The 122,441-nt window shown below is 37.9% G+C and overlaps 4 protein-coding genes and 1 long non-coding RNA gene across 16 annotated transcripts; 3 read left to right on the top strand and 2 right to left on the bottom strand.

The window, feature by feature from the left end:
- Positions 1-2,203: 2,203 nt before the first annotated feature.
- Positions 2,204-29,343, top strand: RCOR3 (REST corepressor 3). 6 transcript variants are annotated; one of them, XM_034427748.3, is made up of 12 exons: positions 2,204-2,571; positions 3,593-3,649; positions 12,164-12,241; positions 16,514-16,566; positions 17,755-17,916; positions 19,131-19,255; positions 20,611-20,689; positions 21,335-21,553; positions 23,292-23,369; positions 24,257-24,314; positions 25,934-26,172; positions 26,633-29,343. In XM_034427748.3, exons 1-12 carry the CDS (start codon positions 2,400-2,402, stop codon positions 26,975-26,977), a joined length of 1,665 nt encoding a protein of 554 aa, XP_034283639.1. In that variant the 5' UTR covers positions 2,204-2,399; the 3' UTR covers positions 26,978-29,343. The 6 variants fall into 6 exon arrangements, with proteins under 6 accessions (XP_034283639.1, XP_034283647.1, XP_034283642.1 ...); XM_034427751.3 differs by lacking the exon at positions 2,204-2,571 and adding an exon at positions 2,835-3,033; XM_087883199.1 differs by lacking the exon at positions 2,204-2,571 and adding an exon at positions 2,921-3,187.
- Positions 29,344-31,960: 2,617 nt separating this feature from the next.
- TRAF5 (TNF receptor associated factor 5) lies at positions 31,961-57,016 on the top strand. Of its 3 annotated transcripts, none has more exons than XM_034427747.3 (11): positions 31,961-32,484; positions 44,295-44,521; positions 45,617-45,674; positions 46,169-46,270; positions 48,673-48,837; positions 50,917-50,994; positions 51,328-51,402; positions 51,647-51,739; positions 53,812-53,952; positions 54,845-55,013; positions 56,246-57,016. In XM_034427747.3, exons 2-11 carry the CDS (start codon positions 44,304-44,306, stop codon positions 56,821-56,823), a joined length of 1,677 nt encoding a protein of 558 aa, XP_034283638.1. In that variant the 5' UTR covers positions 31,961-32,484; positions 44,295-44,303; the 3' UTR covers positions 56,824-57,016. The 3 variants fall into 3 exon arrangements, with proteins under 3 accessions (XP_034283638.1, XP_034283635.2, XP_034283637.1); XM_034427744.3 differs by lacking the exon at positions 31,961-32,484 and adding an exon at positions 37,987-38,716; XM_034427746.3 differs by lacking the exon at positions 31,961-32,484 and adding an exon at positions 43,563-43,701.
- LOC117671677 (uncharacterized) lies at positions 49,369-60,862 on the bottom strand. The gene is made up of 3 exons (XR_004592972.3): positions 60,735-60,862; positions 51,307-51,352; positions 49,369-50,982 (listed from the first exon to the last, which is right to left on the bottom strand). It is a non-coding gene; the product is annotated as an uncharacterized LOC117671677 (long non-coding RNA).
- On the top strand, positions 60,769-75,419 carry LOC117671676 (uncharacterized). 4 transcript variants are annotated; one of them, XM_034427760.3, is made up of 7 exons: positions 60,769-60,908; positions 62,804-62,875; positions 63,925-64,071; positions 66,217-66,269; positions 70,056-70,136; positions 72,655-72,747; positions 74,484-75,419. In XM_034427760.3, exons 2-7 carry the CDS (start codon positions 62,806-62,808, stop codon positions 74,532-74,534), a joined length of 495 nt encoding a protein of 164 aa, XP_034283651.1. In that variant the 5' UTR covers positions 60,769-60,908; positions 62,804-62,805; the 3' UTR covers positions 74,535-75,419. The 4 variants fall into 4 exon arrangements, with proteins under 4 accessions (XP_034283651.1, XP_087739328.1, XP_034283649.1 ...); XM_087883202.1 differs by having other exon boundaries at positions 60,800-60,920; XM_034427758.3 differs by having other exon boundaries at positions 60,802-60,947.
- Positions 75,420-84,096: 8,677 nt separating this feature from the next.
- Positions 84,097-100,270, bottom strand: RD3 (RD3 regulator of GUCY2D). 2 transcript variants are annotated; one of them, XM_034427764.3, is made up of 3 exons: positions 100,077-100,270; positions 89,559-89,878; positions 84,097-87,556 (listed from the first exon to the last, which is right to left on the bottom strand). In XM_034427764.3, exons 2-3 carry the CDS (start codon positions 89,852-89,854, stop codon positions 87,259-87,261), a joined length of 594 nt encoding a protein of 197 aa, XP_034283655.1. In that variant the 5' UTR covers positions 89,855-89,878; positions 100,077-100,270; the 3' UTR covers positions 84,097-87,258. The 2 variants fall into 2 exon arrangements, with proteins under 2 accessions (XP_034283655.1, XP_087739326.1); XM_087883200.1 differs by lacking the exon at positions 100,077-100,270 and adding an exon at positions 91,304-91,425.
- Between the last annotated feature and the right edge of the window lie 22,171 nt (positions 100,271-122,441).

Here is a 122,441-nt window from a genome sequence, read left to right as displayed (position 1 = left end):
TCAGCAAGTTCCATCATCTTTACTATTGATTCCTCCATTATGGGTAAAGTTGATTTTTTTTCACCTTTGTGCATTATAGTCTCACTGCAGTTGTCATATATGAAAATACATATTTTTTTCCAATTGCTTAAAAAACAACTCCAAAATAAAAGTCTCAGGTTTCAATTGTATATGAGTCTTTAGAATTTTCTGTATTATTATATGAAATTGATTCCAACATTTTCTGGCTTTTTTACAAGTCCACCAACCATGATAAAATGTCCCTTTCTTGTTGGTTATAGTTCCAGCATAAGTTTCAAGAACATTTATACATTTTGTCTAGTTGTTCCAAGGTATATGTACCAACAATGCATTTTATAAAATTTATCTTTAAGACCATAACATAGTGTAAATTTCAATCCTTTCAGCCATATATAAATTCTCCCACTGATCCATATGTATATTGTAATCAAAGTTTTTAGCCCATTTTATAATTCATGTTCGCTTCTTCGTTTCATATTTTGATAAAAAGTTGATACATTTTAGCAATAACATCTTCATTTGCATACAATTCCATTTCAAATTCAATCTTACATTGTTCAAAACTAAATTATTTTATCTTTCTAATAATTACCAGTGACATGAATATACTTCTACCACCAGCTCTTGTTTTTATTTTACATTCTCCTTAACAAAATTCTAATGTATCAAAGCAAGTCAACCATTTATGTCTAGTAATCATTTCTATTCTTTAAAATGCTTCCTGTGCTGAGATCCACCAAGGCACAGCCTAGGTTTATATCTGTTTTGTATTCTCAGCGTGGCACATCTACAAAATGAATTTTAAAATCTACATTAATCTTAGTTTTAATGTATTTTAGATATCCATGCCACACAAATCACAAAGCATTCCCTTCTAACTCCAAAAGTCTTCTGTTTTTCAGCAACATCCATTCTTTCATTTAGACCAGGGCTGCCAAACTTGCAGCCCGCGGGCCAAAGCCATCACGTGCTGGCCACACCCATGCCTGGTTTAGCAAAGGGAAAAAGTCACGATACGTCACATGACACTACAAGTTTGACACCCCTTATTTAGACCAAACAGCTGGAAGAGCCAAGCTTTCATGGTCTAAACCCCAGGGAAAAAATCCTATGGCTTTCTGGGGAATTCAGAAAGTCAAAGCTTTCATCTAGAATACTTTGCTTTGTCTCCCCAGACTAGCCTCTTACCTTTGCCACTCCTTTGGAGATCTTCTAGACAGGTAATATACGTGGGCCCAATTCTGCTTTAGTTTCAAAGCCTAAACAAGATCAGCCAGGAGTTGTCAACTAGTCAGACAAAACACCAAGTGCCAGATTACAGAAAAATGGTTTCAGTTATCAAATGACAAATGGAATATTAGGGATAAAATCTGTTCCTAAAACAGTAGCAAGAAGAGTTTGGCAGCGGAAGTACTTACCAAGAAAAGTGGTGTATTCCCCTTATGGGGCTGAGTTCAAGCAGAGGTGGGCATCTGCCTAGAGTACTTTTGAGTTCCTACCCTGAACAGCAGTTGGATCCCATCCCATTTGATTCATTTCACACGTGCTTATCAATTCAGCACTGTTGAAATTACAAGTTCTCAACCCAAAGGACACATGCTTAAGCCTATCTTCAAAAACTCCAGAGTATTTTTTATGACGGATTATAACAATTTCCCTGTAAGATCCCACCCACCCACCCACCCAAATGTTTCCGACCCCCCACCCCCACTCTTTTCACTAGCCCCGGGAATCTGAAAGGAGGGTTTCCTCCTCCTCCTCTTCCCCAATTCTTCGTGCCAATAACCGTATGAAGTTCACGCCTAATACTTTAAAACAATGAAGCATAAAAATACAGGGTGACGTTTTCAAGCCATGAAAGAACCGCCGGAACGAGAGCGGCCGGAGAACATCAATCCTCGTATGCCAAAGGCAACCTCAAAGCTCTGTTTAACCCGGGAGCAAATCTTCCGATACGAGCGAGACCAACGTGCGCACGAGCGGGTTCACGCGAGGGATCCCCGCCGAGGTGAAGAAAAGCAGCTTCGGAGCTCGGTTACCGATGACGGCTCTCGGTTAGCCGTGTAGGGACCGGGACCGCCAACTCCGCGCGGCAGAAGACGAGCAGCAAAGCGCCGCCGCTGCCGCCTTCGCCAAACGTTCCCAACGTGTGAGGCTAGATCCGGCTGGGCTGCCGCGGAGGGATCCCCGATCCGTGGGCGGAGGAGTCGAGTAAAGGGGGGGGCAGAGAAGGAAGGAGGCGCCGGCGCCGCGGCGGCCCGAGCCGCGGAGGAGGGGGGGGCGGGGGAAAGGGGCACCAACATGGCGGCTCCATATTAACTTTCCCCCCCTTCGGCAGTGGCTGCCACCGCCGGCCGCCCTTTTCTTGGGTAGCCGTCATGCCGGGCATGATGGAGAAAGGAGCCGAGCTCCTGGTGGGCGCCAAGAACAGGGCGGCCCCCAACGGCACCAAGAACGGCGGTGGCGGCAGCAGCCCCGGTTCCAACGGGAACTTTTTCGAGCCGGAAAGCGGAGGCGGCTGTGGCGGCGGTGACAGCGGCGACGAGCACGGTGCGGGCTTTATCTTCCCCCACCCTTTTTTTTCTCCCGAGCGGGTAGATTTGGGCCTAGTCACGTCGCCCCTGTGCACTGGCTGGCTGGTGGCGACTGCACTGAGCTTCTATAGGTCTCTCTGTGCTGGGGTGTGTGCGCGAGCGCGCGCTCGTGCAGAAGGAGTGTGAGAGGTGCGCGCGCGATAGGGTCTACACGGTGTGCGGATAACGCGAGTGTGGGGGGGGGGTGTTGGGTGCGCGCGTCTAGGCGCGCGCGTCCCCGATTTCCCTCGGGCGCGCGCGCGCTGTGCGTGTGCCTGCTTGTCCGTCTGTCCATCATCCTTCTATCCCGTGGAGAGTGGGTGTGCATTTTCACAATGGGCACACGTGTAATGCAACCGCAGCTCAGGCGCGGTACTGCATGGCATTTTACGTGTGTGTACAACTGTACACGTTTAGTGGCACATAACCTTGCAAACGAGTACGTTGTGGGTGTCTGGACTATGAAAGGATTGCCATGAAGAGTGGGACACGCAGGTCTAGCTACGTGCAGCCCTTTCTGTCTTGTTTTTCTCTGCTAGGAATGCACTCGAGACATACACCCACGCAACATTGTGCTACATCAGCACAATAAAGTAAAGGGGCCGTTTCTGTATCTTTCTAAATTTAATTTAGCACAATTGTTGCCTTTCTGGAAATTAATCCCTACCTGGAATGTTAAAGGGAAGTAGGCATTTCTTTTTCCGGTGTATATGTGGTGGGGGGAGTAATCTCTTTTTTTCTTCTTTCTTTCTCTCTCTCTCTCTCTCTCTCTCTCTCTCTCTCTCTCTCCCCCCCCCCCCACTTGTTCAAGGCTTTGAGGCTATCAAAGCAACAAGGCTTGTGCTTATTGGTAATTGTCTATTGCATTGTCTGTGATGCTTCTAGATCACAATCTCCACATTTTAATTTGTAATGACTATACTTCAATCATTGAAGAGAAAGGCGTCCTTTCCCTTCCGCCCCTCTAAGAGATGCATTTATTTTTTCTTCCATTGCAGATGTAGGAATGAGGGTCGGAGCAGACTATCAAGCTCGCATCCCTGACTTTGATCCTGGTAAATATATATATATATATATAGTTAAAATGTATTTGTAACTTGATATGTCTGATGTTTTCAAAAATGGGAGTTTATTGCATGTGTTCATTATAATGAGAATAAATTCTGTTGAATATTATGTGAGTGAAAGGAGGAGAGTTGCTTTTGTGAAGGTTAAAGGTGTAGGATTTTCTTCGGCACCCCTCCCCCAAGGCTTTGTGCTGCTTGTTCGTGGTCACTGAAGGTTTGCAGAGCCAGCTTTTGATGTTTGGAAGTTGAAATAAGCAGGCCTTATGTATGGAGAAGGTGGGTCTTGTCTTCTAAGTAAGAAAGGAAAGATTTTAAATTTTCAAAAACTTAACCTGTCTTGCATCTAGTTTGAAAAGAGTAGTTTGAAAAGAGTATTTTATTCCAAGAATATTGAAAAACCATGCTGCCTTGATTTTCCAATATTTAAAAGTGGGGAGTAATGAAGTTTTCAATATAATAAGCAATACTTCTGTTCACCATGTGATGGAATAGACAAACTTGCACTTCTTGATACTGACTTATCTCAGTCTTAATTTGCATGTACTGTATTAGCAGGACATTACTATTATCCAAACATAGTCTTATTTCTAGCCATATGTACAAGGAAGCACTACTAACTCTTCCGTAAACCTGGACAATTTATGGCAATTGATTACTGCTGCCAATAATGGCGCCTTTCTCTTGAAACTTGCTTCATTCTAAGGTGATTCTGAATCTTTTGTTTTAAAGAAGAAGCAAACTGATTATCTTTTTAAGAAATATTTTATTATTGCTATTAAAATCTTATCAATTATAAATGTTTAATTTTATAGCTAGAAAACTGGTTTCAACAATAAAAAAATTCGGGTTTAGTTTTGTTGTACCTGTCATATGTACTGTTGGCTTTTGTTTCGATTCATCATATTTTAAAATATTGTCAGTGGTTGATAGAAAATTGTTGCTGGATTCTTGATTTTAAAAGTGCTTTGTACTTTTGCATATTTAATATAAATTAAATAATACCCTAAACAATGCTAGTAAAAGAAGAATTTACAAGTTGAAGTATTGTCCATTCTTAGTTTGTTGTGTTTCTTGTTTGTTCCCAGAAGTTTCTTTGATATGCTATTCAGACATTTAACAAAAGTCACGCCTCTTTTACAACCTATTTGCCACTTCACAGCTGTTATTGTTCCTCTATGATGATAGAATCCCCAGTATTTAGTATAATTGTAGATAATTTGAGAATGTTATATTTGTTTACAGTTCATCCATTTGGTCTCAATCAGTGATACAACTGATATAAGAGAAGCATAAACTATCAGATAGGTTGCTGAGGGCTAAAATGTTGAACACCATCTCATAATCACCTAACTTTGATTATGTGTTCCATAAACCTTCTTGAGTCAAATGATTAATTTCACAGAACTGGGTATTTATAGAAAAATAGCAGTAGATGGCAACAACTTATCTAATAGCTTTTTCTCTCTGACCAACTTAACTTCCAGGATTATCATAATGTTTGTCATTTTAAAATACATGAGAAAATATTATATCCTGAATTTATCATCAATCTATTCATGTAAAATGTGGTATAAAAAGTGGTTTACACTATCGCATCCAAATTTCCTCTGAATCTTTCAATTACCCACAGCTATGATTAACATTTTGAACTACCTACCCATACTACAATGCTTCTTATACAGTGCTATTAAAGATGTACAGAATATTTTAAGGATGGATTGCCATTAGTATTTGGTGCCTATAGTGTGCCAGATTATAAGAATTATCTTGATTTCTCATGTAACCTCTTTCTCTAAATTTACTTTAATTTTTTTGCTTAATAGATTAAACCTATGGATGTTTTTTATATATTTTACCTAGTTGTTTTCTTTAATTGAATTCTCCCTACTATTTAAATTTTATCAATTTTACCTTCACCCTGTTTACTTTCTGATACTGAAAAGTATCAGTTGAATAGCAATAACAATAGCTCGTAGACTCATATCGCTTCATAATGCCTTACAGCTCTCTCTAAGCGATTTACAGAGTCCACATGTTGCCCCCAACAATCTGGGTCCTCATGTTACCCACCTTGTTCAGCATTGAACTGCTAGCAGTGAGCAGAGTCAGCCTGCAACACTGCATTCTAACCACTGCATCACCACAGCTCTTATCATATTTTATACAGTAATATATGATATTATATTACTCATATATTTTCTGTTCATTATGGAATTTGAAGTATTAAAGTCTAAACATTTTCACATGAGAAATCACCGTTTGTGTTAGATGACATGTTACCTAAAGATATTTTCTTCATTTGCACTTATCCATGACATGAACATACTCTGGCAATCTTTTTTCTTTCTTTTTTCATAGCATTGTGTTCATCTTGACCCATACCTGAGATAGTTAAAGTTGCCCTCAGCTGCTCCTTGACAAAATAATACTTCCTCCTTTAAGCAGACAACAAGCTGTGGTAATTTTGCTGTGGAGTACAATCTGATATGTTTCATCAACTGAGTTCTTTTGGTAGGACTATCAAAAGATACCTATCAGCATGGCATCTATTGGTATATGGCTTTTCTCTCTAGCTTTTGGTGTGATTTCAGAGCTATTCTACATTGGGCAGTAGAAAGTGACTCTATCAAATTGGGCTCTCCTCTGCATCCTTGGGCGGGGAGAGGAGAGCCCAGCTTCAAAGCTTGGATGAGTATAACTAGCAGCTGATCAGCAGCGAAAGCAGAAAAGTTGCAGAATGATGCAGGATAGGCAAGAAAGAGAGAGGTTCCCAGTCATGCTTTATGGTGAAACTTCTCCAGTGCATGTTAACTTTTGTTTGGGCTGCTTTTGAACATAAGTGTAATACTGTGCTGAGCCATGTCAAAACGGAGAGCAAGTATCAGTTGATAGTCAAACTCCCTTTGAATGGTGCTTATGCAAAATATATGTGCAGAATCAGAGCAAATTTCAATAAAAGACTAAACCTACCATTCTTACTTTCCCCTCAAGGCCTAGCAAAATCCCATGTTAAGGTGCTTATGCAAAATATATGTGCAGAATCAGAGCAATTTTCAATAGAAGACTAAACCTACCATTCTTTCCTCTCAAGGCCTAGCACCATCCCATGTTAAGGAGAGAATTTGGTAAACAATTTCATGTCAACTGGAGATATAATGGAAAGGAAAAGAACTTATTTCGGTCTCCATTTTAAAATGTCCAACGTGTCATAAAGAGAACACTGTTTGCAGATGTTGTGTCTGTTCCAGGTTAGGTATTGCCTGGAACAGGGGGCAGCAAAATTTATGTCAGGACAGGCATATAGTACTTCAACTTTGTCAAAAGAAAGAATCCAAATCTAACCTGGGGACACAAGCAAAATGCAAAAAGAAATCTATCAGCAATTAAGAACAAATCAAATTATCTGAGTGGTAAAATATATAGAATTAAACTGTCATTTGATTTAAAAAAATGGGAAATTGAAGAATTTTCTTTGGTGACTTATAAAAGCTTTCACCAATAAGGTTTGCAGGGAAGCTAGGGCCAGGTGAAAGGAAAATCCAGAAAAGAATCCAGAAAATGTGTGGAGAATTAGTTTTTCTGTTTTTTACTGCGCTGTTGCTGCTACTACTACTATAACATCGTTCTTTGTATTTTTTCTGAAATAGTTGAAGAAATGAAAAGATCATTATAAAATGTTTCCTAAAAGGTTCTTTTCAAATTAAGTTAAAAAATGTGTTACGCTTGGAAATATATCAAATTAACAAAATACATTATTAACATTGCTTAACATACTTATTTATTAATAAAAGAATTAACAAATTAACAAACCATGAAAGTAGAGTGAAGCTTATTCCAGACAAAATAGATTTATATCACATGCTAAAAGTTTTTAAAAGGCTCAGAAGTCAAATTGCTGGTAGTATTTTAGATTCAGAAAAACTGAAATGATTAGCTATCACTTTATATAGCAAATATTCCCTCTTCTTTTCTCAGCTTGTTTTGCCTTTGAAATGAATGCTTTTTGTATCAGTGGTATAACAGGAAACAAAGTCCACAATATATAACATTTTTCTTTTATTGTTTCAATTCCTTGTTTTCAGATGAGTTATTTGGTGTCTTTTTTCTGCAATTTGCAATAATAAAATATGCTAAATTCCTAGAACTGCTAGTTTAAGTTGCAACAAAAATTTAAAAAATTTAAAAAATGTAAAGTTAAATTAAATCAATAAATGTAATTGCCTGATTCAATTATATGTCAGGTTCCAAACAGAAGGAAATAAAAGACAAACCTGGATGGCTGCTACCTTAGTTTAATCACTTCTTGGCACTCACTGACAATCACAGATGAAATTCTTGTTAGGGCTACTGCCCTGTGCTTCCCACCCAAATTTATCCATTAGTTATCACCACCCAACCAATCACACGCGCTGCTCCCTCCCATGTGACCCGGAAGTTGGCTTATGTTTAATTCTTGAGTGTTGAGTTAATCCCCTTGTTATTTCCGGCTGGCCATGATGATGTCATCCCCCAGCTATTCCCTCCCGTCAATCCTGTCAGTTCCTGGGAGGCTTGTCGAAGCAGATGCTGGGCTGAAACAAGGTTTGTGCGTTCCTCCCCCCATGAATGGCAGCTCCATGCCGACAGCACACTGAAGCTGACCTTATATTTTTCAGTTTTGTTTACTAAGAATATTTTACCTATTTTGCAAAGAATGACTTTATAACTGAAGAATTCTTCCAAACTATTTTTTCCTCAAAATTTGGGAAAAAGTGTTGTTGCTTTGAAATTTCTAGAAATGTTGTATTTCTAGATTAATCCTATGCAATATTTTAGCTCCAACATTACCTTATATAATTTTTAGTATCGTATAAAATGTATAAAATGTTCTTGAATTTTTAATACTGGTATTAAAATTTTTACAATAAAAATAAAAGTGTAATAATTCAGCAGAGTGGTGGTTTGGTAACGTTATAGAATAATTACCTTTTCCTTCTATTAAGACTGAATTTTATTTTGTTACCCTTGTTTTGTTATGGCTATAATTACGTAATGCAGTATAGATACTCAGAACCCAGCTGTCTTCTCTTTTAGTAGTTATCTTCAAGGATATTATTTGAATTCCTCAACTAGAATACAGGTAGTCCTTGGGCTATAGTAGCAGTTGGGACCAGAATTTGTGTCACTAGGTGACATGGTCAAAAGGGCAATGTCACGTGACCACACTGTTTTTGGCAATTATGGCAGTCCTGGTGGCCGCCATTAAGCAAGGATTGCTCATGAGTGCGACTTCCAACTTCCTGACAGCATTTCCATTGATTTAGCTTGTGGAAAGCCAGCTGGAAATGTAGAAATTGTGATCATGGGGACATTTCAACAGCTGAAACTACAAGGATCCATCATAAGTACCATTCATTCAGTGCCATCATAACTTTGAACAGTTGTTGAACAAATGCTTGTGTTCCAAGAATTACCTGTATTTACCTTTATGTCCTGGTTTTCTTCATTGATCATGTGATCATTTTATTTACTGACTTGCCAACTATGGCAATTTTTAGGTGCCTCTACACAGAAATGATTCTGTGTGTCACTCAGATTTCATGTTGTATACCAACTATTTAGTCATTATTATATATATAAATAAATGTATATTATAATACATTTATTTATTGCAATTTATATGGCTGCCATCTCAAATTCATAATTGAGCAGCTAATAATTTAATATACAGCTTTAATAAATATTCTCTATGTTTTCGGTAGTTATGGTGGTTCTAGATTTTATCTCAGTTTGAAGATATTAGTGCTTGTGATACTTTATTTCCTTGTTTTGAAAACATTCTTAGGCTTTTTGCTATAAGTTGGATTCAGAGTTAATCTTACTAAAACAGATCCATTTAAATCAGGAAGTCATGACACATCCTTCTGTTTTCAGTTGATCTCTGAATGTGATCCTTCCATATCCAGCAACACGTATATGAGGAAAGATTAGTGGGAAAAGATTAATCACTGTTCTCACAATCCATGATATCTGCATCTTGGGATGGAAGCAGATTTCATCTTTGATTACCAAATAGTCATGTTTATATAGCATCACAATTGCTTGGACTTTTATTGCTGACTGAATTCTACCTATATTAGATTAGGTACGTGCAACTGAGGTTGACAATCAATTGCCCATGTCTTGTTGACTACATATTCTATCTTAGGCATGCTAATTTTGTTTTTGCTGTTTTCTCATCTTTCTCTTTTCTGTCTTGGGAGACTTCTTCAGCTTCTCTTCTGATCACATTTCCGCATCATGCTTATGTAGATTTATTATTAAGCAGTGACTCCTTTCCTTGAGTGAATATGCTATCTGGGATTTTTGGCCTAGGTTAGCATGATGTAGGAACACAGGACTTTGATTTCATTTGCTTTCATTAAACTAGAGAGTCTTTTTTTTTAACTTTCTGTGGCTTCATTATCAGGCTTCTAGTTTAATGATGCAACAATCAAATGTTTATGTATCATGCCTAAGCTAGGCTAAGTGAACTATAGTCAGCATTTTAATCATGCATATAGAAGAAAGGGGCAGACAAATTAAATGCATAATCATGAGCTTGGATAAACAACGTGCAAATCTACCCCTTTCTCCCCCTATCAAGGGACTACTTGATCAGGAACTTAGTTGTAATTTCTTCTGTCATTTTTTTTTTTAAATTATTTAAACATTTTATATGGCCAACAATCTTAAATACATAACTCTGGACAGCAAACAATCAATAAAAAAATCTATATAAAACTGTATCATCGTCAATACTCCAAAGCAAAGAAAACCTGAGGCGGCATAATTACACAAAAATAGACAATGTGAATTGAGCTTGAGCTCCCCAACATCCTAGTCCTAATGCCCTAAGGCAGTGATGACTAACCTTTTTGCCATCGTGTGCCAAAAGCGGGTGGGGGGGAGCGCAGGGGGGTTGCACGCACATGTGCCGAAACCTTAATTCTATGTGCCCTGCCCCCATGCATGTGTGCGTAACCCCCCTGCGCTTCTCCCGCTTTTGGCATGCAATGGCTCGGTGGGCCTGGTAGGCCCGTTTTTCACCCTCCTCAGACTCCAGGGCCTTTCTAGGAGCCTGGGGAGGGCGAAAATGGCCTTCTCCTCCCCCCCCCAAGGCCCTCTGGAGGCCAGAAACGGCCTATTTGCCGACTTCCAGGGGGCCCAGAAGGCCCGAAAATCAGCTGGCCGGCACGTGCATGTGCACCGGAGCTGAGCTCATGTGGCCACCGGTATGGCTCTGCATGCCACCTGTGGCACGCTTGCCATAGGTTCGCCATCACGGCCCTAAGGGGGGAAAAAACCCCAACCCTAATGTTGTAGGTCTTCACAGCCTTTCAGAAGATACCAAGGGTCAAGGTGTTCTAAATCTCAGAGATGTGTGATAAAGCATGCCTGGTTAATCCCTCAAGACGACACTATTTAGTAGTGGGAACCTAAGAATGGCCAGCAGTTAGATCATTTTCTTTGCCCAGTCTCTGCTTTTGTCAGTTACCTAGTATGGGAACATTTATTTAGTGAATAATATGAGTGACATATAAAAATAAATAAATTCCTTCCCCCATCAGTGTAGCCCTAAAGCTTTCTATTCCGTTAGACAATTTTCATCTCATAATAGGATAAATTTGGAGCTAGTGGTAATCTTCAGCTCTAACACTTCACAGCATTTCTATTAATGATGTGAAAAACTAATAGCAGTCCTTCAGGAGATATTGAATAGTTTTAGAATTGGAAATTTTTGCTTTAAGCTAATTTTTTTCCAGGATATTTTTGATAGCATTTAGTGATATGAATTAGTAATGATTCCATTTTCTGGGATATTTTTTACTTTCCAATCTAATCTAAAGCCCTGGGATTTTCTGGTGGCTTCCCATCCAAGTAGTAACCAGAGGTGATGCTTCATAGATTTTCAAGATAATCTAGAAGATGCTATTAGCTATGACAATAGTTTGAGAAGCAATTCCTTATTAATGTAAAGAATGCAATATATTCTACAAGCTCATAGGAAAATAATCTTCAATTTGGATTTCAGATTTAATTTTTTCCTGTTACATCTCTTGTTAATTATTTTACAAAGATAGATGATAGTAGCTGTCTTCTATATGAATTAGCTATGTCTTCCCTGACATGGTGTTAAGAGCTTTACCTTAAGATAACTTTTTCCTAATAGGGATAAGAACTAAATGTATTATTCTAAATGCTCAGCACATGAAATTATTTTAGTTGTACCAAGATTGATTACTTTTGAAAGCAAAGTTCTCATTGGAGTGAATTCCAGCCTTTGCTACCTGAACAAGTTTTCCATTGTTTCTGTTTCATTACTTACAAGGTGAAAAATACAGGATAGTTTTGTCTAATTGCATACTAGCAATAAAATGTTGGATCAGGTTATGCTTTAGCTTTGTCTTCATAAATTTTAATGTTTTTATTATCTGAATTGAATGTTCTTTGAAGTACTGAACATATTAACTTGTCTTTCAGGAGCTACAAAATACACAGATAAAGACAATGGAGGAATGCTTGTGTGGTCTCCTTATCATAATATTTCTGATGCCAAATGTAAGTTTGATAAACTGCATTAAATAGAATCCTGGGAATTAATATGTATAAGGATTACATCACAGATTATAAATCACAACATATAAAACATTTCATTGTACAGATTAATGTGAAACTGATGTGCAGGTGATAAAGCATAGTTTTTGCTGTCTCTATATATATATGATTAGTCAACAATCAAATTACCTCTGTGAATATTGTATTGATTTGAAAATGCTACTTGGAATTTTATAATGTGCAGATGCATGTACTGCTTTCACTAAAAAAAATCATCAGATTTTTTTAAAATGTTAAAATACTTTTAAAAAGGTACATCTTGAGTGCTATTACAATTTTGTGTTTTGGCCTCAGTGCAATTAATAAGTTAAATTTTCAGGATGTAATTTACTTGTCTAGCAAAAATTATCCAATCTGGTAAAATACTGAAAATATATCCCTGCATTTCATATGAATACCCTTTCTAGATTGACAGACATATGATGTGACATAAAATCAGGCATAGTGACAAGCAATAAAATAATCTTCAGTATTATTTAATAATTTAATAATCTTCATGTTCCAGTGGACATGGACATCCTGCAACAGCAAACTAAATATATATATGTGCTCAGTATTCTGATGCTTCTGAATCTGGAGTTTTAGATGAAACATCGATTGGTTGAAGTGTATGCTGCTGAATTATAATCAATTAATGATGACTTAGAACAAAATAAAGTTAAATCACTATCAAAATAAATAACTGAAGTAAATAACACATCCTAATAGATAATGATCAAATAAATCTGATTCCAGGTGTCATTCAGTTCCCAGGGGTTCTCTGAAAGGATATAGCCTATATTAGCTTCCAGAATAAATAAATGTATTAATCCAACATGAATATATGTGTACATACTGTTATCATCTAGATCAGTGATTCTCAACCTTCCTAATGCCGCGACCCTTTAATACAGTTCCTCATGTTGTGGTGACCCCCAACCAGAGGTGGGTTCTAAATTTTTTTACTACCGGTTCTGTGGGCGTGGCTTATTTTGTGGGCGTGGCTAGCTGGTCATGTGACCGGGTGGCCATGGCTATGTGTATAGGGACTACTCAGAGGGCTGAAAAAAGTCATTTCTGACAGGTCCTCGCACTTTTGACTGGTCCTCACACTTATGACCATCCTCACATTTATGCCTGTGCAGCATTCTTAACAACCATGTCACTCATTTCACAACTGCTTCTCTTCACCATGGTGACAAGATAGGGCAAAAACGTAAAATGTGAGGACAGTCGTAAGTTCGAGGACTGGTCAAAAGTGCGAGGACCAGTCAGAAATAACTTTTTCAGCCCTCTGAGTAGTCCATATGCATAAAAGGATACAGCAATAGAGAGGGATGAAGGAAGGGAAGGGAAATTAGAGTAGGAGTGAGGGTAAGAGAGGGAGGAAGAGAAGAGGAGAAGGAAAAAGGAAGAGGAAGTAGGGAGGAGAAGAAGAGGGGGAGGAAGAGAAAGTAAGAAGGAAAGAAAAGAGAGAGCTGGTAGGTTTGAGGAGAAAGATTGCTGTACAATAAAAAAGATGAAAGGGAAGAAAGCCAACCCCAAACAAATATAAAGATATTAAGATAAAGAATGAATTGTTAAACAGTTGTTTAATATAAATTCAACATTTTAATATAAATCAATTAGTTATATAACTACCTTTTTTGTATATTAATCAATATGAACATGAATATTCCAATTATTTCCATACAATCCAATTTCTTACAAATCAATTAATTATATTTACCAATAATAATAAACCAAATAATTTCCCCCATATATTCCTCCAAACCACAACTTAACCATTTCTGCTTTCAACACAATATACAATTAACAGTATCTCAATTATTACAATTCCCTAGTTAAATAGAGCTTTTTTTCTTTTGTGTTTTAAAATCTTGAACTCTCCTCTTTTTCCCTAAATTTCCAATTGTTTGCACCTACCTTTTTTGGTGAGGAAAAAGAAATCTGCCTGCCTAATTTTCCAACGTTGCAGCAACAGCAAAGCCAACAGCCTGCTTTACTTTCAGTTTCGTTTTTCAGCATAGCTAGGGGGAAAAAAATCTGCTCCAGCAAGCAGCAGAGCCCTGAGCAAAACAGAACAAATCAGCTGAGAGTCAGGAGCCAATCTAATCAATTAGCCTATGCCTAATTAGCCTATGCTGAAGCTCCGCGGGCCAATAAAATTACAAAAAAACACCGAACCATTTGTTAAATTGCTGGCTCGCCCGCCCCTCGCCCACCACTATTTATTGGCAATAAATAGTGGTGCAGAGGGGCAGGGCAAGCCAGCAATTTAACAAACGGTTCGGCCGAACCCCCTAGAACCGGCAGAATCCCACCACTGGCTATAGGGCGGCCCTTTGAAGCCCCGCGGCAAGAATTTAAACAGTTTTTTTCCCTCTAGCCATCATCTGGGACTCAGGAGGCAGCAATAGATTGGGAGTGGGCGGGGTAAGCGAACGGCCGGCGATCCAACAGAGAGTGAGGGTGAGTGAAGGCGTGGGGGGGGCGAGAGAGGGCTTTGGCGACCCCTGTGAAATGGCCATTCGACCCCCAAAGAGGTCGCGACCCCCAGGTTGAGAACCGCTGATCTAGATCAATGATGGTTAACCTTTTTGGTGCCAAGTGCCCAAAGCAGGTGCGCATGCACGTGAATGCATGTGCACATGCCTGAACCCTCAAAATGCAATGCCAGTGCCCCACACACACGTGCCCTGCCCCATGCATGCACATGCATCCCCCATGCATGCACTCCATCTCCCCCTCCCCGCACATATGCCAGCCCCCGGCACCCTGTTTTGGCTTCCAGGTTGGTGCAGGAGTCTTTCCAGGCCCATAATGGGGTGCATGGGCACAGCATGAGGCCCACCACACCCCATTTTGGGCCTGAAAAGCCTCCTGCACTACTCAGCGCATGTACCCTGCCCCCCCGCGCATGCATCCCCCACATGCGCCCAACACATACGCTGCAGAGACCCGAAGACCAGCTGGCCGGTGGGAGGCGCGCGCGCATGCACGGTACAGCTGGACTAGGGTGATGGCTGGCGTGCCCGCAGAGAGGCTCTGCATGCCACTTGTGGCATGCATGCCATAGGTTCGCTATCACGGATCTAGATACTTAGAATTTTTATGCAATTTATCTCTGCCATGGTAACGTAAGAATATTATTTTGGTCAGAGGCTCATATATCTAATATGGTGTCCTTGCATGCTAATATATATAGCCAGTTCCATATATAGCATGATTGGCTTATGGATTCATGAATCCATGTTGCTATATTTTTCAGTTACCAAAAGAGGAAGGATTCCTAATTGTATAACTGTAGGATTTAATTCTTTTAAGAGTTAGATTTTAAGAGCAAAATGTTTTTTAAAAATGGGGGAAATGACAATTGAAACCATTTCAGTTTTGTCCTAGATTGTTGAATATACCATAGTACCTAATAAGTTTAAATATCTGCATCTCCATTCAGAAAATTAGTTGTTCCAGTGTTAGAGAAATGGCATCAAATTAACAAATATATCATATTTTCATGTTGCATATTTCGGGCATAAGTAAAGTCTGCCTTTCTAAATGAAATATTCTTGCTCCCTGGTTTTTATCAGACTTTCTGAACGTGTCACATTTATCTCTCCACATTAGTTTTATACTTTTAGCTCTCTTCATCTGATTCTTCTCTTTCCTTGCTACCTTATTTAACCATACAGAGATCTAAGCTGTTCTTCAATAAAGATCAACAGTGCAAAAAAGGAAACACTGCATTGAATCTCCTTGTATTGCACTCATATTTGAGTGTAATATTATTTCATTTGAAGCAGAAAAGAAGCTAGAAAGAAGAAAACTCAAAGTACCCATACAGCTGATGAAAAAGGTGTTTAAAAGCTCTGGGGTAGTAATGAACTGGATTTTAGACTTTCCATAGAATTACTTCAAGATGGACCTTTTTGTGCTTATTATTGGATTTTTACTGCACTTGAATCAATGTAGGATTGCAGTTTTGATCAACAGTTTTTTTCCATTCCTATAGAATCTTTTCAGTATATGCATTTTGTAGAGATGCGTATAATTGAAGCAGGATATAAAGATAAACAAATAAAATGATAATTAACATCAGCACAAATATATATTTCAGTATTTAAATAAACCAGAATGGAATAATATGGGTGAATGTAATCAGGATCCATGATCCTAAAAAAATTTTTTTTCTGTAAATATATTAGAAAATAATTCTAGCATCCTTCTGTTACACAGTGGATGAATACATTGCTATAGCAAAGGAAAAACATGGATACAATGTGGAACAGGTAAGAGTTTAATTAGTACAAGACAATTTAGCATTTTTCTTTGCAGGACTTTGATAAGTAAAACTATATAATCATAAAATAGTGTGTATTGTTTGAGAAAACAGAAAAAAGTAATGTTCCATCTTCTGTTTCTTGTAAAGGAAGTAAAAGGGAAAAGAGGGACATTCAAATATCCCCAGGGAAGAGCTCTATAATAAAAGGGTCACTGGTAAAAGTCTCACTTCTGATATCAGCTAACCTAACTTCCAAAATGAGTGGAATGTAGTGTTAAACTTCAGATTCGATTTAAATATGAAAGGGGAAGATCTTCAAATTACCTCACTGTCATCTTATTTAGAAAATGAATGAAGCCTGTGGCCCTGTGGACAATTAAAATGTCAACTCCCATTAGATCCAGCCAGCATTGCCAGAGATGATGGAGCTAAATATTTTAGTCCCAAATTAGAGTTTTATTTATTTAAACAAGTATAGTTATTTCAGTATAAATATTACTTGAGTACTGTAGCCCAACAGATACTCTTCAACAATCTACTTGAAACTTCTTTGTAGAGGAAGAAAGGGAGGGGAAACAAGAGTAGGAGAGAAAGTTAGAAAGGAAGGAAGAGGGGAGGAGTGGGGGGAAAGGAAGGGGAAGGAGAGAAGGGGAAGGAGAGGAAAGAAGAAAGTGGAAAAGAATAGAAGAAGGGAGGGAAGGGAAAGAGGGGAAAAGGGGAGGAAGGGTTGTTGTGAAATAAGGAAGGTAGAAGAGCAGCCCCGAGTATACTTTAAAATTTTAGGAGGAAGACTGAACAAATATGAAAATCAAAAGATAATATGTATGATTAATAATGGCCAAGAGATTGTACATTTGCGTATGTTTATGAGAAATTAAAAAAAAACTTCTCCTTTGTAAGAATAATTCAATAATTTGGAAAAGGCAAAATTCATTTTTTTAAAGTAAACTCTTTGAACTTGATTGTAGTTCAGTGCAGGCTACAGAATGTAGAATATAAGCAGAAGCAAGGGATTAAATGGCAGTTACGTTGTTTGCAATGATATACTGTACAATGTGAAACTTTCCATTTTTTTCTCATCAGAATATATAGTTTGCATTGGAGAAAGTATCAAAAACATTAAGTGCAGCTAGGAGGGTAAAATGTGCCTTCTGACAGACCATGAAACTTACACCTGTTTGGTTCTTTTTTAAAGGCACTTGGCATGTTGTTCTGGCATAAGCACAACATTGAGAAATCCCTTGCAGATCTCCCGAATTTTACTCCTTTTCCAGATGAGTGGACGGTTGAAGATAAAGTCCTTTTTGAACAAGCTTTCAGTTTCCATGGAAAAAGCTTTCACAGAATTCAACAAATGGTAAGGAAATAAACGGCTCCCCCCCCCCGAGTATTTTACAAGGGTCAAGAGAGTAAGTGGTATATGATTGAAGAAAGGCAAACTACAGTATGGCATACTAAGAAGCATATTTTTCTTTCCCAAATAAAAATTAAAAATTCAATCTGTTTTATAGTGGGCATATACAGAAACTAAACTGAAAGGAAAAATTCAAATTTATTGACATAATACAATCATAATGCCATAGAAAAACAGTTCCCCCAAATTAAAGATTCTCCAGATAGGAGTTCAGAAATATCCAGAATAAGTGACATAAATCTGTAAAATATGGAAATTAATAAAAATGGATGAAAAGATACAAAATCATATTTCCTGTTGATTGCGTTTAAGAACATGAGAATAAAAGAAAGGTGAAGTGAAATAGTAAATAAGCTTCTGTTAGGAAAATTATCATACTGAAAGTACTTGTCTCTGTTCTGGGGAAAGGAAGTAGGATCATTGCAAAAAACTGCAAAATCCAAGTGATGCAGGTACACTCAACCAGTCTCTTCTTAAAAGCAGTGTAGAGACAGATACAGAGAGAGAGAGATTATATTAATGTATAATATTTCCAATGATTACTTGTTATTGGTTAAATTGTGCATTTGGTGCTAATTAAAACTGACCATATACTTAACTAATTAGTGGAATACATATTGGTGTGTTATTTATTCTTTTTCATTTATAAAAGTTATAAATGAAATGTATTCATTCCAAATTTCTTTTTTTCAGTTGTGAAGATGTATTTAACAGTAATATAAATCTGTCTTTCAAGTTCCATCTCTTAACAGAAACTAGAATCTGAGCCGACTTTAGCTTTAAAAAATAAACTTTAGAAGCAAAGGGAAATACTTGTGAGTAATTAGTAATAGATTTATAAGGCTAATGCTATTTCATCAGAATGATTAAGGTAAATTCTGCTTTCTAAGATTAAGAAATAATATACATAAATATCCTATTTTCTATCAAATAAAAAGATGGACCTTTTATGGCAGTGTTTCTCAACCTTGGCAACTTTAAGATATGTAGATTTCATTTCCCAGCCAGAATGGTGATTGGGAAAGTCTGGTATTTGAAGTCCACACATCTTAAAATTACACCTTATGATTTAAGGTTTTTTTCACAAATACTAAACTATGTGCCAATTTTCCCATAGCATTTATAACTAGTGTCTGCATACTCTTACCATGTTTCAGCTTCCGGACAAGACTATTGCAAGCCTTGTAAAATACTACTATTCCTGGAAGAAAACACGTTCTAGAACAAGTTTAATGGACCGCCAGGCTAGAAAACTAGCTAATAGAAATAATCAAGGTGATAGGTAAGCAATGCAATGTGTGTTTTAAACACGTAATCTGTTTAGAGAGAGTAGGCGTTCTGTTTGTTTTTGTTTATCTTTGACTATTTCTAGTTTAAGGGAATAGGTTCTGTGCCAGTTTTGCCAATTTTGGTGCTTTCAAGTTTGTTGAAAGTATAGGTCCCAGCACCGCAAACACTGAAATTCTGGGACTTAAGAGTTCCCAACATTTCTGGAGGACTTCCAGCTGGGGAAAACTGTTCTATTTCTCTCTATCTGTTTTGTTAAGCAGATGGAAAACCCGCTTCCATCACAACATAGAAGCTTCCATCACAACATTATATCACAACATAGAAGTTGTTAAATTATAGCCACAGATATTTTTGTGTTATAACCAGTGAAAATAAAATGACATGCCATATACAGCATTTTTGACCCGGTGATCTCACATATATAGTTTTTCTATTGTTAGAAATAGCTGAACAAACACTTTGTAAAGTACCCCCTCCTTCCCAGTTGAGTCTAAAAACTATTTAGACATTTCTAGATATCTTACAAGGTAGACAGGGGTTCTTTAAGATTTTTTAACAGAGCCTGTTTCTATAATTACGTGGATTTGTTTTGATCATTGATAAAAGCAATATAATTTTAAAAACTTCACACAAGGCAATTCACATTTTCTTTCCCATGCATGCATACAAGACCACAGCAATCAATTGTGACTATAGTGAATGGTGGTCAATATTTCTGTTTCACACTAGACTTCATTTGTAACTAATTCAGATTTCTGAACAGATAACATATCCATAGTTTAGGGAATACTACTAGTACGGGTACTGGTTTTTCCCTCAACCTTTTTGCTAGTTTTCACAAAAGTGAAATGCTTTTTCCTACCCATCCCAATGTTTCTGATTGCAGCATGGCACATGACACTGTATTATGAACCAAGTATTTCAATCATCTTTTAGCCATTCCAAAGCAGGTATTTTCTTAGGAAAATTATTAGATGATTGTGTGAAGTCTCTATTACATTTTATACCTTCAGAGAAGGTATCCTTAATTGCAGATTTCTTGTAAAACGAGTAGGGGTTTTGAACAGTCTTGCACATGAGACTTGAGATGCTTTAAATAAATAGGATATGTTTTAATTTATTCAGTATGGATATATTGCTTAAAATTATTTTAAAACTAATATTCATGTAATAAAGACATTAAATTTTAATAATTTGTAGTTGTGCATTTAAAAATAACTGAATTAGTACTATTTAAAATTAAAGTGACATTTTAACATGTAGAATACAATAAACATAAAGTCTATTTGAGCACTTAGGGCATTGAGTTGTGAAATTAAATATTGACTAATCATTTTCAATCCTCAGTGATGATGATGTTGAAGAACCTCACCCTATGGATGGAAATGATAGTGATTATGATCCCAAAAAGGAAAGTAAAAAAGAGGTAATACAAACTGAAGTTAAATTGTCGCCTGAATTGGAGGTCCTGTTTTTATTGCTATATTTTGGTCTTCAGATGCTGCAATCAGTGATAGGGATATTATGACATCGTAAAGGAACTTTAGCAGGGATTTTCGTCCTCTCCCTCACCCTGCATTTATGAGCAGAATTTAAGTTTTATGAGGTTGCTGAGATTTAACATAATTAATTTCTTTTCCTGAAAATAGCAATAGCAATTGCACTTAGACTTATATACCGCTTTACAGTGCTTTATAGCCCTCTCTAAATGGTTTACAAAGTCAGCATATTTCCCCCAACAACTTGGGTCCTCATTTTACCTACCTTGGAAAGATGGAAGGCTGAGTCAACCTTGAACCTGGTGAGATTTGAACTGCCAAATTGCAGACATGGCAACATAATGTTTGAGAACTCCCAACTTACCTGATCACACGTTAGCTATGTGTCCTGTTTTTGCCAAGGAAAATCTATACAGCTGGTTTTATTGTGTTGTCTGATATATGTGATATGAAAAATATGTGTTAAAGATTTTAGAAAAACTGAATAATAAAGTGATACAATTAATGTTGTAATTTGTTTTTAAAATACAGTATCATGCTTAATTTAAATAGAAACTTTTTGAACATTACAGGGGAATCATGAGCAGCCTGTGCAGTCCAGCAAAATAGGATTAGGTAGAAGAGAATATCAAAGTTTGCAACATCGTCATCATTCTCAGCGCTCTAAATGCCGTCCTCCAAAAGGCATGTACTTAACTCAAGACGACGTAGTAGCGGTTTCATGTAGCCCCAACGCCGCCAATACGCTTCTTAGGCAGCTGGATATGGAGTTGATCTCATTGAAGCGACAGGTATTTTAATTATCAGGTTTACTTGGGGGGTGGTTGTGTTTTTAATATTTTAGGTTCTAGTAAACAGGGAAATCTGAAACATGCCTATGGTAGATTAAAAATACATTCAATGTGTGAGTCTCTGGTTATTAAAATAGATTCATGAGTTGAGACTTCAGCATAATTATTGGTTTTCTCAAGACTACATAGCAGTAGCAATAGCACTTAGACTTATATACCGCTTCATAGTGCTTTACAGCCCTCTCTAAGCGATTTACAGAGTCAGCATATTGCCCCCAACAATCTGGGTCCTCATTTTACCAACTTTGGAAGGATGGAAGGCTGAGTTAGCTTTGAACTCATTAGGATCAAACTCCCAGCAGTGGGCAGAGTTAACCAGCAATACTGCATTCTAACCACTGTGCCAAATAGCCCTGATTCAGGGGTGAAATCCTACCTGTTCGGAGTGGTTCGGCTGAACCGCTAGGGATTATGGGCATCAGTTCGCTGAACCAGTATTAATTACCCCTCCTTGGCCCCACCCATGCCCAGCCGGTCGCCGCTCACCTCTTCCGGGCGCTCGATATTCCACAGAATTCAATGTTAAATGTAGCAGAGAGAATGCTAACTTTTCTCCCTCCATTCAGAACGGAGCTGCTGCAGCCTGTCCCTTTTAAAGTAGTCTCCAGGAAGGAGGGGGACGGGGGGGGAGCAGCTGGAATGGAGCCATTTTCGTGAAAGGCAGGAAAATGGAGAAGGGGATTTTCCTGCCTGTCATCCATTCCTCAATCTCAGCACAGACTGAGGGAAGGATGGTAGGCAGGAATATTCCCCTCCCCATTTTCCTGCCATTCGCGGCAAGGAGTGGCTGGGAGGGGAGGGGCAGGTGAGGAGCCCCTCAATGTGAGTGATGTCAAGTTGGCCACGCCCAACCAGTCACATGACCTCACCCAACAAGCCACGCACACACAATCGGTAGGGGAAATTTTTTAATTTCACCACATGTGTGGTGCTGTGGGGGGGAGGGCTGAAAGGTGGGAGGCCATGTGGGAAGGAGGAGAAGGTCCTGCATTCACACCTTGAGGACTGTGTGCAAAGAAGTGGAAGGGGGAAAGGAGAGTCCCCCTCCCACTGGCAGTATCACTGACAGAGTCCTCTTCCTTTTTTGGAGAACCGGTAGCGGATATTTTGAGTAGTTGGGAGAACCGGCAAATACCACCACTGGCTGGCCCCAGAGTGTGGAGGGAATGGGGATTTTGCCCCTGCCACGCCCACCAAGCCACGCCCACAGAACTGGTAGTAAAAAAAAATGGATTTCACCACTGCCCTGATTCTTAACTAGGTATAAGCAGATAACAATGTTGGTCTCAGGTTTTATGCCAGGAATTCAAGATCTTGTTGGAAGCCACCATTTTATTTCTTGCTGTTTATTTTATAGTTTCTATATGCCACCTCAATTAATATAGATTCTAGGTGGTACACAGAAAGAAAATACAATCCTAAATCCACATTAAAACAAACAATACTAATAATATTTAGATAATCTCACACATTTTACTAACCAGGTTTATTCTTTGTGTGGGGAAGCAGGCAATTGCTTTGCTCTTTGAAACAAGCTTTGTCTCTTCAGAATTTTATTTTATATCGTTTCATTTCTGCTTAAGGCCTTTGATTTAATTTTCAAGTAATCACTTAGCAGTGGATATTTACACTATTTTATAGCAGCTAATTTCCATTCCTGTTTTGTTCATTGCACAAGGTCCAGAATGCTAAACAAGTAAACAGTGCACTTAAGCAGAAAATTGAAGGTGGAATAGATGAATTCAAACCTCCTGAGGTGAGTCACTGAAATGTAGGTGAATTTTCAGTATTGCTATTGTGCTGGGAACTGAAGAGAATTCTGAAAGTATTTTGCTTTGATGAAAAAAAATTGATAGGAACCCCATATTTTAAAGCATGTTTAAAATGTATTTAAAATATTTTATATGTTTTATTGAATGACATTTCATTCAATGCAAGTTCAAAAGCAAATTTCATTCCGTCATAAAACAAAGATTTTAACACTTAATTACAGAATTTAACACTTATTTACTTTTTGAAAGGGTTGCTCCAATTGTACTTTTACCCTAGATTGTAGCCATTAGTTGGCATACAAAAATCGAGTGGAAATTTCAGTGTACTTGCCAGTCTGTATGAGTGATTGTCTCATTTGTTTCAACTCTCGAGTGGATTAGGCCTATAAGATCTGTTGCATTAAAAAAGAATGGAGACAGCACCTTCTTACAGGAAGGGCAATAGCTCAGTATCAAATCAGTGCATTGCAGGCAGAGGGTTCCAACTTCCAAATATCCCTATCATTTTCATGTAAAATTTCAAAGAATTCTTGTTTAAACTTTGAAGAATCAATGCTATCTTTAGATAATATGGTTTGGATGACAGTTGTTATTACTTTAGCTAGCATGCCCAGTAGCAAGGGTTTGTGGGAGTTGTGTTCAGAATATCTAGAAAGCATCAGTTTGCCTATCACAGAGATAGACAAAGAATCTAATGTTTTAAAAGATATTTTTGTATTCCTAATTCAGTTCATGGAGTTCTGGATAAAAGATATTAAGCTACTGAAATTGGCAATCTAGGTAATTGAAAGGTGGCCTTGTGGCTGAAATTTTCACGGTTTTCAGATATTTAATGGTTTGCTATGTGCTGTCATTCTTTGTTTCTTAATAGGCAAATCAAAAAATAAATGCCCGTTGGACAACAGAAGAACAACTTCTTGCAGTTCAAGGTACATTAGTGTTACTAATATTTTCTTTCAGGTTGTAATTCTTGACATTTAAAAAAACATTTTTTTAAAAATGTGGCCATATGTACTTGTGTTTGTTGGGGCAGGAAAGAGTGGCAAGTGAGGAAATACATATCATGATACAAATACCACAATATAGATATTTTCATTCAAATTTTGGAATGCTAATAAATAAGGATGGAATTTGCACTGTGACATAATTTCATGATTTTAAAGTCAGAAAATATGGATAATATGACTAGTTTAAAATAGAATTAAGGAGGTTTTTTCTATGCTGCCTTATTAATACAAATGCTTTAAAACCTGTCAGGCATTACAGTTTATTCAAAAAATGTAAATAAAATGAAAATAATAAGTTGCAAGATAAAATAGAGAGCATAGATTCAGAGTGGCTCACCCATCACAATTGTGAGGACCCTCTTTGCTTAAAAGGAGGTGCCCAACTGCAAAAAGACGGGATGACTTTCCCAGTGGATAAGGTGGAAACGTTGAGGTGTAGACATTGTTTTGAGAAGCAGTCTTGCTAGAGAGACTTCTGTTAAAAAATCGTCACTGAAAGGTTTCATCTTATTTTTAAAATACAATTTAAACATTTATCTGGAATATTGAAGATACTGTCACAATTCTGCATATACACAAAAAACCCATTGGTTAAATTATTTTTCTTGGCTGAAGTTCTATATTCATTTCCTTAGTAATACACCCCTTTGAACTGATAGAATAGTATTGGTCGGTGAACTTATTTCATGGACATTCTGAGTCTCTATTTCAGTATGTTATTTCATTCAAAGGAGTAACATTTCAGTCTGGAATCATCTCTGGAATCATATCATGACTTCCAGTGGATTAGTGGAGTACCAGAACTTTAGAAATGGATTTATAATCATTTCTAAAATGGTAGGCATCAGTAAATTTTTAATCGAGGCTGTTTTGAGCAGGGTATGACATGCCTCTGGAGTCTGTGCGCTGAGCAGTTCCCATTGATAAAGACCATCAGGTTCCTGATATTTATAAGGAACAGGGCTGGCTGAATTAGCCCTAATTGTTTAATAAAATACTCACTCACTTAGCCCTATTATCACTTTAATTGAACGGATTGAACTATTTTAATTGCTTTTTCACACAATGAGATTGCTCACTGATGAATTTGCTTATCAAATAAATGAAACAGGCACCACACTTTGCTGTTATTTATTCACTCAGACTTCTTTTATATATCGGGGCCTATGTGAATCCATGATAGCAGGCCATGCAAAAGTATGCAAAAACTCAAGACACTCCACTGAAAGAAGAGGGCTTTTTTCCCACAGAAATAACTAATGAACAGTTATTCTGGTTGTGATTTACCTAATTAAAAAGCTTTGAGTGAGATAAATGTTACAGTGAATGAACTGTGGTACTCTTAGAACTAATGGTATTCACAATATGACAATTTGATCAGTAAAATACACCAACTGCAAACAATATTACAGTGTTTTCCCCTGTGATCAATCTTTATAGAAGCACTACTGCTTTTAAAATTGGGGTTTCCTGTCGTAGAGGACATATATATCATGCAGATTTCTACTTATTAATTTGAATCTTAATTATTCTTTTTTAAGGTGTCCGCAAATATGGTAAAGATTTTCAAGCTATTGCTGATGTAATCGGCAATAAGACTGTTGGCCAAGTGAAGAACTTCTTTGTAAACTACAGGCGTCGTTTTAACTTAGAGGAGGTATTGCAGGAGTGGGAAGCAGAACAAGGAACCCTGGCTTCTAATGGTGATGCTTCTGCTTTAGGGGAGGACACAAAAAATGCTAATGTGTCATCAGGAAAAAGTACAGATGAAGAAGATGAGGTGTGTTTCTGTGTACCAAATCTTAAATAAGCACAAGTTCAGAAATGGAATTTACATTTCCTATCACAAAATGTAATATTTAACTCTAAATGGAATGCTCAATTAACAGTGTCAGAAGCTTAATGCTCCTGATTTGTAGAGCTCTCTCCTCATTGGGATTATGTAAGCCAAACACTTCCAATCTGGGCTGCCTCTGGTTCTTCCCACAGTTCTAGTGATACTACTAATATGAAAAATATAGCTGAATAATCCTGAATAGTATTAGATTCTTTTTTTATATTGAAAATTTTATTTCCTTACATTGCTAAATAATTTAGAACTGGTTGTTTTCAAAGAAGGGTTTCTTAGCTACAAATATGGCCAACCTAACAGTGCTTTCCTGTTTCTGAAGGTAGCAGCTACCCAAATTGCATGATTATGAAGAATGGCTCTTTTACATATTTTATCATTTTATTTATAGGCCCAGATCCCACAGACTCCTCATTGTGTAGGGTCTTCTCCACCAGCCCAGGCGTCTATTCCAACACCAGCAACCCCTGTAACAACTTTGAACCAGCCTCCTCCATTGCTTCGCCCAACCCTTCCGGCTGCTCCAGCTCTCCATCGTCAGCCTCCACCACTACAGCAACAAGCTCGATTTATTCAACCAAGGCCAACCCTAAACCAGCCCCCTCCACCACTCATCCGTCCAGCTAATTCCATGCCTCCTCGCCTAAACCCAAGACCAGCACTGTCCTCCACTGGCGGGCCACAGCCACCTTCACTTATTGGAATCCAGACAGAATCACAGTCCCCGCTGCATTAAACAAATAGGACAGAACTATGGTAATTAAAGTAGTATCAGTGTCTATTTTCCGCAGCTAATGAAGAGGTGAAGGGAGGGAAAGCAAGCTTTCCACAGTATTGAACTGTCACAAAGAAGAAGGTGGAAATGGATATATAATATGTGAATGATCTGAGTGAGAGAAACTTCAGTGCAGTAGATTATTGCAAAGAAAACCATGTCTACAAAGTCAGCATTTTACAAAGCTAACTTCTTTTTAAAAAAGAAAAGAAGAAAATTCACTGCACTATGACTTCAACTGGTTTTTAGTCTATTTATTTTATAAAATCCTTTGTATTCAACTTCATGGAAGTAAACCATCTGGATAGTGTAAGAGTTTCAATTTAAGATTCAAACAGGGCTGTAAATGTTGATAAACTGGGGAAAATATTTTTACATTTTCCTATGTTAGGAGCGCAAGTATTACTGACAAGCCTGCCATTCAGATTTTGACAAATACCACCACTTCGTACATTTTTCTAGGCTTGTATTTTCTATATTTCTTCATAATGTACTTTTCTTCAGTCTACTTGTTGGAAAAGTCTTGAAGAGTGCAAAGCTAAGGTACTAAAGAGATTCAGCTATATATGTGGTCTTCTGATACTGGAAACATGACTTGCTAGTGCAAACTCTGATAGACAGCAAGTGAGTTACCATTTGCATCCAACACTAGTAGTGAGGCGGCTAATAAAGTCACAGTTGTCTTCTTTTTAATAAACTTTGTAATACTTCTTCTTACCTGAAATTTTATTCTATTAAGTTCTGGAAATAATTTAGCAAGGAATTCTGAATTCCATACATATAGGGGCACAGTGAAGCAGTCAAATATTAAGAATGTTTCCTGCTTCATTTCTTGGGACACCTCAGTCTCTTTTTGCTGTTCCTTGCCAGTGCATGTCCCCTCATTTTTTTTCTTGGTATCAAAAAAAATGCCAATTCATACTTTACTTAATCAGTTGGAGTTTATAATCAAAGTGACATGCTTTTAATTTTGGGCAAGAAATACCAAGCCATGAAAATCTATTTTCTGAAAGATGTGCATCTCTTTAATAGAATTGACTTCCCCACTTCTTACTAAAGTAACAGTGTTTTAACTTTCAAAGTTAAAATTCAGGACGATTTCATGTATAGCAAAGCTGTACTAGTCCCTTATGTACTGCATTTTACAGCTCAAATATCAAAGCTTTTAGATCAACACTTTATCATGATTAAGGTGTTAAAGGGATTTGCCCATTAACTTTCACGTTCTTAATTTTTTAAAATTCTTATTTAAATCAAATTTCATTTGTAGTATATTAAATAGAAATTCCTTCAATGGATGTCTCTTGTACATTATCTGTATCCAACCAGAGTGTTTGGTTTTTAATACTGGCTTTTCAGTGGGGAGGGGGAAGCATCACTATTCCTAGAATTCTTGGTACTTCGCTATATTTGATCTTTGGTTCCGATGTCAATATTATTCCACTGGAATTCTTCCAATCTGCCATAGTCCTGTTTGTGCATTTTGGCATAACTCTCTAAATACCAAACTATTAACAATGCATCTTCAGTATTTAAATATGTAGATCAGGTTTCCCAGTGACTGTATTGTCCTTTTTTTTTTTTTTTTTTGGCTAACTTTTGTCTCGTCTCTTGTTGCTAGAACTTCAGTATGCAGAAGATTGGGTGCTGCCATTTAAATGGCAATTTTAGACTATCGAAACTATAACTGGGCACTTGTGTGTTTGGGTATGATGGTATGGTATGTAGTATAATACTGCTTTTACATACGCAATGCCACACAGTGACAAAATGTTTAGCATTTGTAGTACTGAATATGTACATAGCAAAATGTTGTCCTTTTAAAAAATTGTGTGCTTTCCAGATTATGTGCATACAGCTTGCACGTCCTGTTTTGGGTAGGGGGTTGTGTTAAGCAGTGTTTTTGCCTGGAGGAGTGAAATGCTTGCTGCTTAATCAAAGAATTAAAGTTTCCAAGGAATCTGTGTCTATTTTTATGTACCTTGTAATGGTTTAAGATACTTAGGCCCTATACTGTGATTCTCTTCTAAATTCATTTATATTTTTTTAAAGATTAGAAATAAAACTATACAATTTTTTTTCATTTCAAAGAAGTTTTCTTTTTGGGCAATATTATAAAAATCTAGTTTGACTTTGTACCATTTCTACAAACCACAATCTATTCATCTTGGTTTATTTTTGTCACTTTATAAAATGTAAAAAAATTTGCACTCCCTTTTAAGTTGGGCAAAAATTTATTTCTTACAGTGGTTATGACAAATGTAACTTTGCATTTTCTTTTTATGTACAGTTTTCAGTTACAATAAAGAAATATAAAAACTTTTAAATGAATGGCCATCTATAAGGCCTATGTGTATATTTGGAAAAAATATTTCTAGGCTAAAGTATTACATGGTTGGAAAAGAGGTTTGTGACTATACATGCAGACTGGATACTTGATAATATCCTTTTTTAATTAATTATAAATTTAAAATGATGGAAAACTAAATTCTTGATATTGCAGTTATAATATATTCTTAAACAGAAAAAAAATAAGTGCTGTAAGACAGGTATGTGGGACACACGTATAGCTTTTAGAATATAGGATTGCATAATTTTGAAATGGTTAGATTTATTCTTAGATCCATTAATCTGTCACAACTGAATAATATATATAATAACAATAGTAATAAAAATCAAAGATTAGAGAAAAGTATGAACTATTCTGAAGTTAAGCTAATTAATGAAAGTTAAGAATACATTAGAACAATCCTGAACTTTCTGAAGAGATTTTCTGTTAAAAGTGGAGTATAAGCATAGAAAAGACTTCCATCAAATAGCTTTCTAATACTTCCTGGCAAAATCATTCAGAGACTTGTGGCAATTGGATTTGCAAATTCATTTGTTTTGCTTTCTATATTCTATATTCTTCCCTCAAAGATGCCAAAGCTAACAATATGTATAATCTCCTCTGATCATTATGCAAATAGATTTAAAAGAGAAGGGAATATTGAAATAATAAAAAAATGTGTTATCAAGAATTTTCTTCCATATTTTTTCTTTCTTTCTTTCCCAAGCCCAGTTATGAACATGGTAGATAGCTGGTTGTTTATTCATGCATGTTTGTATTGTTTATATCCTGCCTTTTTATTATTTTTTACAAATAAGGCAGCAAACATCCAACATACCTCCTCCTATTTTCCCCACAACTAACCTGTTGGGTTGAGAGAGTGACTGACCCAAGGTAATCCAGCTGGCTTTTATGGCTAAGGCGGGACTGGAACTCACAGTCTCTTGCTTTCTAGTCCGGTGCCTTAACCACCAGACCATATATAACCTTTATTAATAACAATTTGGCACTTTACTGCTGACATACGTATTAAATTTATATGCTATCCATCTTGTTATCCAAAGCGACTAGGTGGCTTGCAATAGAATTATGAAATCCAATCAAAATGACAAAAATAGTACTGAATGCTCCACCTGTTTTGTACATGGGTGTATATTCTATTGCTTTCAAAATAAACTTCACCCTAAACTTCTATTTCCACTATTTATGTGGTAAACAAATAAACTTGGCTAATTGTCACATTAAGATTCTCCATAAAGTTTGATATTATTTGATCATTAACCCTGTCTTTCACATATCCTTCATGTCTATGAAACCAACACCATTGTGAAATAATGCAGACAAATATAAAGTGTCAAAAAAATCGAGTGGGGGAAACCCAACATGCTTTTAGAATAAGTTATTATTCAAGAGGTAAAACCAAGGCTGAAAGTTTTAGGCATGATGCCTGACTATTGAGCAAAGACTTTCAGCACCAGGTAAGAAAGGGTAGAGAAAGATGCCTGAATCATGAATACCAACAACTAGAGGAAAACAAAAGAAAAATGAGTTGTTTTTAAGAAGAATATAGAACAGGTACAGATAAAGTAGGACTACTTAAGCCCTACTAGAAAAACTTCTAAGAGGCAAATTAAGGTAAAAGATGGCAGTACTATACTCGACTTACGACAATTGAGTCCAACATTTCTGTTGTTAAGTGAGACATTTGTTAATTGAGCTTTGCCCCATTTTACGACCTTTCTTGCTTCAGTTGTTAAGTGAATCACTGCAGTTAAATTAGTAATCTGGTTGTTGTTAGTGAATCTGGCTTCCCTGTTGATTTTGCTTGTCAGAAGATTACATGACCTTGGGATCCAGCAATGGTTATAAATATAAACCAGTTGCCAATCATCTGAATTTTGATCACATGATCATGGAGGTGTTGCAAAGCTGAAAAACGGTCATAAGTGATCTCAATGGTGTAACTTTGAACGGCCACTAAATGTACTCTTGTAAGTCGAGGACCACCTGTACTAAAACTTCTGCATAGGGGACTGTAGATTTTCAACATTTGTAGAGATAAAGCAAATATAGCATCTGATTCCGTTTAAAAATGAGTTATGACAATCAGTAGGGATCTCAGGCCGAAGGGTGCTGTCTACACTGTATTTGCTTCCATGATTGGAACTATATAAATTAAGTGTTCAGTGCAAGGATACTCCATTGTCCATTCCTAACAGCAGGTGGCAATCATCACTGTTTGAAAATCTTAAGGGAGAGGGAGTTCCCCACTGGTCTAGGCAGTCTGTTCCTCTACTTGGGAACTTTTAGTGTCAGGAGATTCCCCTCAATATTCATCCAGATTGACCCACACATTTCAACTCTGACTCTCAATTCTTCCTTTTGATCCAGAGGAAAACGCATCTGCTCTCTTCTGCACCTAAAGAGGCTTTCAGATCCCTGCAGACCACTACGATACCTCGTCTTAAATTTTAACTTTTGCCAGCTATACACGTCCACGCCACACCGTACAGTCAAGGTTTGCTTAAGGCAGGTGTCCCCAAACTTGGCAGCTTTAAGACTTATGGACTTCAACTCCCAGAATTCTCCAGCCAGCATAGCTGGCTGGAGAATTCTGGGAGTTGAAGTCCACAAGTCTTAAAGCTGCCAAGTTTGAAGACCTTTGGCTTAAGGAAACCCGCTACCTATCCCGACTAAGCAGCCTAACGGAGTCGCGTGCGAACCGTACACTTTAGCCGCCCACAGGCTGAACGGGGCCCTCGCGCATGCTTACCTTGGGAGCCACCGAAGTAAACTCCCCCGTTGATAACTTCTGAGAAACAATGCCGCCGATTGGCTGAACCGAAGCTTCGCTTGCTGCCTTTTCTTCTTCTTTTTTTTTTCCCCACGACAAAAGGCCCCCAAGCTTCGTGGGGAGGAGGCGCATATTCGCGAGCCCGCCCTTTCCGATGCCTCTGACTCGAGCGGGTGTGGAAAAGAAAACCCCCAAGTGCCGGGAGGTGCGCGCCACTCAGCTCAGTTTGCTTTCTCGGGTTTAATCTTCCACGCGCGCCTTGAAGGCTGTCGCGCTTGTACCGCTCTGTGGCCGCTGCAGAAGCGAATGCGGGAGGCGGCGCGGACGCTCCGAGACGCGCCGTAGGTAGGCGACCGGAGCGGGTTTAACGCTATCCAAGCCAGTTACGGCTCCCTTAACTTCGTTTTATAGTTGATAGGCTCGTGTTTTATAATTGAGCTAGTGGCTTCGCGCGGAGTGTGTGTCGCTGGATGGGGAAGAGGTGCTCGAGGCGTGGCTAATTCTGCAGTTTTGTAGGCTAAGTTTTAAGTCTTTTTTTAAAAAGCTTCGTAGGAAGGACAATCCATCTGGTTCAGTTCCAAACTGGGAAGAAGACGCTGGAAATAAAATGGAGGCTGACTAAAAAAGAAAGTTTACTGATGAGCAGAAGAACCACAGCGTGCAGTTTGGGGACAGCTGACAAATTAGCTTGAGGAGTTCAAGGATTTTTATGTACAGCTGAAAATGCTGCAGGGATTGTGCAATGAAGGGCGCCTGATGTCTTCTGCTATTCTAATGGTGGTGGGTTAATCCTATTATGCCCTAAAAGGTCACGTCCTGTCCTTAGAATCTGGCTGGGGGAAGGATGTAAATTTTAATTCCATCGCTGGAGGTGAAGGTGTTTTGTTTGTGGGCTGGCCCAGGATTTCTTAATGGGCATCTGCTGTCGGCTATTAAGAAAGACTGGGGACTGCTTTCTACCTCTAAGAGCATGTTTCTCCATTTCTCCTTTGGGGAAATATAATATTCTGCCTCTTTTAATATTCCCTAAAATATTTCATTCTTCTAGAGGAGGGGAGCTTCCCACAGCTTCATTGTTGGAGGTTTTTAAGAAAAGACTGGGCAGCCACCTGTCTAAAATGGTGGTATAGGGCCTCCTGCTTGAGCAGGGAGGTTAGACTAGAAGACCTCCAAGGTCCCTTCCAGCTCTGTTCTGATTAAATCAAGATTTTTGCTCATGTTTGTGTTCCCGGAAGCATGCCTGCAATGGTTTATTAGTTTGGCAGGACAATCACCTCAGCAGTCTAACTGACTAAATCTTACTGAAGTCAGTGGCGTTAAGGTTTCAAGATGTAAATCAGACTGGTTGGATTTGGGTGCGCTGAGTTCAAAGGAAAAGTGTATTCTTTCAAATACACCTGCGGGGTATAGTGGATCCGAACTCTTGAATTTTAAAACCGTAGTGTAAAAACCTCTGAAAGTTCAAAAAGCATGGTAGGGAATTAGGAACATTCTTTGCGAAAAATAAGGATAGACATAACCTATGAATAAACAGAAAATGTACAGTAGGAGACTGTACATCTTTCCTCAAAAATAATTCCACAGAGCTAGTGGATGCATAAAGCAATAAATAATCCTCACATGCTAATATAGCATTGACAAATAGTAAAGTGATTCTGCTTTCCCAAAGTTATGCACTTCATAGTGTACAACTATTCTTTCTTTCTGACATGAAAGAAACTGACAAATTGGGTGGAGTGGGTGGTAACCTTCACCCACCTGCCCAGCAATCTTAATGTTCTTTTTCTGCTGTCCAAACAGATCAGTGATTCTTAAACTAGGATAGTTAGCCCCAAAATGTAATTGGAGGATATTCTGGAGATAATAGAGCAATTTTGTAATTGGTTGTTTGGGAGTCCAGGATTCAGTTTGTGAATGCCACTCCTGTAAAACAACAGTGTTGTTTTTTAATGGAGATAATTATATTATTTAAAACCAGAAAAGGGTGGATTTGGTCAAACAGTTCAAGAATCACTGACTTATGAAATAGCTATCAAATCCCCATTGCTATGGTGATAAGTGATCATCAGGGAAAGTGCAGTTATAGTCTTCAGAGCCTGCATAGAGCTTTAAAATACTACTTCTGGAACCAATTTCTGACATACTTACACAAGATTCTTTGTTGATTCTAGAAATAATGTTACAAACATAAGCTTTGGTCACGCAGGATGAACCACTCCTGCGCGAGCTGCACTGGCTCCCGGTGGTCTTCCGGGTGCGCTTCAAGGTGTTGGTCATCACCTTTAAAGTGCTCCATGGCATAGGGCCTAGCTATCTCCGAGACCGCCTGCTGCTACCGACGACCTCCCATCGACCCGTGCGCTCCCACAGAGAGGGCCTCCTCAGGGTGCCATCAGCCAAACAATGTAGGCTGGTGACCCCCAGGGGGAGGGCCTTCTCTGTGGGGGCACCTACCCTCTGGAATCAGTTGCCCCCAGAGATAAGGAGAATCCAAGACTTCAGTGCCTTCCGCCGTGCCCTTAAAACCCACTTTTTCCAGCAAGCCAGGCTGGCTTAAGAAGAAATTTTTAAATGTTTTAATTGGTTTGTGATTTTTAATTTTTGGGCCAAATTTATATATATTTTAATTGTTTTTTAATATTTGTATTTCATGTTCTTAATTCTGGCTGTACACCGCCCTGAGTCCTCAGGGAGAAGGGCGGTATATAAATTGGAAATAAAATAAAAAATAAAATAAAATCAAGAATCCCTCTCCACTATACAAGATCATTTAATGGAACAAGAGTGGATATATGAGTTTGTTTATTTGTTTGTTTGCTATTCTGGAGATAAAATGTGCAGTCATGCTCCTTGAAAACTACTGGGAGACTGCAATAGGAATATGAAATACTGGGCTACATTAGATTTTTACATTTGTAATACCAGTATGTGAAACAACCAAGCATAAGTTGGCCATAGTAGGTAAGAGGGATGGAGAATTGTTTCTATAGATTGCTAAATTTTCTAGTAGACCTTTTCTTCAGAAAGATGTGCACAAGTTTTTCAGCCCTATCTCAGAATATAAGCACTGTCAAAACAAAAAACTGAATTTAATTTAATTTAAATTAATGTCATTAAATTTAATTGTCTTTCAGAGGTTGAGGTTTTTTTGTTTTTACTTTTTTTTTTTATTTGATTTATATGCCGCCCTTCTCCGGAGACTCAGGGCGGCTTACAATGCGTTAAGCAATAGCCTTCATACTTTGTATATTTATACAAAGTCAGCTTATTGCCACCACAAACTGGGTCCTCATTTTACTTACCTTAGAAAGGATGAAAGGCTGAGTCAACCTTGAGCCTGGTGAGATTCGAACTTACAGTAATTGCAGACAGCTGGTGTTAACCACAATGCTTTTAGTCTGCTGAGCCACCAGGCCCTTTTGAATCAGTATTGACTCCTGGCAACTTCTTGGACTAGTTTCTGCAGTTTTCTTGGCAAGATTTCCACAAGTAGCTTCCCATTACCTGGTTTCTAGGGTTGAAAGAGTGACTGGCCCAAGGTTACCTACCTAGCTTTGTGCCTAAAATGGGTCGAGAACTCAGCCTGGTTTCTAGCCTGATTTCTTTATTAATCACTACTTCAACCTGGCTCTCTTCAGAGGATTACTTGCAGTTAGTGCAGTAAATTGACTTTGCTTGCATGAAAGCTGCCGCATTAGTGTAAAAAATAATGTATCAATGCAAAAAAAATGTTAGGTAAACTCAACACAATATTACCAATCCTATTATGGTTCCAAATTATCCTCGGTAATCTACATTTCTTTTTTTCTCTTTTAGATAAATAGTAGTTGATTTTTAAATTATAGATTTGATACAATACTAAAGTAAAATAGAATGGTATTTTTTAAAGTTAGAAAAGGGAATGGAGAATAGCAATACATTAGTCATGAGGAAGATAGTTATGTATGTTTACATATGTGGGTATTTATACAATTTATACCCACAATTTATTTATACAATTTTCTGTACTGAATTATATGATATATTTTTGTACATTTAACAATAATATTTTAATATTAAATCTTGGATTAGTTATTAACTGTCTCTGTAATTCACATGATTTTGCTATGAGAAATCAATATTAATTACAAGCAGTTTCATTATGATGAAAGAAGAATACTGACTCTTTGGAGATGCATAACCAATTAAAATAAACTCCCAAGAGGTATAGGGGAAAAGTCTGGTTTGTGGTGGGTTTTTTTTTGCTTGTTTGCAAAAGCAAAACAACAGATTTTAATGCTGTTCTGAAACATTTTTGCAGTTGTCTGAATTAATAAGGGAAAAGGAGCGTTGGTGTGCACTCCTAATTCCAAAACAGTGATATGCCTTCCAGATGCTCTGTTAAGTAAGAAACAGTCATTTAAATCAATTTATTTTTCCCAAAAGTCACTGCTTTACTTTCAAAATGCCTGGGGCTTTTGGTGCAACATCAACTAGTGTTGTAATACTTGTTTGAATGTGTTTGAATCATTTTCTGTTTTAACTTTGTTTTACAAATAAAATAAATCTCAATAGAACATACCCGTGTTTTCCCAAAAATAAGACCCGGTCTTATATTTTTTGGGCTCCAAAATAAATAAAGCACCAGGGCTTATTTTCGGAGGATATCTTACAGTGACATTCGGTACAAACAGCGAGGTGTGCACAGCCTATGGATGGGGTGGAGGTGCACAGCTTCGAAGCACGGCAGCGATTGGGCCAACCTTGGAGCATGGGGACAGACCAGCTATGAGTTTGGGCCATGCTGGGTGGGCGTGGGAAAGGTGTGGGGGCAGCCAGGAGGAATTAGCATATTTTGTACTTTTACCTGGATATCATATCGCATCAGATACACCGTGTTTCCCCCAAAATATGACTTACCCCGAAAACAAGCCCTAGCCCGATTTTCATGCCTGCATTTTATAAGCCACACCCCCCAAAATAAGCCCTAGTTAAGCCCTGCCCACCATCTGGTTACACGAAGCATGTGTGTACAAATCAAGCTGGGGTGGGGGGTGGAGCTGTCCCACACACCCTACACCCACTTACCTTAGAACCACCGCAGCCAGGCCTCCCGTGCTCCAACACCTCTCGTGCCGCTGCCTGAGTTCTTTTGCAGTGGTTCATCGTGCCAGTGCTGCCGCTCAGGGCAGGATGGTGCGTTGTGCCTGTGCTGCCACATGTGGCACATTGGGCTGATGCTGCTGCTCACAGCAGGACACCGCATGGCACGTTGTGCCAGTGCCGCCGCTTGCAGCATGACACCTCAAGGTTCATTGCACTGGTGCCACCACTCACTTGCACAACAGAACAACACACCACACTGCCTCCTGCCGCGAGCATCGGCACCAGCGTAACAAGTCATGCGGTGTCTGGCTGCAAGTGGCCACAGAAGTCAGGCAGCAGCACCACAGGTGTTGGCGCATGGGAGGCCTAGCTGCGGAGGTCCTAAGGTAAGAGGGTAAGACATCCTCCGAAAATAAGATCTGGTGCTTATTTTGGGGCCCAAAAGAAAATAAGACTGGGTCTTATTTTCGGGAAAACACAGTAGTCTGCTGCTTTTGTGCTTCCCTGCATAGAACACAAATAGAAAAAAAAAAAAAGATACAACTCATGTGATTATGACATACTTTCCATGTGTCCAGATTAATTTCATCCAGTTCATTTTAACTTCTTGGGGACTTTCCATGGTGGCACAGTGATTAGAATACAGTATTGCAGGCTAACTCTGCCCACTGCCAGGAGTTTGATTTTCACTAGCTCAAGATCGACTTAGCCTTAGCCTTCCATCCGAGATAAAATGACCCAGATTGTTGAGAGCAATATGCTGACTCTGTAAACCACTTAGATGGTTGTAAATCATTATGAAATGGTATATAAGTCTTACTGCTAGTGCTAGTGCTAGTGCTATTTTTGCCACTATACCCAAGCTGGAAAAATCATTTTTCATCAAATGCTCTACTGGGTATGAAATTGACTAGGATAACTTACTTCTAAACATGTGTGTGTTTTATTTCAATTTAATTCCAATTCAGGTAACCTCCCCTGTCTCTTTTCACCCTAGATCGTGATTTGTATGTCTAGAAATCTTGATTACCCAGAGGGGAAATGTTTTCATAATTTTATTTTGTTAAAAAGTTTTTTATGCAATTAAATGCTGAGGTCCCCATGCCATCGCTGTCTGTGTCCTCTATAGAGATAGGTTTTATTCTGTTTGTTTGCTAAGTGAAGAAAGGCAATTGTATACAACATCCAGTTGTATAAGTTTTTCCCCTATCAATTGTGTAGTTGTGAGGAAGCAACAAGCATCTACAGCATGCATCCTCAAATACGGCCCGCGGGGCGGATGCAGCCCACCGACCCAATTTATCCGGCTCGCGGAGTGGTGGGGTTAAGCCCCACCCCTCGTCCCACCCCTCGCCCCTCTCCTCCCAGCCACTTCCTGCATAGCTGGCTTTTACTGGCTGAGGGGGCCCTGTTATCTTTCACTGTCCAGCTGCACTTCCCACTTTTGCTCATTTCAATGGTTCAACGCTCACCACACGTTGCTGTTGCAAAGGTAAGGCCAAAGGGCACGGGTGGGCAGGGGAGGGCCCGCAGAAGGGGTGGGTGAAAGGAAGCAAAAAAAAATGGGTGAAGATGGGCCATTTTTGGCCACAAAACAAGCCGTTTTTGCCTGGTTTTGGCCTGCAGAATACATCTGGAGGTGGGGGGGTGAAAGGAGGCAAGAAAATGGGCGAAAGCAGCCCGTTTTTCACCTCCCCTGCCTCCAGAAGATAGAGAGAGAGAGAGAGAGAAAGGGAGAGGGAGAGAGACAGGGAGAGGGAGAGGGGGAGGGAGAGAGCGACAGAGAGACAGAATTTTCAAGCTCCTTGGGGCTGAGAAGAATTGCTGCAAAACATCTGTGTGCAACAGCTATTCTCTCATTTATATACAAACTACTCTCATATGTAAACAATTACTGGTAAATGGATCTCTTATTTGGACGAAGATTGCCCGCAGTTCATAAAAATTTCCCCATGCATTGCAACTGCCTATGTGCGTATATGATCATGCAAAAGAGCTTGGTAATTGAGTATAATATGTTATCTTTCTACCTTATCAAGTCAACAAAAGCCTTAATTCAGATTAATATTTTCTGAGAGATAAACGTGTTTATAGCAGACATTGACATTTTTTGGGTGCACTCATCCCCTTTGAGTCATACAGGTGGAATGTCCTTTTCTCTTCATGCCTTTTCCTGCTTTGATAAACTGTATTGCTTCATACTGTCTTCTGGTATGAAATGAAAATTATGTTCCACTTTTGGAATGAAAGGTATGAAAACAACTATTTTCACATTCACATTCTCAGCAATATGTGTAATTTGGACAAAATACATTCCAACTTTCATCTTTTCATCTACTATTCAAGTTGATAGACATGCTCCATACAATGTGGTAGTCCTATCTTTATTTATTTACTTACTTACTTATAGTACTTTATGTATGTATTTATTTATATTTTACTACTATCAACTTAGCATAAAGCATGTTATAATTCTGAGTACAGTTTAATTATTCTTTGAATACTTTCAGATTGGCTTCTTAATAAATATGTACACAATTGGAAATTAAGTTTAATGCTGTTTGTTTTCCTTGTTAGCAAAGAAGTGTAATCCAATGATGCTTTTTACTAAGAATTTATATTCTACAAAAAGAAATAAAAATTCAGTTACAAAAACTGAGATTACATATATTAAAAAACATCATGACATATTATATAACTAATGCTTATGATTTAAACTGCTTTGAAAGTTTTAGTAAATGCCACCTTACTATAATTAGGTGCTTTTTTCAAGAACTGAGAGAGTCTTTTTTTTACACTTTCAAAATAATAAAAATGCAAAATGTTTTAGATCTATTTCAGGGAGTTTTGAATTACTGGAGTTATATTTGTTTCTGCAATATGAAAATAATCACAGACTTATAAAACCTAATAAGGAATATTAATTGTTATTAATATTTAGGATTGTAGCTGCATATACTTGAATATATTAACAACTGAATAAAACTAAGTAAAATGCTTCATAAAATGCACTTTATCTTAAAAGCTGTTTTAAATTGAGCATGGCCAGTGTTAACGTACATAGTGAACTAAATAGTGATATGCCACATCAGTATATCGTGTTTCCCCAAAAATAAGACCTATCCTGAAAATAAGCCCTATCATGATTTTTATGTGTGCGTTTAATATAAGCCCTACCCTAAAAATAACCCTTGGTTTAGACCCCGCCCACTCCATCCGACTGTCTGGTTGCTCAAGGCTGCAATGGGTCAGGAGGCCGTGCAGCACCAGTGCCGCTGCCACAAGGTGAGGAAAGGCAGGTGGTGGTGGAGCCGCCCCACGTGCCCCGGACCTACATACCTCAGCGTCCCCACAGCCAGACCTGTCCCCTCTCGGCGACCTACCCCTGCCTCTTCCCTTTGACTTCTCTCCTGATCTGGACTGCCAGGAGGATGAGTAGAGGAGCCTCGGTCCCTTTACCAATCTCCCTATGCCGTTTCTGAGCCAGGGGGGAGTGATGGCAAAAGACCTCTGCCAACACTCTGCATCAACCGCATCCATCGCTGGAGGGGCTTTCTTCGGTTCCCATACCCCGCCCCCCAGATTACCTGGCCACCACTGCCTCCTCCACCTATCCCACTGCCTCACATCGCCTGCTCCCCATTCGTCGCCTGCATTTATGGTTTCAATGGAGGCCACTCATAGGAAGCAGTGGTGAGCAGGGCGTCTTTCTCCACATATACATACCATATAAGTCTCACCAGCCCACCCGCCTCACAGTGGCAGCACCCACTCTGCATTGTCTTCAGGCTGGCTAAGCTCTGGTAAAACTACGCTGCCTGGAGCTGGGTGAAGAAGGCCAGGCTCCCCTTCCCCAATGGTTCTGCAAAGAGGTTTTGCATGGTGGAGATGATAGCTTCCCACAGGGTTGCCTTGGCACCCGCTTCTCTTTATCTCCAGGGCCTTTGAATTCCCCACCACCACCACCTTTGCTTTTCTGCCTTAAAATCCAGAGCAGACACGTTTTCCTCTTGATCAACTGAAGAGAGCTACCAGTATGATTTTTGTAAGAAGTTGAGTGTATGTCTGAGTCCAGCCCCCTTGTCACAGGCTGGCCCTGCGGAAAGAGGATCCGCTCCTCCACCTCTGACTACAAGTGAGTGTAGTTTGTCATTCTGACTGATGTGAAAGAAGTGAGCGGAGTAATTTACTTAATAGAGGTCAGGCAAAAGTATTGGGGTAGCTGAGTGCAGAACAGTTTTCCAGTTATTCTGCCTTTTATCACACACACACACACACACACACACACACACATCCATCTATCTTTTGATTATAGGTGGTCTTTAGCAATAACTTATACTTATAAGACTTATACACCATTTTATAATGCTTTACAGACCTCTCTGAGCAGTTTACAGAGTCGGCCTATTGCCCCCAACAATCTGGGTCCTCATTTTATCGATCTCAGAAGGATGGAAGGCTGAGTCAATCTTGAGTCGGTCAGGATCGAACTCTTGGCAGTGGGAAGAGTTAGCCTGCAGTACTGTATTCTAATCACTATGCCACCATGGCTTCTTGACTTAGGACCACATTTGGAACTAGAATTTCCATTACTAACAAGATGGTTATGTGAGTTATGCCTAATTTTACAATCTTTTCTGTCATGATGTAATCACTTAAATGAATCAGGAAATTTTTAAGAATATCCAGCTTCCCATATTGTCTTCTGGGAAGGTTGCATATGGCAATCATATGACCCCAGGACACTTCTAACCATCACAAATACATGCTAGTTGTCAAGTGCCCGAATCTTGAACACATGACTGTGCAGTTGCTGCAATGATCATAAGTGTGTGGACCAGTCCTTTTTTTCATTGCCGTTATAACTTCAAGCATTTGTTAAATATCTGTAGTACAATATCACTTGGCATAGCTTAATGTTTCTTGACCTTGGCAAATTTAAGATGGGTGTGCTTCAATTCCCAGAGTGTCCCAGCCAGCTATGGCTGGCTTCTGGGAGTTAAAGTCCACCCATTTTAAACTTGCCAAGGTTGAGAAACACTGACCATATCTCATAGAAACGGGTTTGCAACCAAAATAATCTGAATACTATAGGGAAATATCTGAACCTGGGGAAATGCTTTAATTGAAATGATGTGAACCTTACATAAATGGTGGTGCAGTTAGTAACCGCATGGAACATTTTAATAAAAGAGTTTAAAAACAAAAGAAATACAGTTTATATTCTGTAGGAATGTTAAACGTCACGAGATACAATGGGTTAGAGGCAGGAAACCTTTAGAAAAGTTGCTTCCTGTCTCACAAACTTAAATTTAGTTTCTGACAAATGGAAGCTGATGGAAATATGCATTATGTTTTTAAAAGTACCACAGCTCTGTGTGGTTTTTAAACTTAATTTCCTCCTTACAGTTACTCTTATATTTGAATCATACTGTAAAAAGCAGTTTTATGAATCTTAATTTTAGAATGAAAACCTTTTTAGATTTTAATTGCAACAATTTAAAAAATGGAATGATACATTAATTCAGAGCATATGATTTCTTGATATACTGTATGAAGTCAAAAGAAGAATTTAGATTTATTTTTTGGGTGTGTGTTATATCTATTATGATGATTTTTGTGTAATTAAAAAAACTGCTCCCACTGACGATGGGATCAAAATGAACGTACAGTAAATAATTTTCAGCTTCCAGAATGTGGGAGTCTACCTCCGTGTTTCTCAACCCCAGCAACTTTGAAATGTCTGGAACTGAACTTCCAGAATTCCCCAGATAGCAATGAGTAACTGGAGCTGATTAACTGGATAAGGTCAGAATCTAGACCCGTGTCCAGTTAATCAGCTCTATTTATCAATTTTAGTGTTAGATTAATGTTGGTTTTCTGTCATATGGCCAAACTTAACCGTCACCTCATTAAATCACAGTATTTTCAGATTCAGATTATATATAATTGAGGGTACTATCGTTTTGTTTGTGTTTAAATTTTCCAGAGGACAATCATGATTCTCTCAGTGAAAATAATGAGTTTTGCCATGTTTTAAAGAGAAATGCATTTATTATGTCCTACATTTTTGTAGATGGTCCATTCATGTGATGCTACTTAGATGTCGGAAGCATCATCCTTGGAAATTTAAAGAAGATACATTTAACTATTGCTGGGGAAGGGAGTGGAAGAAAATACCGAAGGAGAGATGGGAAATATCAACAATTTATTGTAAAAAATACTCTATAGTAATCTTTAAAATGAGTGCACAGCATGCTGGCTGCAGAATGCTAGGAGTCGCCAATCCACACATTTTAAAGTTGCCAAGTTTGAAAAGCATTGCTATGGATGAAACAGCCTTAGGCCATCACTAAAGATGACGACGTCCTAATCATTAAGCTGCACTGATAATTCCTGTCAACCTTCCTCCCTGCTCAGGATGATGTAATTTATCAAAATAAAAGGAAAATTAATAGAAACAACATTTTTTTTATGGTATGGGGCTTATATTTGGGGGTTCTCAGAAAGTGGGTTGTAATATGATGATAATGAGGGGGAGAGGGAGAATGAAGATGTACATACAATGTGAAATCACAGCTGCCAGTTCTTTAGCTAGTTTTGGCCTTCATAAGCATCAAGTTCTTCCCAGGAACCTAAGATATCATAATGTATTATATGTGTGGATTCATGCAGTGTGTGACCTTTTGTAATTGAAAGATGGAAATTTTGTCAATACACAGTGTTGTTCTAAACTTTTTGGTATGGCATCCAGTTGGCCAAAAACCACTGGGACCACCATTGCTAATTTATGCCATAATCCATGAACTTCTATTTTCAGATCTTGATACTTTGATACTTTGTAATTTTCTTCCTATTCTTTGTCTTCTATTTTACTATTGCCTGGCATTGCAGCTATTTACACTCAGTGTTTTGATTTGTAGACAAATTGCTGCCTTTTGTAACATTTTATTTTCCTTAGCAAATTAAGGTAAGGATCTGGATAAATTTCTTAGTGCTGAGACAAAAAGAGAAGGAGAAGTAACATTACTACTTAAGTATTATATTTCTCTTTATGATTTTATTCATAGTTAAAGTCCATGGCCTCTGAAGATCTTCCAGGCCAGTTACCAAATCTGTACGTCCGACAGAACTCCTCAAATGCAGTTTCTCTAGAATTTGACCCTGATGTCAACTATCAGTTTGTGGAAATCTTAGATGAACGATACAAATGTACACGCTGTCACCTAGTCCTCCATAATCCACACCAGACAGGATGTGGACATAGATTTTGCCAGCATTGCATTGTTTCTTTGAGGTATGAATTGCTTCTTTTTCTTACAATATTTGTGCAAATCAATGCTGTCACTGTCTCCTTCATAACAATTATACAGTTTGTGAATTTATAGAATGTGCAAGGGTAACCCATAAAAGGATGCTTATTTAATTTTGCTCTTCTGGGGTGCTATAGAATTCCAGCAGTCTTATGTATGTAAGTGCCCCTAAGATAAATGAATTTCAGATATATTCAATGCTATCTGGTTACTATTTGTAGTAATTTTCCCCAGTAACTTACAGCTAGCACTGTACCAAAATAAGTAAAATGTGGGCAGATTTTATATCTTGGCTGGGTAATGCTGTGAGAAGCACAAGGTAAAGTCCCTAGTGAGAAATGGCCTATATATTCTGAACATAAGATCTTAAAAAGCTGTATTTTCCCATGAAGTTTTGTTTTTTTCAGCACTTGAAATCATACGTGATTTAAAGAACACAAAAGCATTACAATGATTAAATCAAGTGTGGCTTGGTGTCATATCTTTACAAAAAATTGATAACTTTTTTTTAAACTCCAATCTGATTGTTAAAAGTCTCATTTTGATCCACTAGTTTTTCATTAGAAGATTGTTGTTTTCTTTATCTGAAATATCCAGAAGCTTCTGGTTATATTTTATGAATGAAATGGACATGTAGGTGATAGCTGTTATCTCAAAGTGACATTAGCTAATTAGGGTGTTATTAATGAACATGTGAGGGCAAAGCTGTGTAGAATCATGTCTGGAAATACTGGCCTCACCTGCATCATTTCTTTCCTCTTTTTGTTGAATAAACAGCTCATACTCATATTCATCTTACTTCACTCAGATCATGTGGAAAGCTATCTGTATCTTTGAACTTCCCATAGTACCATTTTGAAACTAGAGAAACACCTCATTTTGTAAGGATATAGATATATGGATATAGAGCTATTCTCATGAAATATATATTGCAAACTAACAATGCAAAATAAATGTTATAAATGTTACTATTTATATGCCCCAACAACATAAAAATAATAAATACAAATATAAATACAAAATATAAATACAAAAGTTTCAAGTCTATAACCAAAGAAAATTTGTTTCTGTTTTTATAGAGATTTAAACACAGTACCTACATGTCCTATAGACAATGAAATAATAAAACTTCAAGAGGTAAGAAAAAATTGTATATATGACTTTATTCTTATAGTCATATTCATACAATCAGTATCATGCTATTTGGGGCAATCTGTTTATTGAGTTTTTTTATTTTACTGCTAAATGGAAATTATAAGTAATCAAAGTAAAAGAAATTTAAACCCCAATTAAAAAAGAAATACAAAAATTTGAAAATAATCCTTGCTAAGTAGTATTTTCAAACATGATAGAAAGCTTGAATTGAGACTTATAATTAGCATTATTTCCAGGTATGGGAAATCTTATCTTAATAATGTAATGTTCTTTCCCATTTCTTTCATTCCTCACATAATATTTTAGTTGTCAGAGAGAGTATCATCTATATAAAATGCACATAAATAATATATAAAATGTAATAATTAATTTTAGTAAAGTTGCCAGGCTGTGTCTTACAGGCAAAGGAATGTCATGAATTACTATTTTTTAGCTTGTATGTATATCAAAATCATACTTTTTGTTTTAAATTTAAGGTTTTCAAAGATAATTGCTGCAAAAGAGAAGTACTCAATTTGCAAGTATTTTGTAAAAATTCACCAGCCTGCACTGCAAAGTTATGTCTAGGGCGATACCAGGTTTGTATTCCTGTATTATAATGTCAAGAAAGTTGAAAATAAATGCTTCTAGAAACTGAAAACCAATCTTTCTTCACCTTTTTATCAAATATCTTTTTGAAGAAAATGACAAATGTCAGAAAACTGCAGTTCTTTCTCTATCCATTGCAATTTTTTAAATTTATTCTCAAGATGCACAAAGAAGTTTAGTTTGATACTTAAACAAGTTCTTCCAAATGTATTGTTTAAGAATATGCAAAAACTAGATTTTTTTCAGAAATCTGCTCTGTGTACCCCTCCCTTTCCATCTAGCTAATGCTAAAATGAAAGTTTAAGCTACATCATTCTATTCTATTGAGCTAGATGTTTGTCCATTGAGATAATCAGGAACTTAATGCCATTTATTAAGTATGCCTTTGTTTTGTTCTATAAATGAGCAGCTATGCTCCCCACTGACTCTAGGTGACATACTGCATATATAAAATGCAGTGAGATACTGGTCAAGAATAGCACTCTACTTAACTGTCCTGTCTAGTTTTTACCCACAGTTGGTTTGAGCAAGACATACATGCTAAACAGAATAGGGATCTGGTTTGGGAACACATGGCTTCTATAGTAGTTTCAGGATGCAGAAACCCCTTTGACTTTGCAGGTGGAAGAGAAGGTATAATTAGCTGCCCAGGACATCTTCCCTGAGGCCCATCAGTTTCCCTACCCCAAATTTAAAAAATAAACATGACATTAGCATGAAGAAATGCATCATCTTTTCCCATAGACCCCCGCCCCAAATATGTGTGGCTGCAACCAAAAGTTTTGCTTAGAATAAAGCCCTCTCTAGCTTAGGAAAAAAAAAAAGTTAAGCTGAGGTAAAAGAAGCATCAAGAAAAGTGGCGAGGAGAAACCTGTCCTTCCTTTAAATAATTTGGTGTTGTCAGCAATTGTTGCTATCTTGGAATGTACTATAAATTAATGTCGCATATGAACATTTTTAACGTTACCAGTCCTAATAAAGGTTCTTAAGGGATCCTTGTATTCTTACAAGAATCCCTTGTAAGGGATCATATGTAGGAATTTTCACACATTCCTATTGTCGTCTTTTTGTTTTTTTGCCAGAATACGGTTTTGCTTAACAGAATTTAACTTAAAATTCTTTTGCAAAAGTTGAAGTAAAACAATGTCTACTATTCTTAGTCGCATAGATTTGAAATGATGAAAAAACTCTAAAATACATAGAATAGTACTAGGGGTTTTCAAACTTTTTCAGGATACAGAACCTTTTAAATTAAAAAAAAAATCCAGAATTGTTGATCAAGAGAAGGAACTCTAGTGATAGAAAATCAGCTGCATTCAAGTGAACTTTTTGTTGTAGTTAATCTCTTATTGAATGTCTTAAAGTTCTCACAGAAACCTAGAGTTCTGTGGAACAGTTTAAAAGATCCTGAATTCTTTTTTAAAACTGACAATACGATGAGAATTTTTGAATACTTTGCTTTTTTTTTAAAGGAAGTTGATAAATACCACTTAGACCAAATTGTTTGTAAGACTGAATATCTTCCTCTGCCTCTTTCTAAATATGACAGTATAGGCATAATTATTGCTGTCCCATCAATTGTATAGACTTATGTGTAGCTTAGGGACAATCACTTTACTCCATAATCACTGCATAATCATTTTCCCAACTCATTTCTTAATTCTAAATGTATTCAAATATTTTTATGGATAGACCTAATGGTATTAGTGGTATTCTTGTAAAACCCCTTTTTATGCCTTTGTGCTTTTGTTGTTGTTAGATTTTCTATTTTCTGCCTGATTATTTTCCTGATTCTAATTCTGTTCATATTCTAAATTGTTCTTTCAAAATTCATGCAATTCCTGTCTGTTTTGAATTTATGACAGTGTTTTATATCTGTAGAAAATATGGTATATATAAATGGAAGCCTTTTCTGCACAAGGGAGTAAGCTTGCTTAACCTGGTGCTAACAGTTACAGCTTTCTCAGCATATAAAAGAAGTAAGGTGATTAATGAGGGTACCGATAAACTGGAGAAGTCTACAGCATTAAGTACCACCAGTTCTATACTGAGAACAGCTTCCTCAAAAAAATAATTAAAAAGAAGTGGTCCAACTATGCAAAATGCTTTTGTTGCGGATTAGGAAGTGGTTATAATTTTACTTTGGGGCTATTTTAGTCAAAACTTCAAAAGTTTCTATTCTTTGACTTTGATATTTCAAGCAAATACAACTGTTATCACTCACAGGATAATGAGACAAGAAAAAAGAGGTTTATGTTTGCTTGGAGGGAGAAGGATTTATGTCACAGTTTGTAAGTAGAAACTTAGAGTATATAGCTGCTTTCTCTGTGTAGTATAGCAATCTGTCTAATGAGGGTAAAATCTACAACACATTCTACTTTTCTATTTACAGGATCACCTGCAACAGTGTTTGTTTGAAACTGTGCAGTGTACTAATGAAGGCTGTCATGAAAAAATTGTTCTGAAGGATTTAAAAGAACACCTTATTCAGCAATGTAACTTTAGAAAAGAACAGTGCCAGTACTGTAAACAGCCTGTGATATCAATTAATTTAAAGGTTAGATTCAGCTAAAATGTTTTAAATTATGTATTTTAAATTACACTATAATTTTATTTTTATAATGCTATGTATTATATACGAACACATCCAGAAGATACTATATTGGAGAAAGTTTATAGATTACAGTCTCCCATATGAATTATCACAGTCTTGAAAATAATGAAGGCACTCTGGAATATGCTATCATCTATAAAACACATAATTTTGAAAATGCAAATTAGAAGCATTTTGGACACTAGTTGAAATTCATTGGCTGCTAAAGTGAGATGCTATCATTTCTGTATCAGAACTTATTAGAACTGCAATGAGTAGTTCATGTTGCCATAACTTTCTCAGAGATTTCCTGAAATGTTTTTGTATTGGTGTTTCTTAAGTATCAAATCATTGTCATTTACAGTAGCTTCAGGCTGGGAGAGTAACATTGGTAACATATGCTTGGTTTTTTTCCAATCGACAAGAGGAATACAAACTCTGCAACTTTTATGAAGTAATTTCTAAAAAACTAAAATAACTAGAAACAGATACCAGTTTTCTATTTATAACCAATTAGTTTATTGCTAGTTGTTTCAACATATTTTCAAATAAGGACCATTCTCTTCTGCTTAAGCACAGCAGAAAATGGAGGAAAATAAAAGCAAGAGAAACCAGTAACTATAATGGATCCTCCCTAGTTCTTTGGAAAGCAAAGGCCTGGAAGATCAGAAGTGCTTTTAAATGTCTAACCTTATGATAAAGGTAGTGTTAAGTAATCAGAGTTTTGGTTTCTTTTATGAGGTATCTTGAAGGCTGATACCAATTTTGCAAATCTGAAACCTCTTCTTCCCTTCCTTGCTGTTATTTTCCAGAGAACTATTGAGTGTCCCTTCTGAGTCACTTCCCACACGTTCATTCCTTCAGTGAGCTGAGATAGCTCTTGTTTAACTACTGACTTGTCTAACTATTGCAGCTCTTCCTCCTCCTCCTCTCCCCAAGTTTATTCTCACAGACCATTACAGTAATATAATGATGAAAGATTAGCAGTTTTAAATTGTCTATCTTTAATATATTAATTGTGATATCAATTCTCTTGACAGCTTATTTTTATATAGCCAAAATGCACCACCAAACTAGCGGTGTGTTGTAGTTGTGCAGGTGTTTGAGCAGGGTGGGAGGGAATTTGCACACACCCAGTCATCATTATATGCTAACTATATTTGGGAGGGAAGGAAATGGAATATCTAGGTAGAAGACATAGCTGATTAGCTGGAGCATGAACAGAGACTCCACATTGCCGCATTCTGATATTGTCCATTAGGCAAGTTCAATAAACACAGATAGAACTTTTGTGTTGTGGCCCGCCAACGGCCTGCGCGAATCGTGGCTGATCCCGACGAAGAGGAGGCTGGTGTGGTGTCGCGCCAGCAGCCTGCGCAGCCAGCACTCGTGTTGGACAGCGAGGAGGCTGAAGAGGATGTGGTGCCAGAGGCAGAGACCCAGCCAGGGCCTTCAGAACCTCCAGAGGTTCCTTCAAGTGGAGAGAGCGAAGTGGAGAAGCCTCTCCTCAATGCTCAAGCATGCAGGGTTGCCAAAAGGCAGGAGTGGCTACTCAGGAGGAGGAGGTCTACTCGAGAGTAGGGCTTGAGGATAATTGGCCACTCCCTTAGCCTATTTAAATTGCACACAGCTAGTACTTTCTTGCTGGAAACAACTCGTATTGATTATCAGAGTATTTTGATTTATCATATCTTATTTTCTGGACTGGTTGCCAACCTTTGCCGGTCTTGTTTATTCTTGCTACTTATTAAATTTGATAAGGACCGCTGATGTGTGTAAATATCTTTGGAAATCCGGAACTGGAGCAGAACATTTTGAAAAAAGTAGTTATTCAACTGTATTACTTCCGATAATGTCAGTAATCTCCCTAAGGACTGTCCTTGTGGACTGTGCCTGTAATTGATTCTATTAGGACTTTAAATGAGCAGTGGTAAATAAACATTTATTTACAATCATTTGTATGCTGCCTGTTTTCACTAACTGACAAATCTCTTTGTTGTGCTTGTTAACTGTCATCATCACCATCTTCCAATATATTTTCAGATCCATGAAGAAGTAGATTGTCCAGATTATCCCTGGATTTGTCCCTATGGCTGCATGCAGATGATTCTGATGAAAGAGGTACAGTATTATTTTTGGTTCATTAAAAAAAAATTAAAATATAATACAATATTTTAATAACAAGCTATGCCTACTTTTGCTAATCTTTATCTGGTATGCAAAGAACTGTATTTAATCTTGGCAAAGTAATTCTATATTTCCATAAACATATCACGTAGCATTAAAATTATTATTGAAATTGTAAATGATCATTAGACAATTTCCTTATTTCTAAGAAGTTGTCTAATTTTTACCAAAGTTTTTATAGAATGTTGGTAAAACTTATGCTTATTAAGCCTCATTCTCCTACCAAAATATTTCATTAATACCTACCTTAATCTGTGATTTTTACAGGCAGAAGATCATGTTTTGGTATGCCCTGAAATGGAAATTGATTGTCCATATAAAATGTGTGGCTGTCCTAAAAAGGTATTGCACAAATAAGACAGACATAATTGGTACTACAGTAGAAGCAGACTTTCCAAAACACAAAATGGAACCAGTTAATCAGTGAATATTTTTCAGTCCTCTTTGAAGTTTGAGCTATAGTGAAGATATCCCCAATAGCCTAATTATTTTAAAGCCATGTGAAGAAGAAAAATGTACTAATCATGGTGCTTTCTCGATTACCTATTACATTTGATATAACTTATACATCTATTTTTTTTTTTAGATTAAAAGAAGCAAGCTTTTAGAACACGAGGATAACTTCTTGAGAGAACATATGCTACACATTGTAGATAAGAACTCAAAGCTGGAAGATCAGGTAAAGAGTACATTCTTGTAAATTCCCAAAAGTTGTTTTTAAAAATGAAAGCTGTTTTGGGAATAGATGTAGAATGAAGTTTGAAAAATGACTTCACATCTCATGGAGTACCATCATCAATGTGTAAATTTGCTTTAGTGCGTCAGCATTTAACTTTCTCTTTTTATCTTACTTGGGACATTTTAGCGGTTTCCCATTTTGCTACTAATTAGACCTAACTATTGAATTTCTGTAGGCTGATTGCATCGTGTTTCCTCAGAAGCATGTAACACAAAACTGACATTGACATCAAAGAATTTTCAAGGCTCTCCCTTGGCCAAAGGATGGACATAGATACTGTTGGCAAAATGAAGTAGTCTTAATGTGTTCCAGTGGATGAAATTTTTTGTATTTTTTTTTTAAGTACCATCAGGGTTTGAGTTACTTCTGACATGTCAAAAGATGCAATTTCCAGAATGATTTTTAGCAATGATTTTTAAAAGTGTGCCATAACAATACATATTCATTTCAATTCCTCTTACAATGCAGAAATTATGACACTTACACAACTTGGCAGATGGGCATTCATGGGATTCCTACTTCTGAATTCCCCTTATTCTTCCGATCTATATTAACTATTTTCAGTTTTCTGTTCATTAAAAATTACTGTACTTGTAGCATACAATTAGAAAACCTTTTTTTAATTAAATATTTTGGACAATATAGTTTTCCAAGATGTGACTGGAAATTAAAGTAGTCAGCAGTACATGAAAGTGGGAAGTTATATCCTTGCATAGTAATTGAACGGTCTGAGTATCTTCTGACTCAGGATCCAAATGCACTCCTTTTTCCAGACATTTTGTTCCAGAAACATTGCTAGGCAGTTAGCAATATAGGAAACTATTACCGATTTAGAAAGCTGCAAGGTGTGGCTTAAGTTTGATAAGATGATCATAATTCTATTCAGGAAAATGTAAGAATGGAGGGCACATAAATACAAGAATGTGAAATGTCCTGTTTGAGTCAAAAATAGAACATAGGGGATGTTACGACTCTCCCAGGTGAATTTTTCTAGAAAGATGTGAATTACAGGTAGTCCTCCACTTACAAGTGTAATTGAGTCTGGCAATTACAGTTGTTAAGTCATGAAAGTCATAAAGCAAGTCATGAGATGTGATAAGTATCTTTTCTGAGGTCCATCGTAACTTTGAATACTAGCTAAGCAAACACTCTTAAGTTGAAGATTCCTTGTTTGTTGTTTGATACAGCCAACAGATCCAACAGCCCGTTTTTGGCCTGCAGAATGCTTCTGGAAACGGGGGAGGTGAAAAACTGGGCATGCAGACATCTCGGGAGGCCAAAAACGTGCCCGTTTTAGCCCGTTTTTCTCCAAAAATGGGTCCATTTTTGGCCTGCAGAATGCTTATGGAGGCGGGGGAGGTGAAAAATGGAGTGCGGGAATATCCCAGGAGGCCAGAAACAGCCCCATTGTTGGCCTCCCCCACCCCCAGTAGCACTCTGTAGGCCAAAAATGGGGCACAGAGGCTTCCGGGGGCGTCCATGCATCCCATTTTTTACCTCCAGATAGATAGACAGAAAGAGAGATAGAAAGAGAGGGGGGGGAAAGAAAGAGACAGAGCGAGAGAGGAAAGAGAGAGATAGAGAGGGAAGCAGAGAGAGACAGAGAGAGACAGACTTGTTGATTGTAAGCTCCTTGGGACTGAGAAGAATTGCTGCAAAACTAAGTTTCCTGAAGTGGACCACTAGAATCCTAAACAACTGAAAAAACTAGTAAAAAGAAAAGTCAACCAAAAGAGCAACATGCAAAACCAGTTTAATTTGTGTGCATTGTTTAATGGACTGTTAAATTGGCCATGCCAACCCAGTCACATGCCCACCTAGCCATGTCCACCCACCCAGCCTGTCCAGTCCCCCAACAGTCTGAGGGACCATGAATTGGCCCCGTTTAAAAAGTTTGAGAACCCCTGCTTTAGGCTGTAGTGTTGCTCCGTTTGTTTGTGTGTATGTATGTATACATGTGAGAAAACTGTTTTTAATTGCTTGCACTAACAATTTTAATCTTTCATTTGCAGATTTCTGACCTTTATAAGAGCCTTAAATATAAAGAGAGAGAAATCTTGCAACTGACAGATATGATTAAAAATTGTGAGAGAGAATTCAGACAATTATCTCAGCTATTTTGCAAAAACAGAAACCTGCTGGCAAGCACTCAGGTAAAATAATTCTCCTTTCCTAGTACCTTCCTCATCTCAATAGAAAATCAGTGAAAATCTGTGAGATTTTAGCTTTGCTAAATGCATGAGTTTTTTAAAATTTGTTTAGTTATTATTACATATTTACATTCTGAAAACATTGAATAGTTTTTAATGTTAATAATGCTTTATTAATATACTTTTTTCAAATTTGTGAGTTTTTTTATCAGGCTCAGATGTCCTAGTCATGTCATTAAATGAGATTGTCCTTGATATAAGTCTGAAGCTTGTGTCATAAATAAAAAATAGTAATTATGCATCTCATTCCTCTATGGAATGTCACAATTTCAAAAATGAACCAAATACTAGATAAACAATTGCCTGCATCCCCAAGGAACTGCTATAGCAAAAAAATAAGGAGGAAGGAAAAGGCTGGAGGCTCAATTTTCTTAAGCCTCCAAAAAGAGTTGTATGAAAGAAGTCTTGTTATCATGTCACAGTGCTATTGTAGAGGGCACAACAGTTAGAGCAGTTGGAATTTAACACTTCTACCTACTCAGCTCATATATATTACATTCATAGATCACTACGCTATCTGTTAAGAGTTCAGGTATGGAACGCTACACTTTCACTATCTTGAATTTTATTATGCAGAATACTAACACAAGTAGGATTTCTATTACATTCTCTCCTTCTGAGGTGTAGAGAATTTTTATTTTCAAGTAGTTAACATTTTGAACATAGCTTGTGGAAAATGTTGACTACTTGGAATGATTCCAAAAGTTAGAAATTTTGTTCCTAATAGATTCATTGAAGGTTTAATAAAGCTATTAAATAATGCTAGTTGCTGTATTTTCATTTTATTTTAAAATTGTTTTCTTCCTCTTATCATCCATCAATAATGCAACTGAAGACTTTGGCCATTCACATTGATAAAAATACCTTCCTGGAAACACAAGTAAGACAGCTGGTACAAAAGACAAATCAGCAGCAAAGCAAACTGGACCTGAGAACACTACTGGACACCATTGATAACCTAAAGCAGAAAGTTGCTCTTCTTGAATCATATGATCAACGTCTAGGTATTATTGGATTTACTTGGCAACCCCAAGTAGAAGTCAGTAAAGATGGTCATGCAGATAACAGTTCTCAAACTTTTGCTTTTGTCAAGGACAATTCCCAGTTCTTGAAGTATTCCTTCAGTTTTTGTTGTCTGATTGTGTAATATTGATCTGTCTGTAGATGAGGGATCCACTTTTGTACATCTTCAATCAAAGCCAAAAAAGCCAAAATGGGTTGTGCCATCTTCTTTACAATAATTTGTATATCAGTTAAACTATATACTAATTCACTTAAATGCACATGTTTGGGATCAGTCCAACCGAATCAATAGGTTTGTTATGAGAAAAACTGCTAGATATTCCCCTTGAGCTCCTATAGAGATTTGGGATAGACAGCTAATAAAAGAAGACACCCTACTCTATCCCCACTCAATTTCCATGTAGGATATGTGTGTTTGTGAGGTGGGGGGAGAGAGAGCGAATAAATAGCAGGAACAAATAACTTGTGACTAAGAGCAGCACTTCTTTTCTTGGTGTCCTTTGCAACAGGGTAGTAATAATTACATCATTTTTCAGTTCCTGCACTAAAGACCCCCTAATGTCTTCCCCGTTGATCATTCCTCCTTGCTTTCCTCTGTGTGGTGGAAACACTAATTGTAACCACTCTGAGTTGTCATGGCTAGTTGGTGGCCTACTGACCATCTGCTTTCAACATGTTTCCTCTGGAGTGAAAACATTGCTTTGGTTTGTTCGTTATTTGTGTGTTATTTGAATCCAATCACTGCAGATTCAACCCACAGTTTACCATTTCCCATAAGGCCATTTTTTTGTTTTGTTTATTTAAACAATTTGTATGACCACTCATCTTGCTTCTATCTGTGACTCCAGATGGCTAACACAATATAGCTTATTCAATAAATACAATTAAGTAAACTTTGGTTTAGTAAAATCTGATAATCCTGCATTTGAGTTTACTGATTTTTTTCACTAAATATGGGATTGTACTCTACGACTTTTTCAGGAGGGACCAATTTTAAGTTGCAGAGCAGTCATATCCATATGTAATTAAAAATTACAAGCTAACTTACTACCAATTTTAAGTACAAAATTGGTTTCAATTAATAGAGAAGTAGATTGGGTCTCAAAAAAAGCAAATATTATATATACAGAAAATTGTATAGCCACAAAAAATTGTAAAAAATTGTAAAGCCACAAAAAGCAAATCCTGAAATGTACCTCTCTTACTCCTCTAGTTGTTTTAGAAGACTTGGCTACCCAACAAGATGCTGTCTTCAGAATGCATGGGACACAACTTAACAAAAATGAAGAACGGTTCAAAATTTTGGAAGGAGCAAGTTACAATGGAAAATTGATCTGGAAAATTATGGACTATAAAATTAAGAAGAAAGAAGCTATAGAAGGGCACACCCTCTCTTTATTTAGTCAACCTTTTTATACCAGTCACTGTGGATATAGAATGTCTGCCAGAGCATATTTAAATGGAGATGGCTCAGGACGGGGAACTCATGTTTCGTTGTATTTTGTAGTGATGAGAGGAGAATTTGATTCATTATTATCATGGCCTTTCAAGCAAAAGGTTACACTTATGCTTTTGGACCAAAGTGGAAAGAAAAAACATATATGTGAAACTTTCAAAGCTGATCCTAACAGCAGCAGCTTCAAAAGGCCAGAAGGAGAAATGAATGTGGCTTCTGGGTGTCCACGGTTTGTTGCCCACTCTAAGTTGGAAAATGCAAAAAATACCTACATCAAAGATGATACACTCTTTCTGAAAGTAATGGTAGATTTGACTGATCTTGAGGAATTATGAGAATGCCCATTATAAAACATTAGAGTGAACACTTTTATTGCTCTCTGAATTCTTTCAAACCTGTGAAAGCTGTTCTGTGGTCTACCAAGCTGTTTTTTGTACAGTTTTGAAAGACTGTTGTATTTTTGTACTTTTAAAATTTTGTCTTAATAAAACATGTTAATGGTTCAGTGAATCATGAATATCCAGCAAATTTTGATATTGTGATTATTATTATGCTCTATTACTGTTTCAGTTTAATAACTGAGAAAGCTTTAAATGGTTATGTTTTGGCAAGTCAGTGTTGACTCTTATGACCACATAGATCATGTGTCCTCAAACTACGGCCTGCGGTCTGCATGCGGTCCGCTGAAGCAATTAATCTGGCCCGCAGAGCACCATGAGGATGCCCCACCCACATCACCTCACCCACCCTTCAGCAGAGTGCAGAACTTGCCTTCGGGAGACCTGCGGGCTGGAACCAAAAGGTAAGCTCAACAACATTTTAGCCTGCAGAATGCTTGTGGAGGTGGGGGGTGGGGGTGGGGGTGAAAGAGCAAAAAAAAAAAAAAAACCAGGCCTGTTTTTGGCCAAAAAATGAGCCATTTTTGCCTGGTTTTAGCCTGCAGAATGCTTATGGAGGTGAGGCAGAGTGAAAGGAGGCAAAAAACAAGCAATAATGGGCCATTTTTGGCCAAAAAACGAGCTGTTTTTGCCTGGTTTTAGGCTGCAGAATGCTTGTGGGGGGAGGAGTGAAAAGGCAAAAAAATCAGGCAAAAACGGCCCATTTTTCACTTTCCCCGCCTCCACAAGATAGAGCAAGAGAGAGGGAGAAAGAGAGAGCGAGAGAGAGACAGAAAGAGGAGGGAGGAAGAGAAGGAAAGAGGAAAAGAAAAAGAAAAAGGGAGAGAGAAGGAGAAAGGGAGAGCGAGAGAGAGGGAGAGAAACAAAGAGAGACAGAGAGAAAGAGAGAGAAAAAAGAAAATGAGGGAGAGAGAGAAGGAAAGAGAGAGAAAGAGATAGAGACCGAGGGAGATTTCTCAAGCTCCTTGGGGCTGAGAAGAATTGCTACAAAACTAAGTTTCCTGAAGTGGACCACTAGACTCCTAAACAACTGAAAAAACAATCTAGTAAAAAGAAAAGGCAACCAAAAGAGCAACATGCAAACAAAAACAAATAAAACACCCCCAGGAGCAAAACAAATTAAAGTTTAATTTGTGTGTTGTTCAATGGACTGTTAAATTGGTCATGCCCACCCAGTCACATGACCTAGCCACGCACACCTATTCGCATGACCCCCTAGCCATGCCCTCCCAGCTGATCCAGCCCCCCAACAGTCTGAGGGACCGTGAATTGGCCCCCTGTTTAAAAAGTTTGAGGACCCCTGACATAAATATTCTCCAGGACAATCTGAGCTCAACCTGATTCTTCATGTCTCTCAATGATGTGCCACTGCTTCTCAGTGCAACAGCATACCTCCAATCCATCACATTCTGTTAACAATTATTAACAAAATGATCCTTTTGAAATAAATCAAATACTCTATAGTTACTCTACAGTCAGGTCCAGAAATATTGGGGCATCGACACAATTCTAACATCTTTGACTCTATACACCACCACAATGGAGTTGGAATGAAACAAATACAATGTGCTTTAACTGCAGACTGTCAGCTTTCATTTGAGGGTATGTACATCCAACTCAGGTGAACGGTGTAGGACTTACAGCAGTTTGCATATGTGCCTCCCACTTGTTAAGGGACCAAAGGTAATGGGACAGAATACTAATCATAAATCAAACTGTCCCTTCTTAATATTTGGTTGCAAATCCTTTGCAGTCAATACAGCCTGAAGTCTGGAACGCATAGACATCACCAGACGCTGGGTTTCATCCCTGGTGATGCTCTGCCAGGCCTCTATTGCAACTGTCTTCAGTTCCTGCTTGTTCTTGGGGCATTTTCTCTTCAGTTTTGTCTTCAGCAAGTGAAATGCATGCTCAATGGGATTCAGGTCAGGTGATTGACTTGGCCATTGCATAACATTCCACTTCTGTCCCTTCAAAAACTCTTTGGTTGCTTTTGCAGTATGCTTTGGGTCATTGTCCATCTGCACTGTGAAGCGCCGTCCAATGAGTTCTGCAGCATTTGGCTGAATGTGAGCAGATAATATTGCCCGAAACACTTCAGAATTCATCCTGCTGCTTTTGTCAGCAGTCACATCATCAATAAATACAAGAGAACCAGTTCCATTGGCAGCCATACATGCCCACGCCATGACACTACCACCACCATGCTTCACTGATGAGGTGGCATGCTTAGGATCATGAGCAGTTCCTTTCCTTCTCCATACTCTTCCCATCACTCTGGTACAAGTTGATTTTGGTCTCATCTGTCCATAGGATCTTGTTCCAGAACTGTGAAGGCTTTGTTAGATGTTGTTTGGCAAACTCTAATCTGGCCTTCCTGTTTTTGAGGCTCACCAATGGTTTACATCTTGTGGTGAACCCTCTGTATTCGCTCTGGTGAAGTCTTCTCTTGATTGTTGACTTTGACACACATGGAGAGTGTTCTTGATCTGGCCAACTGTTGTGAAGGGTGTTTTCTTCGCCAGGGAAAGAACTCTTTGATTATCCACCACAGTTGTTTTCCGTGGTTTCCCGGGTCTTTTGGTGTTGCTGAGCTCACCGGTGCGTTCCTTCTTTTTGAGAATGTTCCAAACAGTTGGTTTGGCCACGCCTAATGTTCTTGCTATCTCTCTGATGAGTTTGTTTTGTTTCTTCAGCCTAATGATGGCTTGCTTCACTGATAGTGACAGCTCTTTGGATCTCATATTGAGTGTTGACAGCAACAGATTCCAAATGCAAATAGCACACTTGAAATGAACTCTGGGCCTTTTATCTGCACATTGTAATTGGGGTAATGAGGAAATATCACACACCTGGCCATGGAACAGCTGAGAAGCCAATTGTCCCATTACCTTTGGTCCCTTAACAAGTGGGAGGCACATATGCAAACTCCTGTAAATCCTACACCGTTCACCTGAATTGGATGTACATACTCTCAAATGAAAGCTGACAGTCTGCAGTTAAAGCATATTGTGTTTGTTTCATTCCAACTCCATTGTGGTGGTGTATAGAGTCAAAGATGTTAGAATTGTGTCAATGTCCCAATATTTCTGGACCTGACTGTATATTATCTATTCTCTGCATCATTTGAAGCCAAACTCAATTAACAACTACGAAGAATGGAAAAATTACATTTTCTGGTGCCTTCAGGTTTCATTATTTTTTAATCTGTTCCTCCAAGCCAGATCCTTCATAAACCATATTTTTCATAGCCCAATTCAAAAGTACAGATTTAATGCACACATCATTCCAATTTTTAAATGGAACCCATTTGAAACTATTGTCCCAATTTAGATGATTTTTGCCTGCAAGAACAATCCATTTACAGTAGCACATCCATTAATTTTTAGTGCCTTCAAGTTACGGAACCGCAACGATTTTCTCTAGAATCCATTTATTGCAAATCGGAGATCACATCCCATGCACAATCACGAATTTGAAGATTATTTGCGCAAACCTTGTGCTAAAACACGGAACCGAGTTTTTTATGCCAAACCCTGCTAGAGATGGCAATGCAGTGCAGTGCTTGTAATTGTAATTGCCCCCGGACTTATTGCTAGCTTAACTATGGTTTACTCAACCACCGTTTCCTGAATTCATAAGACACTGAACCCTACTATTCATAAGCGAGCCTAAAAGGTTGACGGCAAGTGACAATAGTTTGTGCTCCGCCACCTCCTTCAAGCGCAGTCCAAGCGGCTTAGGACTGACGCAAACGCCTCCCACTCCCCGCTCCCTTCTCGGTTTATGCGCTTCGTTCGAAACTGCCAAGAGGCGGCGGGAAGCGAAGCCACATGGTATTTGCTTACAATCATTTCCGGGATGTGGGCGCCGGCCTGGTCCCGACAGGCTACAGAGCTTCAACATTGTGGTTCCGGGTTCCTGGAGATCACGGGGCCGCAGCGGCTGTTTTTCGTAAATCGCCGCCGCCTCCGCGTTCGCTTCCGCTGTCTGCCAGAAACCCCTCCTGAGAGCAGACGGAGGTGAAGTTGTAGGGGGGCTTCTCTGGATGGTTGGACCAAGTTCGTGCGACTCTCGGTGCTATTGCCTAGTTCTGAGGACGCGTAATGCATCATTCGCAATCCTAATCCTAAGTATTTACGAGCACCGTCTTCCTGATTGAAACGGCGACGGGTGTGCAAATAAACCCCAGAGTCTCTGGTTGCGAGGGAAAAAAAGTCTGGGTTGGGGTCTGGGGTGGGGAGAGGGAGATCGCACAAGCGCCTACTGTCATCCGGAGCCTTTAGAGACGCCCCGTGTGAAATGAATTCGCCGCGTTTGCCACGACCGCACTGATATTTGCCATGTAGCTTGTTATCGAAGAGAGAAATTACAGTCATAGTTTCTCCTATTATAAATAAAGGATAGATATAATCGACTTTTCCATGGATTCCCTGCATTGGGGATAATTTTTTTTTTCCCTTTAAAAGAAAAGAAAGGAAAAACGGCGGAATTCATAATACCTAAAAGAGATTTATTACATTATAAACGGGTTGTCATTTGCTATTCAGAAAAATATTTGGTGCTTGCTTTGCTTGCATATATTGGGGTTTGCTGCATCATTTTGTGCCTTCACGTGACACAGTGAAGCATAATGACATATACAGACTGGGTTTCTACACTGTTCAACTAAAATTGGTTAATTTATTGTTTAGTGAATTTTCTGATTTCAATCAGCAATCTCCTGACAAAATCGTAATTTTTGTATAATGTGTCTTTATTTTATTTAATGTTTAACTGAACATTTCTATAGGCGATTCTTCATAAAATGTAATACAAAATGTTCATAAAGTAGCATATATACTGATTGATTGATTAATCGATTGACTGATTAATGAATGTTTTAATTAATTTTAATTAATTAAATTAATTAATGAAATTAATGAATTAAGTTAACACTTAATGAATGTTGCATCTCTGGAGCCTTTATGTCTTAGCCCTTAAGGAATAGGCTTAGGGTTCTTAGTTTGCTATGATAGATTGATATGGCTGTTGGAGGTACCTGGCATCGAAATAAGTTCCCAGAACTCAATTCATTAATGTGATTGATTAGTTTATGGTTTGATCTCATGTAATTTCAACCACTTTTGTTTTGTGAACTTAACAAATTACAGTAGTAACAAAACCATTGTGAGATAAAACATGTTAAGTATAGACAGCCAATGTACATCTGGTAAAAGTTGTAGAGTTAATCTATAAGTATTTGGCTTATGTGCAGTATAACTTCCCAAAATTGGGACTGAAGTGTATATTAAGGGCCATTTAATTTGTGCTACTGTGAATTTTTATAAATTCTGTATTAAAGATTCATGCCAAATTGCCTTATGCCGTATGCATATTGCCTTATGCAATACGAAGCCACTTTTCAGAAGCCTTCTCCTTAAATTGCATATTTTATTATGATAGCAGATTTATCCTATAAAGAAGCCTATGAAGTTGATTATCAATTCGAAGAATTATATTACATGTGCATATGTGTAACTGGGTTACTTCATTAATCCAGTTTTTGAGTTCTCAGGACACACTAAATTGTAAATTAATCAAATTGTGTATGTATAGCCTAAAATGTAATTGGTTAGCTTCTGATTTACTGTACTATGAAAAGATAGTCATAAATTTAAAGCAGCGTGGAGTGAGGACCACAAGCAAGTGCATTGATGGTCTGTTAGAATGATTAGTGTGGTTACATAAGAATTTGATGCTTCCTACAAGTGTTATGTTGAAACTGCCTTTTAAGGAAGCTCTGCAGATCATAATTCAGTAACAGAGTGTATTGGTATTAGAAATGGGCAGTGGAAGTTAACAGGTCATTTTCATTTCTTTAGGAAAAATAATATTTGCAACTGTGTGATTATATGATTTATATAATGTCTCACAGATATGGATGACCACCATGAAACAAAAGATGAGATGCGGTGTGCAACATCACAAGAGAAAACAAAAGTCAGAGGTAAGAATGATTGTTGTCCTTGTAACAGTACTGTCAATAAATATATTAGAATTTTAACAAGCTAAACACTACAGATGGAACTTTTAGTATTATTATTTTTAAAAAAAAAACCTGCCAAATTTGATAATTTCCCATTTTCTATTTTCAAACCTCTGGCATTCAAACATAAGCTTAATTTATTTTAAATGTAAAACTGATTGTAAGATGAAGTAATATTGATGTTTGCCAGACAATTATTGTCTGGAAGTACTTGTCTTGCTGAAGCTAACTTGGTCTGGTTCAGATAAGGTAGTAATATTGCTTTTACTATTGGCGTTACTGTTTTCCTTTTATTTGTTTTAATGTTTTTTAAAATTGATTTTTTTATTTTTAAATATACATCAGTATCAATACATGAACAGTGGAGCCCATGGGTATAATTCATTTTTATACAAACATCAAAAATGATAATTGTAATAATTTTCATATTAATCAAACTTGTATAATCCTAGAATTGATATACATGATTTTTAAGGCAATTATTCAATATTTCAATATTCCATTTTAATGCCAATTGTGATATAAATGTACATGGTAATACCATCTTTCACCCTCTAGTCTTTCCCATCAAATTGTTACTTATATTCTATTATATAAAAAGAAGGGGGGAGAAATTATCTGCTAATATTTTCCCTAAATCAGGTCACTATTACTAATCCTAATATATAAAGGTGTGTATTCTTATTTGTTTTAATGTTTTAATTCACCATGTGTTGCCTATAATTAATGAGTGATTAAAGTGTAATAACATATTTTTAAAAAATTAGGATCTAGATATATTGTATATCAATCACTATTCTTTGCTTGTATTCTAAATGAGAAAAGGCAGACTATACTAAATAGATCAATGTATTTATTTGTTTATTTTTTATTTAACTATTACTTTATGTTTCAGTCATTCAATACTAAAGATAGCTGTCAACCATTTAAAGGAGAATCTAACACTAATGCTACTCAATATGTAAAAAGGGAAACCCTACTCAGTAATCCTGTTCTTTTTGTTTCCTTAGAGGAAAGTAAAAGGAAACGGAAGCGAAGCAGAAGCAGATCCTCCTCCATCTCTTCCTCTACATCTTCTAATTCTTCTACATCCTCGTCTTCAAGGTCTTCTTCCAGATCTTCTGCCTCACAAAGCAGAAGCAGTTCAAATAGCAGAGGTAGGAATATTTTGCTACAGTTATGAAATTCATTTTGTAGATGCTGCCTTTAGATGTTATATAGCCAATAACAATTATTGACCTAGCAGGAGTAAATATAGGTGGTCCTTCATAAATGTCTATTCATTTAACCACTGATGGAAATTACGATGGTACTGAAAACATGAATTTATGACTGTTCTTCAAAGTCCTGGCAGCGCCCCCCACGGCCATATTGCAGCGCACCCCACGGCCATATTTGAGGCCCACTTGCATTTACAGTCACCCGTCTTGCTGTTGCCACACATACACACATCCCTAACTGACCGTCATCTTTGCTTGCCACTCCTCTGCTGGGTTCACCACCTTGGCTACGCACAGAGTAGACACTGTGAAAATATCCTACAGAGTTGTAGCTCAGAGCCACACTCAGGCGAGTGTGCATTGTACACAACTAAGAACTGGGATCTTCCTGCTAGTGCAAAAGAAGGCGAGCATGATAGAAAGTTCTGGCCAGCACACAAAGCCAAGAAAAGAAAAAAGGACTAGCAAACATGTGAAAGAAGGCAGCAGAAAAGAAGGCTCAGCTGGTAGTGCTACACGGTGTGGCAATCACAACAGCAGGCAAGACAGCAGCATGAAGCCAGACAGCCAAAAGGGAAGAGTTCGGGGCAAGATAGGTGGGTGAAGGGAGTTGCAGTAGTTCTTTACTTTCTTCCAAGAATGGCTTGGATCCAGGTGGGCCCTCGCCTAATGACCGTGTGGGATTCACTCAGTGACATCAACTGAGATTGCTAGAATTGCTGTGCTTAGCCATATAGTCGTGATATTTCACTTAATGACCATTCACTTAGTCTTGGAATTGCCTGTCCCAATTAAGATGGCTAAGTGAGGACTACCTGTAATGGGTTTTTCACAAATATATTCAGCAATAGACATTAAAAATGAATTTGCCAATATATTGAAGTGTACTGGTAAGTACTGTACAGAAAATCAAGTAATGTGGTGAGTTTGTAATTCATCAGGCATTGCTGCTAACAGTGACCATTTATTTCAAATGGACTTTAGGGAGAAATATCACCTAACCCAGGGGTCTCCATCCTGTGATCCACAGCCCACTACAAGGCTGTGGGCTAATCGCCATGGGGCTGCATGAGGACATGGCACACTGGCGTGAGCGTTGTAACAGAGACTCATGACCCCTCGTGCAAGCCTCATCACAGGTGCTTGCCCCATTCACACGAGCATTGCCATGAACATCATGGGCACTCATGCGTGCATGCACTTGTCCCTCCCACAAAATCATTCCCTCTTTCCCCGTTCCCCTGCTCTGGGCCATCAACCCAGGAAGGTGGGGGAACTCTGACCTAACCCTCAGTGACATAAGCAGCATTTTCCAAGATTATACCCTTGGGCATCAATAATCCAATCCATTACCCTAAGATACTAATTACTTTTAATTGGGTGAAACAGTTTCAATAAATCCTTATGAGAGTGAATTTCATAATAATATGTCGTTCTTTAGCTAATTGGAATGACAGAGTTGGGGAATATCTGTATATGCAGCCCACTCCTTCACATATCACAGAATATAGCAAAATTATTGTTGTTGTTGTTTTAATTTACATCATGTCTCCCCTTCAGGAGTTTGGGGCAATGTGCATAATACTTCCTTCAGTAATTCTTTACCATAAGAAGAAACCTATGAGGTAGGGTAAACTTAAAAATAATGGCTGGATAAATTTCAGCAATTAAGTTTCTATAGCTGAGTAAGGATTTGAATCTGGATCTCCCCACTCCTGGCCCAACGTACTAATCATTATGTTACTTTATGTAAAGTTTTCATTTTCTTTCCGTATTTTCTGGAAAGGAAACATACACATAAACATACGGATGTTACAGACCTCAAGCAAAAAAATCGATATAAATAGAAGACCAAATTATGTTAATCACTGATCATACATTAACCAGATTTGTTCTAAACAAATCATCCTTTTGTAAATTATCCAAGATAATAAAAAGTAAATAAAAATTGTGTGGCAAGCACCTATGTATTAATATCCAAATAATAAATTCCTGAAATTTTTGCATCTCAATTTTAGTGACAAAAATCTATTTAATGTTGTTCAAGCCTTAATATGCATTTGTTATATTTTTAATGCTTAGATTCTTCAAAAGTAAAAGCTAAGAAGAGAAAAAAGGAAAAACACAACAAAAAGGTAAAACTAAAATTCCTAAAAGTATTAAGTAAAAATACAGCAGTGAAATGAACAGTACTGTCATGTGCATATGATTCACATTATAAAGGAAAGGCTGTTACGTCCCTATTAATTATATCAAAATTATTGTTTTTACTTTGCACTCAAGTATTAATCATGCTGCTTTGGAGCAACTCCCCCTTAACAGATATTGGCAACATGAATGGGGCAGGCTTATTTTTTTCTCTCTCTCAGTTTTCCCGAATAGCTGTGATCATCATTTTGAGCCCCGGTGGCACAGTGGTTAGAATCCATTATTGCAGGCTAACACTGTCCACTGCCAGGAGTTCAATCCTGACTGTTTCAAGATTGATTCAGCCTTCCATCCTTCCAAGGTCGGTAAAATGAGGACTCAGATTGTTGGGGGCAACCCGCTGTCTCTGTAAACCACTTAGAGAGTACTGTAAAAGCACTATAAAGCAGTACATAAGTCTAAGTGCTATTGCTACTGCTATAGCTATTGGCCTTATAATGATTATTATAAGTGATGTACTTGCATAACCAAATTCATGGGAACAGAATCTCAGTATTCAGTCAGTATCCCAATTATGTTGACTGAAGGTATTCCCATATATGAGTTGCATGCCTTTTGTAATAAGCATCTAGCATTGACCGTGTACTTGACAATGCCTCTAGAAAAGAGTTTCTTGATACAATGTATCATGAGAGACAAAGGAAGTTCCATTTGTTATGAATATCATAAAAAGGTTAACTTTAATCCCTAGGTCACAGTTAAAAGAGTTTGTCTAGGAAGATGTTGAGCACCAAACTCTTCATATTATTATTTCTTATAGACTGAAAGATTTAAGAACTCCATTCCCCCAGTTAATTTTTTTTGGGGTGGGGTTAAATTTGTATTATTTTTGTTCAGAAGGTAAAGGTAACATGCATATTGTTCTCTTCTATTTTTTTTTCCCATAACAACAATCCTGTGAAGGTTGGGCTGAGTGGTTCAAAGCCACTTACCCTTTGTTCTTTCTCATTTTGGAACAAATCACAAATGCCAGAAGGAGCCTGGGAACAATATCAAGGGACTGCAAGAAACTAGGCAGGAAAGCAAATGATATTTCCATCAATAAATTCAACTAAAGGTTCTAGCCTAAAGAAAGAATGAAAGATTCTAGAAGTGAACTGCTAGCTTGAAGAACATTGTCATCATACAAATGTGAACCATCTACAGGAAGGCCTGCACCTTGCAGAGAATGGGAAGAATGGAAGAGAGGTTTAATTTAAACTTGGAGGAGGGAGGTCTAAGGGAAGATATGATACTTGAAGACTGTCACAGGAAGGAGAATGTGAATTTAATCTTCTTAGTGCCCGAAGGTAGGTCAAGAATCAGTGAGTGGAAGTTTTACTGGTTTGGAATAAATATTTTGGATATTTTTGAAGATTCAAACTGGAAATAAGGAGGAATTTCCTGATCACCTGACTCCCAGAATCCAGGAGTGCTCTATCCCTCGAGGTTTTCAAAGAAAGGTTGGACAGCTATTTATCTGGAATAGTCTGAGGATTCCTAGCCTAGGCTATAGGTTGAACAAGAAGACTTCCAAGCAGTGGTGAAATGTAAAATTTGTTACTACCGGTTCTGTGGGCATGGCTTGGGGGGGGAGGGTGTGTTAATATGACTGAGTGGGCGTGGCCAACTTTTTTTTTTTAAACTTTTAAAACCATTTTTTTCTACAACCTCTTCAGCTGAAGAGGTTGTAAAAAATGCTTTTAAAAGCCTCTGATGATCCCAGCTGACTTGCCTGATCGGCAGAGGCTTTTCTTTTTTTTTTTAAGCCTCTGACCATCCCAGCTGACTTGCCTGATCGGCAGAGGCTTTTCTTTTTTTTTAAAGCCTCTGACCATCCCAGCTGACTTGCCTGATCAGCAGAGACTTTTCTTTTTTTTTAAAGCCTCTGACCATCCCAGCTGACTTGCCTGATCGGCAGAGGCTTTTCTTTTTTTTTTAAAGCCTCTGACGATCTCAGCTGAGTTGCCTGATCAGCAGAGGCTTTGTTTTTACTTTTAAAAGCATTTTTTCAGCCAAAGAGGTTGTAGAAAAAATGCTTTTAAAAATAAAATAAAAAGCCTCTGATGATTGCACGGCTCAGCTGGGCGTAGGGGTGGGGAGGGATTTTTGTTACCAGGTCTCCGAACCACCCGCCGCCATCGTTAGCGGATCGGGCGATCCAGTCCGAACCGGGAGCATTTCACCACTGCTTCCAAGGTAACTGCCAAATATTTGATAAATCATCTAGTGTGCCCTTTGAGTATCAATTTGAATCACCCTGGGACCTGTCCTTCACCTTAACCACTATACCCTACGCTGCCTTGATAGAATGAGAAAATTGATTTATTAATTCATATAATAACTCTAGAACCATGATGGTGAATCTATGCCACGAGTGCCAGAAGTGGCACGCAGAGCCATATCTCCGGGCATGCCAGCCGTCACCCAGTGCTCAGCTGGTCTTCGTATGCATGGGAGTGCCAGAAACTGGAAGAGCAGCTCCCCTGTGCACATGCACACACCAGCCAGCTGGTCTTTGCATGCGTGGGAGCTCCAGAAGAGCAGCTTTCGGTCGAGCATGCCCATGCCAGCCAGCTGATCTTTGCGCGGACGTGTGCATTGGAAATCGGAAGACCAGGTGGCCGGTGTGATGAGCACACCGGGGAGCTAAGCTTCTGGTTTCCATGGCTACCCTGCCCGTGTGTTGGGAAGCTGCTCTTCCTGTTTCTGGCACTCCCACCCATGCACATCAGGGAGCTGCTCTTGTGGTTTCTAGCACACGCAAGTGTGCGCGTGCACTCCCATTTTGGCACTCAGTACCAAAAACGTTCGCCGCCACTGCTCTAAAACTTATGTGAATATGTTTGAGTTTTCCATGGTCCCTTTCTAATATAAACTTTATATTAACAATATTATTCTCATAGTCAAGTTGCCCTTTTTTCTTTAATTGAGGAAAAGATCTAAATTGATGCAAGCTGGTGATAGGCACTTAGATTTTGGGCCAGGGTAATTGTCAGGTTCCTCCCCACCCAAGTCCTGATGTGCTGCTTCATCATGGCAGGATGTTCCTGAATTTTGAGCCACAAACATTGGGTTCTACTGCAAGGAGTACAGTAGGGTCACTCAAGGCCTGAAAGGCTGCCCAGGTAAAGAAGCAAACACCTATATTGAGGAGCAGCAATATAAAAAAAAAATGCTAGAGGCAGATTATCACTTTCATGACAATGGTAAAGAAATCAATTCATACAGCATAGGAGAAGGCAGTGGAAAACCACTCCTGTATTTTTACCAAGAATACCAAATGGATAAGCAATGATATTCTCTATGGAAGTAAAAGTTGGACTTTGAAGAAGCAGAATTCAAAGAGTATTAGTGCTAGTGTTTGAGAAGACTACTGAAAATATGGACAACCAAAAGAAAGCAAACAGATTATTGAAGAAATCAACCCAGAGTTCCCACTCAAGGCACAGATGAAAAGGCTCAGATTATCCTATGTCAGAGACAGTATGCAGAGACCCATTTCTCTGGAGAAGACTCTGATGCTGGGAAAAGTCGAAGGAAAGAGAAGAGTGCCACCAGCAGCAAGGTGGATGGACTCAGTTGAGTGACAAGGGATGCCATGTTTGAAGAGCTGAAGGGCCAGGTTAGGGACAGATTGTCAAGGAGAAAAATCTATACTGTATGTGGTTGCAAAGAGTAAAAAAATGACACATAATCAAATTTTCAAGTATCTGGTTTTTTTTTTTTATTAGAAAAGGAAAAAAGAGAAGATGAAAAGAAAGAAAGAAAAGAAGAGAAAGAAAGAGAAATCAAGTCCTGTACAGCTTTCTAAAGTAAGTGCAAAAACTGAATGCTAAGTCTGTGTTTTTCATCTTCTCAGAATTAGACAGTCTGTGAAAAGTGAATGGAATGACTTTGATTAACTCTTTTCTGTAATTTTCAGATTGTATTTTACTATTATGCTACTTCATGGTTATCTTTTCTTATTTTGTTTCCTTATATTTTCTTTTCTGGCATATTTCTCCAATAATCAAGGATGGCATATTTGAATCTCCAACTCATCCTCCTTTAGCTTTCAAAACTAATTAGCAGTTTAGGAAGTTAGACTTAATCAGTAATGATTGACGCAAAGTCCTAAACATACCACCAGTGTGTCAGCAATAAACCAGATTAACACCAGGAAGTCAAGAGTATAATGTCACTTGATATTAGCTTTGAGCTAATGATTTTAATTTTTATTCCAGTTAAAGTTAAATTAATAATTCTATCTAGTCTATGGAAATGATTTATGGCTAATTAAATATATATACGATAAAAGTACTTCAGCACTTAGTATTTAGATGATGGGAGTAAAATTAACAAATTCGGGAGATACTAAGTTTCCTATCTCTATCCTGGACTACGCTAAGATCCCTTGTTTTTTCCTATCATTTGAATATGGTTTTGGAAAGTTCCAATTCTGTGATCACTGAGAGAGCTGGACCATCTATGTTATAGATCAAATTAACTCTTTTTGAGGAAGGAGAGAGATCTGCTTTTGGAGTGGGAGATCTGATGATAGAATAACCTTCTAAGATCCTATCGAAATCTGAAATATTTGCCTCTGAAACATTTGCCTCTGTTATATTGCCTCTGGAATGAGCTGCCCCCAGAGATTCGTAGGATTCCCGACCTGCGTACCTTTCGCCGTGCCCTAAAAACATTACTATTACAACAAGCAGGGCTGGCCTAAATAATAATAATAATATTTTTACTATTTTAATGGGTTGTTTTATTAGAATTTTCGGCCAATTGATTTAATTGTTTTAAATTGTTTTTAATTTTTATATTGTCGTGGTTTTATTTCAGGCTGTACACCGCCCTGAGTCCTTGGGAGAAGGGCGGTATAGAAATTTAATAAAATAAAATTAAAATAAAATAAATAATGAAACTTGGGAAAGCAAAAAGGTGAAGAATGAAAAGGTTCAAGATTACCCTTGTCAACCCTTGTGTTTTGTCCAAAAGTGTGTGTGTGTGAAATTAAGACTACCAATGGAATATAGGTAGTTCTCTTTGCATCAAACAACCCTGAAAACTTCATAGGTATATCCAAGTGTTGTTGGTTTTTTTGGCAACAATATTGAAGTAATTTACCATTATTTCTTTTCGACTTATTTATTAATATCATAATTTTTGTACCACCGAATTTCATACATTTTGTCATACATACAAACATTTGTCCAGGCTTTAACCCTAGTGTTTCCTCATTTTACCCACCCAAGAACTAACCAGATGAGGCTTGGGGATTTACATCAACCAAAGTGAATAAGTTCAAGTTCTTCATTTTTTTTCCAGTGATGCAAAAAGAGAGAGAGAGAGAGAGAGAGAGAAAGAGAAAGAGTTAAAATGCTGCTCTTTCTCCTTTTTCTTTTTCCTGCTGTTGGGAGCCATCATTGCTTTGCCTAAGGCAGTTTTTCTATGTTCAGATAGAATTAGTCTACCAAACAACTTAATTTATTTGTGAGTAGAAGTCATTATTTTTATTGGATTAATTTACATGCCAGAAGGCTTTCTTAATGGTGGCAGTATTTGCTAGCACTGTGTGTTTCAGTATATGGAGCTAATAGGACATCCATGTCAACTTAATGAACATGCAGGTTGGGACTCTGGCATTATCCAACCCAAAGAAAATAGAGGGGGGAAGCTAAAATATACTTTTTAGTAGATCGTGGCTTTGTGTTACTGTTTCGTTCTTTCAAGAAAAGTCATGGTCCTATAAATACCATTACTTTGGCTAACTACGCCACAGATATATATATAGATAAATATAGAGATGATAGATTAGAGATAGATAGGTAGATAGATAGATAGATAGATAGATAGATAGATAGATAGATAGATAGATAGAGACAGACAGACAGACAGACAGACAGACAGACAGACATAGATAGATGAGAGAGAGAGAGAGAGAGAGAGAGAGAGAGAGAGAGAGAGAGAGAGAGAGAGAGAGAGAGAGAGAGAGACCATCCTTACTGCTTAATATGCTTTACTTTCCATTTCTCAAATTTATTTGAAATTTGCTTAAGGTCAAGCAACTAAACAACAAAAATAGCAGGCCGATCCTGTTCCTATGAGGAAAAAAAATTCTCTTTCCTCTTTTTTAAGTTGTTTCCTTGGGAACAGTATTCCTTCGTTTGGGGAACATAGGGTAGCTTTGGTTTCTTGTTCTTTTAATCAAGTTTTATTCAGCACAAATTCACACTTCCTTGTGATTGTTGTGATACTAAAACGGGAAATATAATTTATAAGTCCTTACTGATGTAATTTAAAATGTACATTTTATTTATAGACCACAATATTGTATTGTTTTAGTATCTCAAAGATAAAAAGAAGAATCATAACTACAGTATGATCACAGGAAAGAAAATTAAGATGAAAATAAAGAAGAGTAAAAAGGATAAAGAGGTATTTCTGAATATGAAAAACATATTTCACATCAATATGTTTAATGTTTAAAAATTTTAAACATGTAAAAATGTTTAAAAATTTTAAACATGTAAAAATGTTTAAAAATGGTGTTACCTGCATTTATAATACATTAGCATTTAGGGTGTTCAGTAATTCAGTAATTATCCTGAAATATAGATAATTTCTTATATGTATTTCTTATATGTTCCATCTAATATGTTCGAACTTCAACACGTTTAAATTTGGAAATTAATGACCTCTGAAAAATAAAGATCAGTCCTATGTAATAGGCTACTTCAAAAATAGGCTAGAATATATATGCTTATAAATTAAAACAACTATTTCTAACCTTCAGACACACACACACATTTACAAAATGTTGATGCCACTGAAATTTGAAGGGCAAATCAAAAAATATCAGGAAAGGCAGCAACACAAGTCCATTACTTATTACTGAAATATTTAGTTATGAGCAGCGAGATACGAAATGCGATTTGTAAATCTCCTGTTGGAACAAAATAAAGGAACACAACTGAAATGAGAAAACTAGTCTTTTCAAGGTCATATCATGGAATTGGTCAACTTTAGCTACATTAATCTTATGTCCTTTCTTAATTGTTTGGCTTGTGACCCATCATACCTATTTTATTACCTTAGATTATTACAAATTGCAAGAAATATTTATTTAGAATATCTCTTACCCTCTTTAACTATGCAGTTCCCACAGTTGTTCCTCCCTCTCATATATAGCTATAAGTGCTGACTGCTGTCCTTGTGACCAAAAGAAAGCTAGAGGGGGCAAGGAAAAGGGTACTTTAACTCTCTTGCTGCTGAAACTCCACATGAAAAGAATTGAACAGACCTACAGAAGTTCTGCCAGGATTGTCTGGAGAGCTTATTATATTGTGTCTATAGAAGCTTCCCCCAGAGGAACTCCCTGCCTTCCAGAGTAGCATTTCTTGTCATTATTCTGTGCAGAATGGAGGTGTGTTTTTTTTTCAGAAGAAAAGGTAGCGAATAGTCATTCTCCTTTCCTTCCCTTCCTATGGGGAGGGGGAGGGGGAAAGGGGCAGGGAGGCTCTTGTTCAAGAGTCAAGGAGCGCCCTCTGTTGAAAATGCCGTATGGCCCACAGAAGTATGTGGAATAAGAGAAACTAGTCCTTGGCACAAGTTCAGTTTCCCTCTCCTTTGTTAGGAGATGAGATAAAATATATTAAATATCCCAGAATTCATTTATTAAATATATGGTGGTTGTATATCATTTCCAGTTTTTAATCTGCAACATTATGTAAAACAATTTTAGGAATACTAATTTGCCCTTGAACGATTGAGGGCAAAAGAAGAAGGGGACGGCAGAGAATGAGGTGGCTGGATGGAGTCACTGAAGTAGTCGCCGTGAGCTTAAATGGTCTCAGGGGATGGTAGAGGACAGGAAGGCCTGGAGGAAAGTTGTCCATGGGGTCGCGATGGGTCAGACACAACTTCGCAACTAACAACAACAATTTGCCCTTGCTACCCTAGATGCAGAGTTATAGTATCTATTAAAATTTCTTAACTTGATTTATTCCTTCCTTAAAAGTTACTTATGTACCTATGAATAACTGGGCAGCAGAATAATTGGAAAATAGTTAATGGGGGTACAATTTATTGGGAATAGTCTTTGAAAATGATCTGCAAAATGTATTTTTGATCACTTAAAATTAGGTTTTTAATGACTGCTTTTTTTTTTCCAGCGAGATCGGAACCGAGCAGAACTTCTTGATTTCTTGAACTCTACTTTTTAGTGAAAAAGCTGTTAAATGAGGACCAATAAGTCTGTCAGCTTATTCAGTCATCTTGCTCCTTAAAGCACCAAATACAAGCTCAGGGTGAAGCATGAAAGAACATCTTGATGCATGAGGAGTTGAAATTGTCCCACTATGAAGATAATTGACAACTCCTTTAAAAAGGGCAAAATAATTGGTGACATTTTATCAACAAAGAGCCATATTGATGTTGAAAAGAACCTAGCCAAACTTGGACAAAGGCATAATCATTCATTAAAGTGAAAGGATGTGTTGGAATTTCGGCCTACTGTGAATATCCAAATTGCATGCAGAATGCAACTTTACCATCTGTTGTCCTTGGTCATTTTTCTGATTAAAGCCAAATAATAGCAGAGAAGTTCTTAAAGAAGAATCAGACCCATGTATATAGATATTTTTAGTATTGAGAATATTTGCAAACAGCAAAATACCTCTTTCTGAGTAGTGTACATTCTCTAAAGCATTGAGTAGATTTTTAAAAATCATTTTCTTTTGTAAAGTGTTTTCCTTTTAAAGTTAGTAAAAAAAACACTATAATTTCAGTTTATTTAATGAGGTGCTAGGCATTTCATTTAAAAACTCTGGCGTGGTACAACAATTAAATGAACATTATGAAATTAGCTTACTGCCCACTGCTGCTTGGTTCTGTTCTTATTTTGGGTATGATGATCATTGATCAGTATTGTGCCCTTCAGAGAGGCATGTATCAAAGTCCACATTATGAAAATCTCAGTGGGCTACCAATTTCAGTAATGGTATCACTAACAAAGTGCTCAAAAGACTGGTTATGGTATATAACCTCACAGTGTGTGAAGTTTCATTTTGTGAGAAAAATCCAATAAAACGTACTGCTTCTGATATAAATTGTTTATTGAAATATTAACAAGTGTGAAGAAAGCATAGGGTTAGAATGATGCTGTTGAGAACTATACCTACTACATAAATTTTTCTTTCCCCAAAACCCTTAATAAGAAAATAGTCTAATGACTTAACATTTTGTCTTCATTTTTGCATTTTTTAAATATTACACCCTTAGGTGACTTGTTTACCACAAAAACATATAAAACAGTAAATACCTTTACAATTTAAAACAATATTTTATTGAAATAATTTTAAATAAGTATTATTTAATTTATCAATAATTAAAACACTCTCCAAATGGTCATTGAAAGAACTTTGTGGGGTTTTTAAATATAATCAAGGTTGGGGACATCTGGAGCTCAGGGTGGGGGAGAGATAAAAACACAGATGGAATAGTTACCATGAATGTCTGCTTCCAAGTTCCTATCCCCTAACTTTTTAAAAAGGGGACTCAGCATTTTTCTTTGATTGCTTGGATAGCAGAAGCAGATTCTATTTGGAGAGATAGTTCATTACACAACCTAAACCCAAGCCATATATTGCTTTTTATATCATTATCAACCTCTTTGATTTGAATCAGGAACAGTGCTTGTAATATTGGTAAGTGCTTGGATAGTGTTCAAAGTCATGACTAAGAAGATTGTAGGAATGCAGTCATAAAGGGGGTGAGTGATTGGGTAAAGATATATCTTTTATATCTGTGTCACTCCAATGACCCAATGGTTTAATAGAGATACTAAATAAGATGGGGAAAGGGGAGAGCAGAACTCTGAGCCGCCCCATAAATCAGTGGCCAAGAGCTAAATTGCTTTCAATTTCTATTGCAAAAAGGGCTTCCAACTCTTCACCCTCACATGTATTCCAGCCTGACCTCTTGATTGCTGGTATCAGATGTTGCTGAGGGATATAATAGAACCAGAAGATAACACTCACCATGTCCTGATAGAGGTCATTGAGAAACCAATATAGTTTCTTTCCCATAACTGGGTCTGAACTCTGATTGCAAACAATCAAGAGAATGTAACTTTCCAGGGCCCATTGGAACTGCAGCCACACCATCTTCTCTTAACACCTCTAAAGTTGAAGGAGGGTGTTGATTGCTTCAAGTCCTGCCATTTACTCATTTGTCTGCCCTAAGGAGCCAATGAAGGGCATAGGTCAAGCCCAGATGTAGAGAGCATATGCTGTTAATCATTCCACTTTCTTAACACTCCACAAGATCAGAATTCCACGTAGGCTTTCGGGAAGTTGTCCATTTGATTCTTCTAAGCTGGGGATAAGATCTGAGCAAATACGAATTAATTTATCTGTGAAATGTTTTGCAAACTTAACGCAGCAATATATACATTGGGAAACAGTCTTGCCCCAGTCTGTGCAGATTGCATTGAAGAGTACTGCTAGATGTCAGTTTACTGATGCAATGACGTTCCAGTGATGGTTGCTATGTGGGAGGGAAAATGGAATATAATTATTTGTGATTGCAATGTTTATAGTCCCCTACTTGTGCATGATTCTGGGCACCCAGTAAAAGTGGTGTAATGAGGAATAAAACAGCCATCCAGGGAAAAGAAACTATTCAAATTAATAGAACTCATTCTCAGTGGTAGTGTGCATAGTGTCCTAGGGCAGTACTCATGGAAAGAGCCAAGTTTTCAAGGCAGGGTCAGAGCTCTGTGGATTTCTTAGGCCTGTGATGGCGAACCTATGGCACGTGTGCCACAGTAGCACGCAGCGCCCTCTGTGGGCACACGAGCCATCACCCCAGTTTAGCTCCGCATGTGTGCTTCCCAGCAGCCAGCTGGTCATCAGGTCTCTGCCATGCATGCACGGGGGGCGGGACACATGCAGGGGGGTGCACGCATGTGTGGGGATGGGGCACATGTGGTGGGAGCGTGCACCTGCACAGGGGCAGGGCACATGCAGGGGGCATGCACGCATTGCATTTTTGTGGGGCGGGGCACATGCAGGGGGACATGCACATTGCATTGGGGGGGATTGGGCACATACGCATGTATTCATGCGCACACGCTTGTCTTTTAGGCAAAGGTTCGCCATCATGGTCTTAGGCTCTACAAGATGATTATTATTTATTAAATTTATATGCTACCCATTTCACTGTAAAAAAGGATTATTAGCTTTCACTGGACAGAGTGAAACAACAGAAGGCAGGCAGGCAGGCCTACAACTTGATCCATATGAGACTTATAGATGACCACCAGTACTTTAAATTGCATTTAGAAGCCCTGATTGACCACTGGAAGAATAAGCATGGTGAATGCCTATTAAAATGCCTTTAAATAGATATTTGGTTGATCCAACAGTTTTCTTAATGTTTTTCCTCTTCTGTGATTTTCCTGGATAATATGTATTTGATGGAATAATTATTATAATTCATAGTGTTGCTGTCCCTAGGTTTTGACCCACTTGGTTATAAGAGTCACGTTTTGCATTGTTCTTGCTTAAGTTCTCATAGCAAAGCTATCAGCACACAATGCAGTTATTTTTCAGTTTGCTTGTTACAAACTGGCTTCCATGTGACTAGAACATGGATTTTCCTACTCCAAATCCAGCACCATAACCACTACAACATACTGGCTCTCCACAATTCAAATCAGGTGTAGTACAAAAGTAATATCTTGGAGTTGAGCTTGGCTCCTGCTGATGCCATGGACTTTGCAATAGTATGAAAAAGGCCAATGACTTCTTTCAGGGTATCTAAAGTTTGATGCAACCCTTAAAGTAACACCAGAGGGCACCCTGTCCACCTGTAAATTTATCAAGGATTGATAATCAACATGAAGAATTTTAAAAACCAGTACAGTATCTTATTATTCACTGCCAATTTTAGCTGTTAAAGCAAAATATTGAGAGGCTCTGTTTAAGTACTTACGGGTACTTATACAGAATTGGCAATGAGTTTATAAATACAGTATATATGATGCATCCAATATATTTAGAATGTGCATTTTAATGTGTATCTGAATGAATACAACTATTTCTTTATACATCTTAGGGTCATTATGGACTAGAGACTACTGCAACATAAATTTCATATCCCTAAACCCTATAGTTACTCTTATTTTTACAAACAGGAGAATTTTGAACTTTAAATGCACTTAATTTTTTTATACCACACAACACATCCCTATATTCTGAAGTAGCTCGATAGTATTCCTAGTGTCTAGTTCAACTTTTCTCAACTTTGGCAGCTTGAAGATCTATGGACTCCAGTTCCCAGAATTAGAGAATTTGGGGAGTTAAAAGTTCACACATCTTCTAGGTGCCAAAGTTGAAAAACACTGGTCTAGCTTCTGGTATATTGACTTCATGTTAGAAAACCTAACTAGATCAGTTTATTCTTTTGTTAGATTTGACTACTTTTTTTTCTTTTTTGGTAATTCAAGTGTAGTATCACTGAGAAATTGTTTTCAGCACTAGGTAATTTTCTGATTAGCTGATTATTTATTTATTTATTTATTAGATTTTTATACCGCCCCCTCTCCCGAAGGACTCGGGGCGGTGAACAGCCAAAATTAAAAACATACAATATAAACATTAAAATACGTTTAAAACAGAATTAAATCCAAAATGGCTCCCCAATTTAAAACGCCTTACCCATGACCCTATAAATAAGACAAATTTAAAATTTAAAATTTCCACATTTAAAATTTCCACATTTAAAAAGGGGGAAGATTTAGGCCAGGCCAGCTTGATAAAATAGAAAAGTCTTAAGCGCGCTTAAGAAAGCAAAGAATACTTTGCAGCTGGACAAAACAAGACTGTCAAGCAATTGGCTTTCACCTATTTCTGATTCCCATAAATGAAATTTTGCTTTCACTCTGCATTAAACAGGAAATTAAAATGGATATTCTCAGATTGTTCTCACTGAAATAAATTCCACATTTAATTTGAAGCCAGCCTATCTACCCATCTAACTACCCATCTATCTATCCATCCATCCATTCATCCATCCATCCATCCATTCATCCATCCATCCCTATTTAAAATATTTATTTTATTCAGGTAACACATAACCAACTGGATGTATTATTTGGTCTTGGTATCCTTCCTTTTGCTATCTCTTTTTTCCTGAATAAACATTTTTATACCTGGATAAATGAATAATCATAAAAATTGCCATGTTACAGAAAATTGCATAGTTACCCCCTTTTTGGGGGTGAGGTGTTAAAAAAGTTGTTTTTTAAAAAAATTAAAAATTAAAAAGCTGTGAATTTCATTTTGGCACACATAAATAAGCTAAAGCAGAGGGTTCCTGGCAGAAGAGCTTCACCCAACAATAGCAAGCTTTCATTTCTTTCCTCTTATCCACCACAAGACACCCTTGGAGAGAAAGATCTGCCAGTGGGGAAATAATAATAATAATAATAATAATAATAATAATAATAATAATAATAATAATAATAATAATAATAATTTTATTTATATACCGCCCATTCTCTCGAAGGACTTAGGGCAGTGTACAGCCAAAATTAAAATACAAATATACAATATCTAGTTAAAATCATTAAATAGTTTTGGCCGAATTTTAAAACCCAAAATTAAAACCCAAAATTAAAACCCAATTTAAAATCAATCAATTTGATAGCCCCGCCTGTTGGAACAGTAGGGTCTTGAGGGCGCAGCGAAAAACCCGGAGGTCAGAAATGTTACGAATATCCGGGGGCAATTCATTCCAGAGGGCAGGAGCTCCCACAGAGAAGGCTCTCCTCCTGGGTGTCGCCAGCTGACATAACTTGGCTGACGGCACCCTGAGGAGTCCTTCTCTGTGGGAGCGAACTGGTCGGTGGGAGGCTGTTTGTGGCAGAAGGCGGTCCCATAGATATCCTGGTCCTATGCCATGGACCGCTTTAAAGGTGGTGACCAACACCTTGAATTGCACTCGGAAGACCACTGGGAGCCAGTGCAGCTCGCGCAGGAGAGGTGTTACATGGGCATAACAAGATGCGCCCATAACCACCCGCGCGGCCCATTCTGGACCAGTTGGAGCCTCCGAGTGCTCTTCAAGGGGAGCCCCATGTAGAGAGCGTTACAATAGTCCAGACGGGAGGTGACAAGGGCATAAGTGACTGTGCGCAAGGCGTCCCGGTCCAGAAAGGGACGCAACTGGCGGATCAGGCGAACCTGATAAAAAGCCCCCCTGGCTACAGCTGTCATATGCTCTTCTAAAGACAGCCGTGAGTCCAGGACGACACCCAGATTGCGAGCCCTCTCTGTGGGGGGCAGAGATTCACCAATAGTCAGCGATGGCACCAGCTGACTATACCGGGACGCCGGGAGCCACAGCCACTCAGTCTTGGAAGGGTTGAGCTTGAGCCTATTTTTCCCCATCCAGACCCGCACGGCCTCCAGGCAGCGGGACATCACATCAAGGGCATCATTGGGGTGGTTTGGGGTGGAGATGTACAGCTGGGTGTCATCAGCGTACTGGTGGACTCTCACCCCAAAACCACGGATGATCTCACCCAGCGGCTTCACATAAATGTTGAACAGAAGGGGCGAGAGGACCGACCCCCGTGGCACTCCCCACGCGAGGCGCCTCGAGGTCGACCTCTGCCCCCCTGCCAACACAAACTGCGAGCAGTCAGAGAGGTAGGAGGAGAACCATCGTAACATGGTGCCTCCAATTCCTAACCCCCTCAACCGCTGCAGCAGGATACCATGGTCGATGGTATCAAAAGCCGCTGAGAGATCTAATAGGACCAGGACAGAGCAGCAACCCCTGTCCCGAGCCCTCCAGAGATCATCCACCAATGCGACCAATGCCGATTCTGTGCTGTACCCCCGCCTGAAGCCCGACTGGTACGGGTCCAGATAGACCGCTTCCTCCAGGTACTGGGGTAGCTGTCGTGCCACCACACTCTCAACAACCTTCACCACAAAACAAAGGTTGGAGACCGGACGGTAATTTGCTAATAGAGCTGGGTCCAGGGATGGCTTCTTGAGGAGGGGCCTCACCACTGCCTCTTTCAAGACGGCAGGAAAGGCACCCTCACTCAAAGAAGCATTTATAATCCCCTGGAGCCAGCCTCGTGTAACCTCCCGGGAGGCCAGTACCAACCAGGAGGGACACGGGTCCAATAAACATGTGGCAGCACTAAGCCTCCCCAGAATCCTGTCCACATCCTCGGGAGCCACAGGGTCAAACTCTTCCCAGATAGAATTCTCCAAACTAACCTCCGCCTCCCTCCCCAGACTCACCCAGTCGGAGTCCAAGCCTTCCCGAATCTAAGCAACTTTATCATGCAGGAATTGCACAAAATTCTCAGCTCGACCCTGCAAGGGATCTTCCTGCACTTCCACCCGAAGGAGGGAGTGGGTCACCCTAAACAGAGCAGCTGGGTGGTTCTCTGCAGATGCAATAAGAGCGGAAAAATAGTTAGATTTTGCGGCTTTTATCGCAACTAGGTAGGTCTTGATATAAGATCTCACCTGTGTCCAGTCAGATTCGGATTGACTAGTCCTCCAAACACTCTCTAGGTGTCTTTTCCGACACTTCATCTCTCTCAGCTCCTTGGAGAACCAAGGAGCCAATTGAGATCGGCATTGGGTCAGAGGCCACAAAGGCACGACCCGGTCCAAAGCCCCTGCGGCCGCACTACCCCAGGCAGCCACCAGGTCTTCAGTCGAGTCGTGTGCCAGAGTCTCCAGAAATGGCCCAAGCTCCATCTGGAACCTTCCGGGATCCATCACGTGTCTGGGACAGAACCATCTAGTTGGTTCCGTCTCCCTGCGGCGGGGGAAAGCGGCTTGAAAGTCTAAGTGAAGGAGCGAATGATCTGTTCATGACAAGGGTTTAATGTCTAGGTCCCCTCTACCAAGATCATTCAGCCACTGGCCAGAGATGAAAATCAAGTCCAGAGTGTGTCCTCCTGTGTGAGTGGGGCCTTGCACTAACTGGGTCAGGTCCATGGCCGTCATGGAAGCCATGAACTCCCGAGCCACCTCTGACGTCTCACCGACGGATGGCAGGTTGAAATCCCCCATAACAATAAGTCTGGGGGTATCAACCGCCACCCCAGCAATCACATCGAGTAGCTCAGGCAGGGTTGCCGCCACGTGGCAGGGAGCCAGGTACGTCAGCAAACCCATCTGCACCCCACGACCCCACTTCACAAAAAGGGACTCACATCTGGCTATCTGAGGAAAAGTGGCCTCCCTCAGACAAAGACTTTCTCTAATAATTGCCGCTACTCCCCCACCCCTCCCCTGAGCCCTCGGCTGATGAAATGCACGGAAACCTGGAGGGCACATTTCAACGAGGGGGACACCCCCCTCCTGGCCCAACCAGGTCTCCGTAATCCCAGCCAGATCTACACCCCCCTCCACAATAAGATTCCAAATGAGGGGGGCTTTATTAATTACCGACCTGGCATTACATAACATCAGTCGAGGACCCGGGGCCTGAGACTCTGTGCAATCCAGGACACGGGCCACGCTATGGGGGCTGGAGTGTGCAATCGCTCGGAGACAGCGTGTGCCCACCCCCAAAACCTGATATGTCCCCCTGCGCCCATCATACCTGCCCCTCCCACTTATCACTTTGATGGAATTGCCCTTCGTTTCGCTCCCTGGAGCCCCGGTCAGATTACCCTTCTCCTCTCCTCCGCTACACCCATCTAACCCACCACCCCGCACAGTGGCTATATGGACCCCCCCAGTCCATCTCTACAGTCCCCTCCCCCCCTCCCGGGTCCCCTTAAAAATATCCCTGCTACCCTTTTTAAAAAACCCCTCAACCCCCTCTTTTTCACATGCCACCTCTCTGGGTCCCAACACCTGTCATTGAGGTAGGCCCTCGATAATGTGGAGGGCCACATCTGCGAGAGGGGGGCATCTCGCACTGCAATTAGCTCAGCCGCCAAATACATCAACCAAAAAGACCAAATGGAACTGGTATCCGGGTAGAGGTCCAATAAAGTTCTGTAATAAGAGATGGTAAAATGATGGTAGAAGCCATGTGGAATAACAGCTGGCCTCCACTGTTCTCTCACCACAGTGGGAGGAGTCCCAGGCCTTTGAGCACCTTTGCAGAATCAATGTCCCAATCACCCTCCCACAGCGATGGTCAGATGGTCATAACTTTGGAGGATTTGATTGGTCCGCCTCCAATCTTTCAGCAGTAACCGGTGCCCAAAAGCCGTCTCCCTCAGCACCCACATGACGGTCCAGACCACCTCGGTACATGGGCTCAAGAGTAGAATAAACAGAATAGAATAAAGAATTTATAGAGATAAATTGGTGATAATCCACGGGCGGGGGATGTTCCACAAAAAATGACATTTTTTGGTGATTTGTAAAAAAATCAAGACTAAAAGCCAGGTAGTATTATAATGAAACCTACTTAATTCCAAATCATAATTGTTCCAATGCTTTATATATTTTTCTTTCAAACAAATCTAAATCAACTAGAGAAACAAAAATGCAGGTATTAGCACAATCCTCAGGGTAATGTTTAAAAGGATAAGTGGTGAAGAAAGAAGCTTGACCTTTGGACAATAATTTACTTCACGAATGCAGATAAAATTTGGGGAGGAACTCATGTTGCTCTTCGTATTTCTACTTTCTTAGACTTTCAATGAGAAACAATTTGAAATATTTTTAAAAGCCCAACTATATCAATAGGTAGATAATCTCACCAAAGAAAATTCAGATAACAAGATTGGCTTTTGTTTGTGAAAGTCATGCCAATTCTTCAGCATGCCAGCTGGTTTTGTGCTTCATAGATATTTATTTATTAAATTAATATGCCTCCCATTTCACTCTTAAACAACTCTGGTGACCTACAATATCAGAAAACAATAATATAAAACAATTTAAACATTTAAACATTAAAAGGCCATAAACATCAAAAGTTAACAAAAAACTATGTAACAAAGGAACCAATACATAAATCGGATGAAGGTGGGATCTTCTTGGTCTACAAAACACATCAGGAATGGATGCCTGTTTTTAATCAACCATTTAATAGGAATGTTTTCTGCTAAATCAAATTTTAAAGCTTCTCTTTCCACTTTACCAACCCTTCTTCCAATTGTTTAATTTAGCAATTAGCACTGGAATCCTATGTGTAGGTACTAAGATATACAACTCCATTGTCTTCTGTGCAATTTTACTGGGGAGGTAGGAATATGGGATACAACCTGACTGATACATAAAAACTTTCAGTCCTGTGTGTGTTTCAACCACACAATTGTTCAATACTAATCACTCTCAGGTAAGCGTGGACACTACATTCAGATATAACTATATGACTCCTGAACACAGTCTCTATTTTGCTTACTCAAGAAATTGCATTTTAATAGTAGTAGAAAAGCATTGCTAGTTGTAGTCAATATATATATATTGGATACCTAAAGTAACACTGAAACTATTAATAAACAGAACACAGCAGATCTGTATCTATCACAATCACTCACAAGGCAGCTAAAGTTAAGGAAAACACTTTTGTAACTGAATGCAATGAGCATTTCACTCCTAGATACAAAAGTGACCGTGTGACTTGATAGGAAATGGCTTTCTGTTTCAGTAGTTTTCCCCAAATTGGGTCCTAGTGCAAAAAGGACCATGCATCCAAAACACCAGACACCGCAAAGAAGGAGCCCATTTTACAAGAGATGTAAATATTTACCATGTTCAAAATGCGCTCTATAAAACACAGGTCCAATATAGACAAAGAGGATTCACCAGCAATTTTCTCACATTCTCAGGCTGCCTGAGCAGAAAGAGGGGAGACAGTCTCACAAGTTTCTGCTCTTGGCCTTTAAATCAGCCTTGACTGATGTAGTAATAGTACCCTCATCAGTACTACATCATGTTGGGTTTATAACTCAGCATACGGTTAGGTCAGGAGTTGTAATTCCAGTCTATTTAGAGTTCATGAGATTTGACCAGATTACTTTAGAGTTAGGGTTACATAATGTATCAACACTGGAGAAACAGTATAGAAATGCCACAATGAAAATAGTTTTCTTAGATGGCTTAGAAATATATGATTGTCAAATTGTCAGTATCTCTGTACTCCCACTCACGCATAACCGATAACCGAAGCCCTAAATCCATGTGGTATTAAACAATGCTATTTGCTGGTGTCTTTGTCAAATATATTTAAGAAAGAAGTAAGCAGAAGTAGAGAAAATTCTTCAGTGCAGTACTCTGCTTACTTACAGGAAATCCAACGTTAGCAAAAGCATTTTTTAAAAAAGCTGAAGCCACCACAAAATAAAAGAACCCCAACAGTCTCTTTTGGGAATTTCGGTTCTGCAAGCAGCACAAAACCCTCTTAAGTGCTCCATTAATTTTCAAGAATTGGTCTGAAGCTCTAATCAAAAACCACCACCTGTTCCTGTATCAACAAGATATCTAGCAGAAACAGAAAAGTATTTTTCTTTAGATAGATGACTGAATTACCACAGTGTACAATTTGCACAAAAGACTATGGCATAAGTAAGACAGTCAGTCCTCCCATCTTCAACACCAATGTTACACATTCTCTCTCTAGGGCTGTAAAACACTGAAAGGACTTCACCTTGGCAGCTTGAGTTGTGCCTCTGGTGTGAAAAGGGTATGCAAGTAAGAAGCCATGTCAAGAACTCAAGTGACCATTGTTAAAGTGAGTTTATGGCTTTTAAATATTACACAAAAATAAGCCCAGTAACATGTCTGACTGAAGTTTGGAGATACATTCCATCGTGGTAATGGCAGCACTGCATTTCATTTTTTTAAAAAAATCCAAAAAATTGTATACATCCAAGTGACAAATATGTTTCTTCCTGAACCAGTGGTGTAGAAATCTCTGCAATAAGAATAAAAATAAGGGAAATACATTTTGTTGCATCTATTTTAGAAATTTTCAATCCAGGGGAGGGAAAATGGAAGCACTGCCTTGGTGGTACACCTTGAAAATGGTGCTTCAAAGCATTCCTTTTTCCCCCAAAGCGTAGGAGCCCATTGAGCTTTTCTCAATTTTTCGGTTTTAAAGAAACATTTTGCCTTAAATGTCTAGATGGAGGTCTCTGTTTTTTTAGGATAGAGATAACATGGCCTGTCCATGGTAGTCACTGATTAGCCAAGATATATTGTATATAGTTAAGGCTATATAGTAACTAATTACCAAAAAGGAAGAATTTTCCAGGTGCTACAATTTTTCAACCATTTGCCTATGCCTCCCTCCTCTCAAATTTTGTAGCCTAAAGTCCCCTGCAAGGCTCACCTTGCTATTTAGGAGTTATTGGCATTCCTCCAGCTGATGATATTGACAGCAATGCCGGATAACATTTTGGCAAAAGAAAAAAAAAAAGGGTAAGCTACTACCATCTTATAATACTTACTTTGGTTTCAAATTTAATGCTGGGAAATTCTAAATGAGATATTTCTGCCTTTTTATGCATGGATCCTTGCATATGGCTGGTGGTTGGGTATTATGCAATGTATACCAATTTTTGTGCAATCATGGGCAAAAGGATTGAGAGGAAAACCAAAAAGAAAGCTAAAATAAATAAGCATGCTTTTCACTATTATTCCCTGGGCCTCTCTTTTAGGTGACAAAAAGCGAACTTCTTATAAGATAGGCAGCTATATAAATGTTTTAAATAAACACATCTATCATCTATCTGAATGATTTTTTTTATGTATTTGCCCAAGGAAAACAGGAACCTACAGGCATAAATGCATGGATTAAAAGATACCTAAAAAGAATTCAGGTGAATTCCTCCCAATAGAGAAACAATTGGAAACAGGACAAAAATAATCATCCTGCAAATAGACCCCCAAATAAATAAAATAGTCTGTTTCTTAAAAAAAAAAACTAATGTTACAAATAAAGTCAGTAGTCCTTGGTATCCCTGAATTCAGGCATGCTCCACATTCTTTTGGTCGGCTCCATGCCCCTCTCCACGTCTTCTGAAATGGTCTTGATATCACTGCTGAAGGGGGAAATCCTGATGCGGGATCTGAATGTGGTGAGGGAGAGGCTGGTTTTGTTCTTGGTGTTCCATTGTCTTGCAAGTTTCTTGGCCTCCTCTTCCTCTTTGATCTTCTCGGTGGCATCGTGCAGAACAGAACGGAAAAGCCGAGGTATTTCTCCAGGCTCTGGTTCATATTCAGCAATAAGTTGCCGAAATCTAAGAAATAAATGAGCAAAAGATACTAGCCTTAGAAGGGCATATACAGTCCACCTTCACTTAAATCCTCAGAGCAGAGAGATATAGATGTTATCTTATATCAGGGGTGTCAAACTTGATTTCATTGAGGGCCACATCAGGGTTGTGTTTGACCTCGGGGGACCAGGGGGACATGGCCAGGAGGGGCGTAGCCAGCTCGACATCACTCATTGAGGCTCCATTTTCAGCAGCAATGGCCTGCCCGGACTCCATTTTTGGCTGCAAAGGCCTCCTGCAGCCCTCTGCTAGCAAAAATGGAGCTTGGGGAGGTCGCATGCACCCTGCCCGGGCTTCATTTTCACTGGCAGAGGCACTGCAGTCCTTTGTTGCTTCCAGGGTGGGCCCGCAGGCCAGATCTAAGCATCCCGTGGGCCGGATGTGGCCCGCGGGCCTTGAGTTTGACATCCCTGTCTTATGTCATTCTCTCCAGTGATGGGTTGCTACCGGTTCTCCCCGGTTCTTGAGAACCGGTAGTGGAAATTTTGAGTAGTTCAGAGAACCGATAAATGCCACCTCTGCCTGGCCCTGGCCCCAATCTATTCGCTGCCTCCTGAGTCCCAGCTGATCGGCTTGAAGGAAAAAATCAGGGGTCACTTGACAAAGAAGAGGGAAAAAAACAAGACACCTTAGCTTTAAATTGAGAAGCCAAGAAGCCTCCCAAATGATCGGCTAGAACCGATCCGCTCCTTGTAAACCACTCGGTGGTGATAGATTGGCAACTGAGGCCAAGCTGCCTGAAAGTGGTTTCCGATGCTCTTGGTGGTGGCAGAGCGGCAAAAAACTGTTTAAACTCTTGCCACAGTGCTTCAAAGGGCCACACTACAGCTGATCAGCAGTAAAAGGCAGTGTGATGGTAGACCAGTGCGCTCCAAAAACAAATGGGTAGACCAGTACGGCTCTGCAAGCAGTTAAAAGCCTGGTAGACCAGTACCTCTGCTAAATCCTAAAGAATTGTTTGTCACATGACCATCAAACCATGCCCACAAAATAAGCCATGCCCACAGAACCAGTAGTAAAAAAAATTAGAACCCACCCCTGATTCTCTCATATATCAGGATTTATACAACATCTACCACCATCCCTTTTGGAATGAAGGGCACATTTCTGTATTTCTGTATTTTTACACAGTGTATATTCTGTATGACGTTTTTATTTAAATTGACCTGTATCTGACTTGTACTGTTTTTAACTTATTACAGTACAGCAGTTATACTTACTTACTTACTTATTTCTATTTCATAATTCTAAATCACCCATCTCCCTCCCTTCCTTAAACACACTGTTTCCTGGTGGTCAATATAAATGAAGGAAATAATAGCTCATCATATATTTCCATCATTTGAATTTCCCCTTCTATATAAACTATGGGTCCTTTTTAAAAAGAATCACTTGGCATTATAAATTATAAGCAGTTATGTTAATTTGGTTAAATTGGTAGCAGGCAGCAAGTTATCCTATCCAAATTCTGCCAAGCTAAACATTATAATAAATAAACTTCTTAATTAAACCCAGTAGACAACTGCAAACTTTTGCATGTAAAGACAGAATATGCACTTGAAGCAACTGATTGCATTTGTGATATATTTCTGCAAATTATTCCCAGCAAGAATATCTAAACAGGCTCAGTACTGAGTTCTTCATACATACAAACAGAATGAACAGTCAGTAATTCATTCTAGACATGTCATTTAGAAAGCCGTGAATCATTTTTGAATTATTCATAAACAGTTTTTAAAAACCGAAAACGATGGTTTACTCTGCTTCTTTTAGTCCAGTTCAGCTACAGGTGAAAATCAATCAAGTTTCAGTGCTAGATATTCTACCCAATTCCCTGCATCTGGTGTTCTCTAAATGTGATGGATTTCAGAATCCATAATCTCCAGCCAGAACAGTCTTTGGGAATACGTTATTGCTACTTCATGCTCATCCTATATACAATGCATGACAGATTCCAAGCAAATACCTAATAATGATTGGTCCACAATAGGATGGATGTATTTTGGAACAGATATCTTCCAGCTGCAGACGCTCCCCTGGACTGATATCATAACCATGCTTGGGGTAGCTAACCAGCCAGCCATAATCAACTCCTGTTTTGATCCTGCGATACTCATTTTCTTTCTCCCGCTGTTGTTTCTCAGCTTCTTTGATCTGCCAGTCAAGCTCCATCATCAGGGTTTCAGTCACCATTTCCATTGGGCTTCTTTGAGAAATACGACTAGAAGGTTCATTCCATCCAAACCAGGATGCCAGTGCCATGTTCTCCTTTTTTCCTTCCTTTATCTGCAAAGAGCAAGTGAAAATAAAATGTTTTTCATGTTTACAACAGATAGGGTGGGCAACTTATATGTCTATTCATAGCTATATAAAGAGAGGGGGGGCATTCACATACAATATATACATGCGCAGCAAGTCTCTGAATTCTTCTGTGTTCTCATAGTCCTCCTATTGACCTCCAATGGACATCTGAGGGAGGGAGGGAGGGAGGGAGGGAGGGAGGGAGGGAGGAAGGAAGGAAGGAAGGAAGGAAGGAAGGAAGGAAGGAAGGAAGGAAGGAAGGAAATAAGGAAATCTCTTTAAGGAACTGGAACAGAGCTACCTGGATATGCTTATCCAGAGTCAAATTAATATTTTTTCCTTAGCTCAGACATTATCTACAGAATTATATACTGAACTAGCAGCAGTTTTCTAATTGGCTTTTCATAAATCATTCCCAATCCAGTTGGAGATACCTTGATCCTCAATGATACAGCTGAAATTTCCCTAGTTTTTTTTTTAGGATGAATATTTAATTTGATATTTGATTGATATTTCAAAAAGTGGAAACTTTAAAGAAAATGGCCATCCTCACATCAAACATTGTTCCATACTCAACAATACCCTCCCACACAAGTAGCCTTTTCTGGCAATGGATGCACCGATTTTCATTCTCTATACATGAGGATGATTGCATAATGGGCTTTCCCCACCTCTGTTGCTCAGGATTTTTTATGCTACCCCACAAAACAAGAAGAAACTACTTGCAGCTAGTCTCACTTGGGAAGGAAGGACTTGAAAGATCAACCATTACCTCAACCGTTCCCTCCATTGTCTTAAGGAACTCAAGCGTCTATAAAGTTAAACAATGAAAATTGCTCAGCTACATGAGTTTCTTCTTGTCCAAAATATGAGGTTAAGGCAGATGAAAAGGAATAGGAAATATACTTTAAAGCTAAATGACTCTAAATAAAATTTTTAGAGACTGCAAATTAAATAATTTGTAGAAACAAGGGATAAGTATATACAATTCAGAAAGTTTCCAAGTGTGTCTGTTGGAAATAGCAAGCTTTTGGAGGGACAAAACGATTGTCAATTTACCATATCAGTTTTCAGCCGAGTCAAACAAATGGCATCTACTATCCATTCAGGAGCCAGAAAAACCTGCACGTTTTCAGCAGCATATAAGGGACTAATGAAAATTTCCTAGTTAATCAATATATAATCATCATAATGACAAAGCAATCATGCCAACACAGAACTTACCTAAAACATAATTGTAAAGTCTTATAATGCTAATATAAACACCTCAAAATACAAGTATTTTTGAGAAAATGAAATATGGCAAATACAGATAGTCCTCAATTTACAATCGCAATTGAGCCCACAATTTATGTTGCTAAGTGAGAAATTTGTGAAGTGAGTTTTGCCCCATTTTATGACTTTTCTTACCATTATTGTTAAGTGAATTGCTGCAGTTGTTAAATTAGTAACACGGCTTTAAGTGAATTTGTCTTCCCCACTGACTGTGCTTGTCAGAAGATCGCAAAATATGATCACATGACCCTGGGACACTGCAACCGTCACAAATATGAACCAGCTGTCAGCAATCTGAATGTAAATCACATGACCATGAGGATGCTGCAACAGTCATGAGTGTGAAGAATCATAAGTCACTTTTTTCAGTGCCGTTGTAATTTTGAACGGTCACTAAGCAAAAGTTATAAGTCAGGGACTACCTGTAAAAATAAAGTCAAATGCAATTTTAGTGATAACAACAGTAAAAGTGTTATACATTATTAGAGCTTACTTCTGAGACATATCTACTTTAAAATAAGTCCCAGGAAATTCAATGGGAATTATACTCAGGCAGTTGCAAATTTACGGCTTTGCAGTCTAACAAAAGATATAAAAGGAAACCTATTTCAATTGGTGAAGAAGATAGAGAATTTCAAAACTCTGGCTGTCACACCAAAGTATTTGTTTCTTGGGAACAAAATAGTGTTAAGGACTCTTCTATCGCTCTGGATTCCAAATTCTCAGGTCTGGGATTTGTATCTTGCCAGTCATATGTGGTTTCTCCTGTTCCATTTTATCAATTCCTAAACTGCTCCAGGATCATGTGCTAATATTCAGTAATAACATTCTTTTCCCACAGGTCCAGGGTCTGCTTTTAGGATCAACAAACACCATTGCACACGGTCAAAAGCAGCAACCGATCTAACTGGGTGATCTTCATATGTCCATGTCTATTGTGTTCTGTCATCTTTGCTTTGATCTTCCATGTGGACATTTGCCTGCAATTTTAAAGTGGTAGATGGTACAATGGTGTGAGGTGCTGCTGATAGGGCATGCCCATAATCACTGTAGGTGGTTTTCCCAGATTTTCTGTTATTGGTGCAACACCCATATGCTGCTGGACTATATTGGTGCTGATGTGGTCAAGAAGGGAGATGCCTAATGATGCCAATACAACATTTGCATTTCCATAGTATGCAAAAGACATTCAGTACTTTAGGTAGTTGGTCTGCACTTAGCACCATACGGTGCTATTGGACAACCATCATTCTATACACTTTCTATTTTAAGTAAATTGACAGGCACCTATTACCAAACACTCCAGTAATTACATTCATCCTCATGCACATTTTCCTATTAATGCCACCGACATTTTACAGATGGAATCCTACATAACAGAAGGAGTTTGATTTCATTAGAACTTTGCCGTTGATCTTGACAGTGGGGTGCTCAGGCTGATCTCTAGATAATCAGTTTTCTTGATCTTAAGCCACAAACAAAATTGGCTAAGACTGTCATTCCATGTCTAGACAAAGCATGCAGTTCTTCCCTGGTGGATAGCTGTGAGCAAAACACCGAGCATAGAGCAAGGCCCAGGGGATACTATAATGCAGATCTTGCATGATAGTATCTATGACGAGAATGAACAGCAATGGTGATAACACCTTGGTGCAAGCTAACTTTCACAGTAAAGTTATCAGAAAGGCCAATTGTGCATCTTACTCTGGTTCTGATATTCTGATATTCTTTCACAAGTTCACCATGCATGATACAATGTTTTCCACATTTGTAATACTGATTAAAAGTATCTTTATACAACATAGATAATTTCCCAGGTGTCATATACCAAGGGTACATTATTTTGTACAAGTTATCTTTTAAATTGTAGCAGAGTGTGAACTTTAGTCTTTTAAACAACTCCTCTTCTCTTGCTCCATCTGTATGACCAACATTCTTAGCCCATTTCATCATATACTCTTTAACTTTCTCTTCTTCCACTTCAAATCTCAGCAAAAGTTTATATATTTTAGTAATCACATGTTCATTATCTGTACATAACTCATTTTCAAATTCCATCTTATTTGTATAACTTCAGTTATTCTTATCTGAATTACATCTTCTCTTAATTATGCTTATGAAAACAAATGAAAACCAAATCCATCTTCAATCAATTATTACCTTGACTTCATTTTAAGTTCCTCATATTTCTATATGAGCATTAGGGTAGTCATCATGTAGTGACTATTCACTCAGTGACTGTTCACTGAAGAGATTGGAGAGAAAGCAGGGGTGAAATGCTCCCGGTTCAGACTGGATCGCCCAATCTGGTATTGATTGCCCCGGGTGGTTCGGAGAACCGGTAGCAAAAATCCCTGCCCGTCCCCCATGCCCAGCTGAGTCAGGCGATCATCAGAGGCTTTTTTTTACTTTTAAAAGCATTTTTTCTACAACCTCTTCAGCCGAAGAGGCTGTAAAAAAAATGCTTTTAAAAGGTAAAAAAAAGATTGCGTCCCACAGCTGATCACCCCCCTTGTGCGCTGTTCTACTTACCACATGCCTCCTTTTGACATGCACTGCATGTGCGCGCCTCACATTTGGTGCGTGGTGCGCACTGCACAACCAACGAACCGGTAGTAAACCGGTTCAGATTTCACCACTGAGAGAAAATAAACTGTTTGCTCTTCTACACATCTAAAGTTATGCAGACAAAGTGGCAGCAGATACCTGGCACACTAAGATGAAACTGGACTGGGGGCAATAAACCAGAAAAAGTACTCCAGAAAAATGAGGGTGCTAATTAGAGAAATAAACAATGAAACAGCAACTTATAAACCATCATTGTGCAAGGCAATTCAGCCAGCAATTAGCAAATTATAAAAGGTATGAAAGAAACAATTCCAGCAGAACCAGAGAAACCCTTGGACTACATGTTGGACCAGCTCTAGATGCAAATCAGGTGAATGAATGGATGAATTACTGCAAAAGTGAAAGTGCATTCAGTGCAAGTTCTACTTCAATAAAACGTAGTAATGTCTGAAATTGTGTCCAGTGGCACAGTGACCTAGAAGTGCAAATGCTCGCCTCATGCTCAAGAGGCTGAGAGTTCAATCCTAGGCCATGACAGACATTTCTTTGTCGGGGTGCAAAGAGTAAATATCTGTTGCGAACTCTGCATAGGCATCAGGAAGGGCATCCAGCCGGTAAAGTGTCAGCTCCATTCAGTAGGTCCAACTCCACTCTGATACAAAGGATTACAGGGTCGTAAAAAGCAAAAAAAAATGTTTTAAACTGTGTATATTTATAATTCACTATAGATTCTAAACTGATTATTTAATTGGCATCTAGAGAAATTAGGGAAAGGAACTGCACTGAGTGTTTGTATGTTTTCTCTGAACAATTTACTAGAACTGTGCAACAATTAGCTCTTTCAGAAGGCCTGGTTGTAACTATTTGCAAATTGCTGATCAAAACAAGGACCTGTTTAATTTAGAAAGGAAAATTTTGTAATACTAGATATATTTCAAGATTATTGAGCAAGTTTGTTTCTTGAGAAATGATTACATGGAATAATTCTTCTTAATGGCAAATTATGAGGGATGAAAATAGAGCTATTACTCTAGGTCAACCTGTTAATTGTACCTTTAAGTGTTTTGACAATTTATAAAAACTTGCCAAACCTGGTGAATAACAACATATTCAATTAAAACATTTCTTATGTTCTTAATTTGAACCTAAAGTTTTAAAACTCTCAGAAAATCCTGTCATTTTAATTATATTAGGCAAAGATTTATCTGCAACTGACAAGTTAAATATAAGCCAATGCTGCTTTTGATTTTTCATTTGAGTAGTTTAATAGTCCATAATACTGAACTCTCTTCCCCTTACAGTGCATAAGTCCTTATATAAGGTATTTAAAGCAAGTTTCAGCAAAATATATTTTGCTTTGTGAGGCATAACCCATCCCCTTCCAGCAGTTTATCCAGATAACTCAGAGCAGTTCCAGATACCAAATTCCTCCCATTGCACAGGCAGTTGCAATATTCTTCTTTCCCTTATCAATTTTATTCTGTGAACAGATGAGCTCTCTTACTAGATCTAGTCCAGTATAATATGCTTTTAACTGCTCTTGGAAGTATCGTTTGCCTCCCACATTGATTACCAAGAAAGAATCATTTTCAATTATCTTGATAAGACTTCGAAGTTGTCCTGTAACATCCCAATCTATGCTCTCAGAAGGCACTTCATAATCCAAGGGGTCCAAGCTGACATAGGTTTGATTGGATTTCTTTTAGCACTGAGTCACCAATACTACAGTTTTTCTTTTTGTCTTCTTGCAGAGTGCTGTTGCTTTGCCCAGTTGCTATTTCTTGGTGGAACATCAAGAGCACCTTCTGACTCTCTTTCAATCCTTTGTACAAGTCCACAAAGAACTTGAGATGCATACATTTTCAAAACATTCCAATAGATATGAATGTAATATATAATACTGTTCGTAACCAGTTACTTGGATTTCTCACTGATATCTATCCCACCACAATTTACTTTCAAGTATTATTTTCAGAATATAGCTACTACAGATTTGGTATCTATGACTGTTTAAAAAACCTATCAGCTTTAATAACCAAGAGAAGTTTTTGAAAGAATAAATTGGAAATTGTTTAAGGCAGCGCCCGCAATCTTTTGGGCACCAGAGACTGGTTCCATGGAGAGGGTTTTTTCCAAGGACCAGGGGGGGCGCGTGATTTTGGGGGCTGCCTGCATCCAGTGGCTGGGGCTTTGCTTGTTTGCACGGCCTGGTTTCCTGCATGCCATGGACTGGTGACGGTTATTGGACCAGGGGTTGGGGACCCCTGTATTAAGTATCACACGGGATTTTGAATCAGCTGAATGACAGCTCAAGTCAATGCCATATAATTCTTGATATTACAGATAAAAATAATTGTGAATCTACAGCAGAATAGACTGAAACATCCCAACTTTAATGAGATTAAACCTCTTAAGATCTATAACCAATCTGAAATAAAAGCTTACATAACAGTCTAAACAGGACATTACTTGTTTTTCTATAGGCTGTTTTGCTTTTGGATGTATTTATTGATATAATACTAAATCCACTCATCACCCAAATCTGTGAGAGACAATAAATTGAGAAGAAGTCAAAATATGTATTCCACATCCATTGTGGTCAAGTCATAGGTTAGCCATAAATTTAACCTATCCATATAAACTCAGCAATCCTTCTTTCTTTAAGGAGCAAAGTAAGCAATGCACATAAGTCCAAGAAACAATGCTGCCTGTATGTTAAGTGCGTACTTTATATTTCCTATCATCTGTTTTATACCTAAGTTTCCAAATGGATTACATTTTCCAGGAATAAAGATTTATGTGCTTATCTGGAAAGCTATAGGTAAAAGCAACCAAAAAGAGTTTAAATACCACCACCAAAAGCACAATTTTCCAACTTTCTTTGCCTAGCAAGCAAGCTAATACAGGATACTGTTACTTGCATTTGTCATCATAAAGCCAATACATAACAATATTTTTTTAGAATGGGATAGAACATAATGGTTCTATTCCCTCTTCCCCATTCATTTCTATGAGGTGTAAAAGGACTTTCTGTCAAGTTATGGCATAAGGTTTGCCTCACTGCCAGTGGAAAGCTGCTTTATTTATACAAATTCGTTCTCGTCCCCATAAGTATTGATTTTGTTACACAGTTAAGAGTTTTAAAACATGCCACATTCATTTTTTAAGTCTGCATCTAAAATATATATTCTTCAGTTGCACTTGTGTCCATTTAAAAATTAGAAGTGTTATTATTTAAAAATGCCTAGTATTTGAGACATCTGACCATACATTCTTTCATACACATTTCAAGTTCATGTTGTCTGTCAGACAGCCTTTCAGGTGCAGTACAACTATTTGGAGTCAGGTCTCCAGAGCACTGTAAGAATGCAACTGCAAAGAATGGAAAGAAATATTCATTGATGGAAGGAAACTTACTAGGTCAGTGTTTCTCAACCTTGGTAGCTTGAAAATGGGTGGACTTCAATTCCCACAACCCCCTAGCCAGCAGTGCTGGCTGGGGGATTCTGGGAGTTGAAGTCCACCCATCTTCAAGCTTCCAAGGTTGAGAAACACTGCACTAAGTAGATAGTATTTGCTTAAACAATATTTCTTTAGTTTCTGCATTTAGGCCAGTCTTCTCCAACAGGGTGCCTTCCAGATAGGCTAGATTCAGGTGAAAACAAATTGAATTCTAACCCAATGCAATTGGAGGGCACAAGAGTCTAACAAGCTAAACTAGGTTACTGTGGAGCATAGAAAAAGCAACAAACTTAGAAGTGCAATCACCTTCTGAGGATACATGGATTTATCCATAATATTTAAATTTTCTTTCACTAAAAATCAACTGAATTTATAAAGTCCTTAATCTGGAGTTGGTTTATGAAATGTATCTCACATTCTACAATTTGAGGTTTAGTACTTACTAAATCATTCTTTAGGGATAAAAAATAGTATTGGTTCTTTATGGTCTTCCAATTTATCACAAAAATATCCTTTATTTTAACTTATTGTATTGAAAACATTCTACTACATATTATTGCATTTTATATTCTAGAAACCTACCATAGGATCATCCCAATCTGTCATCCATTTAAACCAAATGGTTTTTAAAATAGAATATTCTCAGTGACAGCTTTTTAAAAAATCACTGATTTGGTTTTTCACTAAATATAATAGCTATTAAAATTCAACACTTTCTCAATGCAAATGACATTCTGAAGTCATGTGATAAAGAGAGAACTATTTTGCTCGATAATATGATAAAACATTCCTAGTTTGCAACCTTCTCAAGAAAGCATTGACTAAACCAGGCAAGTTCCTATAAATAGCTTTGCAATAATGCTGCTAAACCTTAATACTTATGGGGGTGGGAGTGGGGGTGGAGAACAGCTATGATTAAAATAATGCTGAAAATCCCCATTTCAAAACAAATTGCAAAAAACAAATTCTCTACAGCTTAAATGAAATTGAAGTTAATTCACTATCTAATTTTTAATCTTCTTAACAGATTCCAGATGTTAATAATTGCTGTATGAAAACAATGTATAAATTCAAAATACAAATATGAAACAATTAGAGAAATCTGATGCAATATTCCACTTGGTCTTTAAGTTTAATATAGGAATGGTGACTTTGAGATTCATTCAAATAAGCTTAAATAATTTTTCTATCTGAATACTTCTCAACTCTTCAAGCCCCAATAGCAAAGATGATTAAGAGGTAAGATGAGCAGAAGGTGGTCCTTTGCACACATGTAGGCTAATTGTGTATAGATTAATGCCTATGTTAAGAGTATTTTCTCCCAACAAATGGCTACTACTTTAAAGTGAGTAAAAAGCAAATTGTATCTTTCAAGTCAATGTCTTCATTATTTCATGGACACAATTGTCATTATCATGACAGCAGCATAAAAGTGTTTTGGCACTGCCTTCCTTCCAGACTTTCCCCCCAAGTTCTCAGTCTATTGAACACCCCCTTTACTCCTTGGAAGCCTCTTCTCCAGGTATTAAACAAAGTAAAGTTTGCTTAGCTTTCAAGAATAAAGTTGGGTAGGTGCTTCCACCTACTGAAACCTCTTAAAGGACAATGGTATAAAATAAATGGAGGAAGGAAAGATGGGATCAGTCGTTACTCATAAAGTGCTGAGCAACCAGCGATGTTAGTATTATGTGGACTCCTTGGTGCTCTCTGAGCTGTTATTTGCAGACATTTTGTTACCCAACAAGGTAATATCATCAGACCAAGTAATACACAGTTCAATCCTGAACCCATAGTTCAAACTATATATTCCCTTCTATTGGAGGTGTTAATATCAGTTATAAACCTTAGTATAGGATGTACATTTCCTTCCTTTTCCTGCACTTTTTGTTATGCAAAGTCCTCTGTTTGGACAGGAATCCATGCACATAAGATTATTTCCATTTACTTAAAGGCTAGGAAGTTTCTGCATAATGCACATTTTGGTACTATTTTCATGACAGTCTCCCAATTGCAGGATTCGTTTCCTTCCACTTATTAGCTACATCCCTGAACCTGGTCTTCATTAACTTTTCACTTACTAAGAGTTGAACTAAATTCTGACGATGAACAAAATCACCACCTCCACGGTCAATGTTCCAACTTCTCCCACTAGAATTATTGCTGCCTGAGAATTCTGCCAGTTTTTCTAACCTGTTCAAAGCATTCCAGATTCTGGAGAAATCTACATAAAGCTTTAAGAAAAGAATAGTCTATGGAAGCTAGACAGATTATCTCTACATACAATCAAATTAAGAAATTACTTCATGTCTGTAAATTAAAAAAAAAAGATGTGCATTTAATATCTTTAAGAAGCAATAGAAACTTAAGCTTTCTTCCCTAACAATACTTAAAACTAAAGCAAAGGAAGGAGGTAGGTGAGAAATAAAATGAAATAGAGGCACGTGCAACAGGAATGAAAGCAAATACTGGCATGTGCAACCAGCCTCGAATGGGAAAAGAGAAAGTAACTGTTGTTACCCAGGACACTAAGTATACATCGCAAAATTTCAGAATTGTCTCTACTCCTCCTGTTATCTCACACACCTCACATTTGTCCATTTGGAATAAACGACTTCATTGCAGAATAGTGATGTTCACCTCCAGTTGGAATTAAGCGCCACCGATCTTCAGTGGGTCTCACTTCCAAGCAGCATTTTATATATGCGTGTGTATATCTCTACACATACACGCAGAGAAAGAGCATTTATTTACAACCTGCATGTTCGCACCGTCACCTGCGCTTTACTTCATTAGGAGGACTAGTCAGGCAGAAGCAGAAAACTAACCCTTGCGTCTCTTCCCGTCTTTTCCTCAAACTTTCTGCAAGTTGTCAACTTACCGGATGGCTTGTTCGCTCTGAGAAACAAATCCAAGCACAACTCTAAAAAAAAAAAAAAAAAAGTCCCTCGGCCAAGGCGAGAGGGATGCTCCCAGACTGCGCGCCCGCCCAAGTGTCGATAACCCAATTCACCGCGAGGTTGCGCGCAGCAACTGCTTCTCCACCCCCAGTCCCTGCCTTTGCTTAAATAATCAGGGCGGGCTGAATTATTTTCTCCGAAGAACACCCCGCCTTCCTGGCTCCTGATTGGCTGTTGCTATAGTGACCATCCTAAGCTTCTTTGGCCTGTGGCAGGAGGGAGAGCTGGCTGTAGTAGGTCTAGATGAGAGGGAAAAGTCGGGGTAGGAGGGCGGAGGGGAGGGGTGTGGAATGGTGAATTATAGCGCTGTTCACCTATCCATGAACGGGCAGAAAATTAAATTGACTTGGAATACTCTCTGTCCATTGCTTATTCCTATTCTGTTTTTATTTGCCAGGGAATTCTTCTAAGAATCCTTCTAAGATAATGGGTGACAAAACCTATGAGATTGTACAAGCCTGGAGGCAGGCTGTCCTTGGATGGTTTTGGAATAAGAGGGAAAGTACTTCTGTAAACACTGGCCCAGCTAAGGGCAATTTAAGCCTGTTGAGCCCCTTTCCCTGTTTGTATCAAATCAAGGCACAAACATGGCTGTAGTAAATCTTTTTATCTGCCCAAATTAAAATCAGTGGAACAAATAACTCATGACCGAATAAGATTACATGACAGTTCCACACAGTCTTTTTAATTTGTATAGTTTTCATATTTAATACATCTGTATAAAATTTTCTGTAACTCATTTGCATTCTCAGCTGACATGGCATTGTCTACATATAAAACATACATTCACATTCTGGTATATTTTTCCATAACTGCATTAAACAACGAAGGGAACATGGTACATTCTTATTTTATTCTTTATTTAGTATTGAATCATTGATGAAGCATTCTACTTATTTTCAGACCGGTTATGGTGCATCCATGCATGCATGCATCCATTCATATTTATATGGCTTCCTATTTCACAAAAAAGTGAGTGGCATACAACTTTTTAAAAAAATAATATATGATTTATATTTATAATATAAGTACAATTAAGTAAAAATATTAAAATTAATATTAAAAAACAAGGAGAGGACAACAAATATTAACACAGTAGAACCACCTCAACAATTCACCATTCCCTTGAGATCCCCAGGCCTGATGACTTAATCAAAATTTGAGGGACTTGCGGATAGTTACTAGGGATGGAGCCAATCTCACCTTTGGTGGGGAGAGGGAGAATGATATTCCATAAGGCAGATACTATGGGATAAAAGGACTACTTCTTGGGTCCCACTAGATGTACAGAAGCTACTTAGCAGATGGAACAATATACCTTTCCTGCTAAACCTGATAGACAGATGTAACTGGGAAGAGATGGTCCCTCAAATAATTCAGTTCTATGAAGGACTTTACTCAGCACCTTGAATTGGATCTGGAGACAAAACAATTTATGACGTAATATAAATGTAATAAAACATTTCCTATGCTGATGTTTGACTGTGCTATACAATTCAACATAGGCTCTTTTCAAGGCAGCTAAGTCTCCAAATGTAGTTCCAGCTTTTCCTGTGAAGGCAGTACATTAGAAGCTCTGTCAACGTTAAAAGCATTGGTAAGGAAATATCTCTGAAAAGATGATCCAGCGAGTCCAAAATTGTCTAGTACATTACTAAAATTCACATATCTGTAACCTTCAACTGGGCAAAATGGTGCATCACAGAACAAAATATTTTGAACCAAGGTGATGAGCTAATTCACAGAATGTGTCCAAAATCCAGGACCCATAACTCCCATGAAATTGAAATTTAGCCATTTTAAAAAAATATTTTATGACACAAAAACTATCCTAAAACATTTTATGACACTCTTCTTAAAAATCTCCAGTCATGGAGCACCCATAGCTTCTGAAGACAAGCAGTTCCACCAATTAATTGTTCTCACCGTTAGAAAATTTCTCCTTAGTTCTAGGTTGGATTTCTCTTTGATAAGTTTCCATCCGTTACTTCTTGTCTTGCCCTCAGGTGCCTTTGAAAATAGATTGCCCTGCTGTTCTTTGTGACAGCCTCTCAAATATTGAAAGACTGCTATCATGCCAACCTTATCTTCATTAGATTAGACATACTCAGTTCCTGAAACTGTTTGTCATACATTTTAGCCTCCAGACACCTAAGCATATTTGTTGCTTTTCTCTGCACTCTTTCCAAAGTATACTGTTCAAAATGGACTACTTTCAAGGCAGATTCATCACTTAAAATCTATCTGAACTTTTAAGAATTCCAGTTTTTCTAGTATGTTAGAAGCTCTCCCATTTGTTGAAGGCATTGAGGAATCTGGTCTGGAAAGATTTCTATCATCTACTATTTCTGTAGCAACATCACAACACATATTTTGTCATTTGCCTCTTCTTCTGGATGGCCCTGCAATGGCATTGTTTATGTACAAATAGAGAACCCAGATCAGCTGATTTCAATAAAAATACAGTCCTTGGACATTGTACGTCTCTGGTTGTTAAGTTGTTGTTAAGTGACCTGGCAGTTTCCCTCCATGTGCAAAAGGAAACTCCTGTGCTAGGCAGGAGAAAAAAAGCTTGGATATCCGCAATTTCTGCTTCATTTCTCCAACCCAGCACAGGAGTTCTGTTCCTGCAGGAGAACAGAACTCCTCTGCTGGGATGGAGTATGGAAGTGAGGACCTTGAAGATCCATTCCTCATTTCTGCAGTCCAATGAAGGATTTCTGCATGAAAGTGAGATGAAATCCTTTGGCAGGCAGTAGCAGCTTGCAACCTTCCCTGCCAGCTTCCCCAATGACTTTGTAAGGAATCTGGCAAAGAAGATTGTGTTGGGAAACACCAAACTAGTCAGAAAGAGGCAGAATTAGCCTCAAGTCCTTGCCCAGTTGCAAGAGGTGCAGAACCTACTCCCCCTTAGGCTCCATAGAGCATTAGCTATCTGTTCCTAGGCTGGCAGTCTAGGCAGTATAATAGAATATAATAAAGTAGTACATTTGAACTGTACACATGTGGATCTGGTTGCTTGTGCCTGACAGTTTGCAAATGGTGATCACGTGATCACAAGGTGCTTGTCAACCAGTCATAAGTGCAGACAAGTGGCTAAGGACCATCATGTGACTGGGAAGGGGAGGGATTTGCAATGTTTTATGATGGTCAGGAGTGCTTTATGGACCATAAAGCACCTTTCTGAGCCATCATAAATTTAAACAAGTCATTAAATGACCAGTCATAAGTGGAGAACTGCTTGTACAATACGACTGTAAAATAATAAAACTGGGAAATATATAAATTAAAAATACTGAGTTGAATTTCCAATTAATCCTGTTCAGTCATGATTTATTTGCTCTTCTGATTTCAATATGGCTCTGCTGCAAGCATTATTATACTACCCATTATGTGCTTTATTTGATTTCAGTTTAGTCTTATTCATTGTGATTTTTGGTTTAATGTTATGTAAAACAAACATATGGCTTGTTCAATAAATCATGGATAAATATAGTACTTAAATCTAAAATATGTGTGAATATAAACCAATGTAATCTGAAGTAGCAGTCATTAAAAAACAGAAGTGTAAACTGCATATTAACCATCTATGGAAATAAACATTACTTAACTTGGTATAAAAATCATTAGAGAGAGACCAAGCTGAATCTCTGCCTGGATATTTATACAGCTGCAGAAGCACCTCTGAGCTGGTGTTGTTTCTTGTGTACAATTACAGTCCAAGAGGAAGATGAATAGAATCTAGCAAATTTCTAGGAGACAAAAAGTTCTTAAGGCAATGAATTCCCAATCACTATAATACCGGGAGTCATAGTTCTAGCTCATTTGAACTGTACTGAGTTGGGCAATAAATCTGTAAAACTTATGACTATTACTTTAACTTTAGAAACATAGAGGTAATGTGTTTGATTTTTGGATTAAATTAAATCAGAAGAGTTTATTATCTAAAGAGGCCAGGTTGGGAAAAGTTAAGAGTTTATCCAGGTCTAGCTTACAGTGCTTCCAATAAAAAGCATTGTTCCACATGTGCTCCTTAATTATTTTTTATAGTAAAAAAAAGTAAAATGGAAGAACTGATGAGATAATTTCTAATGTCTTCTTCACCCTTCAATTCTCAGTTTGGGATAGGGAGAATTACACTGTATTAACTTTGTCTTGGAGTAACAAATGGTTGAAATAAAATGTAAGACAAAAGTCCACAATTTCATATATACACATCTGACTGTCAAATGTTGCTGGGCACAACAATTTTAAAAGTGTGATTGAAGTGCTTCAGCCAAAGCAAATGCCAATTAAGTGCAGCCTAATAAAACAAAGGATATTAAGATATTTGCATATCTCTATTGTTTTCCATTTGTCTCTACTCATTTGTTTTTAGTTTATCTCTTCTCCTATTAAAATCAATTAATTTAGGGTAGCCAAATAGCGAAGCTGAGTTACTTTTTAGATCAGAGAAGTTCAGATTTTTTAGGCACTGAATCTTTTTTTCCTCAGTTGGTGGTTCCACATTCAACCCTTGGATTTGAAATGGGTTTTTAAAAACACAATACTTATAAAGATAGTAAAAGTGCCAGAGCATGGGAAGTTTCTGGAAACATATAGCTGGAAATATCAGGATGAAAAAATGGAGCACATATGTCTAATTATTTTAAAAAATAAGAGATTTAGCAAGAACAGTTTTCATTTTATATAACTGAAATTGTCTGTCAAGGCAAAAGTAAAAATGGATTTTAACATTTTTATTAAATGATTCTACTAACTAGACTAACCAAGGAGTTAAGACTAATGAGGAGTTTTCAGCTCCCCATTAATCATGGAAGATTAAGTGTCTGTCGTCATAAATCTCAGCTTTAGTCTGACAGATTATCTCCACTGTCCTGTATGTCTCAAATTATATAGTAATTAGTATATAATCTGTGTAGCATAAGCTTCCTAGGTTTTTAATTAAAAGTGAACTGAACAGATGACTCGGTCTCCATTGGTTGCCATCCAGAAATAACTTATTAACTCTGATCAACTCAGAAAAATAATTTCTTATGTTCCAAATAATAATTTGGAACATAACAAATGCCAGGAATATTAAGCATCTGAGCAACATTTAATTTGTAGGGATGCTTCATAGTTAGTCTGAAATTTGCTTGAAATGGTATAGGGTTTTCTGCCTGGGCAGGGGATTAAGACTAGAAGACCTCCAAGGTCCCTTTCAACTCTTATTATTCTGAATTTGTAGACATAAGTCCTCTTGATTTCTGCTTCTTATTCAGTTGGGACCTCCATATAAGTTAGCCAGTAGTTATATGGGAATAACATGGTTTATGAAGATTTCTTGCCTAGGGTAACAATCAGACTCAAAACATTCGTGATAGATTTTTTTTTTTTTGCTTTGTATTAATTAACAGTTCTTCCTTCTGAATCAAATCATGAAATTGTTTTGTTTTGTTTTGTTTTTAATTTATAGGCAAGTTGGAGTACATTGGTGGTGAGCAGAGGGAGGAGAACATTGCTTGAATCTTGAACTACTTCTTTAGTTCCAATCCATTTGGAACTAATTTTTAGATCAATACAAAGGCTAATTACATGAATGGAGTTACATATAATTTGCTCAATAACTGCTGTAGTAATAATACCAGCCTTTAGTTATTGGCAGAAAATTGGAGGCTGCTCTGTAAGGCCACCTTTGTTCAAAAAAGATGCACTTATAACTCATGATTCAGTTATGTAATAATTTGCATGTGAAAAGTGTGGTTTTTTTTCAAACTACCAACCAACCTAAATTAGTGAGTTAAAAGGCTGCCAACTTTCATAGTAGTGTCTCCTTGTATAAATTCATTAAATTTTCAATTTTATGTGAATCAGGCCAAAATGATTTTCCTCTCAAAAGGGGCTTCAAAAAAAATTAGTGTTGAAATTTTAATGGTGAAGCAGAAATAGGAAAGTACAATAAATAACATATAAAAACTTCTATAATTAGATATGTGATACTAGGAAGCCCTTTATAGCTTCTGATGCCATTCATACAAGATGGACATCATTTATTGTTTTAATGTGATCTGTTTAGGAACCAAGCAAAAAGCAATATAAATCTTATGCAAATAAAATAAAAAATTAATGTTTTCTGATCAAAATTGGAAATATTGACATGTTAAAGTCTTTAAATACTATTTATCTAAATACTTTAAATTCTATCTATCTATCTATCTATCATCTATCATCTATCACAACTAACCTCCATCAAATCCATATCTGCAGCACTGCCCAAGCTGATATCATCCAGGAAAGTCAAATACAGGGCCTAGCAGTTAAAATTTCTCAGAAAAACATTAACTTTTACTCTCTAGTTCCTATATCTATTAGTAGGCATCTATATTAGTTCCATTTTTAGCTGTCATGTTAATACATCTGCTCTCTGTAATGTTTTCTCATTTTAAAAAGCCATTTACACTCAAAGCCTTCACCACAATCCCAAAAATAAATTCAATATATTAATGTTTCATTTGCATAGAGAAGTGTTTTTCATTTGGTTGTTTCGTTTGATCAATTTCATTAACAACATACATGACCCTAATTTCCAGTCAACTTTGAGAGAGGAAGGGGTGTGAATGAGAATCATTGCTCCCTCTGTTAAATTAGCATTAGCTTCACTATCCAGGTGCAAACAGTTGCTAAGAAACATATTCATAAATCTCTTTTCTTCAGGAGATTTTAACCACACTTCCTACACTTTCTGCTTGTCGACTTTATATGCTGCCTGGCCAGCTTTGTGAGTGTTCTTAAATCCAAAGTCTCTGGAACTATTTTGGAAAGATCCTTATCCATATATCTTGAATGCTATACAAAATAAACATTAGACATATATGATTGTGAATGTTCATATATAGCAAAAGAAAATTCATATTCATGAAGAAAACATTCCTCAGGTTGTGGGTGCTCCATCATTGGAGGTTTTCAAAAATAGACTGGACAACCATTTGACTGGATGGTCTAAGGCTCTTGCCTTGAGCAAGAGGTTGGACTAGAAGACCTTCAAGGTCCTTTCCCAACCCTATGATTCTATGTGCAAAAGAACACATCTCTCCTGAGCTTTCCTCTCTCTGGGTATCTGGTCATATAATCTGTAATTTTTATAATAATTTTGCTTCCAGTCATGTACTGTATATGTGTTCCCACTTTGCTCCCTCTAATTGCTGTTTTCCCCCTTTATTTCTATTTCTATTATTTCTAACTAAAGATTCCCTTTACTTCAAACCTTCACAGATTAGTAGAGTGGTTAAGGTGCTAGCCTAGAAACTGTGGGTTTCTAGGCCAGACTGTGGTTCTAGGCTTCCCTTAGGCATTAAAGCTGACTGGGTAACTTTGAGCTAGTCACACTCTCTCAGCCGAACACACTTTCTAGGGTTGCTGTTGTTGTAGAGAACAAAGGAGGCAAGCATACGACATATATTTGCCACCTTGAGTTGCAAATATACCTATATTTGGCTATATATAGGTATATTTACCTATATATATAGGCAAATATATGAGTTTACCTATATAGCTATTCCCATTCATGCATAAACTAAAAAAGCTCTTGGTACATTCAAACTCTTTCTTCATCCTATAATAAAGCTATTGTAAAAAAAAACCTGAGGTAACACTAATCATTTAATGAAATGAAAACATTGATGTATATTATATGTGTATGTGTTTGTAAATAAATTAGAAAATTAATCTAGGACCCCAGTTGAGAAACATGAGCTTCAGAAATTGAACAATTGGACCTGAGAGTTGTTGTTAGGGAAAAAATAGGAAAAGAAGGGTATTATATGTGTCCACAACATTGAGTTACTTATAAAGTAATATAGGCAGGATTTTAAAAATTAAAATAAATAAAATGAGAAGACAACTTCCACTAATGTTGTTAGTCATGTTGTACTCTCTGAATTTGGATGCAGAATCTACAGTTCCTGCTCTGAAGCCTTTGTGCCAATTCTGGAATGAAATCAAGCTGTATGATCTAGTCATTTTGTTTTGTTTTGTTTCTTTCATTCAGTTGTGTCTGATTGTCAGAGATTCCTGGGCAAGTCCTTGCAATTTTCTTGGCAAGATTTTTCCAGAAGTGGTTTGCCATTGCCTCCTTTTATACTAGTCTACCCAATGACAAATTATGTTTTACTATTAGTACTATTACATAAATTACTAAGGTAGGCCTCCTGTTGAACAGATTGACTGTAGTAAGAAGAGTGCATGAATGGATACACAATGAGGAGAAACTTCCAAGCATTCATGATTTGATCAAGGATTAAGCAAATTTTATAACTGTCACTGGGCAACAAGAAAAAGGATTGCCAGTGGATTAGCTAATAAGACATTTTTCTTAGTTGTTTGGTTTGCTTCTTATTTATTATGGAAAGTATCCAGTCAAAAACCCTGGAGAACAACATTCACTGCAGAGTCTTATGGACTGACTCATTATACTCTGACTCATTATAAAGCAGCTTCCTGACTTCCCATATTTATCACATGGGCAATACTAATCCCTGAAGTGTTCTTTCATAAAGCAAGAAATAAGAAATAAGAAAAAGATGTTGCCAACACCTATTTCTACTGTGGCACTGAGGAAGTGGAGGAAGTGTCTGTGGGATGTGTTAGCTAAGCCATTGTGGCTTTATCCAGACACTATGATTGAAGCAATTTATGGCTTACTGCAACACATGAATTCAGCCAGATGTTTCACCATTAGTCACTAATGGGGTGAGACCAAGAGAAAAATTAAGGAGAAAAGGTGCTGGTGGACAAAATATTGCTCAAAAATCACTTACAAGGAATATGGGTTCTTTGCAAACATATCCATACTTTTTAATTCTGCATAAATTGTTGTTGCAGAGGAACAATCTTTGGGTCCATCAAATTAATGCTAAATTATGTTTGTGTGCATATGAATATGTATATGCATCCTCCAGGATTGAATGAAACATTATATTACTGCAGCCGCATATACATCTCCTAAGAAAATGTGCCTTTGAAGTCCCAAAGGTGCTTTTTCAAGAGGCAACTGGACTTTCTGGTTTTTCTTTGAAGACGTTTCGCTTTTCATCCAACAAGCTTCTTCAGCTCTGATTGGATGATGGCTGAAGAAGCTTCTTGGATAAGAAGTGAAACGTCTTCAAAGGAAAACCAGAAAGTCCAGTTGCCTTTTGAAAAAGCACCTTTGGGACAACCATCACCTGGATGATTGAGAATCTCCATAGACATTGTGCCTTTGAAGCTACCTAGCTGGGCCTTAACCTTTTAGCCTTGATCTGCCACCAATAATTCATTATTATTTTTTTGAACTTTTAAAGAGCCCACTACTAAGAGAAACATCATGCCAGAAACTATAGTAGCTTCTTCTTTCCACACTGTTACTGCTACTTTCCATTACAACATACATTAGTGATTATTAGTGCTGGGTCCATTCAGGATGATGCTTTGAAAAATCCACCAAAATTATATTTTAAGGAACTGGGGTGAGGTGGGGAGGTCTCTGCCTAAGATCCATACATATGGCATTGATATATTAATAGAGTCATTACTTTTGGCAGAAATCCTTTTTTTCCCGAGAGTCTAAATCCTGAAAAATCAATCCATTCTGAGCACCTAGAAATAGATAGATGTTATTTCTAACAAGAATCCTGCAAAAAAATTCCTTTGCATTATTATCATTAAGAGTGAAAAAAGATGGGAATTTTGTTCATTCTCCTCTCTCTTCAGCATAGGGCCAGCCAATATTCAAAGTGGCAGCATATTGGATACCTTTCCTTTCCCATGGACTAAAGAGAACTTTTATTGCTGTGGGACATGCGACGATTCCGCTAATCCCAGAGTTTGGGAGTGATAATAGTATCAATGTGCAGCCCCTCCCCCCCCGGAAAACTAAACAGTCCAACCAAAAGAAGGGATAAATGCAGTGGTGAAATCCAAATTTTTTTACTACCAGTTCTGTGAGCGTGGCTTGGTGGGCATGGTGTGGCTTGATGGGTGTGGCTTGGTGGGCATGGTAGGGGAAGGATACTGCAAAATCTCCATTCCCACCCTACTCCAGGGGAAGGATACTGCAAAATTCCACCCCTTTTCCATGTGCATCATGCCTGTGTAATGTCTATTAAAATGTTGTGGGTGTCATCTTGACTTTTTTACAATCCCCACCACCACCGGGTGAAAAGTCTCTGACATCATCATTTGGCTGTTAGTCAGAATAGAGGTCAAATAGGGATTGACAATGGGAGCAACACATTTTATGTTGATATAATTTTCTGGCAGAATATAATTTTAATTCAGTAATGGAGAAAACAAAACAATGTCCAACCTTTGGGTTTATACCAATATGAGGTACATTACACACCTGAATCTCAAATAAATTAACATCTTCATTCAACACATATCCCTTGTTGTGGGGACATAGAAGTCCTGAACAATTTTTCTAACAGGCACAGAATTTTCAGATGGAAGTAGCCGCCTTTGGAGTCACCAATGGAAGCTGTGCTCTTCTGAGATGAAACTTGCTCTTGTTGTTGCAGTCCATGTGACTATTAACTCTTCTCGGAGAGCTCCTGAGCCACATCATGTCCTGGTATGTTCTCAACTGCTGTTAGCTTAAGGGAATGGTCTTGTTCTGTAATTTAGTTGAAAATATCCCTTGTCTAAACAGTCCCCAGAATAAGAGACTACAATGAAAAATGGAATCATAAGTCCAGAATTTATAAGTGCATGAGATGACTGTTATGACTTCTGGTGTGATCCCTGTGTTACCTGTTGCTTTATCCAATTTTAGCATTTATTTGATATCACATGTTCAGGATGCAACTGTAAGCATTCACAGTTAACTAGTCCATTCCAAATCAATAAACCTGCTTAAATATAATTGTTTTATTTTAGAGTAGATGGAAAGTTATGTGCCTCTAGAACAATTCACCTATAATACTAAATAAGTAGAAAAGGCTTTCTACTTTAGGTACTCTCAAAGACAGCTAGAATTGGATTTTTTATGTAAAAGGAGCAGAACTTGTAAACAAAGCAGTGGTGTGTCCTGTGGGGTCAAAATCTGCAAGATGGTGGATGCAACATAGTAATCCAAGATCCACACCTTTAAAGGCATACCTTTATGAAAGGGGCAGCATCCCAACCCCACCCACCCCACTAACCATCTACAGAAACCACCAACAGCAAATATAGGATAAAGATATATCTTGCATTCTTCAACTTCAGCAGAGCTTTTTCAGGCTTTTTCCCTGAAATGGCAGCCATATTTCCCAATGATCCAGCATGGTCTAAACTGCAAGGATACAGTATGTGAGATAGAGAGAGGCTTGCTACCAAAGGCATTTTATCTCTTTACTCATTCTTTCACTATCAATTTCATCATACTCCTTTCAACAAATAGCTAGGAAAATGATGTGATGATGACAATAATGATGATGATACAGCTGGAAAAGTATTCAAATACCAAAAAAAAAAAAATGGAATGGAAAGTGGAGTTCCTTCTAAGTACATCTTGTGGAACCACCTGTCATTTCCTTCATAGACAGTTGCTCTTATGAGATTTATTAAGTAAACTTATCTTCTGCCTTTACTAAGTATTGAGTTAAGTAGCCAAGTACAGTAATGAATTTCTGTTGACGGAGCTGACACAACAAAGGCTCACAAGAAATGGATTGTGATTTTTACCATCTAGTAAATGCTTGTCTTTGTATTGTTTATGAGTGCAGGATTGTTGCTATTTTTGTTTGTTTTTTCTTTAATGGTACATTTTTACAGCTATGCAGCTATGTTCCCAATAGTAACCTGCAAAAATGTGGTTAAATAATAATTAGTGTCATCTAATGTGAGGGAATAAAGAACAATTTCAAATTTCCTGTCAGTATGTTATCTCTATCTTTTCCCACACCCCAAGTTTAACAATAAGGATTTGAAAATAATTTTGCTTGAAAAATTCTAGATGCCTGCATCAAACCAGAAGGTTGGGAATCCATGCTTCTATTAGAACTAATGGACATGCATAAGGCATAATAATTATAATGTTGGTTTGGTCCCATCTTTTCTGCAAAGCATTCTTGGGAAGAATTACAGTGAGAAATGGGCTAAATCTTGACATTTAAGGAGCCCACTTGTATGCACAATACATTCAAAATATATAATCAGACAAATGCTCTTGTTTAAGACCTGTCAACATCTCTAAAAGGATGCTGATTTGTTAGAAAGGTCTTTTTATGGAAATTAAGAACTTTACAACAATGGTTCTTTAATAACTCAAGTGAATGACAGAAAACTGACAGGGCAATTTTATCTTTCATTTTAGAGCATTACTCTGATTTACAAGAATAATACTTAGTTAATGCATTAGTTGTTTCCCAGGTTTTTTAAAGAGCACATTTAGTGGAGGTGGAGCAAAAAATTATGCTACTCTGCATGTAAGTATGGGTTTTTGTATTATGGAATAGAAATTATACTTTTACCTTTGCTGTGAACTGTATAAAAGATTTTGAAGATTGCAAGTCTACTTTTGGAACTGAAGCAGTGTGACATGTCAAGAAAAATAATGATTCCTCTTTATTCCATACTGGCCAGACTGCAGCTAGAATATTGCATTCAGTTTTGGACAATGCATTTTAGAAAAAAACATTTTAAAACTGTTCAATATTTGAAGGAGAATGATAGGAGTCCTGGAAGAAACCGCTTATAAGGAAAGATTGGAGGCACTGGAAACATTTACCCTGGAGGTTACAAGGAATCATAAGTACCTGAAGGACTGTTATGCAGAAGACAGGTATAAGTGTTCAAAGTTGTTCTGGAAGACAGGACAAAAACCAGTGGTTCGAATTATAAGGGAATGGAATTCAGGACATTTTCAAAAACCTCATAGGTAAGAATTGTCAACAGTGGAATTGTTTACTTGAAGAGGGGTTGGATTCTACTTCACTGAAGAGGTTGGACAGCCATTTTTCACTGATGTTGTATTGGATTCCGGCATTTATTTAGCAGGAGATGGAATTAGATGAATTCCAAAGTCTTGTGTATTCTATAATGCCACACAATAACTTCCTCTGTACTTCTTTTGCAAAAAGGTTACTCAATCTGGACCGCAAAATATCTGGTTGACAAGAAGATTGGAGCAGAATTTTCTATCTCTCTTTGCTACCACCTCATCGTCATTGGGACTTTTGCAACCCATATCTGAGAAGCTTATTTGTATTACATACCCTGGCATTTTTATAAATCTTGTTCATACACATTAAACCGGCTTATACATGAAGTCAATATCTAGTTCAGGGGTGTCAAACTGGCGGCCTGCAGACCAGATGCGGCATGCGCAGGCCACGCCCACCCCAGCTCTGCAAATGGGAAAAATGTCACGAAACAGCACAGCACGGCAACGTGACCCGGAAAGTTTGACACCCATGATCTAGTTAGTTTAACCATGGTTTATTTAATCACAATTGGCTGGATTTGTACAACACAAGCCATAATTCATGGCTTATCAAGCCCAAGAACTGGATTCACAAATCTTTTTAAGTTGAAATAAGGGGCGATTGAGTCTAACTTAACTTACTGTCAGTCAAACCATGCTTTCCGAAAATCCAGGAATTTACTGTTGCAGTGCTAAAGTGTTATGACAGAAGGAGCTGTTGCATAAAAGATGCCTTAATATAAATACCTGATTGCCTCAGTACATAAGAAGGCTTGTTAATACCTAGCCTGCCTCTCCCTTTGGCTTAATGGAAAACAGATCAGAAGCAGGAAAGCAGATCTCCCATCTCTCTGATTAATTTTCCCAGGAAAGTGCCATGTGACAACATTCAAAGCTTATTTCCTGGATCTTGTTTTTGTGAAAGTGACATGACAGCTGTATTTTTCTGCAGAGAACTTGCACGTAACACATGCTCTCATGACCACATGGCTTGAGTCGGCTTAATGCGATAAGCAGAGCTTTAAGCCTCACGTCAATGTCACTTCCAGCTGGTTCTAAAGCAAAATGATATATATACTTTCCAGCTTACATTTGCTGTGTAATTCAACTGCCCTGAATTCTCTAATAATTGAGGTTTATTTATATGTCTCATTCAGATACTCCTCCAATCTCAGTATGGTGAATCTCAGTATGGTTTTTAGATGAGATGCATACAATGAAATAATATTATTGTGCTCTTGTTATTTCAGAATAGAATAGAATAGAATAGAATAGAATAGAATAGAATAGAATAGAATAGAATAGAATAGAATAGAAGTTGGAAGGGACCTTGTAGGTCATCTAGTCCAACCCCCTGCTCAAGCAGGAGACCCTATACCATTTCTGAGAGATGGCTGTCCAGTCTCTTCTTGAAAGCTTCCGGTGATGAAGCTCCCACAACTTCTGAAGGCAAGCTGTTCCATTGGTTGATTGTTCTCACTGTCAGAAAATCATTTCCTTCTTATTTCTAGGTTGAATTTTCCTTGATCAGTTTCCATCCATTATTCCTTGTCTGGCCTTCAGGTGCTTTAGAAAATAGGTTGACCCCCTCCTTTCTGTGACAGCCCCTCAAATATTGGAACACTGCTGTCATGTCACCCCTGGTCCTTCTCTTCACTACACTAGCCATGCCCAGTTCCTGCAACTGTTCTTCATATGTTTTAGCCTCCAGGACCCTAATCATCTTTGTTGCTCTTCTCTGTACTCTTTCTAGAGGTGTGGTGATCAAAACTGGATGCAGTATTCTAGGTGTGGTCTTACTAAGGCTTTATATATTAGAACCTCACGTTATCTTGATTGAATCCCTCTGTTAATGCAATTTAGGATTACATTGGCTTTTTTGCCTGCCACCGCACACTGCTGGTTCATATTTAATTGACTGTCCACTCTCACAGTTACTGCTATTAAGCCAGGTTTATAAATGTGTTTAATAAATTTTAAAAATATATAATTCCAGATGATAAGATCCACAGGAACACAATATTTCCTCTTCCTAAGGTAAAATATGATGAGAAGATGCAAAAGAAGATGCAAAATTATTCAGAGTAGGTGGTAGTCAGTGAGGTTTTGTTTCCAAGGACATGACCATACATATGAAATAAACAATTCTAACCATAGGAGTGTGCTTTGAAAGCCAGAAGTGAATAAGAACACAGCTCTTAAGAAAACAAACACTTTTTTGTTGTTATTGAGGAATTTCTTCATTTCAGTGAAATGATACATTTGTGCAGAAATTGCTGCTAATGGAAACTTTAAATGGAATTTTAGAGTAATAAAAATAAAAGCACATAATATACCACATTACTATATACAGAGGTACATATCGAAGTAAGATTGTGTAAAACAGTAGAGATTTCATCAGAAAGCTAAGGTGCTATTTAACTGTTTCTCAAATTCAGGTGATTGTTAGGCTTTCTTGGAAGATCTGGAAAACTGTGGCTCAGCTAAGGTTTGATCCCTTATTACTCAGCTGCTAAGAGAGTTTAATCTTACTGAACTGAACAGGGCAACATATAAACTGATCTCCATCTCCTTGTTATTCCAGCTGTTGGAATTGCTAATGTTGCATATTTGTAAACTCCAGCTCTCTGTAAATAAGTCTCTGTTGTAATGTCTTGTCCTCTCTATTATTGAATTGGTTAATATTTTCTTTTTTTACATATGTTTTCTGTTAGACCTACTGAAATTTTGGTATTGCTGCTATCATTAAAAAGTGAAAACCGGAATCAAGAGAATTTCCAATATCTACTAATCTATTGCATGTCCATTCCTACTGTGTTTTATATAATGTCACTTCATTATTGTTTGATTCATCCTCAAGTAAAACTGTAAACAAATAGAGACAATGTAATCTACTGATGAGAGATCTAGACTGAAACTGGAGAGACACCGTTTATGTTAGTCCAAAGTTAAATTTTAAAACGATAGAGGTTTATGAAAGAAGCATGCATGTATATATAACTATTATGTAGTATTAGCTGTTAAAAAACTGTCAACATATCACTGGGATCTATTCAGGCTCTTTAGCAAACTTCTTGTTACAGGAAGGAACATGAGAAATAGCTTTAAATCAAAATCACCCATTGGCTTACCCAGATCTTTATTATAGGCAATTCATATCACACATGAAGAAGTATTTTTTCATTAAATCAGTACTACACTTTTAATGCTAAGAAAATGAGATGACTCCATGCAGAGACCATTTTATTTCTAAATATCATTCATTTACAACTGAGTGACTATTATCATAAATCAATCATACTAGAAAAATCTGTATTAGAGGAGGATTTTCATGCATGCTACTTCTATGCTATTGGGATAGATTTCTTTTTTTCTTAATATTTATTTTTAGACCTATAGCTTCACACTGCTTAGCAGCTCAACTGTGGTTTCTAAAATTTAAAAAATCAACTGTCCTTCATAGTTCCTTGAGTATAGTGAAATATTTGATAAAGCTTTGATTATTCATAATTACACTAATAAGAAAATGTGCATTTGTTTCTGCATTAAGAGCTACCACATCCTTTGCAAATAGAATTATAACAGGCAGTCAGAAAATATATCCAGGCCAAAGAGAAATGGTGGGATTAGAGATTCATACACTAGAAACCTGACTATAAAGAATTGGCACTTGAAATTCTCATAAAATTATTGTAATGGTTATATCAGACAAATCATTAATATACGCAGGAGACAATTTATGGCTAGCACCAGAATCTCTACAAAGGCAGAACTTTGCAGCAGTCCTTGAAATAAACAGATGTTGTGTCCTTAGCTGATGTATCAAAGTACGTTTATATAAAAGTAGCTTAAAGTAATCCAGTTGTAAAAACAAATGCAAAAACTCCATTTGCAAGGGGTTATTTTTACGACAAATTACTCTTCTCTGCATTCTCTGCTGTAAGAGCAAGCAAGCTCCAGTCACAATACAAGTTTCATAAGCAAAGAATGCTAAGAAACTTTGGCCCAAATTGTGTTCAAGAACAAAATTTATCAGGTAACTTTAAGTAAGGTTGCAATGTACAAATGGAGTGCTAAAAACAAAGTATTGAAGTGCAGGGTGTTATTGGCCACTTTATCTTATTTTCCCTTCTCCCAGAATCCTCAATATCTATGTCCACTGAACACGGAGTTTTTCTTGAGAACATCTCCCTCAGCCTTTTCCTCCTCTGAAGATCTACTAGAATATTGGTATTTCCTGGACCTGCTCAAATGACCCACAAGGGCAAGTATATCTGCTTATATAGAGAATTGGGTTGGAGAATTGAGAATTGAGATGACTAGCATCCCAAGAAGCTATTTTGCCTTCCAGGAAATGGTTGGTATGTGACAGGTCATGCCTGTTCTGGCAGCCATCTTATGAATGAGCATGTCTCCCAGAGCAGCCATTTTGAACACGGGTCTATGTTTTCAACTTTTGAAATATGTCCTCGATGTAATAGGGATACTGACCTCTGATTGTTGATATAGGTAGTCTTTTCCAAGCAAACTTTCTTTTTCTCTAAGTCCCCACATTTATCATAGCCTTTATTTATTTGTTTGTAAATTATTTATATGTAAATAAATAAATGCTATTTTTATCTCACCAGTCCCTTCCTTTTATTTTCATTTTTGTTTCCAGAATTACTAGTCGTTTTAAAGCATTTTTAGTGTCATCTAGTGGTGAGAAATGGAATGATACAAGGGAAATGGATGCCTATTGAAGGAATAAAAAAACAGGCAGCCATCGAGTTACAACAGTTCATTTAGTGACCGTTTGAAGTTACAGGAACACTGTAACTTTAGTGACTTATGACTGTTTTTCACACTTATAACCATTGCAGCATCCCAATGGTCACGTGATTAAAATTCAGACGCTTGGCAACTGGTTTATATTTCTGTCAGTTGCAGTGTCCCGTGATCATATAATCAGTTTTTGCAACCTTCTGACAAGCAAAGTCAATGGGAAAACCGGTTCACTTAGCAACCATGTTACTAACTTAATGATTGCAGCGATTCACTTAACAATTGTGGCAAGAAAGATCGTAAAGTAGGGCAAAATGCACTTAATAACTGTCTCGTTAGCAACAGAAATGTTGGGCTCAATTGCAGTTATAAGTGGACAACTCCCTATACTTCATCTTTTTTTCCTTCTTATATTTTTTTTTCTATTTCTTGTTCCTTTGAATTTTAATAACAGTATCAGAACTACTACACGTTATCATTTCATAAGGGAAGCCAATATCATTTGAAGAAAGCGGCTAGCCTTGGCGTGTTTCTTCAGCTTTTCCAGACATGGAGTTAAGGGATCTTCGGGTTAATTACTTATTTCTGAGTATTGCAATCCATAGCAGTTTTTAATAGGGACTGCTTGTTTCTTTGCTGACATTGCTTATTCTTGTCAATCTGAATACAAATCATTTTATCAGGGATGCTTTATTATCCACACAAGCTGAAGCAATCGGTGACACATGAAATTAGATAATTATACCTCCGTGGTCAGTAACATTATTTCTGGAAGGTGTTGAGCACTGTAATGTAACAAAGCCTTGTTTGTGTATTTCTGAAACAACCAAATGAATAGTGTACTTTGTTTCTCAGCTGTGTGGTCAAAACCACCTTAGTTAATCCTGGGTTTTGAGTCAGCAGCATTTTTAAAGAGAGACCAGGCTGGCCACAACTTCCAAGGAATAAGAGAGTAAATTGACATTTGCCGTACCTGCCCTTTTCTATATCTATCAGCCTTCTCCAACTCTAAGAAAACAGTTTTTTAAGGGAACCTCACATGTGGAATAAGGTGCATTGCCTCCAATTCTACCAAATCGGAGATACCCACTAGAATAGATAAAGAAAATTCAGTTTTCTGTATCTTTGTGCTGCCATCTACTGGTCATCTGCAGCTCTGGTAGTCTTATAATGGCTTTTATGCCACAGAGATAACATAAAAAGAGGAATTCTAAGATATTTTCCTGTGGATATTTTCACTTAGTTATTTCTAATAATAGGTAGAAAATATTCTTGCTTTCTATATTTTAACAGTTAATTTTTTGAAAATAAATTTACAATTACGAGTTAAAATTCTGATGTTTTGCATTTCATTATATAATCTTCTCTCCATAATCTAAATCTGTCTTGGATACTTATGTTTCTATTTAATCCAAAGGGAATATATTAAAAGGAAATCAAAATCTGGCTTTTTCAGCAGTGGTGCTACTGAATTCCACAGTGACATGCCATTGAAGGCTTTTCTATAGTCAGTGGTTACACATGTTAACTTTTTTGTATTCTTTGGCTTTCTCAATTATTCATGGTTCATCAGCAATAATGCATTTTGTTCCTCGTCCTTTTCTAAGGGCACCTTGAAAACCTGACATCTTCCTTTCCATGTATGGCTCTAATCTCTGTTGGATGATCCCGAGCATTATTTTGTTAGCATGTGAAATTAAGTTTATTGCACAATAGCTGGCACACTGTTAACCCCCTTTCTTTGATATTGGTATGTAGACTGAACTTTTTCAATCATTTAGCCACTATTTCTTTCTCCAGATTTTCTAGCATAGTTTGGTTAGAAACTTTACAAAGTATTCTTCTGTTGCTTGTCACGTTTCTGTAGATATCCCATCATTTCCTTCAGCCTTCTTACTTGGTAATGGCTGGAGTGCTAATTTAATTTCATCTTTAACTACTAGAGAGTCTTTCAAATAGGGAATGTTGTCTTTATTTCCTTCATTAGATTTCTACCACCCTACCTCAAGGTAATGCTGGGTGGCTCACTATTTAAAAGAAGAAATATAAAATATATAATAGACAACATGAGAGGTACAAAACATCAACATCTGTCTCAAAAGTATAGTCTAAATTTACTACCCCTCATCTCCCCAATCTATCAAAGGCTGGGAGAACAGCCATGTTTCAAGGCCCTTCTGGACCACTATGAGAAAGATAGATGCCATGACAGAAGAGGTATTATTCCAGGGTTGCAAAAGATGGCATTGCTTAATCAAAGAGACCGAGGACTGCTATCTCTACCAGCATTTACCAAATGGGTAAAAATCATGGGAGATAGGCCATCCCTCAAGTAACCTATCCCAATGGCATATAGAATTTAATATATGGTAACCATCAAATTGAACTGGATCTGGAAACCAGCACAGCTCACATGGGTGTACCAAAACATACCCATCATTGTCCAGGCTGCAGCATTCTGAACCAGTTGAATCTACTGAGTAATCTTCAAAGACAGCCAGGTAGAGATCATTGCAGTAGTTGAGTTGTGAGGTAACTGGGGTATGAGTGACTATCTGAAGGTCTTCACAATCCAGCCAACTATCCCACAGTCCCACCTGCCATACAATGGGAAAGATCACAAACAAGGTTGGACAAGAAGAACAACACCCTCTAAAGCTGGGAGAACGGCCCCAGTAGGACACACACTGGAGTTCAAAGCAATGAATCAGGCAATGATGCCTCCAAATGGCAAGATGAATTCCTTAAATAAATGCAACATTCCCAGACTGGCATTACCAAGCACTCTCCAATTCCTCCCTGCCCCCCTCCAGACCAGCCATCTTTGAGAAGATACTTCTAAAATATATTGAATGTTAACATCTCTACTTCAGAAAATTGCAGTATACTACATTTATTTGACCTTTGTTTGATTCAATCTCAATTACTTTATGTGTCCCTTGATGTCTTGTAGCATACCAATTAAAGGTTAGAACCTCCTTCTGAATCCAGAGATCTTTTGGAATACTTTTTTGTACTTTTCTATGTTTGTTTCCATTTTCAAGGTCTTAACAGCTTTTGTAGTAATACTGCCTCTGGTCTCTTCTAACAAGTCTCTGAAATTCTTTATGAAATTCCTTTCAGAGATCTTTATCTTTCTTGACTGGCTTCTCTTCTCTGATTGGAAATTTCCACTGTCTTTTCCGACAGTTTGGTTTCTTCTGTTCTAATTTAATGTTCTGTTTAAAACTAATAGATGAATATGTGAACTTTTTTGACAGAAAAGGATGAAATAAAGGTGCAGGAATGTAATTTATTGTGATGCTATAGCCTGGCGTGCTTCAAGTCACAAAAATCTTTGTTTTCACTGACAGCTTTTTTTTTATTGTTAATTATAGTTGTAGACTGTCAAGGAGAAGAGTGTGAGAGAGAACGAATGGGATTTTAAGAAAAGGAATAAATGGATTTTTATTTTTTATTTTTTTTGCTTTAAATGAGATGTGTTGTTGGTCTGAGCAGTTGTTCGTTTTCATATCTCCACTTTCATCTCACCATGACAAGCACATACACTTCCAATGTTTTTTTAGTTATATTCTGATACCTTCAACTAGTCTCAGCCTGTAGGAAGTTAGCACCCACCCCTTTCCTAGAAGAATGAAATATTTTAGGAAATATTAAAAAGGCAGAATATTATGTTTCCCTGGTTGAGAAATGGAGAAACATGTTTTAAAGACAAAGCAACTCCCACCTTCCTGCCTCCACCCCCACCCCTTTTGTTAATGGGCCAGAGACAGTAACTCAATCCTTTGTCAAAGGACCATCTGCAACACAATAGCAACAGAAACTCACCACATGGCACCTGGGAAGATTATATCAGCCAGCAAGGCTAGCTAAAACCCCCACCCCCTGGGAGTCTGACAACCAATCAGGATACACTTTCGGGGCCCCAGGAAGTTCAAAACCAGAGAGAGCATAAAACCCGGGGACTCGTTGACTCTCAGCCCTTTTCTGTTCAGGAACTCAAACCATGTGATCCTGTCCATTAAACCATCTTTCCAAGCAGTCTCCATGTTTCCAGTGTCTTTTTCCCCACTTGGAGCTGAACCCAGAAGGATATTTCTTCCTACAATTCTATATATAGGTTAGGCTCAAGCCATACTTAGTTGTACCAGTATTAAAGTAGTATTTTCCAGTTCTGCATTAAAAAAATGTTAACTCTCCTCAGATACAGATAGAAGTCATACAATTAATACAAAATAAAGTTAGACTACAAGTCTCTTTTATCTTAAGGCATATGGGAAGAGTTTTGATTTGCGTGTAGAATATTTTTACAAGAAAAATACAATAGTACAAATTGTAATACAATACAAATTATACAAGAAAATTTGGAGATTTGGCAGAAAAATTACTAGGACCAGATATTTTTCAGGGTTTGTGTGGTATAGCTTTAGGAGAAAACTCTGAGCCAATATTATGTATATATTTTTAATGTAAAAATAGATACTTTAATGATGAGTTAATATCAGCAATTGTTAAACAAACTGCAATCCTATACATGCATCCTGAAAACAAATCCTAGTTTTAAAAAGCAATATTGCCAAATAAAAGTATGTGTCATATA

This window comes from Pantherophis guttatus, chromosome 1 (genome assembly GCF_059756535.1).
Source record: "Pantherophis guttatus breed Tessera chromosome 1, ASM5975653v1, whole genome shotgun sequence".
Lineage (NCBI taxonomy): Eukaryota > Metazoa > Chordata > Lepidosauria > Squamata > Colubridae > Pantherophis > Pantherophis guttatus.
This window is presented reverse-complemented; position numbering and strand designations above follow the sequence as displayed.

Coding starts and splice junctions, on each gene's coding strand:
- RCOR3 (XM_034427748.3), top strand. CDS start 2,400: ATGCCGGGCATGATGGAGAAAGGAGCCGAGCTCCTGGTGGGCGCCAAG. Junction 19,256..20,610: donor AGAAATAATCAAGGTGATAG/GTAAGCAATGCA, acceptor TTCAATCCTCAG/TGATGATGATGTTGAAGAAC. Junction 21,554..23,291: donor TGATCTCATTGAAGCGACAG/GTATTTTAATTA, acceptor TCATTGCACAAG/GTCCAGAATGCTAAACAAGT.
- TRAF5 (XM_034427744.3), top strand. CDS start 38,474: ATGCATCCTCAAATACGGCCCGCGGGGCGGATGCAGCCCACCGACCCA. Junction 38,717..44,294: donor CACACGTTGCTGTTGCAAAG/GTAAGGCCAAAG, acceptor TTTTATTCATAG/TTAAAGTCCATGGCCTCTGA. Junction 53,953..54,844: donor ACCTGCTGGCAAGCACTCAG/GTAAAATAATTC, acceptor ATGCAACTGAAG/ACTTTGGCCATTCACATTGA.
- LOC117671676 (XM_034427757.3), top strand. CDS start 60,935: ATGGTTGGACCAAGTTCGTGCGACTCTCGGTGCTATTGCCTAGTTCTG. Junction 62,876..63,924: donor AGAGAAAACAAAAGTCAGAG/GTAAGAATGATT, acceptor TTGTTTCCTTAG/AGGAAAGTAAAAGGAAACGG. Junction 66,270..70,055: donor AGGAAAAACACAACAAAAAG/GTAAAACTAAAA, acceptor TTTTTTTATTAG/AAAAGGAAAAAAGAGAAGAT.
- RD3 (XM_087883200.1), bottom strand. Junction 87,557..89,558: donor TGTGGACCAATCATTATTAG/GTATTTGCTTGG, acceptor TTTATTTCTTAG/ATTTCGGCAACTTATTGCTG.